Source organism: Musca vetustissima, unplaced genomic scaffold, assembly GCF_032173495.1.
Source record: "Musca vetustissima isolate MV318-11 ecotype Yass unplaced genomic scaffold, APGP_CSIRO_Mvet_v1 utg4718, whole genome shotgun sequence".
Classification (NCBI taxonomy): domain Eukaryota; kingdom Metazoa; phylum Arthropoda; class Insecta; order Diptera; family Muscidae; genus Musca; species Musca vetustissima.
This window is the reverse complement of record NW_026874342.1, coordinates 1,055-145,233: the sequence shown is the minus strand read 5'-3', so window position 1 is coordinate 145,233 and position 144,179 is coordinate 1,055. Positions and strand designations below refer to the sequence as shown.

Below are 144,179 nucleotides of genomic sequence, written 5' to 3'. Positions count from 1 at the left end.
ACACAACATTTGTTTCAGCCTATGTATAACTAAGCTTCAACACGTGTTTTCTTTGCATTGCCAAATTTTCTCTAAAGTAGCATTTGTCTCAATTAAGTGAATGAACAGTTGATTTATTTATTGTTAGAGGTATGTATTAACTAAAAAAAATTTTGTTTGTGACCTGTGCTTAAGTGTTGTAGAAAAAATGTAGTTCAAGTGTACTATACCACTCATCTGCTTGAAAAATATCCAAAGTAAGACTTCCGTAGACCGGAACTTCTGATATTCGTATGTATTCGCGCTAGATTGTGTTTTTTTAAATTACTATGTCATATTGTGATTGTAAAATGCCCAAATGATCTGCAGCCACCTGCAACTTTACATGATATTGCATTTTTTAGGAAAAATATCCATGCTCAGACGAGAAGTTTGTTTACTATGGCGCAACGAGCCTGTGCGTACTAAAACAATTTCTGTTATTGAAACTCATATATTTAATAATATTATTAATATCAACATGTGCGATGCTAATAAAGTTCTTCTAATAAATTAAAAAATAGAAAATTTGTAGCAAAATTGGCTGAGAAATGGAAATTCGAACATAGAATCCGCCACAAATTTGAAGAAAACAACAAGGAGTGGTTAGACGGATAACTTTTATTAGTTAATCCACTGACTAATCGTGGAACCGATAAGAAGTTTGACGTATGTTCCAAAATGAAACTAAAATATTATCCAAATGGAGTCCAATTTACGAACTATTCAGCTCAAGTGCCTTAACAAGATATGGTAGATCATATTGTTACGCGTTTCGAAGAAGATAATTTTTCTATCAGAATTTAACGTTGCTGAACGGAGTGTGCAGAATCTCATTTCTTGCGGGCTCAAAATCGATATTGAATCTTTTATGGAATATGCTTTACAGAATGCAGAACTTTTTATCATACTGTATCCTTGGTTTTATATACCGTGTTCCATACATAACATCATAATACATGGAGCCGATATAATTAAAGTATCACCACTTCAATTAGGAAAAATGTCGGAAATGGAAGCCCGGCGAGGATTACCGCAATTTCCGTGAGCACCATACGCGAAAGACATCCCGATTAAATACAATGAAAGACTTAATGCATGCGCTTTTGTGTTAATCGGATCCCTTGATTTCAAATTTAGGCAAACCACAAGGCAACCAAAAAAAAAAAAAAAAAAAGATGCCGATAATGATATTTTACAACTTTTGTCAGAACATTGTGTATCCAAATCGGAATATTTCTATTTGTATTTTTTCCTTTTTTATTTGTAATTAAATTTTTGTTATGAAAACAACTGAAATGTGTGTGGTCTTAATAAGATCAAATATTTAAAAAAAATAATAAATAAATGTCTAAAAAATGTTTTTATAATTAAAGTTTAATATTTTCTTGGCCCCAAAGAATGAGAAACATTAAATATACTAACCTTATCATGTTTTCCTGAATGAAATAAACAAAGTCTAAAAAATGAAAAAAATTTCAACTTTCAAAAAACAAAAAAAAATATATATATATATATCCATTAATTTTTTTTTTGTTTAACTCTGTAGTTAATCTATTTTCAACTAAAAAAAAAATATTACAAAAAATTAAAATACAAAATCTCTAAGCGCTATTAATTAAACGCCGCTAGATGAGCCTTTTCGCCCACTGTGGCACGGTTAAAATGTTTGGTTTGTTGCTGTATACTAGCAACACCAACAAAGACGTTGTGTGCATTTGTCGCGATGTGACAACATACAACAGTGGGAAAGGTGTGGTATTGTTTGTAAATGCCTTGTTAACCTCGAACTGAGGCTCCAGCGAAATTCTCATGCAGTTTATGTCGTTGGTCAGCTAAGTACTTCGCTTTGTTACAAGAGACATTTGGGTATGAAAGGTTTTTTTGTATAGAGAAAAAGTTCCTATAAGTGAAAAAATATTTGATGTTCGGATAATCAAAAATATTTTCAGTTAAGTTAGTTATTCAATTGAGTGCGCAAAATAATTGCAACAGATTTTTTACGTATAATGTTGATTCTCATAATCTAAAGATCTAATGTATTCGTGTTCCGATAGGGGGCCACTAAGATATGTAGTACTGTGACTGCGGTACCCTATGTTTTCCTTGCACCAAAATGTGGAACATTGCGAATATCGTTTGATGTACGTGTTCCAAAACTAACGTTAGTGTTTTTTTTTTTGGATTTGTGCATCTAATATGGTACATTCTATTATTGTGCCGTGTATTTTCCAACACTGCATACTTCAGAAATAAAACTTGTTAACAGAGCTCCGAAATGCTCGCTCGAATTCGAGTAAGGAGTGAAACTTGCTCGAATTCGAGCGGGAGTACTCCTGCGAGTAGAAAAAGTAAAACGAGTTTACTCTATTTTTCTCTTCCACTCAAATAAGAGCGCAAGTGCTTCGCTCGTATTCGAGTGGGAGTGAAATTCGCGCGAAATCGAGCAGATTCCACTCTTGTCGAGTACTCTTTTATTATTATTTTTTTGATAACGTTTCGAATTGAACGTCACATAAAAATATTTGATGGTTTTTACCCTTTGTCATTATCAGTATTTAAATAGAAATGCTATGAACTTGTCATGATACATGTATATTTTCTAATAACTGTTAAATGCTAAGCAATTAGACATTTTTCAGTTTGCTGGTGTAATAATATAAGGCTTGTCCTCTTACGTCACTCTTCCGATATATAATGAAATCGCGACAATTAAATTAGAAGACACAGCATAACTGGTAATTATGGGTTTAAACCATTTCGGATAAGACACTGTTTTCAGAACGGGTTGAGAACTGTAGACGACATTGTTTGGTTGAACAAATTCATTTGTTGGGGAAGCATGGTGAGCAACAACGCGCCAGTGTAATCAGAAACCGGCACAAAACATACACATTGTTAACTGAGAACCGAAAGATTGGAGCAAAACAAAAAAGAAAAAAAAATATTGTGATAAATCGAAACAAATAAAAATAGAAAATACTCGTACTAATATATAAACGAAAGAGAGAGAGTGACCACCAGTTTGAATGAGAGATAAGTGACAACGTTGTTTTCTTACATAAAAAAGCGCCACTACCGCTAGTCAGTTGTTATTAACACCCTCGACCGGAGCGGATGGTTTGTGACGTGAAGTGGATAAATGGCGGGCGCACCAGTAAGCAATGAAAATCATTCACATGAGACCGAACAGTTTGCGACACACGATGAAAGTGACGTCAATATTTTGGATGCGATTCTGGTGCGTATTGGAGAATTCGGACGCTATCAAATGTTTAACTACATTCTGCTCTGCATACCGATGATCTTCAATGCTTTCCAATCAATTTCGTATGTTTTCACTGCCAGTCCAGTAGTTTATCGGTGCGTAAATTTCATGTGTTAATAACAAATTATTTTGTCGAGATAATATTAATCTTTAAGCTAATTTATGATTTCGATTGTGTGAACGAGTAACGGACAGATTGCAGTGCAATCAAAATTCCATAGACAAAAAACGTTTAAACGAAGACACAAATGTATACACCGATGACCAGAATTGTAGCTCCATTGTTAAAAATTATAGTGGGAATAATATCATATAAATCAATGTGGTGCAGAAGTAAATTGATAGTGAGTGTGTGAGCGTTAAAACGGCCGATGATATGTTTTTTTTGAATATGTAATGTGCGTACAAAATGAATAAAATTTTCGTAGACGATCTGTATTATGTAGAAAAATATACACTGGTGACCAATTCTAAAGCAAAAATAAATAGGTTATTTATTCATAAAAAAATATATAAACCCAAAATTTATTTAAAGGGAACCCCCACCCCCCAATCTCAATTTTTTATTTTTAAGATTTTAAATGGGCTGGTAAATTAATAAAATCGCCTATTTTTGACCACAAACTAAGTTAAAAAAATAAGAAAGATCTTCAACGATTGGCTTTATCCTAGTTCATACGATAGATATACACTCACAGAGAAACGTCCCAAAATTTAAAATCGATTGGGTTATTAGATTTTGGGTTATCATGCCCGCCATTCGCAAAAACGCTGTTTGGAGAAAAACGGATTTAAAGTCTGAGAAGTCCTCTTGCTGTCACTTGATGCTAACACAATAAATCGGCTATATCTTCAAAAATTTTTTAGATTTTCACCTTAAAATTTATAGGGACATTCTTTAATTAGTGTAGGTTGGAATTAAATCAAAGTACAAATATATATTATTTGAAACCGATAATGGGGGTTCCCCTAAAATAAAAACTATTCTATGGAAAACAAAATTCACCCAATTTTAGCTTGGTCAAAACTAAAGCAACTTTTTGATTTTTTCTTATAAATAAGCAAATTTTGCTAGTAATCCACAACATAGCCATTATTTTTAATTACAGCAGCACACCTACGAGGCATTGAATCAATAAAATGCTCAATTTGACCATTGGGTATACTATTCTTTGCATCCTGTATCTTTGAGGAGAGGCTATGTCTATTTGTTTGTAAAATTCTTTTGATTTTGCTTTTTATGATACTCCAAAGATTTTCTATAGGGTAAATATCTGATGATTGTGATGGCCACTATAAAACATTGATTTTTGACTTTGTTTTGGTGTATGTTTGGAGGTTATTGTCGAGTTGAAACACCAAACAAGCGGTATATTTTCATCAGCGAAGTGAAACATTGCGTTTTCCATCATATATTTATAGACAATTCGATCCATTACTGTTGAATATTGTGATTGATTAGTTAATTGGCAACACATATATTTTATGTAATTACAGATCCCTACAATGCTAAGTTACAATAAGTATATATGATTATTTTAAATGATACGATAGTGGTGTAAGTAATTATTATGAATTATCTAGAATAAGAAAGATCTAGAGTTAGAAGGTTCTCGAATAAGATAAGAATGTATATAAGGAGTTGTAACCTAGATAGAGTTTGCCAGTCTATAAAGTAAGGTATACCAGTTTATAGTAAGTGACGTGCAGTTAATCAAGTATAATGCGTCAGTATGTAATAAGTAGTCAGCAAGTGTTGAAGTAAAGTCAGTCAGTTTGTAAAGTCCGCCTGATATAGAAGTATCGTCAAACGTGTATAAAGTGTTCGCCAGCATTGTTGCCAATTTAGCACTTTTAGTACTAGATTTAGCACTTTTGAATCTCGTTTAGCACCAAAAAAATTGATCTAGCACCTAGCACATTTTTTAGCATTTTTATTTATTCATTTTTTTTTTGGAATTAGTTAAAATTTTGGGTATTATTTCGATTTCACATTGACACATTAAAATGTCCCTATGTTTCACGCTATGATTTTAATGTTCAATGTAAAAAAAGTGCCAGTACATTTGTAAATATGTATTAAAGTTCGGACGGTCAGAACTGTTTGTACCCTGTACCATGTGCAGTGTATTAAAATTTTCTCAAAAAATGGTCGGGTACTTCATACGCTTACTATAGCATCGCCTGCTAGTAGGTTGTTTATTAGGTAAAATGAAAAACCAAATTAAGAGCGAAGTAAAATCCTGGACCTAAATCGGAAAGGAGAAATGAGTTCTTTATTCATCGGGAATCCCGAATACCAAATTGTAGCCATTTCAGAGTACCGAAAATGGGTCGCGTCCCACTTTATAATGGGGTTATGTTAAAAGATGGGCCTACACTTCGTCGGGAAAAGGTTCAAATCCTTAAAGAACGCAAATAGGATAGAATCTTCAAACGGGGGATATGTCCAAACACAGACCTATGTAGAAAATTGTCCGCATAAATATATCCTACCCTTCGAGAACACAGATAATGCGTCTAAAACCTTCCACATAAAGATGGTAGAGCAATACTTCAATATGAGTACATGTGCCTTGACAATTTCTGCATATATGTCATTCTCTGAAACTCCACAAAAAATTAAAAGTTTCAAATTATAGTCAATTTGATGAAAAACTTGTTCGACGACTCCAAAATGCCTTTCTCTAGGGACTACCTCGAAACATAGATCCACATTGATAATTTTTGGTATGGACATTTTTAAGAAAGCAACATATCATTAAGTGACGGCAAGAGCGCTTCTGAAACTTTAAACGCATTTTTCACCAAACAGTGTTTTTGCGAATGGCGGGTACGATAACTCAAAAACTAATAATTCGATCGATTACAAATTTTGGGACGTGTATAGCTATCGTATGAACTAGGATAAATCCAATCGGTCAAGATCTTCCTTAACGTGGTTTGTGGTAAAAAATAGGCGATTTTTCAAAAATATTTTTTTAGAGGTCCGTCAATTTGTTGATTTTTGAGCAAAGCCAATAATCCTAGTTCATGCGACAACAACATCAAAACAATAACAAAAAATTGTAAATCATTTTTCTTTTTCTTTAAATCTTCAAACATATATCCGGCCCATTGAAAACCTTGAAAATTTAAAATGGGGGTGGGGATGTTCCCTTAAAGTCAATTCTTCTAACTTCTCTTATACAATTTTTAGCACTTCTTAAAATTTTTTAGCACTTTCTAGCACTTTTTTAAACAGCATTTTTTATCAACAATGTTTTGGCAACACTGATCATATACGCAATGCAATATATTAAGTTAGGCGAAAAAAAACATAGCCTCCCCGGTGCACCATTTGCATTAAATCGGAAGAAAATATATATGGGAACTATATCTAAATTTGAACCGCTTTCTATAAATCTTATCACACGTCATTTTATACTCAATTCAACAAGGTAACCCAAAAATAGTGCAAATCGAACAGGATCTATGGTGCACTATTAAAATAAAATCGGACTAAAGTATATATGGGAGCTATATCTAAATCTAAACCGGATTCTACAAAGCCTAATAGTACGTTTACATTTAATCGGATTTCGTTTCAATTGTCAATTCTTTTGCATATATGTCAAATAAATCCTCATAAAGTAGGTTAATCCGGTAAAAAGTTCTAATGTATATGCCGTTTAAGACAAAACATTCTAGACAAAAATTATATAAAATTGGACGAAAGTATATATGCAAGCTATACCTAAATATTTACCGATTAAAAAAACTTCAAGTGCATCAACCTGCCCCCATTTCAAAATTCTGTGCAAAATTTTGTCTCGACAAAACCTTGGCAGTTTATGGGAGCTATATCGAAATCTGAACCGTTTTTCTCCAAATTCAATGGGGGTCGTCCTTAGGCCAAAAAATTGACATGTACCAAATTTCATCCAATGACGGACATGCATAAATAGACTCTTGAAGTGATTCTATGCATAATCGTAGTATGGAACGAAACTACAATTAGAATTATGAGCATCGAATGTTTCATTTGTCAGTGCAGTATATTTGAACGAAACCTTCAGTAAAGAGGTCACAAAAAACTTTACCTTTTTACTGAAAATTGTACATATTATATTTAAATTTTATATTTTTGCAATGAATATTTTTTTAATATAAACATAAAACTTTTGAATAAATAAATAAAAGTTAAACCAAATCAAAAACCACGATAATCTGCAAAATTTAATAATCCGCATTAGCGAGATTTTACGATAAACATGAAAGACAAACAACAATTTTTTGTCGTTTCCACTCTTTAGTGCTTTAGTAAGAAGAGGTTAACTCGGAAAAATATTCTAATGTATATGTCGTTTAAGAGAATACAAATAAATAACTCATTTGGTTTGACCAATTCTTGCTATATATAATAAATGTGTTGCAGCTAACAGCAATACTTTGTATTATTTTTTGTGTTATCAGTTTTACATCGCCTATCGTTTAAGTGTTCCACGCGTCACTTTAATAACATTTGAATAAGACACGTAGTTTATACTAACACGTCTTTTTACCCTGTCCCACAAAAAAATCTAAACTTTTTTTTTAATTTTGAACGTCACTATTTCTGACAGACCATTATAATATGGAAAGTACAGAATAGAATTCGACAATTGTCAAAGCTGTTCAGTTCAGCTTTAGATATATCTCCATACTCCTCCTATCGACAGGATATCTGACAGATGTAACTACTGTACGAAAAAAGTTCGTGTTGCCAATGACAAATTCGTCCGTGTAACGACAGTTTGGGATTGTTGTAGCGAACGAGGAAAAGAGTCAAGTTACTGGTAACCTAAATACATCATGTAAAAACACTATTTTATTTTTTGAGTTTTACGCAAATTTTGGGGTATTTTTCTCTTTCGTGTTTGATATTTTGTCACAAAAATTTATTTAAATTAAAATGGGATCTTTGCGCCGAATAATTGGGCATTGTATGCGACCGGTACTTAGTTTACTAAATTACCAGGGCATAAGAATGATTAAAGAATTTATTCTTATTATATTTTCCAAAGTAATAGATGGAAATCAAAAAATATCCTATAAAATTTTTTACCATTTTTGCTGAAAGTTCATTATCCCAAAATACCCAAACGCCTTTTCTCCACGAATATTAGCCATACACCCTTAACATATTTTGTAAGAAAAATCTGTACAAATGTTTGATTGATAGAACGATGTGATTGAAAATAAACCTCTACACATTTGCTATTATCGTTATTTTCAAGTTTTTGCTGATTTTCTTAGAGTTTTTTCATAGAAAAATAAACTTAGTTTATCGATAGTAGTTACCACTTCTAAAAATCTAGCTGCCAAATTGTTATTGCGCAGTGTGTAGAATTAGTTTATAGTGTGTAGAATTCGCTTATAGTACATTATACATACATATACATAGAAGCATTTCATATATAGCCCGCTTTTACTATGCCTAAAATATTCTTTTGGTAGTCCAAACAACAATGGACTTACATCTGTCAATGAATTATCGGGTATGTTAGGTGTTTTTTTTACACATTACACATACAATTCCCCTCAGAAGTTACCTCCTGTGTATCTATTTAAAATAAATTTTTAAATGAGTTTTACCTTTATTTGGTCAATTTAAACAAATTCTACGCAATAATAACATATTAATCCATCATCAGGTGCATTTTTATTACAAAAAATAATATAAATATAATATAGAAAACATGAATACATCCGATTCTCAATATCAAAATATATGTGAAAAGAATTCACTTCAAAAAGGTGTAAACAGTGTTACAGAAATGCTCGACGTGTGTTCGATAAACTTCTATCGATGAGGTGAATGCCAGAACATGCCCAAATATATACGGGATCTACAAATATATGCGGGATATTTGTATGACATCCATATTTTGTAAAAAACACGAAATATTGGCAACATGGGATATATTCTAATATATATTCGGAATCTGTATATTTTGTTTAGTCCATTATTACAATTGAGGGCGCAAAACTAGAGCAACTGTCATGAAATTTTGCTTAGGATTAGAAGTCGTGTAAGGTAGTACAGGGTCTGCGCGTTCGACTATATTTATACCCTTCACCACACTGTGTTAAATTGTAAACAAAGTACAGGTCGCATTTATGATCCGAATTCGATGAAATCTGGCACAGGTAATGTGTTTGACCCAAGAACGAACCCTATTGAAATTGGGAAAAATGGGCTCAGATTTAGATATAGCTCTCATATATATTTTCGTCCGATTTTTTGTAAATGGTGCACCAAAGTCCCTATATATCCTTCAATTTGCACGAAATTTGGCACAGCGTACTGAATGAAATCTAGAATGAGTGTGTAAAATTTCTTGAAAATCCGTTCAGATTTAGATATATCTCCCATATATAGTTTCGTCCGATTTTATATAAATGAAACACCAAAGTCCCTATATATCCTTCGATTTGTACGAAATTTGGCACAGCGTACTGAATGAAGTCTAGAATGATGTGTGTTAAGTTTCATGAAAATCGGTTCAGATTTAGATATAGCTCCCATATATATTTTCATCCGATTTTGGGCAAATGGAGCATCAAAGTCCTTATATATCCTTCGATTTGCACGAAATTTGGCATAGCGTACTGAATTGAGTATAGAATGATGTGTGTTAAATATCGTGAAAATCGGTTCAGATTTAGGTATAGCACCCATATATATTTTCGTCCGATTTTATCCTTCGATTTGCACGAAATTTGGCATAGCGTACTGAATTAAGTCTAGAAAGATTTGTGCTAAGTTTCGTTAAAATCGGTTCAGATTTTGATATAGCTCCCATATATATTTTCGTCCGATTTTATGTAAATAGTGCACCAAAAACCCTAATATTTCGATTTGCACGAAATTTGGATTTATAAGTAAATGAAGAACTCAAAATGTGGCCGAATGCACAAAACATACTGAAATAAGTGTAACCTAACATGTGACAAGTTTCGATGAAATCGGTTTAGATTTCGATATTTTGCTTTAAATTTATTTACATAATTTTGTCCCACTGTAAGAAGAAACTCTATATCTGACCAAAATTTGGTATAGGTTGCAGAATGACATGTTTAATATCATGTTAATGGTCCTTAAAAAATGCGACGTCTGTTAGGATTCATCTGTTGAAAGTACCTAAAGTGGTGAAGGGTATTATATAGTCGGCCCCGTCCGACTTTACTACTTTCCTTACTTGTTTTTAATTACAATAAACGATTATTGACGTACAAAATAATTAACTCTAATATCAGTTACATTATCAGTGTAATAAAAACTTGAAGTGCATCTTATATCAAACATTTGCAACAAAAGTATTAAAACAATGAGAATTTGTGCAGTTTTTGCTTTTGTATAAATATATCAGTATCAACGAAGGCATATAACTGGATAACACAATTGTGAGTATTGAACTGTGTAGTCGAATATAAGAAAACTGCAGACATATAACTTTAGTGTAAGTATTTAGTTTTCGAATATGTATTCAAGTGATATCTATAGACTATTTACACACATCTTCGTTGTGGCTTCATATCGAAAATACGACTCTTAAAATACAATGTCGAAAAATAACCGTTATTTATTCATCAATAAATATATTCTCCCTTCATAGTAATCCTCCTTAGATAAATTAAATTTTCTAATTAAATGACCTTTGCCAAATTTCATCCAATTCGGATCATAAATGCGACCTGCACTATGTTCTCAAAGAAACATAGACGGAAAGGCGGATATGCATAAATTGACTCAGAAAGTTATTCTATGCATATTCTCCAAAGGAATTATGGGTACGAGATAGACCTTTTCCCTGTTAAAACATATGCACAAAGTGGTTGGTGAATGGTATAAAATGTTATTATTTATTATTTTTCTATTCAATGAGAATCCAAAATATCAGATTTGAGTTATGTCGGTTGGAAAATGTTTAATTTGGGTGTGGTGGCTATACTAAAAATGTGGACCAATATTGATAATCTGCGATACCAAGATTTGCAATCCAATTTGAAATCCTCTAAATAACAGTATTTTTATCCCTTTTTAAACCCTTCACCGCATGTTTGTAACAGACAAAAGGAATCGAGATAGACCAATGGTTTCTTTTGAGAATATGCTTAAAATTACTTTCTGAGTCGATTTACGCATTTCCGTCTGTTCGTCCATGTATTTTTGTTAACAAAATACATTTCGATTTAGATAAAATTTCGCACAGTTCGGAGCACTAAAAATCGTAGTGTACCGCGGCCGGAACACTAAAAAATCGTAGTGTTCCACTGGCCGGAACACTAAAAATCGTAGTGTTCCATTTGGCGGAACACTAAATATCGTAGTGATCCACTTGGCGGAACACTTAAAATCGTAGTGTTCCATTTGTCGGAAAACAAAAAGGTGTATTTATCTTTTATTTTTTGTATGAATAAAGTTTATATTTTTATTGTTTTTCAATAGATTTAATAAATATAATAAATTTTTAAATTTGTATTTATTTATATTTATAAGTGAAAATTCCATTGGATTGCATTTTGGCTGCGAATATTCCAATAATGGATATATGAGGTTTTGTAATATTTATCCAAAATCATAAAACTACTTTTTTCATATACGCGTAATTTGTACACTTCTTTTCATGAATAAGCAGGTAATAATTATGTTGATTGTGTGACAATCACCACATTTTGAATATTTTTGCTAAAATTTCCTAAAAGTATGAATTATAGATGGATGCACGTATAATTTTTTTAAAGAAAAAAATTCATACTAACATTTTACAAGGAGATCTCCAAATATTATGGGAAAATCATATTCGTTGTGTAAATTAATTAAAATTTTATCACAAGCTGTATAATTTTGTCACAAAAACTGGCCAAAATACCTAACTTTTGTAATTACAAATAAAGTTATATTCATTTTTATTTTTTTTTTATACACTCCACCATAGTATGGAGGGTATATTAGTTTTGTTTTTCCGTTTGTAACGCATCGAAATAATCATTTCCGACCCTATAAAATATATATATATTCTTGATCAGCGTAAAATTCTATGACGATCTAAGCATGTCCGTCTGTCTGTTGTAATCACTCTAGCGTCTACACGAATTGAGATATAATGCCAAAATTTTGCATAGAGTCGTCTTTTGTCTGCAGGCAGGTCAAGTTCGATGATGGGCTATATCGGTCCACGTTTATAGCTCCCATATAAGGGTATTTCGGGGTTCTTGAGCGCGTTTTTCAACCGAATTCGCTGAAATTTGGTAAAATGGGTTCTTTTTGGATACCACATGTCTCCACTAAAAAATTATAAATATAGGTCCACTTTTTCTGGTAGCCCCCATAGGACGGTACCTCTCAATTTTAAGTTTTTGGGGGGTTTTGACCGGATTTTTTCACCGAATTGGCTGAAATTTAGTACTTTGAGTTCTTATTGGGTATCAAATCTCTCCACAAAAAATTATAAATATAGGTTCGGGTAGCCCTTATATAAGGGTACCCCCAATTTTCGGTATTTTGGGGTTCTTGAGCCAGTTTTTCAACCGAATTCGCTGAAATTTGGTACTTTGAGTTCTTATTGCGCAGCAAATCTCTCCACAAAAAATTATAAATATAGGTCCATTTATAAGGATACCCTCCAATTTTCGGTATTTTTGGGTTCTTGAGCACGGTTTTCAACCGAATTTTTGGTATTTTGTAGTCGTATATGGTAACAAATCTCCCTACCAAAAATTATTAATATTCCCCCCCCCCCCACCTTTTAGGGGTAGTCCCCATATAACCCCCTTTTTTATATAAAAATAGTTAGCTGATTTTTTTCCGTGTATTGGGGTTATCCCATATAGCTGTATTCCACCATAGTAGGGGGAATATTTGGTAGACGAAATTTTCAGTTCATACCCCACATAGTATGGAATTCTAAAACGATTTAGTCGATTTAGCCATATGTTGTAATAATTTTTCTCTCGGATGATATCGACATAAAAACTAAAACTTGAGGTTTGAGAATGAACTGTTCCAACCCGCATTTAGGACCAGGTTCTATATAAAACATCCTACGTATTTATTATTTAGCGTGATGGACGGTATTGGGATTCAAAAGTAAAATATTATCTTGGAACTTGAGCTACATCGGCCCTTAATTAGGCCTAACCGCTTATATAATAAAAACACCAAGTAGTTGCTAATTCCTACACAATGTTGTCAATATTGGTCCCGCTTTAGTATGCCTCATATATAATATTGCCCTCTAAATTGGAGTATTTTCAGGATTTATACACATGTTTCACCGTACCATGTGTTAATATATGTCAACATTTGATATGCTGAATTTTCTATTTGGTTTACAACAATCGATTGGAAGAATTGTCGTTATATGTATGTTCCCTACGTTTTCATTTCAAAAATTTGTCAGTATTTCTATGGTGTAGGGTATCCAAAGTTCGGCCCGGCCGAACTTAACGCTTTTTTACTTGTTATTATTTGATATCATTTTACCTCAAAAAAAAAAAAAAAAAAAAAAAACAGACGTGTATGGTACACTACCAGTACAGTCCAAGTAAGTGGAACGCTACGGTTTGTATTGTTCCGACCAGTGAAACACTACGTTTTTTAGTGTTCCGAACAGTGGAACTTTAAAATTTTTAGTGTTCCGACCAGTGAACACTAACATTTTTAGTGTTCCGAACAGTGGAACACAACGATTTGTTAGTGTACCGCTGTCGGTACACTACGATTTTTTAGTGTACCGCAGCTGGTACGCTAAGATTTTCGTTGTGCTCCGGAACAGTAACGCTAAAAATATTTTTAGTGTTTGTGTACCGGTACAGTACGTTATTTTAGTGTACCTATCCACCTTGGTACGGTACAGAACACTATGGAACGGTACCATAATAATGTTTATTTTCGAACGTTGCATATATAGTTTCGTCCGATTTTATGTAAATGATGCACCAAACTTCCAATATTTGTCCGATTGGGACAAAATTTTGCACAGAGTACTGAATTAGGTCCATACTGATGTATGCGAAGTTTTGTTAAAATCGATTCAGATTTAGATATAGCTCCCATATATAGGTCTGTCCGATTTTTTTGTGAATGATACACCAAGCTCCCAATATTTGTCCGACTGGGACCAAATTTTGCACAGAGTACTGAATTAGGTCCATACTGATGTATGCGAAGTTTTGTTAAAATCGTTTCAGATTTAGATATAGCTCCCATATATAGATTCGTTCGATTTTTGTGGGTGATACACCAAACTCCCAATATGTGTCCGATTGGGACAAAATTTTGCACAGCTCACTGAATTAGGTCCATACTTATGTATGCGAAGTTTTGTTGTAATCGGTTCAGATTTAGATATAGCTCCCATATATTGTTTTGTCCGATTTTATGGAAATGATGCACCAAACTCACAATATTTGTCCAATTGAGCAAAATTTTGTGCGAATGCAATTGAGAAAAAAATGATGTGTTATAAGGTTTGTTGAAATCGGTTTAGATTTTGATATACGTCTTATATATATGTAATGGTGCACCGAAGGGCAATGTTTGTTCGATTTACACGGAATTTGGCAGAGGGTATTAAATTGAATATAGAGTGATAATAAAAAACAAATGGTGTAAGCAACGGTTGCCCAATTAGGTCCATGTGTTTATATATAGCTCCCATACATAATTTTACTCGAATTCATACAAGTGGTACTCAGAATGGTATGTGTATGGGGGTTTTTCAATTGGTTCAAATATCTATATAGATAGCACATTTAATTTCGCCCGATTCCATCTCAATGGTCCTCCAAAGATTCTATGTATGTTCTATCTACAGGATATTGTAGATATTAACATCTCTTGTATGTACCCAAAGTGGTGAATGATACCCGTCAACACTTTAGGTACATAGTCGACTTTGGAACTTACGCTTTATCCACTAGTTTACTCTAATAATGTTGATATTTTTAATTTCTGTTTATATATCATAAAATAAAGCAATCCCCTATAGATTTGTTTTGAAATTGTATGTTTTTTCAGATGTAATATAACACAATGTGACAGTCCGAGTAGTCAGTATTGGGAACCATGGATTAACTTTACAATTCCATTCAAAGACATGTCCCCGGACCAATGTCACAGATATGTCTTCGAAAATCCCACTGGGATGTTGTCTTCTCTGCCATCTAGTCCATATTGCGCACCAGAAAATTTTGATTCTTCACGCCAAGAAAAATGCTCCAAAGATTTTAAGTTTCGTGATGCCGAATATACGATATCCAATGAGGTGAGTCCAACTTGCACTGATGATATGGATTAATGTTAAATACTATTTGCATACAGTTTGGATTTTTCTGTTCGGAAGAATGGAAATTGAATATGGTCGGTACCATTAATAATGTTGGACAATTTATAGGAATTCCGCTAGGTGGTCTACTGGCAGATAGGTATGCCTGTATAATAGAATATATGTTTATGAAAATTAAATATTATCATCTCTCTTCTAGATACGGTCGTCGCACAATGTTGGCCATCGCCGGATTCCTTAGTTCAATTATGGGTATAGTACGTTCGTTCTCACCAAATTACTACATGTTTTTGACATTTGAACTGCTGGATATGGTTGTCGGCAGTACTCTGTTTCCCACCTCATTCCTGTTGGCAATTGAATTAGTTGGACCAAAACGGCGAGTCGCTGCAGCTACAATCATAACAATTTTTTATTCTCTCGGTGAAGCACTACTTGGTGTTTTGGCAGAACAATTTCAAAATTGGAGAGTGTTACTAAGAGTTCTCTATATACCGGCAGCAGTACATATATTGTTCCTTATTCTTTTGCCGGAAAGTGTTCGGTGGTTACTAAGTCAACGTAAGGAAGAGCAAGCTGTTGCCATACTTCGCAGGGCAGCGCGTGTCAATGGGCGTACCATTTCGGATAGCAGCTTACAACAATTGGTACAGTCAAATAAAGAGAAGCTTGGAGAATGCAGTGAAACGACATATCCCATAAGGAAGGCATTTAAGCGATTTTCATGGAGAATAGCAAATTGTTCGTTATGTTGGTTCACACATACCCTAATTGCCTTAGGACTGAGTTTAAACTCCGTCAATCTAGGTGGAAACAAGTATAATAACTTTATGCTTAATGGATTAGTCCAGGTCCCAGGTCTTATTTTACCCCTCTTTATTATGAACTCATTGGGAAGACGTACTTCATTGTGCGGATCTATGTTGGTGTGTGCCATATGCATTGGAGCGTCTATTATTTTTGGAAAAAGTAATTTCAGCAGAAATTAATTGCTCCTGATAATAAATAACTACTCATTTCGTTTTCATTCATTTCAGATGGCCACGCAACCGAACTAACTTTGTTCTTAATAGGAAAATTTGCCATTACATGCAGTTTCCAGGTGTTGTACTTTTTCACATCCGAAATATTTCCGACAAATGTCCGCAACAGTCTGCTCTCGTTGTGCTCTATGATAGGTCGCATCGGCTCAATGATAGCACCACAAACTCCGTTACTGGTAAGTTTTTTGCTGTTGTTGTTATGAAAGCCTTTGAATTGATATCCTGTTTTCTTAACTTTCAGACAAATTACTATGAGTTTGCTCCTCAAATATTATTTGCAAGCTTTGGTCTAGTCAGCGGTTGCCTGACGCTCTTCTTTCCCGAAACAGCTAATAAATCTCTTCCAACGACGATGGATGAGGCTAGTAATTTAAATGGGAAATCAAGAGAAAAATATGATCGTGAAGAGGATCTTTAAATTAAAAATTATGTTACACTGATCACTATAACACCATATAATAGTACAGGGATTTTATTACATAGTATGTCTATGTATGTTTGTGTATATTTACAAGAAAATTTTCTTTTTTAACTATTGGGAAATTAATTTCACACAATTTCTAATTACGAATTTCGATTAATTTTTGGTCTGTTCCCGTACTGCCAAAATCTACTAGATTTTACTATTTTCTTCGATATCATAAAGACAAATTCATTATCGTAGTAAAAAGTAGTAGATTCTTACAGTACGGGATTGTGAAATAAATCAGTCAGCATTCCTCAATAGTAACCGAGTTGTATATATATATATATATATATATTCGTGCAAATTCAGCATTTACAAAAAAAAGAAGAAAATAAAAAAATTAGTACAATTAATAAATATTTTGCATATTTTTGTTTATTTTAATGATTTTGAAAGAATCAGTAGAATTTTTATGTGAATAATTTTTGTACATTTATTTTGCTATATATAACTATCAAACTGTCTTTGTATAGCTCTCATAATATATTTTCGTTCGTTTTGATATAAATGGTGCACAACAGAACTTATTTTATTCGATTTATCTGAAATTGAGCATTTCAATAACACCCAAATTCAATAACACGTTTGTTAAGTGTTATTGAAATCGGGTCAGATTTATATTTAGCTCCCATATATATTTTCGAACAACTTCATACCAACAAGGTTCTAAATTGACGTTTGTTATTTTTATGGAAATCGGTTCAGAATGTTATAAAGAACCCGTACAAGTTTTGATCCAAGTTTAGGTAGATGGTGCTCGAAACAACCAATGTTTGCATGTCGCGCAGAAGTCTAGAACAAAGTGTTCTAATTTTTGTTTGTCTACGAATTTCATTCAAACTAGCATTTTGTCCGTTATAAATATATTTTCGTCCGATTTGATATAAATGTTATACCAAAGACCTAAAATTTGTCCGATTGTCACAAAATTTTGCGCAGGGCCCGAAATGGGTCCTAAATAAAGTCTGGTATGTTGAATGGAAATCGGTTTGCACAATAGTGCAAATTGAACATCGAATAATGTGTTTTTATCAAATAAACTCAAATTTGAAAATTGCTCCCATATATAATTTCGACCGATTGATGTTTTTAAATCTGTTAACCTACAATTTTTTCGACATCATATTTTTCAAAAATTTATTTTTCTAGTCCTTACGGTTGTATGTCTTTGGGGAATAAACGAAAAAAAGTATTATATATTTTTTATTTTAATGGTTCAGTATTAGTATCTCTTTCCACAATGGAAAATGCATTATATTTTGTAAATATAATTTCTACGAATTTCATTCATTTAGAAAGATTTGGATGAGTATGGCAATGTTTTATAATTATCTGCATACGCCCGCTACTTTGTTAGCAGATGTGAGAATTATTTAATTAAATATTTTTTTTCAGAGTTCACTGCATACATAAGAAGAGATAATCACATATACACCAATGCTATAATTAAAATTTTAATACCATTTAGTTCCTAAATAATCTTATAACACATATTTTCGGAATTAACTCCATATCTTAACACTACACACCAATTCTCATCGCAACACAAATCTATGTCTATACTTATTTTTGTGTCATTTATTACCTTTCGTACTCTTGTAGTACTTATTTCCAAAACCAATAAAAAATTTCATAATTCGAGCTCTATAGGTTCACCCAAATCTTAAATTTACCAAATTTAGTACAATTTAGTACACATTAATATAACTCCAATAAAAATCATATTTCCCAATTTTCAGGATTCCAGCCCGATCGCTTCACCAAAATATAATTGTACCAAATTTATTACTATTTAAAACACAAAAGAAAGGCACAAAACCTCCTACATAGCCCAATAATATACCTAAAGGTTCGGAATTAAATATTTCTTTCCACAACGGAAAATGCATTATAACTTGTAAATATAATTTCTACGAATTCTTAGTACTGAACTATATTGTGTATAAAAAATGAAAACCCCTATCCAATTTTCGTTGTCTTATACCAGGTGTTTTTCATTATCCTTCCGCTCTGTAATAAAATACAAATTGTCATAATTGTTAGATGTACCCAGTGTTACTAAGTGAATATATCATATTATGTATTGCCAGGTCTTTTTGTTATTTATTGTCGATACAATGTATCCTGTGCATTCACTTAGTGCAGCATTAGGGTTAAAACTTTTTTACAACCTCATATACTTGCATCATGATATTTTAATAAGTTTTTACCTAATATTAGATATAATCTTAAATCATAAGGTGGTTCGGTAAAACCACAACTGCACCTATTATTTGAAAATTTTTATTTTTGATCCTTTTTGATTTTTTGAGGTCACTGTATGCAGATATATGGCTAAACACGTATTCAGGGCTGCCATATTTGCCGATTTATCGGCATTTTGACGATTTTTCACTCTAAAAATGGAAAATGCCGATTTTCCGATTTTTGCCTCAGAATTGCCGATATTTCAACAATCGACACAAATTGTCTAACTTTTTAATTTAATACGGCGTTACCATACAAACATATAAAATTGGCAGCTTTAAATCATTATAACTATCGGCGACTCGCCGCAGCCGTTTTCAATGGCTTAGATATCTTTTTTTGTCAGCATTGTACTCTGTCTAGTTTATATTTTACATCGAATAAGGCAAATCTTTAGACTCCGAGTTCTGAATTTTGAAGAAATTTTTGAAAATGCAGAATATAATTAAAAATGTTTTTGGAAAAAAATTTCCGAAATTAAATGTGGGGACTCCAAATTAGCTTTTCCAGTTTTGTCTAAATTTGTACAAAGAATTATGGTTCTTCCACACTGCACAGCAAATGAACGAATTTTTAGTCAGGTAAACCTTAACAAAACTACAATTAGAAGCTCACTTGAGAATGATTCATTCTAAATATTACCTCAAACTAAATAATTCATATTGTTTTAATTTCAAAATTGATAATGAATTACAAAAATTGTGCAATAAAAATATGTACTAGTTTGTAAGTTATTTTTATGATCTGAAAGATCTCACTAGTGTACAGAATAATTACTACATTTTAGAAAAATCTACATTTTTTGTAGAAAAATTAATCTTTTATGTTATTTTTTTATACAGAATTGAATTTGTTATCTTTTTTTTAATGTAATAAACAATATTGATTTGTTATAAACCAAAAAAATATGAATTTACTTATAAATTATATGCTTCCGATTTTTTGCCGATTTTTAAAAATACAAATGCCGATTATGCCGATTTTTTTCTGAAAAATTGACGATTTTTCATGAAATTTAACTGGCAGCACTGCACGTATTACCTTTTTTCTCTTTTCGCTCTCTTTTTACGCTCTCAAACACTTACACAAGGAAGATAAATATTCATTTTGTTCTTGAAGAGAATGAACCTCAGTAAGAGGATGACGTTGTTATGGAAAGAATTATATAATACTAGCTAAATAGGAAAACATTAGCAATATTATTAGGTATAATTTCATATAATATGTATATTAGGTATAATTTTAGGTATTTTAGATTATACATATTCCTGATCAGAATAAAATTTCGATATAGCTAGCAACAATTTAAATAGAGCTTTGAAATTGTAAATCTACATTACTACTACGCCTAAGAAGTTTGGCATTGAAAATGCTTCGATATAACGGTACCCCAAAATATTTGGAAGTTTGGGGATTTTCAACCGTAATTTGGAGTTATCATCAGGTAGAAAATCTTCGTACAGAAAATGTTCAATATTGGTCGACTTTTAGTACCCCTATGGGTTTCTAACCGAAGAAGTTCTAATTTGGTACGTTTAATGCACATTTGGTAGCAATTATTCCATCCATATTCACCATTTGGTATTTTGGCGAGTTTGGTCAGATATGTCCCCACAACAAAATATCGGTATTGGTCTACTTTTTAGTATAGCCACCATATAACGGCATCCCCATTATTGAGTATTTTGCACACGTTTTTTACCAAAACTGTATACAGTATGTACTGAGATAAAATGCATAATAAATAGCAATTTAACATTAATATTACTATTCAACACCTATTTTCATACGTTTAACATTTTTTGTGGGCGCTCTTGATATTTACTACATTTTTAGATGTTTTCTCATCGAGTGGGCCAATTTTACAAGTCATAGTTGTTCGGAATGTTGTGCCAATCAAATAATATTTCAATTCTTAATGCTTATATATTTTTTGGTTGCTTTTTAGCCAATTTTATTCAAATATACCCACACTTTTTCTACGAGGTTAAGGTCGGTTCTTTAGACTGGCGTATCCACAACTTTGTGACAGTTATAAAGAAGCAACATCTGTTTTTTTTGTTTAATTTCTAAATATTGTTGTGAGTCCATCATTGTTTCTATAAAATGAAAATTCAATAATGAGTAATGTCCTTCCACATTTAGTCATAGCCTCTACATAATGATACCTCCTGATTTTCGTTCCTAATATTTCTATCACAGGTAACACCCTACCAAGTGTAGCTGTGTTGGTCACGTTTTAGTTTATTGATATTTAAGGAATACTGTCAATTAAATGGTGCTCACATTTAGTACTGTGTGTTGTGGTTTTCTACATTTGCTTGGAAATAATGTATCTTTAGGTAATTTTTTAGTGTATATAATACATCGATAGAAAATTCGTTGAAATGCAAATACGCTTCATAACTGTTTTGTCATATGAGGTTTCTGCAAAAATTATTAATTCATTAATTTCTGATGTGGGAAATCATTTATGAGTATAAAAGTCAAAAAGTCATAACCCTTGTGTGCACACATCAATTTGCCTTTAGTGTGTTATTTTTCACTTAACGCAACCCGCACTTAACGCAACCCGCAACATTAGGGGAGAGCTTAATGTTTTGAGCTTCTTTTGTATGCATCGAATATATTAAAATATATTGTCTTGTGTTTATGCATTTATATTTTTGAATTTTTAAAGCCAGTCAATTCCGATTGGTAGCTACAATTTGTTTGCCTGAAGATTTCAGAGAGATTCGAATTTAATTCAAAATTAATTTGAAGAATTAATGAGTCTTCCGCCGTTCAGACCTGTCTTGCCAATGACATATCATAAACAAAGCGTGCTCGACTATTTTCATAAATGGAAGATTAGTTATGAAGATGAAAATTCACATTTTCATTCTGCTTTACTGAAAAGGAAAAAAATCTGGATGTTTGTTTGAGTTATCCGTTGTTTTCACTTAAGCGGAGTTCGGTTAACTGAAAATAATTTCTGTTATCCGAACTTCTCTTAAACGAACGATTTTTCAGTTTAATAATTCATATTTTATATCGAATACGTAGGTTTCGAATTTTATGAAAATAGAGGATAGAAATTGAAACTGGTTGAAATGTTCACAGCTAAAGGGATTTTTATTATGAACTGTCTATTTATGTGTGTTATTAAAATGCCCGGTTTGTAACGAATCTTACATATTATGTGGTCTATAATATAATGTTTATGATAGATTGATTGATTTTAAAAACGGAAAATATTTGTCCATGTCTTTGAAAAGGTTTCATACTAGCCGTTTACGTCTTTTTAATAGCTGACTTGCCTGTAATATGTAATACTTATATTTTTAGACTGTCCATATTCCAAATTAGGTTATCATCTTGAAGGTTTAAATAATAACTGAGAGTAGTTAAAATTGGACGACCTACTCAAAATTGTGTTAATTATATGGGACCTCGTTTAACATTTCCCCTGTGAATGGTACATTTTGCACCATTGGAATTTTTCGGAATTTTCTAAATGGGGTAAAACGCTCGAATTTAACGTTCTTCGACGTCAAACTTATATATAGCATTTCCAGATTAAATGAAACCTTTTACAAATTAAATGAAACCTTTTCCAAATTAAATGAAACCTTTTCCAATTGAAATGAAACCTTTTACAAATAGAATGAAACCTTTTCCAATTGAAATGAAACCTTTTACAAATAGAATGAAACTTTTTCCAAATTAAATGAAACCTTTATTCTTATCTAAGGAAATATAATATTTGCAGTAATTTTAAACCAATATTTGAAAATTAGATCAAAGAATATTATCAAATATAGTTGTATGGTTATGTAATTAACATAAATATTCTTTAATTCGGTGTGATTTCATTTAATATCATTACTACATAAAACTAAATAAATAGTAATACAAACTGGGGTATTTCTTGACATTTTAATAAATTAATATTTAAGAACAATAATTGAATACCCGGTCCTAAATGCGAAATACATATTTGACTTAATAAATTGTTGATGATAAGGTAACTGCTTATCTTAATGAAAGGGTTCCCGACTTGCAGTCTTGTGGGATTTTCAAAACCATGTCCATAACGTAGTTAGAACAATCTTGCCGAGTAAGCTTTTGAATACTTCGCTCGATTATTTTATGTCATGTCGCTTGTGTATTTGAGCGATATTTTTCAACTCTGGATTGATTTTCTCAAAAAAAAAAAAAAAAAAAAATTCTATAAATAATTTAAATCTGTCTGCATTGACACTGGAATTAGAAACGATTGTGTGATTTACAACTCCCGCTTTGTTTATTGCTGCAATTAGAGTGACATTACGAGAAAATCAATCCAGAGTTGGAAAATAACGCTCAAATACACAAGCGACATGACATAAAAAATTTGATCGAATCCAAAAGATGCAACCTTAAATTCTTACCGCTTTATTCTCCAATGCTAAACCCAATTGAAGATGCATTTTCAAAAATAAAATTATGTGCAAGAGCTGAGCTGTGTGACGTTTCAATGGAACATAACATTGTTGATGTAATCGAGCGAAGTATTCAAAAGCTTACTCGGCAAGATTGTTCTAACTACGTTATGGACATGGTTTTGAAAATCCCACAAGCTGCAAGTCGGGAACCCCTTCATTAAGATAAGCAGTTACCTTATCATCAACAATTTGTTAAGTCAAATATGTATTTCGCATTTAGGACCGGGTATTCAATTCTTGTTCTTAAATATTTATTTATTAAAATGTCAAGAAATACCCCATTTTGTATTACTATTTATTTAGTTTTATGTAGTAAAGATATTAAATGAAATCACACCGAATTAAAAAATATGTACACTGATAAAAAAAAATTTAGTATTCCGTACTTAAATGAAGCCGGAGCGGTGTCAAAAGTACGGTAAGTGCGGTTTTTCTTATACCAACATAAAAAAACTTGATTTAAGTACGGTTCTTTCTAGTGCGGATTTCTTAATTTTAGCACCATTTGTGCCGGATTGTGTTTGCTTTAAGCTCAGAAGAGTCTTGATTTAAGAAAACTGGAATTGATTTAAGTTAATTTTAGTTTCGATCTAAGTACGAAATATACTTGGTAAAAGATCGCTAGGATTGATTTAATGCTTAATAAAACTTGATTCAAGCGCAACGTGGCCTTGATTTGAGCATTCTATAAATCAGAATTATCTCACAATATTCTTGTTTCAAGAATTTTTTTCCTGATTAAAAGATTAAATTGAGAGTACCACAGATTGAAATGATAAAAAAATATTTTTCCAAACTTGATTTAAGCCAAACCCTCACTTGTTCTAATTCAAAAATAAAATTGATTTAAGAAATGCCAGTGATTGAAATGATCCCAAAGTCATTTAAATTGAGTTTTTCGAGCTGAATTTAAGCTATTTTCCGTGTTTGATATGAAATAAAACAATGGTTGATTTACGTAAAATATAGTTTATTTGATTTTTAAGAGAAATTATAAAGTAATACCAAAAATAAATGAAAAATCATTTTTAAATCTATATAATACAAAAAGCTCCTCATGTTTACCTAGTTGTTGTGTGTCCTTCACTTGGTGACGTTTCTTTCGTGATATGGCAGAATTTTTCCTTTGAAATTTTGCCACTTGGAAAACAACATATGACTCTTGTCTGGATACAAAAGTTCGAAATCAATTTGGATCTGAAAAGATAATACGAAATATAAAATCTATGGTGGTAAATTTATCAAATGAGACTGGAATGAAGACTATGTTAAATAATTGCTAATTTTTGGCAAATAATTATTTAAGTTAATGCTTACCAAATCAGCAGTTTCCCATGGAACTATTTTCCTGTCAACCAATTGTCGACTTTGAATTGCACAGAAATTGTTTCGTCATCGATACCAAACTATAAAATAATATTGAAAAATCAATTTAATTCGCCAAATCGTATATTCATTATTTTATTACCTGCTATTGAAAAGTTTTTCTCGAAATTCTATTCGAAGACCAAGAGGAGGTATTGCTTCTTTTATATCTTCTGTTTGCATGTATTGCAAACTTCTATACCGCACTTGAGCAGCTAAATAAATAAGGATATCAAGTTATTGTTAAACCATAAAGATAATATGGAAATATTGTAATTGAAGAATAATATAAAACACAACTAATGTAAAGCGCAACGACAAATAACGATATCAACAAAATTCTTTAGAACTATCAATGCATTTTGCTACATAACACAAAAATAATGAATACACAAAAAAACTCTACATGACTAACGGTATTTCACAACTCAAAACTGAAAAACATAGTAAGCGACGACCAGGAATACGAATAAATTCAATGAGAACGGAATAGAGCATAAAATTTGGATTTGTTTCAACACTCTCTCTCCTTCCAAAAAAATACACAATGCAACAGACAATTACAGAGACATTTTGGTTTGCTTTCAACTCGCTCTCTCTACTTAGATTATGTGTGTTGCACTTACGTTAAGAATTTGTAATACTTAAAATATATGCGCGTTAGAAATGCAAGAAGTATATTCTTGATCTAAGAAATTTTGCGCATATCTTATCGTTTTGAAGATCGCGCTTTTGTTGCATGGTAATATGTGTATACCAAGTAGGTGTTTGTGTTTATACACATATATATTTTATACAAACAGTTTGCGAAAGCAACCAGGCGTTGTTGAGCTTTATGTACATTTTCATAAGAATTTTTCGGAAATATACCGTTATTAAAATGTGTATGTAGAAATAGTCAATATATTTGGAGTAAAATATTACATATGTATAAAAAAACACACGCGCACACTTTTATAAACACTTCAAAATATTCGGAATATATATTTTACTTTTTTCGCCATCTTTGTTATACTCACCTTTCAAATAATCAAAGACTGATTCCAATTGAAACTCCTGGAGTAATTTGCGCAGACGGGAGTCGTCGTCCACAGGAGGCGTCTCTTTCACAGTTGATAAAACACTTTCACTCATTTTTTGGCACACAGAAAAACAATCAATTCTACCAACCGTCTACTGGCACGCGCAAATCGAACTAATACTGCTTTTCCACAATGTTCTCTATCAAAGCTAGAAATGAACAAACGCAACTAAGAAAAAAATGCAGCCGAGAGAGTTTTTGTATTCCATCATTTTCCTCTCTCAAGGCTTGTTATAGGAATGTTCTTCTTATTTCAAGTGATATTCCGCTTACTTTTCATTAGTATCTGAGAGAGTAAATTTGTTATGTGCTCATTGTTTTTCTCTCAAAGCTTGTTTTAAGAATTTCCTTTTTAATTCAAGTTATATATGACTTACTTTTCATTATTAGAAATTTTTTCTTGAATTAAATACAAATCTTAACATAATATGAGAATTTTTTACGTAAGTCAAGAAATTAGTACTTATTCCAATAATTTCCGTACTTGAATTTATAAAACTATCCAAATTTGTACTTATTTTAAGAATAACTAAGTACGATTTTTTCTTAATTTTTTAAGTACGATTTTAGTAAAAACTGAGTGTATTCGGCTTAAATTTGAAATGCCATTTTTCTATCAGTGTATGTTAATTACATAGCCATACAACTATATTTGTTAATATTCTTTGATTTAATTTTCAAATATTGGTTTAAAATTACTGCAATTATTATATTTCCTTAGATAAGAATAAAGGTTTCATTTAATTTGGAAAAAGTTTCATTCTATTTGTAAAAGGTTTCATTTCAATTGGAAAAGGTTTCATTCTATTTGTAAAAGGTTTCATTTCAATTGGAAAAGGTTTCATTAAATTTGGAAAAGGTTTCATTTAATTTGGAAAAGGTTTCATTTAATTTGGAAGAGGTTTCATTTAATTTGTAAAAGGTTTCATTTAATCTGGAAATGCTATATACTTGACACACACGTTCCATACGTCGGAAAAATAATTGATTGCAGAAAAATATCTGTTATGGTGGGCTTTGAAGATTCCTCAATGCAAAATACTCTTTCATTATCTTTTATTCTCATGATTTTCAGTAATGCGGAGTAAATTGAAAGAAAATTGCAATATTTGACTCCAAAAGCTATTTCAGTTATCCGACGTTTTCAGTTATGCGAAGTTTCACTTATGCGAAGTAAATTGTGGGAGAATTTCTTTGAATTTTAAAATATAAATTATATATTGCAATTGTCGCAGAATAACCACCCTATTGTTGCTGTTGCGCTGCAGCAGCAACCCCATTAGCTTCGTTCACGTTTTAATGTTACTCTAGGCGATGATGAAAATGGCGGTAGAATATAGAGTATAAAAAAGTCAATTCAATTTAAAATTTTTCCCAAATCTAGTTTACCTAACTAAATATGCATTACTTGGAAGGAAGTAACTTTAACGGCGGATATGACACAAGCTTTTGTTGGAAAGCCAAGCTGAATTCATATTTGCTAATGCGGAAAAATGCTCCCAAGTAGCTTATTCCGTTCCGTTCAATGGAATATTGTTTATGCACATCCACTTGCATATTTTATGCATAGAGTTGAGCAGTGCTCAATATTGCCAAGAAAGGATAATAAATATTTGGTGAAGAGTATGTTTTAATGATGCATGCCAATTATGGGTTGCACTGATTGAAAAAATACACAAATGTATTTATGTATTGTTTTTATGACTTGGAGTTGTATAATGCATCAGGTGTGTGACACTCCGTGAACATATCAATGATTGCTTTTTGGAATTGTGCACCATGAATATAAAATGATTCTCATGGTGTGTTCGTCATATGCAGTTATCCCCAATTTCTACATTTCAATATTATATTATTTTTTGCTGCTTATAAGAAAATACCATATCCAATAATAGTAAAACTAAACGAGCATGTAGTGTGTCCTTAACCAACCCAATTTATTTGTGTTTAACAAATGTTAAATATATACTAATAAAAGAGTAAAGTGATTGACTGAGTGACTGACTGATTTACGATTCATCAACGCCCAAACGAAATGGCTGAAGCTAGAATCTTGATATCTTGAATGAGGGTTACTCTTGGTCCAAATGTGACAGATAAGGCTGGGTTTTTGGAAATTCGTACTAGAACTGTACGAAAAGTACTAATCTATACTAATAAAAGAGTAACGATTACTGATTTAACGATTCATCAACTCCCAGACGAAACGGCTGAAGCTAGAATCTTGAAATTATGGGTGAGGGTCACTCTTGGTCCAAAGGTGACAGATAAGGCTGGGTTTTTAGAAATTCGTACTAGAACGGTACGAAAAGTACTAAAAAATACTAAATGTGATACCATTTGTATTTGACGAACCCGTGGAGCTAGAACTCTGAAAATTGGGTTGGTGGTCGTTGATTGAGTGTGGGATAGATGTACTAAATGTTTTTTGGAAATTCGGAAATGTACTAAATTTGGTACAATTTCGTAGCATGTGAATGGAGTGAGCTAAAAAATTGAAATTTGGAATGTAAATTAACGTTGAGAAGTAGGGTCGATATGAGGAGAGTTTGGAAAGCGTGTACTCATGTGTACGAAAAGTACTATATGGTACTATATTTGGTACAAATTTGATTTGGAGGTACAAATCGAGCTGGAATCCTGTAATTTAAAATTAAAATTACCGTCGGAGTGTAGGATTGGGATATGAACGTAGTTTTGGAAATTTGTTTCTTATGTGTACGAAAAGTACTAAATCGTACTATAATCGGTCCAGTTTGGATTTGGGTTATTCTATAGAGCAGTAACAATAAAATTTGGAGTCAGGGTCACTGTAGGGGTGTGGGATTGGGGTCAGAATTCAGTTTAAGAAAATAATACTTATGGGTACTAAATGGTACTAAATTTGGTACAATTTTAATTTTAGGTGAACTAATCATGAAATTTGGAGTCAGGATTACTGTTGAGGTGTAAGATTGAGATATGTAGGAAGTTTATGAAATTGGTACTAATGTGTACTAAATTTGGTACAATTTGAATTGTGAGAGATCCGATAGTGTTGGAATCCTGAAACTTGGATTTGGGATCACTGTGGGGGTTTAGGGTTGGGGTATTTAGAAGGTTTTAGAAATTTGTACTAAGTGTACTAAATTTGGTACAATTTAAATTGTGGGTCAAGCGATAGACTTGGAAACCTGAAATTTTGATTTAGGATCACTGTGGAGGTGTAGGATTGGGGTATGTAGGAGCGTATGGGAATTGGTACTACTACGTACTAAATTTAGTACGATTTGATTTTTGGATGAACACTGTGGAAGTGTAGGATTGAGGTGTGTAGGAAGTTTTGGAAATACGTACTACTGTGTACTAAATTTTGGTACAATTTGAATTGTGGGTGTACCGAAAAGTTTAAATCCTGAAACTTGGATTTACGGTCACTGAGAGGGTGTTGGTTTGGGTTAAGATGGAAGGTTTTGAAATACATACTGCTGTGTACTAAATTTGGTACAATTTGAATTGTGGGTGAACCGATAGAGTTTGAATCCTGAAACATGGATTTAGGATCACTGCGGGGGTGTAGGATTGGGGTATGTAGGAAGTTTTGGAAATTCGTATTACTGTGTACTTAATTTGGTACAATTTGAATTGTGGGTCAACCGATAAAGTTGGAATCCTGAAACTTGGATGTACAGAATTTAATACTATTTGGATTTGTTTGAACCGATACGTCTGGAATACTGAAATTGGGGAAATAAGCTTTTCATTGGATTATATGAAGTATATAGTAATGGAAAGCAATGGAAATTAAATCGGTTATAAGATTTCTGTTGGATGGTTGAGGTGGATACTTATGGACGTTTATATTAATGTGTCTTAAATGGAACTAAATTTGGTAAAATTCGGATTTAGGCGAACCTTTAGAGGTCGCATCATGAAATTTGGTACATAATGGTTTTTAATGGTACTACTAAATGTGATACAAATTGGATTTAGGTGAACCGATAAAATTCTGAAATTTGAAATTAAGATTGGGGTATGTGGGAATTCGTACTTATGATTTTTATATGTAGTAGGTAGTTATGTAAATTTTTATTATTGTGCACTAACTGATACTCAATTTAGATTTGGGTGAAGTTATATTTGATTATGTTATGTTATGAAGTTATATTTGATTATGTACAGAGGGTAAAAAATGACACCAAATGTAGTATATAGGTAGATTTCTGTTCCGGTCGGAATGGGTGTGTAGGGTTGAGATATAGAGGTAGATTTGAAAAACGTACTAAAGAGAAAATATGTACTAAATGGTTCTAAAATTTGAATAATGTTCGGTATAGGGTTTTAAATACATCCCACATTCGCTAACGGAGTAGCGGGTATATGCTAGTTTTAGTAAATATACGAATGATTTCATATTGCAATGATTTGAAGTATATGAATGACACAAAAATTCGATCAATGCTCGTTCTTATATACTGTTTTCACAAAAATTATCGTGTTTATACATTATGTTTGATAGGTAAAAGATTGGATTTTTTATATATTCAATGTGATTGACGCTGTAAGTAATTTTCTGCTTTATTGAATTTAGTTTAGCTTTGGTCACATGTTAAAACTAAAGAAAAAAAGACAAAAATCGGATGTGATCGTCTAATTAATAGCCTAATGCACCTTTGGTATGAGTCGTAAGGCGGATTACAGTTCCAATAAAGAGTGATACGTAGACCTCGGATTTTGCATATTTGCATATTTTTTAATAATGAAGATATCGAAATTCTGATTGGACACAAATTCGTTTCAAAGGATTTAGAATTATTTGAAGGGTTCATATTTTTTAATTTTTTGCATATTTTGCATATGCACGAGATATGCAAAAAATATGCAAAATATGCAAAAAATATGCAAAAAATATGCAAAATATGCTAGGTCGATATGCAATAAATATGCAAAATTTGCATATTTTGCAAATATTTTGCATATTTTTGTATATTTTGCATATTTTTGCATATGTTTGCATATTTTGCATATATTTTGCATATTTTTGCATATTCTGCATATATTTTGCATATATTTTGCATATTTTGCATATATTTTGCATATTTTGCATATTTTTGCATATTTTGCATATTTTTGCATATTTTGCATATGTTTGCATATTTTGCATATATTTTGCATATTTTTGCATATTCTGCATATATTTTGCATATTTTTGCATATTTTGCATATATTTTGCATATTTTGCATATATTTTGCATATTTTGCATATTTTTGCATATTTTGCATATATTTTGCATATCGACAATGCATATTTTGTATATTTTTTGCATATATTTATCGCATATCGACCTAGCATACCGTGCATATTTTTTGCATATTTTTGCATGTTTTGCATTTTTTGCATATTTTTGACATGACCCCAAATATCGATCAATTAAAACATGAAACGCCTAAATACAAAATTTGAGTCCACTCGGATAAAGCATAAAAAATATGCAAAAATCCAAGGTCTAGTGATACGTAACATAAGAGCTATATCTAAATCCGCTTAAAATCAAAAATATGGCGTTGAAATCAGCCAAGGCGGGCCTGACTATGTGCCACCCTTCTTATATACAATATCCTGCCACTAGCACAGACAAAACATTATTGGAGGACTATTGCCATGGAATCGGACGAAATTATCTTTATATAAATTGTTTTGAATTTGAAAAAAAAATTAGTTCCCGATTTCCCGGGAATGAAAAAAGTCTCGAATTCTCAAACCCTACAAATAACCCACCAGCGCTACTATTCACGTCCTATACTGACCTTACAATTTGTGTGTTCCAGAATTATAAACAAACGATTTTTTTATTTTTTTCACTTATAAAATATTGACGACGAACTTGAGATCCAAAAAGAATCATTTTGGTCTCGCCTGACCATAATATGTTTCACCACTTAAACAAAGGTCTATAACGGTGCTCTTTTGTAGATTTTAATTATTTTTTGACGGTATATATTTTTCAGTTGAGGTACTTTTCTGGGAGATATAGGGTACAAATTGTGATGCAGCATAAGTCTCCTGATTGTACATGGATAATTTTTCAAGGTAAATTTTTTGTTTTAATTCCGTAGCAGAGGTTTTAGGCTCATCTCTGACAGTTCTTAAGATTCTCTATTTATCAAATTGATAGATGCTTCTATTTCTTCGATGCGTTTCAGGTTTGGTAGACCATTTTGTGGGGTTAGAGATCATTTTCGCAGAACAGCCAACTACAACTTGTACAAATTTGTAAGTTTTTCCATCAGAAATCAACATTTTTTTGAGTTCTTTTTATTATTTGCACAAAGTCATAAAAAATTTACATACAATTAGCTCATTTTTTTATGACATTGTGAGGTTTAAACAAAAATCTTATTTAGTAATTCAAAACCCAGCTAGGGTTTTCTTCTACCACCATAGATATTCAGACTTTCGCGGTCGGGATTGGTTCACGATTTTCAGTTTAAAAAATGTGTGCTACTGTGTAATATACAAAAAATCATGAGATATTGTGAAGTCTACGGGAATTCTTTCAATTAATTTAATAAATTTATTCGACATGATCAAATAAAACCATTTTTTAACACAAAATTTCAACAATGAAAACCCGGGATAGTACCTTGTTAAATTTAGTTCACCGTATCCACGCACGATGGCAGTATCCTTTAATTATGCTTGGACATTCTAGCTTTCAATTAATTCAGTCAGAAATCAATTTGCAATAGTAAAATATACAAAGAGATTTATTAATGCACACAACTTGGTCTAGTAAACAGTTTATTGACTCATGGTCCTAGCAGAATAATTGAATGTACATGACATAGTTTTGACCGCACATTGCTTTCTATTCTGTAAATGGTGGTTGTGAGAATGTGTGGCATATAAAGGAATCATACGCAACGTCTATGACGTACATGTAAATCTGTAAATATGCTGTGTCATTGTTGAACATTGGTAAATTCTCGGATGTATATAACCAAAAATGCATATTAGATAGTGAACGGATATATGTGGCCTTCAAATCTAAAAGTAACAATAATGTCTGAGCTAAATGTCAAAGCTCTATCTATCTTCTTTATATATAAAACTAGCGGGCCCGGCAAACGTTGTCTTGCCATAGCAATATTGTTAATGAATAATTTTCGGTATTTTAGATTTGTTTTTCAATTTCTATTCATACTTGCATAAACAATTTTTTGGCTAAGAAATATGCATGAAAATTATTGGTGTAGATAAACTTTTTATACTTTCCCTATCGATACATCGGAAGTTATAGCACACATTTCAATATAAATCTCTGCAATACAAAATATAAAGTTTCAGAGTATCTACCATTTGGTGTTCATAACCGAGCCTTGATATTTTATTTTTGTTCTTGAGTTATAAGCGGTGTAATTGTCGAACCGACAAACGTTGTTTACCCTTCTAAAATGTCCATGGATATAATTTTTGTTTTTTTAATTATTGCATTCATGGTAGTTTAAATAACGTCATATAATTAAGACATCAAGAGCTGGAATTATCATTTAGGATTCGGATTTAATTAGATTCATTACCAATATGTTTATACGACTTCCACATAACAGTAGCCCAGTGATATGTAAGCTTTTTATACCTTTCGTCATAAGGTAAAGAGTATATTAAATTTGTCATTCCCTGTGCAACACCGGAGACCCCAAAAAGTATATGTATATATAATTGATCAAATTAAAAGTCTATGTCGAAATCACGATAGTGATCGTAATATTTAAGATAGAGATATGATTGGATGTTTGGCAATGAAAAAGAGATATATAGGGGGATGTTGGACACGGTTTTCAACCGAATTTTCTGTAATTTGGAATTTTGGGTTTTTTATTAATATTGACTCAAGTTTCGAGGTATTTTTGGCGATTACGGCCCACTTTTTATGATAGCTCCCATATAACGGTACTCCTCATTATTCCGTATTTTTGGGTGTTTGGCTTATTCGGTTATAATTTAGTATTTTGAATTTTCATATGGTAGCAAATCTTTCTACCAAAAACTATGAATATTGGTTAAATTTTTAAGATATCCCCCTATAACGGTACCACCATTAGTGTTTTGGTGTTTATGCACGTTTTTAACCAATTATCTGTAATATAATACATTGGGTAACAAATCTCCTTACCAAAAGTTATCGATATAGATCTACTTCTTTAGGATAGCCCGGTCGAACTTAACGACGTTTTTACTTGTTATTAGATTCAGAATGCCTTCTAATTTTCCATCCATGCATTTGTCCCAAAATGTACGTGCATTCTATGTGCATTCATACTTTTCAATTATATTTTTGTATCCAATCCAATTAAAAAATATAAAATATTTTGAAAATGTTCAATAATTGACAAATGAAGCCTCAAAGGAATGATACGCTGCACATTTTCGCCCAAAATATGTCCAAGAAGAATTACGAAGAGATGAAATCATAAAGGTTCGATATAAAATGTGTGGAAATGCTAATATCTTTCAAAATATACTTTGCAACATTTTCGCGGATTTTTCTCAAAATGTTCTTTCATTAAAACCTTTCCACTTCAATTACAGACTACTAACAGAAACTATAAGTCAAATCGGTCCAGCCGTTTCTTTAAAATAATTTTTGCAACATTATCGCGGATTTTTCTTGAAATGTTCTTTCATTAAAACATTTCCACTTCAATTGCAGACTACTAACAGAAACTTTAAATTAAATCGGCCCAGCCGTTTCTTTAAAATAATTTTTGCAAGATTTTCGCGGATTTTTGTAAAAATTTTCTTTCATAAAAACCTTCCCACTGTAATTACCGACATCTGAAAGAAACTTTGAGTCAAATCGACCCAGCCGTTCTCGATTGATGAGTTAGTATACATTTTTTTGGCTCCATTTTTATTATATATAATATAGATAGAAACAAATTTGTTTGTTTGTTTGTTTGTTACCGATGGACGCCAAAACCGCTGAACAGGTCTTAATGAGATTAACACTGTATGTCGGGGCAAGCCCTGAAAGTAACGTAGGCTATATAAACTTTTAAAATTCTTCGTGGATGCGGTGTTATAGCATCAATAGTAAACATACCTCAAATTTTCTGAACATGTAATATGCGTATATCGTAGGTGTGAATACGCATTATTCATAAAAATATGAGCGAGATAAGATCGGTGGAAATGCACTCTCCGTTACACTTAAATAATCTACATGTAGGAAATAAAAATGTTTTGTTTCTAGACTCAAAAACCGTTGAACAGATTTTACTGAGATTTTTACCGCACAACATGCCATCCGAGCGAAATAATATAGGCTATATAAACTTCCAAAAAAAATGTATCGCATCGAAAGTAATTATACATCTGAACTAATATTCATTTTCTAAGTTTATATCTTAAGAAGGGTTACAGATTCCCACTTCAAAATTTGTCTGAGTAACTGGTAGCAAATACGCATCATCCCTATAAAGATTGGCGTCGTACAATAGGGGAAAAAGTACTCCTCACTGCATTTAATTAATCTAAATGTAGAAAATGGAAATGGAAACAAATTTGTATGATACGCAGATAATTACATACTAATCTTAAGTGACTAGGAATTAACAAAATTTGTCCAAATCGATAATGTTCGACTCATCATTTTTGGTCCTTTTATGTTATTATCAGTAATGATAAAAACCACCAGTTCAGTCATTTCGCTAACGTCTGCTGTTTTCCATCTCTCCCAATTTGTGTAAAATGAAACATTTTTGACATTCTAATTTTTACATTTTGTCAATTTGCGAAAAAAATAAAATTATGGATTTTTTAATTTTAAAAATTTAACCACCATTGAAGAAAAAGACTATGAATTCAATATGGGAGATATCCAAAAGAGAAATGGTGATTGTGGAATAAAGTTTATAAAAGTCCGAAATCTGGTGGCTTCTCATTATATCTGATATATTTCGAGGACTCAAATGCAACAAATCCTATCTTCGGACTTGATCCTGGTTTCTTAAGAATACCAAACTATATTTAGGCTCGGTAAAAATATGATGATGTGATAATGTATTATTGAGAATTTTTGTTGGCAATGAAACAATTAAAACCAGTAAGGAAAGTACTAAAGTCGGACGGGGCCGACTATATGATACCCATCACCACTTTGGGAATATTCAACAGATGGTGTTAGGATTCCATCTGACGTCCCATTAACATAAAATTAAACATGTCATCCTGCAACCTATTAAATTTTGGTCAGATATAGACAGATAGATGAGAGAGATATTTCTTACAATGGGACAAAATTATGTAAATAAATTTAAAGTAAAATATCGAAATCTAAATCGATTTCATCGACACTTGTCACATGTAAGGTTACACTTATTTCAGTATGTTTTTTGCATTTGGTCAAAATATATATGGGAGCTATATCTAAATCTGAAATGATTTTCACGAAATTTAAAACACATCTTTCTAGACTTAATTTAGTTATCGTGCAAATCGAAGGATATATAGGGTCTCTGTTGCACCATTTACACAAAATCGGACGAAAATATATATGGGAGCCAGGGACGTACGCAGGGGGGCCCGGCCCCCCCGAAATGAATTTTTTTCACAGTAAATTTATGTTTGCAACAGCGAATTTTTTCATTTTGTACTACCGGCCCCCCGAAATGAAATCCTGTGTACGTTGATGATGGGAGCTATATCTAAATCTAAACCGATTTTCACGAAATTTAACACATATAGTTCTAGACTTAATTCAGTACACTATGCCACATTTCGTGGAAATCGAAGGATATATAGGGACTTTGGTGCACTATTTACCTAAAATCGGACGAAAATATATATGGGAGCTCTATCTAAATCTGAACCGATTTTCACGAAATTTAACAAACATCGTTTTAGGCTTAATTCAGAATGCTATGCCAAATTTCGTGCAAATCGAAGGATATATAGAGACTTTGGTGCACTATTTACCTAAAATCGGACGAACATATATATGGGAGCTCTATCTAAATCTGAACCGATTTTCACGAAATTTTACACATATCGTTCAAGACTTAATTCAGTACGCTATGCCAAATTTCGTGCAAATCGAAGGATGTATAGGGACTTTGGTGCACTATTTACCTAAAATCGGACGAAAATATATATGGGAGCTATATCTAAATCTGAACCGATTTTCACGACATTTAACACACATCGTTCTAGACTTAATTCAGTACGCTATGCCACATTTCGTGGAAATCGAAGGATATATAGGGACTTTGGTGCACTATTTACCTAAAATCGGACGAAAATATATATGGGAGCTCTATCTAAATCTGAACCGATTTTCACGAAATTTAACAAACATCGTTTTAGGCTTAATTCAGAATGCTATGCCAAATTTCGTGCAAATCGAAGGATATATGGGCAATATTGCCAATTTTTTAATATTCCATTTTCAAAAAATCAGCTTTTTTGTTTTTGTGGCACATCAATGATTTTTGGTACACATATAGAGAAAAATGTTCTGACTCCGAAACCGTTCGCGATCAAATTTTTGGTTGATGCGCGCAAAAGTTATCGACGTATTAATTTTGGGCATAAGAAAAAAATCTTAAAATTACGCCGTTTATTATATTGACCAAAAACGTTGATATATGTCTTCCTCCGTAAAATAAGAATATGAATATATTATAATAATCGCGAAAAAGTTGCACATCTTCGCGAAATATGAGAAAAATAATGAAAATATAGGAGATTACGTAAATATTTTCATTATATTAATGACATACACACACCTAAAAATTAATTTAAAAATATCTACATAATCTAAACACCATGGTGAATCAAATGATATCAAAATCACACAAGTCCGTGTAGCTGTTTGTAAATCACAGCGACAACAAAACAAGATATTGAGGAAAATTATTTGTTTTTGGTTCGAAAAAATAATGTCATCACATTTATTTTTTTAATTGTATACAAGAAATTTCAGAAAAAAATGTTGGGGTTATTCTGCTATTTTACCCGAATTTCGCTGAAAAATTGACATATATAATAATAATCACTTTTTGTGTATAAGTATACGCCTTGCGGATTATATCAAGACCCTTCCGATAAATCTTAGGGTTCTATAAATAGGAATAAATCTTAAAATAAACTAATATTATGAAATATACATTTTAAATTGCGTCTAAGTCGCGTAATTCTCAAAATCATTTGATGCGCATGCGGTTTCCAGGAAGTACTGAAGTTTATCTTCCAATCCATATATATTTTGCGAAATTTCATTTGACGGCTAAGATGTGCCGCACGTTACATTGAAGTACCCAAAAAACCGTAAAACGCGAATAATTTCCGAAAACTCAATATGTCATTAACGCGCATCCGATTTCAGTGTGCACCCAAAAAAAATACATCGATCTATACCGATTTCAATGTGGTCCATTAAGAACCATGGATGTGCCAGCTCACACTATTTTTGAGATAAATTGCGTCTACATCGCGTAATTCTCAAAATCATTTGATGCGCATGCGGTTTCCAGGAAGTACTGAAGTTTATCTTCCAATCCATATATATTTTGCGAAATTTCATTTGACGGCTAAGATGTGCCGCACGTTACATTGAAGTACCCAAAAAACCGTAAAACGCGAATAATTTCCGAAAACTCCATATGTCATTAACGCGCATCCGATTTCGGTGTGCACCCTATAAAAATACATCGATCTATACCGATTTCAATGTGGTCCATTAAGAACCATGGATGTGCCATCACAATCTATTTTTGAGATAAATTGCGTACATCTCTCTTTCGGCTGAAGTTTGTAAAGTTCTCTTTTCGAAAAAGATCAAAATCCGTATGAGGTCATTTATTGAAGCGGAAATGATCACCAGAAAACGCAAATAAATCCGCGATATTTTCAAAAACATTTTTTGCCAAATTTCGTGTTTTTGGAAGGCCAGTTCCCGCCGTTCTAGTAGATGGATTTTCACGAAGAAGATTTTATATCATCCGAAACGGAAAAAACCTTATTGATCGCGGGTACCCATATCATTCAGTTGACAGATCTAAAAATTTGGCCCGAAAAATAGGTTTTTTAGAAATTTGATCGCACAAAATTCGCACCTTCGGATGATTTTTACTCTGAAGCTGTGCATGCTACATACACAAAATACATATCAAATTACGCAGATTCGCGACTACAATAATCGTATAATCGATTTTTAGAAATTCCTGTTCGCGTATTAATGCTAGAACTAAAATTCAAAAAACACTCAAAATCGAGCTTCAAAATGTCAGCATCATTTAAAGGTAGATGCAGTTAAAATTTTGAAAAATGATACATAAGGGGCGTAGTCCCCATTTTGTTGGCTTCTAGTTTTATTTTGACACGAAGGCCGTACAATGAGTGGCTTAGTCACAAATCGATAGAGAACATAAAAAAACTGGTTCGCCTCAACCTGTTTTTACACATTTTTTTACATTAAAGTAGACACAGCTTCCACTAAAATAAAGTTTGGAGGTCAATATCATGAGCAGTTTGCAACGACAGATCAAGTAACCCAAAACTATTCACTTTTTTTCATATACTTAAGTAGTTCCCGAGTTATAAAGGTGTGAACCTCCGCTTCAGCTATGTTAAAAAATTGGCAATATTGCCCATATAGAGACTTTGGTGCACTATTTACCTAAAATCGGACGAACATATATATGGGAGCTCTATCTAAATCTGAACCGATTTTCACGAAATTTTACACATATCGTTCAAGACTTAATTCAGTACGCTATGCCAAATTTCGTGCAAATCGAAGGATGTATAGGGACTTTGGTGCACTATTTACCTAAAATCGGACGAAAATATATATGGGAGCTATATCTAAATCTGAACCGACTTTCACGAAATTTTACACACATCGTTCTAGACTTAATACAGTGCGCTATGAAAAATTTCGTGCAAATCGAAGGATATATAGGGACTTTGGTGCACCATTTACATAAAATCGGACGAAAATATATATGGGAGCTATATCTAAATCTGAACCGATTTTCACAAAATTTAGCACACATCGTTTTAGACTTAATTCATAACGCCTTGCCAAATTTCGTGCAAATCGAAGAATATATAGGGACTTTTGTGCATTATTTACATAAAATCGGACAAAACTATGTATGGGAGCTATATCTAAATCTGAACCGATTTTCTTGAATCTTTGCACACATCATTCTGGACCTAATCTAGTGCTATATGCCAAGTTTCGTGCAAATCGAATGATATATAGTGACTTTGGTGAACCATTTACCTTAAATCAGACAAACCTATATATGGGAGCTATATCTAAATCTGAACCGATTTTGTTAAAACTTGGCACACATCATTCTAGACCTAATTCAGTACTCTGTGCCAAGTTTCGTGCAAATCGAATGATATATAGGGGCTTTGGTGCACCATTTACCTTAAATCAGACGGAACTATATATGGGAGCTATATCTAAATCTGAACCGATTTTCTTGAAACTTGGCACACATCATTCTGGACCTAATTTTGTACGCTTTGCCAAATTTCGTGCAATTCGAATGATATATAGGGACTTTGGTACACCATTTACCTTAAATCGGACGAAACTATATATGGGAGCTATATCTAAATCAGAACCGATTTTCTCGAAACTTGGCACACATTATTCTGGTCCTAATTCAGTACTCTGTGCCAAATTTCGTGCTAATCGAAAGATATATAGGGTCTTTATTGTCCCATTTACCTTAAATCTGACGAAAATATATATGGGAGCTATATCTAAATCTGAACCGATTTTTTTTCAATTTCAATAGGGTTCGTCCTTGGGCCAAATAAGTGACTTGTGCCAAATTTCATCCAAATCGGATCATAAATGCGACCTGTACTTTGTTTATAATTTTACATCTACAGACGGACGGACATGCATAAATCGACTCAGAAAGTGATTCTATGCATATTCTCAAAAGGAACCATGGGTCTATCTCGATTATTTTTGCCTGTTACAAACATATGCACAAAGACATATTACCCTGTACCACAGTGTGGTGAAGGGTATAAAAATACACAACTCAAAGTTAACAAGGATCATACGTCAGGTATCTAAGCCAGGCATGCTCGGCCATACACGCTACCGTAACTGAGTGTCGATTGTTAAACACGTATTCTCTTTTTTCTCTTTACTTCAGTTGTTTTTAATGATGATTTCTCAGTTACGCTCACCCACACTTACGCTCAATTTTGTTATGCCCACCACTGATCTAAGCGATATTAATCGGAGTGAGAAAGGGATCCCAATCATATCATGGGTAATAGTTGAGAATACAGACATATAAAATTGCTGTAATGTAAATGAAGGATTGCAGTGGAAAGAATAATGAAAAACATGTAAATATTGGAGAAAATATATTTGTATATGGTACTATTACAACTGATTAGAAAAGTCAAGTTAAATTTGTTTTTAATATTACCACCGTTATTCAAAGATTATTTAAAAATGTATTTGTAATCTATTGAATAGAATCAAATATACTAATACAAATATAATAATACTAATCAAATATACTAATACATACAGGATACACTACGAAATACCTGCAAATAGTTTTCGACGTTAACTATCCAAAGTTAATAACTTTAGTAGGGGCAGCGAAGCGCCACGGGTTCAGCTAGTATTTAATATTTCTCGATAAATTTTGATATAATTTTGCGACGATCGCAAATATATGTACTTTAATGGATTCCCGACGCATAGTACGAGGATTTAGAAACATAATGACAAATTGGAAAATATTGTTATACCGTTTGCAGCACCTCGAAATATTCGTTTTCCTCGTTGTGGGAGATATAACCAATTCGACAGGATGTAAGTCAATCCCGTTTTTATACCCCCTATATAGGAGCCTGTATTAAATTTGTCATTCCGTTTGAAACACTTCAAAATACCGGAGATCACATAAAGTATATATTCTTGATCAGAATGAAATTCTATGTCGATTTACGCATGTCCGCCTGCCTGCCTGTTTACCCATCTGTTGAAATAAAGATATTTAAAATTGAGCTCTAAAATTTTGCACAAAAATTTCTAGTACTCCTAGGATGTTTGGTATTGCAAATCGGATATATCGGTCCTCGTTTTGGTGTAGCCCCAATAATATGGTACCCCCCAATATAGGGATTTTTTACACGTTATTTAATCAAATTAGCTGTAATTTGGTATTTGTGTTTTCTAACCGTACTACCACATCTTCGCACTAAAAATTATTAATATTGACCCATGTCGGTATTTTGAAAATTTTTGTGACTTTTTCAACCGAATTTGTATAATTTGGTATTTTGATTTTCATTGACTGTTAAATCTCACTACCAAAAATGTCAATATTGATCCCCGTTTTATTATAGCCCCACTATTAGATATTTTCAGAATTTCAATTATCTTCTTCTCACGTATGTTCAAGGTCCTATTATAACACGAGCTTTCTTCTCCCGTTTAATTTTAAATACTTCGATTGCCTCATTGTGGAGGATATAATAAATTCGTCCGGCCCGAACTTAACATCGTTTTTACTTGTTTTGTCCTCATTGTACAAAAAACATTTCATGTAGAGCAACATCCACGTCTGGTATTACTTGTAAGTATTAGTCGCATATTTATTATATGTATTTATGAACCCACTATTCACAGTACATGCTTTCTTAACCACTTGTAAAATTCTTGATATGAACAACTTTATAACACACAAGAGTCTATGTGTCTTCCAGAACATATTTTCATTCCATGTCGGAATGTTGACATGCCACAAATGTACATTCAAATGGTCTGTGTTTGGAGAAAATTTACTGCGTGTGCAACTACACAAGTGCTGTACGTTTTAATAATACCATAGTAGATCACACCACATATGGTAATTTTTTTCAAAGAATGAAGAATTGTTTCTTTAATTGTCTTTAGATTCGTGAAGTTACGGCAAAAAGTACAAAGGAAAACAAAATTTGTAATTTTTTCTACACAGTAAAAAGTTTTGGAATAATTTTTAAACTTAGCGGAGTTAAATTAAAACTTCTTTGGAATTAAGCTTCAAATTAATTCCAAAATAGTTTATATTTTAAAATCTAAATACTTCAGGGAATTGTTTTAACACCATGAGAATTTTGAGAGTTTTTTAATGCTTACTGGGTAAAAAAATAACACCATAATTTGATTTAACTAAATTTTATAAAAATGATGTTAGTTTACACCTGCCTATATTAAAAGCAACACTCTTTTAGCATACAAAATAACACCAATTCGAGAATATAAAACATTCCGAATAGTATTAATCAAATTCTTATTAAGAATAAAAATAACACTTAGTTCGGTGTATAACTTATTCCACAGGGCATTAAATTAATTCCTAGTTAGGTATTCAATATAAATATTTTGGTTTTATTTTAACACCAAAAAGGTTTAAGCAGTAATACATATTGGTGTTATTTTAATGCTCTAAAAAATAATAAACAACTCTCTCTCATTCTCTCTCTTACAATTTTCTTTAAACGTATTCCATAATGGAATAGATTTAATTCTATTTTTGGATTTGTTATATACACACACCGGCTGGGCATTAAAATTAAACTAAAAAGTTTCACCGTGTACTTGTTGGTACTTGGTTCTAATTTAATGTATTTATAGGCATTAACAACCAACAAGTACACGGTAAAAAATTTTGGTTTAGACACTGCAGCAATAAAAACGGCAAAATCAAACATTTCGCTTGGGTTACTCGTTTCATTCAATTTGGAAAAAAATTCGTTTAATTTGGAAAAGGCTTCATTTAATATGGAAATGCTACATATTGGTGACCGCTATTTTGTGGCTTTTACAAATATTAAAATATTACAAACAAGTATTAAGGGTCACTTGTAAAAAATGTAGTTAATTGTGTGGTGGTTTATTTAACACTTAAAGTTGCATTTTGCCTCCGAAAGTCACGTAAATGATCGCGGAAGTGCCCATATGCATGAACATATTTCCAGATACTTTAAATATGTGTTTAAGGTCAAATGAAATAGAGATATCAGCAAGTAGAAACGAGCTTTTTATACCCTTCATCAGGAGGATGACAATAAAAATATCTTAACTTATAGGGGCTCCTAGGAGAAAACTCGTATTATGATGGGACTTTGAACATACCGAAAAACACGTGAGTATAGTCCCACGTATAGTGGGACTATACTAAATCGGATATCAATATCGATATTTTAGGTAGTGAGATTTGACAGCCAATTAAAATACAAAATACCAAATTACAGACAATTCGGTTAAAAAACGTGTTCAAAATTGTCAAAATACCGACATAGGTCAATATTAATAAGTTTGAGTGCGAAGATGTGGTGATACCGTTATGAAATCACAATAGATCTCGAAATATTTGAGAAATATAAATTAAGTAATATTTTGACACTAGCCGAACCCGTGGCGCATCGCTGCCCCTACTAAAGTGATTGACATATTATTTAGTTTAAAAGCTACTATTTTGTGCTATTTGACTCTTCCGCCAAATTTACTGCAACATTGGGTTCAAAATGGCTAAATATGTATTGATAGAAAATATATAGGTATTATAGTAGCCCCAAATTCAAACATTACTGTTCGACTTTAGACATTTCTTAGTGTAATATCAGTAATAATATGGTAGCAGCAGGCTAATGTATTCGAATATTTGATTCGATTAAATAGATTAAAATATTGTATAATATTGAAAACAAATTTGGCTTGACGTGTCTTAATCAGTTGTAATAGTAGCACACACAAATATATTTTCAATATTCACATGTTGTTCATTAAACGTTCAAAAACTAATACAATCCTTCATTTCCACCAACCATTATATCTGTATTCTCATATGGTTGGTATGCATTTCTCTATCTGAATAATATAGCATGGATCCTTGATGTATAATCCTAGTTAAGTTTGGATTTTGTATCTTTAATTGTTTCATTGTCTAAAAAGGTTTTTAAAAGAATACATTACCGAACCTAAATGGATTATTGGTCTTAGCTGTATATATCTTAGTATTTTTAAGAAACCTAGATCAAATTAGTTAGTCGTTTCATCTATACAACCATATCCGTTTGGTCAACTGAACTTAATTTCTGGTAATGGACACATTTTGGTAACCCACCAAAGATTTCTGTTTTTTTTAAACTTTGAATCCGCATTTCGATTTTAGATTTATCTCATGTGTTGCTGATGCATACTTTTATTGAATTCATAGTCATTTTCTCCAATAATGGTAGAATTATTGAAATTCAAAAAAATTTCAAAATTGAAATGTTTTTTTACAAACTGACAAAATGTAAAGATTATAATGTCAATATTTTTTTCATTTTACACAATTTTTATTCCAATATGTGATGATAATGGAGAGATGATAAGCAGCAGACGTTAGTGTAATTACTGAATTGGTGGTTATTATCATTACTGATAATGTCATAATAGGACCAAAAATTATGAGTCGAAAGTTCTTGATTTGGACCAATTTGTAACCTTCCTGGTCGTTTAAGATTGTATCTGTAATTATCTGAGTACATGAGCCGATTTACTCAAGATATTCAGATAAATGCATAGAAAACCAATATTAGTTCAGAGTTATGGCAACTGTTGATGCTATCGACATCCCGGAATTTTTGAAGCATATCTTACTTCAATGCGATGACATGACTGACTGCGAAAGTTTATTCACCGATTTTTTTTTGTCTATTTCATATGTATAGATAGATTTAATGCAATGGGGAGTACATTACCGCCATTTTACCACGCCAATTTTTATAGGGATGATACGTATTTGTAAGGAAGATAGTCAGAGAAATTTTGAAGTGGAAATCTGTAACCCTTCTTAAGATATAATAATAGAATAGGTATATTATTTAATATGTGTGATTACTTTTGATGCTATAAGTCCGCATCCACGCTAAATTTTAGAATTTTATCTAGCCTATGTTACTTTTATCGGATAGCATGAGGTACTGTAAAAATCTCAGTAACATCTGTTTAGCGGATTTTGACTATTCAAACAAAACTTTTTTATTCTCTATGTGTAGATTATTTAAGTACAACGGGGAGTGCATTTAACTCGAATCGTACCGCGCTCATTTTTGAATGGATGATGTGTACATACGCCTACGTTATTCAGACAGATTTTGAGGAACGTATCTGTAACCGTACTTAAGATATATCCTTATTACATGTTCAGAAATTTTGAGGTATGTTCACTATTGATGATATAACTCTTCATCCACGCGGAATTTTTAAACTCTATCTAGCCTATGTTACTTTCAGGGCATGTCATGACATTCTGTGTAAATCTCATTATAAAGTTTATACAAGTGACATATGTGATCTTGCGTCTATATCTAGAAACTATTGACTTACTCCTGACCGTGTCCACATATGTGGCTCTGTGTCTATATCCACAAACTACTGACTTCCCTATAGGGAAATGAACCAATTTTAAACTAACTTTAAACTAATTTTAAAATAGTCACTACTAGTCCATTTATCGATTATTTTTCTTTGGACCAACTGACTATTTTTACATGGCGATGATCGCGGTAGTAGTCAGTAACTTTTCAACTGGTTACAAACTAGTTATTTTTGACCGATTAGACTAAAAAATGCAGATAGTCATCGGTCTAAAAGAGATTAATTTGTATGTAGAATTTTCGAAATGACTATTAGTTGGTTTATGTTAATATAACTATTAACTAACTTAACATGGCTAATTTATAATTATACCAATACTAGAATATTTGAATCTATGAAATAACGTTAGACAATATACAATTTCAGTTTAGAATTCAATATATTTTATTATAAATAGTTGGAAAATTATATACATAGGTGGAAATACATAAAATATGTCAAATAAATAATTCATCACAGAAAATTAATATAAATGACTGACTTATAGTTGTTTTTTTTGTATGCATATGTTGTGAAAGTGGCGTTTTTTAATAATATGCCATGCTTTTTGGAGCTCTTTCTCTAGATCCACTGGAAGTGATCGCAGGGCGTCCATAAGGCACTCGAAAACATTTTGGAAATCTTTTAGGTAGGCTGATGAACATCTGAAATATAGTGAAATTAAAGTTCGAATTAGAATAGTTGGTTTTAATTTATATAATAAATTACTTACTTAAATTAATGCTGAGGCGTTTCACTGATTCTGGCGGGGACTCCATGTTTTTATTGGATGACTTTGTTAGAAACTTTACAAATATTCTGTATATGCGCTACAAATTTAAAAAAGAAATGTATCTATATTTACAGATTCTTCTCTTTGCTTTTTACATAATTTTCTACGATATTGTTTTATATTATTAAAACACTTACCAATTCATTTTTAATTTCACACTTAAAGAGCACAAATACAATTAATTACGATTTACACGTCTTCACTCTCCGAACTTACAAACAGAATGATTTTTCTTCATCTTTGCATTCGGTGTTGTTGTGTGGAATGCAATTCTAACGGGTTCTTGTTTTGCGTGTGTTATGTTTTTGATGACATGAACATATTTTTGGTTTCAATGTGGTTGAGTCTTAGATGACTTTTTAGCTAATTTATAATCAGTTGAATAATAATTTCTTTATAACTAAACATTTTGTAAACTAGTTGATTAATGTCCTACAGGGTTACTACTGACCATGTCACTAGTTCATTCTCAATGACAAGCACATGTTAAATGCCAATAGTAAAATTCATTGTATCGGGTATAGTCGGTCAACAGTATTGGTGACAATGTCAATAGTAAGTCAGTAGCCAGTATTTTTTCTCTTTTTGGTTTATTCCGCCTCATCGGTATCACGCCGAAGTATATACGTACAGTCATAGGTATATTATTATTGTAGTTTATAAAATGGAGATAATATTATTTTTGTTACACTGTATAATTTTCCTTTTAAAGTGCAGCTTGGTCTGGCCAATTAAATGGTATCATAGCTTGAAGCAAACGCGACATGCATACACCTTTATTGATAACTACACCTTATAGTATTATGTTTGTTACACTGTGCAAGATATTTTTTTACTTTCCCTTTAAAATGATATAATTAAATACTGTTTTGTTTATGTCTTTTATTCTGCATTGTTTTAATTTCAGTTCGTTGTATCCTTCACATTGTTTGCCATTACTGATTCGAATTTTGGTCAGCCGTTGGACATGTTGATCTTCATGCCTGTAGATATCTGGACAATAGACATTAAGAACTTCATCATTGCAACCATACTTCCACGTCCAATTGTTGGATAAACAATAAGTCGTGTAATTTCGCAAGATTCCAAAATACACGTGGCTGCATCATGATCATTCGAGGACTCCTTACCGCCATTGTGTTTACATAAATGACGGACAATGGAATTAAACAAAAGTTATGTTAATTGCAAAATGAACGAATAACTGACCGACAATGGAACTAAAAAAACGAAGAAATATTTTGATTGCAAAATTAAATCAGTTTAATATTTTGATTGCAATCTTCTTTTTTAGGGATTTAAGATTTATATTATTAAAAATAATTATTATAAGATATAAGTGACATTTATATAAGCCTAAGCCTTATAGAGACTATAAATAAGTTGATACGACTAACAATTTTTATATTTATAATTTATGATTCGATTTTAAATGGAAGTTATTGCATTTATATTTTAAATAATTTAATTAGCAACTAATTTTTTTATTTTAATTGTATTGAATTTTAATTTTAATAATACAAATTAGATTTCATGAATTTGAATTACAAATGTAGTAGTTTGAATTTCGGAAATGATAATTTAAAATATGATAAATAAAATTACTTCTCTAACTAGTTGTATTGCAAATGGAATAATTTATTTACAAATTGAAAGCGTCCATAAATGTAAAATTAAAACCAGTGAGCGGAGCAATACGATAACATGCTTATTCTTTGGCCGATCCCCTTCACCATGTAAAATTTCGCGATGTTCGGGCCATAATTGCGGTCTCTGGAGTGACCAGAAAAACCGACAAAAATTAAGTATTTGGTCCATTTCATCCCCTAAATATTAAACGATCATTACCAAAAACAAAATTTCGTGAAGATTGGTCCATAAATGTGGCCTGTATCGTGTTTACAAATTATAATGGACAGACGGATGGACGTACACACATATCTAGATCGACTCAGCTAGTCGAGATATGACGATCGGTATACTTAAAGGTGGGTCTAGGACCAATAGCTTAGGACCGACGAAGCCTTATGTTGGGCTAAATTCTATGCACCTCATCAAAAGTAATTAAGAATATTATTTTCCGTTCTTTGTCTGCACACTGAACCATGTTGTGGTGGAAACATACCACTTAATGCTGCAGAACAATAGCTTTAAATTGTCATTTAAATATCATTGCATCATTGTGCATCCCACATTTCTCTTAATGTGCAGTTTGGAGGCCAATTAAATGGTAGCACTCTTTGCAGCATTACATGCATACAAATGAACTCACCTTAATTGATAACTACACTTCCTACCAATCGACAACACGTCTATTCACGGCAACATCTACATTGTTTTACCAGAAACCACAATACCAGTGACAAATGAAATGAACAGGTTCTCGGTGGGAAGGTTCCTGGCGTATTTCGTGCACAATTTTGCAAGAACCCCCAGAGTAGCCAAATCCGGAGGTGTTCTGCGACAGTTTTATTCATCAAATCAGTGAACCACCATCCTCTGTGGTGTCGCTCGACACAATTTTAAATGCCAAGCACAGTACAGTGGAATGTTGTTAAGGAATGAAACATCGTCGCATTCCCGCAACCCTGGTGACACATCCATTTCTGTAGTCCAACTCAGTGGTCTATGTATCCTATTGTATATGCAATTTGGTGAACATATAGTAGTAGTAGTGGTATCGTGTGGATGACAATATCAGCGAACAAGGTGTTGGGGAATGAACGCTTCATTGGACTGTTGACAGAATAATGAATGTCACATAACCAAGGTGCTCGTTTAATTAAAATAAATATTTGTATGTTGAGATGAATACTATTTTAAAGTAGCCATATTAATGTATGAATTTAGAAAAAAGGGTTTGAAGCCTGTTCTTAGTGTATACATTTATGTTTCATATTTTTATAATATGATTTTTTTCATAGCCCATTTCGATTCGAGAATTAATTTTTATTTTTTGTTTTTAAACTTTTTTAGGGTTGATGTCAAAAATGTATGGGAAGGGTCTTCAGTTTTATTGGGACAATATATAAAACTGGAGCGACATTGGTAAGGAGTATTTGATAAATTACAAATGTAACGACAAAATGAAAACCAGTAAGGAAAGTAGTAAAGTCGGACTGGGCCGACTATATGAAACCCTTCACCACTATGGGTATATTGTACATATGTATCCTAAAAGACGTCGTCTTTTCGAAGGAACATTGACATGAAATTGAACGAACTTAAATATGAGATCTTTATCGATATCTAAACCGACTAACATCAATCCCCACATATGTCATTCTGCAACCTATGCTAAATTTTGTAAATCGATTTAAAGGAAACTTGACTTTGGTATGCTGCACTGTTTAAAATTTAATCTCAATGGGTGTTTCATTGAAATTAAATTTTAAACAGTGTACAATAAACATGAATAAGTCGAAATTATATATGAAAGCTATGCTATATCTATATCTGAATCGATTTCAAGGAAACTTGCCAGGGATTAATTTATATTAACTTCAGTACGTTGTGTCAATCGGCCTAGCTATGGATCTTTACTGCACCATTTACTCAAAATCGGACGAAAAAATATAGATTTTCACGAAACTTTGCACACATCGTTCTAGACTTAATTTAGTACGTTATGCCAAAATTCGTGCAAATCAAAAGATTTGCAGGGACTTTGGTCCACCATTTACTTAAAATCGGACGAAACTATATATAGGAGCTATATCTAAATCTGAACCGATTTTCCCGAAATTTAGCACACATCATTCTCGACTTAATTCAGTACGCTATGACAAAATTCGTGCAAATCTTATGATATTCAGGGACTTTGATGCACCATTTACCTAAAATCGGACGAAAATATAAATCTGAACCGATTTTCTCCAATTTCAATAGGGTTCGTTATTGGGCCAAACAAATGGGCTGTACCAAATTTCATGCAATTCGGCGACCTGTACTTTGCTCACAAAAATACATGGACGGACGGACAGACGGACATGCATAAATCGACTCAGAATGTGATGCTATGCATATTCTCAAAAGGAATCATGGGTCTATCTCGATTTCTTTTGCCTGTTACAAACATATGCCCGAAGACATAATACCCTGTACCACAGTGTGGTGAAGGGTATAAAAATCAATTCCATGCAAGGCCAAATTTGTCTTACACAAGTCGAAGAAGAAAACGCCATTGTACTACGAGGGAGGTTCGGAAAGCAAATAAAAGGGCGGTATAAGCAGAAAAAAGTTAAATGTTTTGGAAACTTCCATCTCTTTTACGAACACATATAAAATTTTGTTTTGATCTGGCAACTCCTTCATATAGAAACATGTGGTCAAAATAGACGCATCCGCAATTTGTTTACAATGAAAGCACGCATTTCTAATTTTTCCATTGTAAAAATTGCGGATGCGTCTTTTTTGACCACCTCTTTCCATATGACCACCTGTTTCATGCATACACCTTATTAAATATACCTTTGTTGTAGCCATTGTTGTAGTATTGTAGTAACCCGTATTAAAGTGTCATCAATATATATCAAAATGTTATATTTTTCTATACATTTTTTTCATTAAAGTTGTCGACTTTGAAATAAATAATTTAAATTTTACTTTTCCCAAATTTCTTGCATTTTTGCAAGAATCCATGTCTGAGAATCTCTTTAACCATGAACGTATGTACACTATGTTCATTTTAGGCTTGGGCCCACATGTAATTTGTAAATCTGCAATCGATTTTCAGCCGGTATGTGCAATGAAGCAGAATTTCCCAAATGGATGCGGTAGAACGTGAGCCACCATGAATTGCATGATACAAAAAGTAAAAAATGTATAAATTTTATATTCATTTGTAACTGAGAAAGAACATTTCTTTGGGCACACACTTTTCATATTTATACCCTCAGCTTTATGGCTAATGAGGGTATATACACTTGGTGCGGCGTGTGTCTGGCTGGTGCGCACGATAACTCTCGAAGGCAGCAACCTATTTCATTCAAACTTTGCACATCTTAATATTTCTTCCAAACTTAGAAAAATATGTCATTTATTTTTGTTTTGAATCAAAAAATATTTGTTTACATAAACAAAGGTTTGGTCGTAAGAAGGGGCTGTTAAAGTTCGATCGGTCCACTTCTACTAGTACCTCACCCACAAAATGGTAAAAATTGTTTTAAAAATTCATTTTATAATAACATGCAAACGGATTATTCGATTTTAACGAAACATTATCTTTACGAAATCTAGACTAAGTCCGAAGATGGGACCCATTGGTAAAAGTGTAATTACGTCTGTTTGCATTTATGATGACGATATGTAAATATTTAAATTATTATTTATGAAAATAAAGTAGATAGAAAAACAGTTTTTGCTTTTCGTATTTGAATATTCTTTTAAATATAACTTAAATAAAAATTTTTTTTAATTTTTGCACAATTTCCATCCATCTACGAATCACGATGAAAGATAGAGATTCAAATAAACTATCGATTCGAAACTATATGTAGCAAAACAACTGTATAAAGGAACTAGTTTTATTTGTTTTTTTTTACAAGGAACGAGAAAGGTCATATTTCCTAACAGATCAGTATTTTCTAACAGAAGTAATCAACAATGTTCCCCCTTTAGATACAGCCCCTTAATTGCGGTATTTTGAGGATTTTAGACATATGCCCAACCAATCGTTATCAAATCGGTCCACGTTTTAAGGTTTTGAGATTAAAAGAGATATCCCCAATTAAAGTTGCTGATCGCTTTGAAAAATTATCGGTATAGTTCCACTATGAGGTATATCACACAATCGAAATCGCTTGTAACGACTACCAAGGTACTGACGATATGTTGTCATAAATGGTGTCGTTATTAACAGAAGTGTCAAAATTATAGTTCCACAAAGGTAACAGTGCCTAAGGTGGAGGGAGTGGAAAGTTTGGCCCGGTCGAACTTAACGTTTTTATACCCTTCACCACACTGTGGTACAGGGTATTATGTCTTTGTGTATATGTTTGTAACAGGCAAAAGGAAACGAGATGGTTCCTTTTGGGAATATGCATAGAATCACTTTTTAAGTCGATTTATGCATGTCCGTCTGTCCGTCCGTCCATGTATTTTTGTTAACAAAGTACAGGTCGCATTTATGATCTGATTTGGATGAAATTTGGCACAGTTCACTTACTTGGCCCAAGGACGAACCCTATTGAAATTGGGAAAAATCGGTTCAGATTTAGATATAGCTCCCATATATATTTTCGTCCAATTTTAGGTAAATGGTGCAGCAAAGACCCTATATATCCTTCGATAACTGAATTAAGTCTAGAAAGATGTATTTTAAATTTCGTGAAATTTAGATCTCATATCTCATAGTCGGTTTAGATTTCGATATTTTGCTTTAAATTTATTTACATAATTTTGTCCCATTGTAAGAAGCACCTATATATCTGACCAAAATTTGGTATAGGTTGCAGAATGACATGTTTAATTTCATGTTAATGGTCCTTCAAAAATGCGACGGCTGTTAGGATTCCATCTGTTGAATATTCCCAAAGTGGTGAAGGGTATCATATAGTCGGCCCCGTCCGATTTTACTACTTTCCTTACTGTTTTTTTACTTGTTCAATTTGTAATACCCTCAAATTCATATGAAGCAGTTCAAAAGAAATGTTATTTAGGCATTTGAAAACTCTATCTGTATTCGATATTATTAAGTCCAATGTACATATTAATTTTGAGCGAATCTTTAAATTTGATTTATTTTAACGACTTCCACACATGCAAACATCCCAGTCACCCACAAAAACTATCTATGTGTACTTGGGTGAAATTGTTATTCACATTTGTTTGTTCATTCAACGAATCTAAAAATATGGTTAAAAAGAATTCCTATCAAATATACACATTAGTGTTCTGACTTTTTTCTCAATAACTATTTAAAATAGTAGGAATGAATGAAGTGTTGCTTATTAATGACTGAAATAACATTTATTCCACTTAGTTATTTAAAAAGGTAACTAAAAGGTCCACTTTTAAATAATGTTTTTGTAAAAAATAATTTCTAATATTTTAATCATACATACTCAAAAGGGGAAATAGTAAAATTTTTATAACTTCCACGAAAATCCACATAACCTTTCAATAAAATGAAACAGGAGTTAAGAAAATCGATGAAAACTTGATGATTCATTTCAGTTTTGTGTGTTTATCCTATTTTGACTGCATTTATTTGTAGGGGACGCTGAAACCTTTTATGCTTTTCTCAATTAAACACATTTTTTGGGATACAAGCGGTTAGGTAATTTTGTGAGGCTCTAAAGCTCATAAATAAAAAATGTTCAAATGATTTTATCTAATATTTTAAAAATCACATAAAAATGTCATATTTGATACGAGGTTGCAAAAAAATCATATCCTTAATACACTTTTGTGTGTTCTAACCACGCACAGCAGAGCGTGTTTGCCGCGAAAAAAAAAAACTTTTTTGATATCCTTTGAAGATTCAATTGGTTACAGTTTACAATCAATTTTTTGTCATCCACATATGGCTTCTCTTTTACACAAATGACACGTGTGAAACTTTACCAAAATGTGTCAAAGAATACTTGAGTTCCAGACATAATACAAATACTTCACAGATGTGTAAATCGAAATTTAATTTCGCACGACAAAGAATATTCTGAACAAAACCACAAAAATACAATAGTACATTTTAGAATTCAGTGAAAGAATGTAGAAAGGTGTCATTTGTTAATTTCGATATCTGACTTTCTTCAACAGCAATCTTTGTAATATTGATCTTAGGTGCCACTGTAGTAGCAGCTTTTACTGCTGCGTTGTTTCTTAAAAAGCTTCTGTTTCTAACTTTGGTTTCAAAATTGGTGTGCGGTCTTTCTGTTTCGGTACAAGACATCAGCTAAGAGAAATTTGAACGTTGATCGGACTTTTAAGACATATATTGTGATTCTGAATATAACATGTTATTGAAATTGATTCGTCCCTTTTAGAGGTGTATTATTTCCAATTTTGTGAAACGACGATTTTATGAATAGTGCAGATAAAAATAATAGAAATAGTGCATGTAAAATGGTAGATTGAACTCAATTGTAGTTTTTATAATCATTTTAGTTTCCCTTCACCATAAGGTGAAATATTCATCGTAAAACCCACAAAGTATATACAGTCCTGATCACAATAAAACTCTATGTCGATTAATGCATGCCCGCCTGTCTGTTAAAATCGCACATTATAAAATAATGTCGTCTCCCACTAGATGGTTCCATTGAATTTGTGGTCTTCAGCTCCTGCGTGAACCTTCAGTTGGCTCGCCGAGAATAGATTGGACAGCTTATGGTTTATTCGACAGCGATATTCGTCGATGCAGATCGGCCCATAGATATTCCGAAGAATTTTTCTATCAAACACTCCTAGAGCTGCCTCATCTGCTAGCGCAAGTACCAATGCTTCAGTTCCATGCAACTGCACGGTAGAGCTGTCAAACTATCGATATTCGTCCCATTCAATAGTTTCGATAGTTTGTTGTAAAACTATCGATACTATCGATAGTATCGGATATGTAACCAGCGCAATTATGAATAAAAATTTCTCCCTTTAAAAAATCCTCAAGAACAATTCACCAATTCAATTTCCAATTTTCCAACTCAATTTTTCAAATAATTTTTTTCATTAGGAATTTTTATTCATAATTGGACTGAATATTGCATTTCTCGCCTGGTTAGTGCAGCATGACGAATTCGACTAGTATCTAAAGTCATATGGAGTTTTTCGAGCCCCGGAGCCTAATATTGGGAGGGACATTTTGTATAGAGGCGAGCCTAATATGGGGAGGGATATTTTGTTAGACATACAAGAAACAGATGGACAGATTCGAATTCGTAACATTCTTTCAGATGTTACAATCACCAATACTTAGTCATATAATGCAACGGTATAGGACCGGTTAAAGTTGGCCGGGAAGGCTATATGATTAAATCATGTTTACTTATTATCTACAAATCAGTATTATTTTTCCTGAAGAACAAATTACCAATATATTTTAAACAACAAAATAACATTTTTATTCAAGAATATAAAAAGGAAAAAACAAAAGCGCTAATAGCAATGACTTAGTAAATTCATGAGATCATTGAATGAACTATATATAGTGCTTTAAGGCGAATCCATAAAATTACATTTAAAATTAAAGTACGTTCTATTAAAAATAAATATTTTTAAATATTAATTTAAATTTTTTTAAGTTCCAATTAAAATAAAATTTTTTGAATTCATTATCGCTTTAATGAAACATTTTTTGGAACATAAAAACAAACTTTTGAACGACTATCTTATTTAAATAAAAATTTTGCAATCCAAAAAAGATACGTTGATTTTCAATTTCAATACAATTGAAAAAATTGTGTTCTTTAACACTAATATTGGTATCGAAGCATATACTATTTTCTATGTGAAAATTATTGGGTAATCCAGTCATTTTTGTTTAAAAAAAGAAGAATGTCTACATTTTTGGATTTTAGGCAAGTTCTTCTGTCTGAAATTATTAAGCCAGCTTTGCTGAACATCCTTTCCGATTCGGTTGAAGTGGCTGGAATACATAAATAACGTGTCGCACATATTTTAAGTGAAGACATGTCATTGGCATTATACTGTAAAAAAAATGTTACGTTAATATGTTATGTAGTTAAATCATCATTCTTACTCTCCAATATTCCAGTGGATCACTTTCTGTCGGAGCATTTTCATTTTCAAAATACTGTCGAGTATAGACTATTGCATCAACTCGGCTTGTTCTTACTTTGTTAGCTATTTTACTTTTCATAAAATTAAGGAGTGGCTGTTGTGGTTCATTGTTCATGCTTTGTGAAGTTGACGGTTCTACAGTTGAAGAATGTCCCTTACATATAGCAGCCATTTCATTTTCTAGGACTTTTGATGCTTGATCTGCATTAAACACAGATCGGAATCCTTCTTTTTTAAACCGTGGATCTAATAATGTGCCTAATCTTGTTGCCGTTCGGTCCTCATAAGGAAATAAACGCTTCTTTATCCGCTCGATTAAGAATAGGCACGCTTGGAGTCCTTCTGGTGTCTTCATTTTTCCTTTTAGCTCTTGAAGACTTTGGAAGAGGCCACATGTTAATGGTATTATTAAGGAAACTGATACAGATGAACTCAATGACGTCTGTACGGTGGCATTTTCAAAGGGCGATAGAATTTCTTTAAGATCCTTCAAGAAGTCAATTTCATCTGCAGTCAGAGGTGATGGAGCTTTTGATGTTGCTAATAGTACAGTTGAAATAAAGTCATTTGTAAGCAATATTCTCTCAATCATCCTGTATGCGCTATTCCAACGTGTGGGCACCTCCTGCAGCAGACTATACGGTTTAACTGTCGCTTGTATGTCCTTAAACTATTGATATGCGATTGTGCTGGACTTAAAAAATGTCACGATTCGTTTACACTTTGCTAAAACATTTTCTTTTATAAATGTTTGGTTTAAACAGTCTTGAACCAAAAGGTTTATTGTGTGCGCATAGCATGGAAGATGACGTTTCTGTAGCAGCTCACATGCTTTAATCATAGTGCTGTCATTATCTGTAACAACGCACACGACCTTCTCCATAATACCCCATTCGTTGAAAACAGCACGCAACGAAGATGCAATATTATCTGAACCGTGATTGGTGGCCACTAGAAGTTTTTTTGTTGATAAAACAGCTGAACGTAAGGTGAATTCATTCGTGATGAAGTGACACGTGACGGTTAAATAACCTTCATTTGCACGAGATGTCCAACAGTCCGTAGTAATTGAGCAGTAATCGACTTCATTAAGAATATCTTGCAATTTATCTTTTATTTTTTTGTGCAAATTTGCCATATGCACATTTTGTAAAGTATTACGAGATGGCAATTCGTAGCGAGGGTCTAAACATTTTATAAATTTCTGAAAACCCTTGTCATTGACAATGCTGAATGGCTGGACATCGGAAGCAATCATACCCATTAAGGCACTGTCAATTGCTTGTTTACGTTCCGAGGTATTTGCATACGTTTCAACGTTTTTAAGAAAGGGTTTGATAGTATTTGCTGGTTTTGGCAATTCTCGGAAAGTCGGGTGAGCTCGTTTGAGATGGTCGAAGAGGTTTGATGTGTTGCCGCTGGTTTTATATGTTTGGGAACATACACGACATTTAGCATGTTTTCCATCTTTCGTTTTTTCAAAAAAGGCCCATGCTTCTGATGACATCTTTCTTGTTCTTATTTTTTCAAATCCAATATCAGATTCACTACCACTGTTGATATTGCCAATATCAATTACATTTTCTTTGCTGGCTGAGTCTGCTATATACGTTGTTAATAAAATGTTAATACACACAAATAACGAACAGGTCATTAATTAAATCTTACTTTTTGATCTTTTCAGGAACTTCTCCATGATTTGTAGAACCGTCAACTTAAATATAATTTTTATTTCTCTTACCGAAAAAGTGGCAGTGTCACAACATACGCGTAAGTGATGACATTTTGCCGATACTATCGATAGTGATTAAAAACTATCGATATTCACTAAAAAAAATAAACTATCGATACTATCGATAGTACTTTCGATAGTTTGACAGCTCTACTGCACGGGTATTATTAGCGTCTTGTAGAGTGTACCAAATACGACTACAAAATACCTACCGGAAAAAGTAACCTATACCTATTGACACTTTGATTTAAGTTGTCTTTAATTCCGCTTAATCTGTACATCCTTCGGATTTTAGACTCGCCATAAGGTGGGGTAAGATACAGGGACACTTTTTGCTTTAAAGCCTCATAATTTTTTATACCCTCCACCATAGTATGGAGGGTATATTAATTTTTTTCCGTTTGAAAATAATCGAATTCGCTGAAATTTGGTACATTGGTTTGTTATTGAGTACCAATACCCCACTAAAAATATAAATATATAAATATAGATCCAAATTTTCTGGGAAATTTAACGGTACCCCAAATGTTCAGTATTTTGGGGTGTACTTTTTTTTGAGTGTATTTTTCGACTGGATTGGCTGTAATTAAGTATTTGGAGTTCTTATTGGGTATGTTCCCTATATTTTCATTTCAAATACCTATAAATATCCAAAGTTCGGCTCGGCCGAATTTAACGCTTTTTTCACTTGTTATTTTATAAACTTGCATATACCTATAACATACTTTAAATTCTATTTAAATATTTTATTACTGTTTTAATGGACGAATCCAAAAATTAACGAATCCGTTTTTACTCGAGTTTACTGGGCATGTATTTTACAGAAATTTCTAATATTTTTTTTGTACGTAATATATATACAACAAAAAAATTAAAAGTTTACAATGGCACATTTTATCGACAACTGAGAGAACAATATTTCCATTTACAAAAATTTGTTTCGAGTCGGAAAAATTTTAAACAGAGATTTTATAAGCGATGTTCAACGGTGCCCCTCTCCTTTATATATTATGTCAATTTACCCATTTTCGTCAGCCTTACTTTAAATCACGGTAGATATCCAAGTACTTATGATATAGCTCTGAAAATTGGCACATTGGAAATGGGATATATCATTATAACTAAATTGAATGAAACATTTATATTTTCTGCAAAGCTTTTAATTTCATCAATTTCAATTTGGTCTATTGCTGTTACTGACTGTTTCCTGCAAATCTAACAGATTTATTGTGTACGGATATAACTTGAAAGAATTAACTAGTCATCGTAGTTTATTTAAGATATAACACATAATGTACCTGGTACACGTAATCTTCTCATTCAAAGTCATTTTATTGGATATTAGGAATACGAAGTGAACTAAACTACTCAAAGCAATTCAACATTTAACATGCTATAATATTGAAGCATATTGTTCGAATAACAACTAACATACTACATACAAACACGTACACATATTCACACAATATGTTTTTGTACTAATTGAAATAAGTTTCCCAACTGCCTTATCTTTTTGAAGCCACTTCACGTTTTCCTCAGGATATATCATCATCATCATTCATATTCAATCAGAATAGATGAGTAATAGCGTGTACATGAATGGAATGGATATGTAATTTACTACACCGCAAACCGGTGTACTAGCTTCTTGCGGATGCATAATTCGTGAAAATGAACAAATTAAATATTGATTTTAGTTGATCTGCGTTGTGAGCGGATATGGGTCGGTGTGTAATGTACCTGAAAGCAATATTATATGGAAATATTATAGCGTACACACAACAATAAAAATAGATAAATATTCGTAATTGACTATTGCTATTTAGCCATAGTTATTTTAGCAGAGCGAAATGTAGAATTTGTATGATGCAAACACATAATTTACTGATAGCCGGATGATATATTTCGATGTGAGGGTAAAGTGAAATTGGTTTCGTGTCAATGCGACAAACATGAGGAGTTACTTAAAATCGGACGAAAATATATGAAAGCTGAACCGATTACAACAAAACTCGTTATACTAATTTCAGTAGGTTTTGTACCTATTTGGGTTCTTGGTGCATCATTTAGTTAGAATCGGACGAAAATATTTATGGGAGCTGTATCCAAATCTGAACCAATTTAATGAAACTTGCCACACATTAGGTTAAAATAACTCCAGTACGTTGCTCAAAATTTTATGCCAATCAGGCTTTCTTTGGGTCTTTGATGCACCATTTACATAAAATCGGAAACTATATATGGGAGCTATATCTAAATCTCAACCGATTTTTTACAATTTCAATAGGGTTCGTCCTTAGGTCAAATAAACGAGCTGGGCCAAATTTCATCCAATTTGGATCATAAATGCGACCTGTATTTTGTTTACAAATTCACATGGACAGACAGACGGACATGCATAAATCAACTAAGAAAGTGGTTCTATGCATATTCTCAAAAGGAATTCGTTTCCTTTTGCCTGTTACAAACATATAGACCACAATGTGGTGAACAGTATAAAAACATGCGTTTAGCCAATTCGAGAAAATCGCGAACTACAGCAAATATGAATTCATTTAACTATATAATTCGAATCTACACTGATTAAAGAATGTCTCTACAAAATTTAAATTGAAAATCTCAAGAACTGTTGAAGATATATCCGATTTAGTGTGTCAGCATCAAGTGACGGCTAAAGGGTTTATCAAACTTTAAACGCGTTTTTCTCTAAACATTTTTTTTGCGAATGGCGTGCACGATAACTCAAAAACTAATAATCCAATCGGTTCCAAATTTTGCATCGTTTCTCTGGGAATACAAATAAAGCCAATCGGTGATTTCCTTATTTTTAAATTTGGTTTTTGCTCACAAAAAATATTTTGTTAATTTTTTAATGGAATGTACTCTTTCTAACACCGTTGAAATTTTCGGATTCCGATTCCAGTGAGGAGTTATCATGCCCGCCACCAAAAATAAGGACTTTTCTTTAATTACAAAAAACAACAACAAAACAATAACAAAAATTTTTTGTAAATTATTTTTCAAATCTTCAATTATATATGTGCAAAGTTAATTATTGGTATTGATTTACAGCCCATTGAAAATCTTAAAAAATTCAAATCGAGAATGGGGGGGGGGGTTTCCCTTAAGTTATATTATGGCATACAAAATATAAAACCGCTGCGCGCAGCATTCGAATTTGTGAAACAAAAATCATTGATGTGCTCACAAAAAATATTTTTAATTTTTTAATGGAATTTTAAAAGAAAATTGAAAACTCACAATCTACAAATATTTTCACTTCAAACTAATATAGTACAGATTAAATATTAATTTTTTATTACCTTTAATATTCCAACATCTCATAGTTGTCATTTCTGAAACACTTAAAAAAATGTTCCCTCCCCACCCTCGCTTTGTAACAGGCAGTGTCACGATGGAAAAATGTTGTTGGTTTTAAGTTGTGTGGAAGCACCCAAAGGAATTCAAGTCCTGCCAAGAGAATGCGTGCGGTCATAAAACTTTTAAAAAATAATAAATGATAACTCCCCATTTTTCTTTATGGATGTATACATTAAATATTAATAGAACACAATGACACAGTCGTTGGTTTTGGTAAGAAACATTCGACCCCCTTGTCTATTCATGTATAGTCTTCATACGATATATCAGCAGTAGCACAGCCGTTGGTTGCAAAACAATGTCAATGTCAGAAGTTAGGGTGAACCCATTTCTACTATTATAGGTTTAACGCTTCGGCAACATATTTTCCAATACCAATAAACGAAACCTTAAAAGTATATGGGGAAAATTGGCATGTGACTATCGTTTAGGTGACGAATTACGTACTTGTTTTTTAGATTAGAAGATTATCAACAGGCAGTGTTCAAAATAAAAGAGCGTCATAAGATGTTTATTTATACGGGTGCACGATAGGTAATTTGACAGTTTTTTTTTTTTTTTTGGAAAAGTATTTTTTCTACATTTAAAAATACAATTTTTTGGGTGGGTCCCCTTAACAGTTTAATAACAGTTTGGATATAACCATTTCGATGGGAGCATTTAGAAGAAAGTTTGAAGTTTTGTGAATTTCGACATATATGCCATATAAAATATTTTAGTTTTGTTTAAATAGATAAAAAAATATGATAATATTTAATTTTCTATTAAAATGTTATTATTAATTTTGGCTCCTATATATAATAAAACGGTGATCAATATTGATATATTTTGGTAGTGAGATTTGACAGGCAATGAGAATACAAAATATCAAATTACCGCCAATTCTGATGAAAAACATATCCAAAATTCTTAAAATACAGACTTGGGTCAACATTATTCATTTTTACTGCGGAGATATGAGAGAACTTAAATACCAAATTAGAAGAACTTAAAATAACAAATTAGATCTAATTTGAATGAAAAACGTGTAAAAATCCCGATATTGGGTGGTATTATATTATGGGGGCTACCCTTAAACGTGGGTGAATAGTACGAGAATGTGGTATATAATGAGAACCCAAAATACAAAATTACAGCCTAGTGTGTTGGAAACCGTGTCCAAAATACCGAATACTTGAATTAATATTAATAATTTTTGGAATTCGAATTTGGTTCAAAAAACGCGTTGTAAGTTCCCAAAATATCGAATATTTGAGGGCACCATTATATGGGGGCTACACAATAATGGTGCCCTGTATATCCATTTGCAATACCAAACATCCTATCAAAGTCTGAGCAAAAGTTCAGAGCTCTATCTATATATCGTGATTTCAACAGACGGACATGCGTAAATCGACACAGGATGTAATTCTGATCAAGAATATATATATATATATATATATATAACAATCTTCTTAATAGTTTTATTTTTATTTTATGTTATCTCAAAAGTTTAGATTTTTAAGGTTTGATATTTTATATGCCTAAAAAATTTGAGTAAATTCAATAAAATATATTTTTTATTAAACCTCATGTTTTTTTTTTATGAACGAACGGATAGAAAAACTTAACCCAAAAAAGTCCATTATAAGCGTTCTTCACTGGATAATTTGTTATTCTATGTGAGGAATATAATCGAATTTTTTTTTTGTACAGGCTTGCGTATGAATGTTTCTATATCCATCATTCGCCAGAATGTACAGAATGCGTACATACAGGTCAAACCGAGCCATATTCGCCAAAAAAACTTAACCCTCAATTTGTTATTATTTTTAAATTTAGAATTATAGTTTAAAACAAAACTAGTTTGTAACAAAACTATAGATCTATATTTCAAAATAATAGCTTTATTAAATCTGAATTTATTAAAACAAAACCTTCTCCTGTAAAATTTCAAATTGAGGGTTACGTTGTTTTGGCGAATATGGCTCGAAACATTGGGAACATCTGAAAATCGACACATCTACTATATTTATGTTTCGAAATTTGATGTAATTTTCACATGCGTTAGCATTTTTGATTTAATAGTTTTTTTATACCCTCCACCATAGTATGGAGGGTATATTAATTTTGTCATTCCGTTTGTAACTCATCGAAATATTCATTTCCGACCCTAAAAAGTATATATATTTTGGATCAGCGTAAAATTCTAAGACGATCTAGCAATGTCCGTCCGTCTGTTGTAATCACGCTATCTTCTGAAGGTCAAGTTCGAAGATGGGATATATCGGTCCACGTTTTGGCATAGCTCCCATGTAACAATACCCCCCAATTTTCGGTATTTTGGGGTTCTTGAGCGCGTTTTTCAACCGAATTCGCTGAAATTTGGTACATTGGGTACTAAATGTCCCCACAAAAAATTATGTATAGCTCCACTTTTTCTGGTAGCCCCCATATAACGGTACCTCCTTATTTTCAGTATTTTGGAGCTTTTGATCGTATTTTTCCACCCAATTGGCTGTAATTTAGTATTTCGAGTTCTTAATAGGTACCAAATCTCTCCACAAAAAATTATGAATATAGGCCAATTTTTTCGGATATCCCCCATATAAGGGTACCCCCAATTTTCGGTATTTTGGGGTTCTTGAGCGCCTTTTTCAACCGTATATGCTGAAATTTAATACATTGGGTTCTTAACAGGTACCAAATCTCTCCACAAAAAATATAAATATAGGTAAATTTTTTCGGATAGCCCCCATATAAGAGTACCCCCAATTTTCGGTATTTTGGGGTTCTTGAGCGCGTTTTTTAACCGAGTTTGCTGCAATTTGGTATTTTGTAGTCGTATATGGTAACAAATCTAACTACCAACAATTATAATATAACCCCCTTTTTTTACCCTTCACCACACTGTGGTACAGGGTATTATGTCTTTGTGCATATGTTTGTAAAAGGCAAAGGGAAACGAGATAGACCCATGGTTCCTTTTGAGAATATGCATAGAATCACTTTTTTAGGCCGATTTATGCATGTCCGTCCGTCCGTCTGTCTGTCTGCCCATGTATTTTTGTGAGCAAAGTACAGGTCGCATTTTCGATCCGAATTGGATGAAATTTGGCACAGCTCATTTGTTTGGCCCAAGGACGAACCCTATTGAAATTGGGAAAAATGGGTTCAGATTTAGATATAGCTCCCATATATATTTTCGTCCGATTTAATGTAAATGGTGTACCAAAGTCCCTATATATCTTTCCATTTGCACGAAATTTGGTATAACGTACTGAATAGGGTCTAGAATGATGTGTGCCAAGTTTCGAGAAAATCGGTCCAGATTTAGATATAGGTCCCATATATAGTTTCGTCCGATTTCATGTAAATTGTGCCCCAAAGTCCCTATATATCTTTCGATTTGCACGAAATTTGGCATAACGTACTGAATTGAGCCTAGAGTGATGTCTGCCGATTTTCGTTAAAATCGGTCCAGATTAAGATATAGCTCCCATATATAGTTTCGTCCGATTTCATGTAAATGGTGCACCAAAGTCCCTATATATATTTCGATTTGCACGACATTTGACATAACGTACTGAATTGAGTCTAGAATGATGTCTGCCAAGTTTCGAGAAAATCGGTATAGATTTAGATATAGCTCCCATATATAGTTTCGTCCGATTTCATGTAAATGGTGCACCAAAGTCCCTATATATATTTCGATTTGCACGAAATTTGGCACAGCGTTCTGAATTGAGCCTAGAATGATGTGTGCCTAGTTTCGAGAAAATCGGTCCAGATTTAGATATAGCTCCTATATATAGTTTCGTACGATTTCATGTAAATTGTGCATCAATAGGGACTATCTTTCGATTTGCACGAAATTTGGCATATATATATATATGATGCTGAGTTTCGTGAAAATCGATTCATATATATATATATATATATATATATATTCGATTTAATCTAAATAATGTACCAAGTTCTTATGTTGCATAGCGTTTTGAATTTAATCCAGAATGGTGTGTGCCAAGTTTAGTGAAAATCGGTTGAGATTTAGATATAGCTCCCTTATATTATAGATTGATTTTGAGTAATTGACGCACCAAGGAACCAATATATGGCTGATAGGAACAAAACGTACTGAAATTAGTATAACCTAACCTGTGACAAGTTTCGTTGAAATCGGTTCATATTTGGATATAGCATCCATATATACGTAAATTGTGCATCAAACTCCTCATATTTGTTAGATTGACATCAAATTTTGCACAACGTACAAAATTGAGCATAGAATAACGTAGTTGGGTTTTATAGACCTAGCCCAACGGATGACCTATTTATATTTGTTTGAAGTCGATTTACATACTTTTGTTCCATTGTAACAAACGAATGACATGTTTGTGGATAGATCTAGGTCGTTTCACATTTAGATAAATATCACATATTTTATTTCATACAATTTCATGATAATAGTCCTGTTTAATATACCCATAGTGGTGAAGGGTATCATATAGTCGGCCCCGTCCGACTTTACTACTTTCCTTACTGGTTTATATTAAAATAGTTATCTGATTTGTTCCGCGTTTTGAGTTTGGTTCTAAGACTCTTTTGTAATCATTTCACCTGCGGATAAAAAATTAGAACGTAAGGTTCGATAATGAATTATAGCTGCATTTTGACCTAGCCCCTGATTGGAGGTTCCAGAAGAGTGAACCGATATTCCCCATCTTCGAATTTGAACTAACTTTGGAAGAAATAATAAGATGGACAAAGTTTGGATGAAGTCTAAATTTTCTGAAACGGATTTGGTCCAAAGAAACATGGGGTCTAAAACCAATATTTCGATGAGGCACATTTTCACCGTTTTAAAGTGTATACACCCTCATTAGCCATAAGGCTGAGGGTATAATTATCCTTTAAAAATTTCTAAAATTTTTATTATGGTTTACATAATCCGTTTTTAGAAATGTTGGTATAGGTCCACTTTTGGTATGTTCCCTATATTTTCATTTCTAGTACCTGTTAATATATCTATGGTGGAGGGTATCCAAAGTTCGGCCCGGCCGAATTTCCCCCTTTTTACTTGTTATTATTTATATCTATCTCCTTGTCAAGCTCAAATCGGTAATTAAATATCTTTAACTTTTTTATAAAAACAACAAACTGGGATTCAGCCTGACTATTTTGCAAAAACAAAATACAAATGGTATCCGAAATAAACCGCCAAAACTACTTAACTTGAAACTTTACACATCACTCATAGCTTACCTCATTTGGCGCCACCGCCGTTTTAAAACAATAACAAAAATGTCATCAACCCTTGTTTCGGTGAATTGTATTAAAATAGCTTTATTGTGTTATAATATTCTATACACTCGTAAATACATGGTAAAACATTGTATTATTCGCAAATTGTAAATTATCAGTTGGTTAATATTACAAAAAAGGAGTTATAACTCTGCCGTAGCATCTTTATTGCGGACGCATTTTTTGTTGTTTTATTCTTTAGTATACATTAGCGTGGCAGCATGCCGCTTTGAACATAATAGATGTAACCATTAAATTATTACAAATGAAAGAATAAATAAGAATATTTTCCGTATGTACGGAAACATTACAGATGAATGCGAATAACACTGTAATTCCCTTTTGCACATTCCATTAAATGGTTGCTATTGTGTATCATACGAAATGAATATGTATGTAATGTGTCTACATACATTTATCATACAGAAGTCACCTTGAAGCGAAACTGTTATACGACGTATATTGTTTACCAAACTCACATATCCTAAAATTATAAAATCATAAACCGTGTATAACTTTATTTTTTCATGGTCTTGAATCTCATGTATATATGGAAATCGTTAATAAAATATTTGAATCTTAGAATACGTTTATTTTTACACAAATGATCACGATTAATTGTGTTATGGAGATTAGTTGTATTGTAGAAAAATATATCTTTAATATCTCCTAAAGATGTAAATGCCTGGAAAATTGGCTATTTAGGAATGAATGAAAGTTCAGCAGCAGAAATACATGGCAATACGGTAATGGCAACAAGATGGATACAAAACACACAACATTAACGCTTCCGATGGTTTTAATATCTCGACGAATTCCATTGTAAAATATCTGCAGTAGTGTTGGCGGTTTATTTGGGATACCATTTGCATTTTGTTTTTGCAAAATAGTCAGGCTGAATCTCAGTTTGTTGTTTTTATAAAAAAACAACTATTTATTAGTGGGGAATGTATGGCATTGTTTGCCGAGGGGTATATCTGCAATAAGAGAGATAGAATCAGAATGAGATTGATGATGCAATAGTTGGAGACGTCACCAATATGTTTACAAAAACATCAGGACATAAACAATGGATGTGTATGATTCTTTATTGGTAGTATTTTTAATGTTTCTCGTAATGTTTTGCATAGAAGAAAGTCTCAAGCATTTTCATACCATGAAATCTGATTTTTCCTGTTATAGTTCACGAAATTATTGTCTGGAACTATTACTTGTCTGGAACTATTACTTGACAATAATAATTACTATTACTTGAAGAGTTTATTTTCAAAACACTAGAATAAAGAAATTAAAAGCCAGCAAGGAAAGTATTAAAGTCGGACGGACCGACTTTATGACATTCTTTACCACTTTGGGTATAATTTCATCTCAATCAATTATTTCTAATTTGCATGAAATCTCTAGATCATTAGATTCAATAATAATATATGGCACATATTTGCCCCATTACGAAAAAGTCGATTTTTTTACTACAAAGTACTTGAAATATGGAAGTTTTATATATATGTGAAACATATCTGTTGGAATCGTTTGCCTACTCTTATTTTATCCATACTCATACATTGTACTACAATGTTTCAGATAAAATCATTTAACATTTATTTAAAAGTGGGTGAAAATATATATGGGAGCTATATCTGAATCTGAACCGATTTCAATAAAACTTGGCACACGTTAGCTTTACATGTGCAAAATTTCGTGCCAATATTCCTAAATTTGACTCTTTGGTGCACCATTTGCTAACGATCGGACGAAAAAATATATATGGGAGCTATACCTAAATCTGAACCTATTTCAATACAACTTACACAAACTTCGGTACATTGTGCAAAATTTTGTGCCAATCGGTCTAAATTTGACTCTTTGCTGCACCATTTGCTAAAAATCGAACAAAATTATATATGGAAGATATATCTAAATCTGAACCGATTTTCACCAATTTCAATAGGGTTCATCCTTGGGGCAAATAAATGATCTGTGACAAATTTCATCTCATTCGGGTAATAAAAAAATTGACTCAGAAAGTGATTCTGAGAATACAAAATTTTGTGCCATTCGGCAAATAAAAAATGATCTTTCAATAGTGACAAAATTTCATCTCATTCGGGTAATAAAAAAATCGACTCAGAAAGTGATTCTGAGAATACAAAATACCAAATTACAGCCAATTTTATTGTTATAGGAGTACCATATTATGGGGGCTAACCTTAAACGTGAGCCAATATAAAAAATATAATACAATGAGAACCCAAAATTCAAAATCAGCTAATTCGGTTGGAAAATACCGAATATTTAGGGATGTAGTTATTATTTATGGATCAATATAAATAAATTCTGGTACGGAGATGTGCTATACAATGCGAACCCAAAATGCCAAAATGTATACAAAATCCCCAAGATACTGAATATTGGGGGTACCGTTATATGGGGCCTACACCAAAATGTGGACCGTTATATCCCATTTGTGCAAAATTTCACAGACTGACGGACATACTTAAATCGACATTGAAACGTATCATCTCTATTGTGAATTATTTTAATTTATTTTTATCTGAATTCCATTTATGTATTTTATTTTATATAGTGTATACACGTTTATTTATGATTTGCATATTAAAATGCAACTCTGTTATAAACATTTGATATTAATATTTTTTAAATAGTACCAAAACATACACCACTGATATTACTACACTCTTATACAACCAATACAATGTTAAAATCTCGCTTCTCAAATGTAGTACTTAACACTATGTTTTTTTAAATTTGGTGATTTTGTACCTCACAGAATTACATTTATTATAAAAAATTCACCAAATTTTAAAAAATAGTGTCATTAAATGCACAGTTGCTTTTGACTTGAAATTGGAAAGCGGTCAAAATGACCGCCTTCGGCGTTCTAGTGTTAAGTAAACCCAAATTTCAATAAAGTCGCTCTGATTCCTTTAGCGAACACTGAAGGCTAAATATCCAAGTTGATCAATGGATCATAAGCAAAAAATTCCAAATAAGGAAGGAGTAAAAAGTTAATCTTGTTGTTTCGGATAAAGCCATGTTAAAACATTTTTATTCATAAAATATATATACTTTGTGCTGATGGATGCTGTATAATAACGGTAAATTATAAATTGACTCTTTCTAAGTAACATAAACCAATATGAGTGGAAGTGTTCCAGTAGTCATTGGTTGCAATCGTTCACGATAACCAGAGTTGTAATTGTTATTTTTTATTATTTTTTGCAGCATGATATAATTCAACAAATACTGAATAAACCACTCTTCATTTAAATATTTTAACTAGAACAATTTTTATTGACCGAAATGTACCAACATGCATACAATTTTGCCCACCAATGTACGTTCGATATCATAGCCGTCCTTGCAATATTTCCGAATCAAATCGTTTAATGCATAAAACTTAAACGATAAATGCATAAAACTTAATTTTGCTGGACAGTACGTTGGAATTGCTATTCAATGTTATTACAATACATGCATCCCAAATCACTGGTAATGCGAATGTGGCCAATTAAAAGGTACCCCTTCGTACATCGAACATTGATTGCATACAAATGAACTTGTATTAATTGATAAGTACTCCTTTTTTCGTTGTTGCAATACATCTGTTCACGGAAATACATTGTTCTACTACAAAATCTACATTTGCATGGTCAAGTGAAGAGCTGGTCGATAAGAAGGGGTTCTTGGTTTTTCGAATGGCATACATGATTTGTTACCCATAATGGCGAAAGCAGCCGCAATAGCCAAATCTAAAGGTGTTTTACGACAATTTTATTCATCAAGTCAGCAAAACTGCGATAACCGTCATCCCACTTGCCACATTCCCACACAGCTTTCAATGCCAACTGCGATGCAAATATTTGCAAAATGAAAATGAAAGCTTTCATTCCTATAGCCATGTTAGTGCGATGATGTCGAACACAGTAATGGTGTAGTCGCTCTCAAGTATTGGGCGGACTGAATTATTGAACTTTTATTTTACATGCAAATTTGGCGAAAATGGTGCAGGTGAATGTGAATATATAATGTGTGAATATATAATGAACTGAATGTGAATATATAATGGCGAAGTTGTTGGTGACGATGAATTCGATATTGCATTTACAACCATTTCAAGGAATGGAAGAACTAAAAGGACGGGTTTAATTAATGTCTATGCTCTTTGATATTATCAGCGTCGTTTTCGCAAATAATACTACCAACTAATATTAAACTTTTAATGTTAATTGACATTTGAATTCACAAAATAATAAAAATATTCCAATAGTATATTAACTAAGACAAGTTGAAATGTTTAAATCGACAATTGCCGCATTTAAAACGTGTAGATAAAACATTTTCAATAAACATAAGTTTCATATACAGTGAGTGTAATAAGTATTTTGCCTCAATGCGAATTTGACAAAATTCCAATATATACGTCAAAAGCCAGCAAACTAAATGTTTGTGGACATGTTTAGATCTTTATTCTGCAAGAATCACTGCGAAAGACCTATGGGTCTCGAAGATATCGGCTAAAATCTATAACAACCCAAAAATGTTTATCACAAAAAAGTATTTAGCTTTTTATTAGTTTATTAGAAAAAATCATTACGCACGTTCGGTCTTTCTATAACTACCACTAAGGATAACCATATATTATAAGCGATTCGGTGACGATTCCAACAAACAGCGGAATTTTGTCGAGGGTATTTTCTTACATTTAACTTCAATACATTCTCCAGCCATATATTATGTCACATTTAGTCATTTATCGTCCTAATATGTAAACAAGAGTATAAAATATAGTCATGGCGGCTTGAAAACATCCCAAAAATGTTTAGAATAATAAAAAGAAGGTTTTGCAAAATATAACGCGAGAACAGGACGTTCTGAACTATTAAAGCCAAAACGAATTATTTAAAAAATATCGTGAAACACCATTTTTCTGACTGGCTTTCTAATAAAAATACCAATAAGGAGGTCAGATTCAATGATATGAATGGTTCTAAAATAATACAATCATTCATCGTCGAGTCCTATTGTCTTTGGAAAAACTGGGGTAGCTGATGGCGAATGCGCATTCAATATTTTGTCTCTGATTAACACCATCAGTTGCGAATAAAATGCAGCAGGAAATAAACTGGTTGATCTGTTTATTTTCGAAATAAGAAGTATTAATATTGCAACAGAACAGTTCATATATTTGAATCTGACCTCCTTATTGGCATTTTTATCACATATATTGGTTCCTAGATCAATATAAATGGACCATACCGATTTCGAATTCAGAAAAATGGGGTTTCGCGTTATATTTATACCCTCCAACATAGTATGGAGGGTATATCAGTTTCGTTTTTCCGTTTGTAACGCATCGAAATAATCATTCCCGACCTATAAAGTATATATATATTCTTGATCAGCGTAAAATGCTAAGACGATTTATGCATGTCCGTCTGTCAGTTGTAATCCTCTAGCGTCTAAACGAATTGAGATAGATCGCAAAAATTTTGCATAGAGTCGTCTTTTGTCTGCAGGCAGGTCAGATGGGTTATATCGGTCCACGTTTAGGCAGGTTCTTGAGCGCGTTTTTCAACCGAATTTGCTGCAATTTGGTATTTTGTAGTCGTATAGGGTAACAAATCTCCCTACCAAAAATTATTAATATTCGCCCCCATTTTTGGAGTAGTCCCCTTATAACCCCCTTTTTTATATTAAAATATTTATCTGATTTGTTCCGCGTTTTGAGTTTGTTTCTAAGACTCTGTTTTAATCATTTCACTTGTGGAGGATAGCGAGATAAAAAAATTAGAACGTAAGGTTCGATAATAAACTATAGCCGCATTTAGACCTAGCCCCTGTGTGGAGGTTCCAGAAGGAGTGGACCGATATTCCCCATTTTCGAATTTGAACTAAGTTTGGAAGAAATGATAAGATGGGCAAAGTTTGGATGAAATTTTAATTTTCTGAATCGGATTTGTTCCAAAGAAACATGGGGTCTAGAACCAATATTTCGATGACGCACATTTCCATCGTGTTAAAGTGTATACACACTCATTAGCCATAAGCCTGAGGGTATAATTATCCGTTTTTAGAAATGTCGGTATATGTCCAAGTTTTGGTATGTTCCCTACCGAATCGCTTATAATATATGGTTATCCTTAATGGTAGTTATAGAAAGACCGAACGTGCGAAGTGTAATGATTTTTTTAATAAAATAATAAAAAGGAAAATACTTTTTTGTGATAAACATTTTCGGGTTGTTATAGATTTTAGCCGACATCTTCGAGACCAATAGGTCTTTCGCAGTGATTCTTGCAGAAATAAGATCTAAACATGTCCACAAACATATTCCACCACACATAATTCAATTTACATCTTTAGTTTGCTGGCTTTCGACGTATATATTGGAATTTTGTTAAATTCGTATTGAGGCAAAATACTTATTACACTCACTGTATATATTATTTAAATACATATACCTATTTTTAAATTCTATATAACATATTTGTTTTAAACTATAAGCATAATATTGTAAGCATTATACCATCATTATTAGTAGGAATAAGAAATACTTCCACATCCATAAATTGTCCTGTTAAGCGTTTGTCACATTTTTGCTTTCCATTTTTGTTTGTTTTTGCTGACAAGATGTCATGGAACGTAATGAAAATAAAAAAACAAAAACAAAAACTCTGATATTCAAATTTAAATGCAATGTTTGTTATATAGCCCTTCTTGAAAGTTTGTGCGTAGCATTCCCAGGTTTTGTAACAAATGCGTACTTTCTTATATACATTAGGGTAGAACGTGTTTGGTAAAATAAAATAGTTTTTGATATCACGTTTGCAATTGAAAATATAACTTTGTATTTAATACGTTTTATGGATATACCAGCATGTTGTCTGCTACATAGTTAGCGGAAAGTGACAAATAAACCAAAAACTTATTTTAGTCAAATAACCACCCTTATTACGGTAGGCTTAGTCGTTGTACGGTAGCTCTCGTAGGTGTAGTCGAATGCGTTGTCGTAGTCGTTTTTGGTCGGTATTATGCAAAATTTACGACAACGCTAAATTTTCTAAAAGATTTTTCTTTTACTCTGTTACAAAACTAAAGCAAAAATTTTACATTTAGAAAGAACCCTTTAGAAAGAACCCTCATTTTGTTTGTTTTCTAAATAATTTTCTGGTAGGTGCAATTCTTATGAATATTGAGAAATGCAATAAAATATAGTTTTATGTAACTGTTAATCAGTATGTATTGTTAAAATGCAATTTTAACACATTTTTATAATTTTTTGTATGCTGTCGTCAAAAGAATCTTGAAAGACAAATTTGGCGTATTGTAACGCCTATCATAATACCGATTTGTCGTAAAAGTGCGACATGGCCCAATTATCGACAAGACAACGCCAACCGTAATAAGGATGAATATGATCTTAATTGTCACTGTGACACCTACTAATTGAATTGTAAGTGATATTATTTCTTTTGGGTTTCAGTGGAAATTTATAAACAATGCTAGCGACATTTCCGCGAGATCAACCACCCCTCTTGGATATACTATCAACTTCTCGGGTCTATCCCATTCGGGAGTTAATATAATAAAGTCTGGGTTCAGTTCATAATTGTGGCCTCTAGAACGATTAGAAAAACAGTCAAAATTAAAGTTTTGGTCAATTCCCATGAACCGATTAAACAATTGGGAGCTTCTTTGGCCAGAACCTGTTCTACATGCAAAATTTCGTGGCGATTGGTCGATAACTGTGGCCTGTATTGTGTTTACAAATTATAATGAAGAGACTCAGCTAATCGAGATATGACGATCGGTATAGAACCAATATTTCGCGGCGTTACAAACTCTTGGAGTCATACAAAGCTATAATACCCTTACAACATTGATGTGTAGGGTATAAAAAGACCCGTTAAAATTTTCCAACTAGAGTGTCAGTAATCTTGAAAACTTTTTATTCAGAGCATGGACAACCACCTACTATTACATAACACCATAACATAGTCCCCATATAAATAACCCGGTCGACTTAAGGAATTTTGAATCTCTCCACGTGGTGGATGGTATAAAAAGTTCGTCCCGGCCGAACTGTTCGTCACCATAAAGGCAACGTAACGTAAAGGCGGACGTAACTATAGAAAAATTCGAAATAATCTAATTACATGTTCACACAAAAATTTAGACATCTAACGTCAAAAACAGCGATCTAATAAAAGAAATTCAAACGGACGTAACTACAATAGTATGTTTTTATTAATGTAAACAAATGTAACTACGCTATTGTAGAAAACTAAGCAATATTGAGAATAGAAATTCTGAAAATATATTAATACAACTTCTCGGTTGTTTGATATTGAAAATGAGATATATCGGCAAATTTTTTACGGTAGCCCCCATATAGCGGTACCCCAAATTTAGGGCTTTTCTCGATTCTTTTTAACTAATCAGCTATAATTAGGTATTTTTGTTTCACAAAAGTACCTCGTACAAAGTTACATCGCTATCGGAGAAATATTTAATGTCTATAGTGCATCGGTCGAAACTGTATATGGGTCGAAACTGTATATTGGAGCTATATCCAAATCTAAACCGATTTTCACGAAACTTCACACACATCAATCTAGACTCAATTCAGTACGCTATGCAAAATTTCGTGCAAATCGAAAGAAATAAATTGGCTTTAATGCATCATTTACACAAAATCTGACGAAAATATGTTTGGGACCTATGTCTAAATCTGAACCGATTTTCACGAAACTGTACAAATTTTAGTCTTACGTCCTTTTGTTTCAGAAAATATCAAGTCAAAAGGACGTAACTGACATAAAAACTTTAAAAACCAAAAAAATTACATTTCTTTTCAAAAAATATATACGGCTCTATAGTGCGGTTAAATTTTGAAAAAATGTCCAGCCATGCTTCATTTTTATACATTTGCATTTTGCAAATGTAACGTTTGCATTTATGATGACGATGTTTGATTGAAATAACTTCTACAATTGTTTTAAATTTTCAGCAACATGTATCAATTGGTTTAAAAGTTATTAATTTAGTGACACTAAAGAAAAAGAAGAAAATTATAACATTTTCATTATAACACATCCTATAATACAGGTTCTAGAAAAGTTGTCAATATATGATAGAGATTGTTATGTGACCGTATGTATTAATATATATATATATATATATATATAATGTTAGTCCAGCAGCAATAATTTTGCTTGAATTCTGCTATTGCTGAAAATCCCTAATAAATATTCTTTTGTGCTGCCATTATCGACCCAAGTTAATGTTCAAATATTCGAAAACAATTCCTCTCAAAAATAATAGAACCTTCAGAGCACTTCAAAAGGAATGCAAGGGCTCTCGAGGAATTTGGAGAAACACTTTACTCGCGATATTATTCAACTATTGTTGCATTTACAGTTTTTGCTCATTTTACTTTTTGGTATAATACGCGAATTCTTTTTGAATCCTTGAATTTTTATGGGTGTATATAGAAATGTATGTGTTCGCATATATATATTTTTTTTAGTTGCATAAGAAGTTTCGACAACTCAGTTGAAATGCTTTGGATATACTCAATCTAAGTAAAGATTTTAATGTAAATTGAAAAATATTGAAAGTATTTGATAAATAAATCTAAGTATATAAACGTCGATAAGTTTGTTCGATATTGAACACATTTCTATGTCCGTCATTTCGTTCCCTTGCCTTAGTAGAATCCTTGCTTGATAACATATTAAGATCTCTTGCAGTAGAACCCTTTCGTATCCTTGTCTGAGTAGAATCTTCCCGTATTCTTATTAAGGTATCTTGCAATAGAGTCCTTTGGTATAAATGTCTCTTGCAGTAAAATCAACTTGCTTCAGCTCTTACTAAGGTCTCTTACCGTAGTATCCTTCCGTACACTTATTGGAGTACTAACTAAGGTCTCTTGCAGTAGAATACTTTCGTATCCTTTCTTGAGTACTTACTAAGATCTCTTGCTATAGAATCAATTCAAATCCTTGCTTGAGTACTTACTTACGTTTCTTGCTGTTGTATTCTGTAGTACATTTCACCCTCTTTTAGAATATCCCCACTTATTTTAAACAGTCAAATTGAGAGTACTTACCCAGGTCTCTGAATCCTAGTATCCCATTACATTACGCGGAACCAATTTATAATTCTAGGCTATAACCAGTGTCCTTTATGATACATATACCCCATTTTTGGACTGGATTTATTTTTCCATATTTCAAGTTTTAAACACTTTGGTAGAAGGAGTGGACCGATAGGTTGCATATTCGGATATGACCTGAATTTAGTAAAAAATTACTTTGTACGATGTTGTTGTCAAATCGGATACTCAGTAAGCTTCGTATTATATTAACACAATTTTGACCCTTTATGAAAGAGGCACTACAGGGAGTGGGCCTATAGATCGCGAGAATGATATGACCAATTCCCACCTTCGAACACGATATAGTTCTAAATTTAAGTTTATATTTATATCGTATATTCAGGATAGTTTATTTTTTTACTTTGCTTTGAAAACTGTGACGGTTACATCCATCTGTAATTCTTACAGTATATATTATTACGTACATAACTACATATTTCCTTTTACATTTTTATGTGTTCGACGTTTCAAAGGCATCATTATCAAATCCTTGCAGGGGATTCCTATTCAAAACAGTGTTGCGATGTGTTTGCTGAGTAAGACGTCGCTTGGCTACGAAACGTGTCTCATTAAGGAGCATCAAGGATTTGCGACTCATGGATATGTGCTTGACACTGATATCATCTGAAAATATGAAATAAGTGAACATATGCAGCTGTAGTTGTAAGTAAATGGTAACAAAACACGCAATTGTGATTGGCATGTACATGTTGGAAGCATTCCTTATCAAAGCACTTACCATCTCCCAAAAATCGACGCTCGAAATTTCGTGGCAAATCACTGTAATCATACTGGTTCTTATTACGATTTTCATGCAACTTGAATACTGTTGAACGCCGCGTCATGTGATTCTCCGATCCCTCGTCCCAGTTGTTACATTTACTGCCACTGCCGTTCTCGTCTTCATCATCATCGTCAAGACGTTTCGGTCGTTGCAGTTGACGTGCAATATGAACAGCATTCCCTCGAATTTCCTGTGCCGCATCTTCGTCCGTTATCTGGGAACAAAAATAGACTAGGTGAGCTGAGCAATTCTATTATTAAGTTGATTTTTGAGTTTATTTTTCACTTAAGGCCGAATGGGGGACATTGGGGTTGCTAAAAATATGATTTACGAACTGCGAGATACAATGTTACCAAAATAATTATTTATGCACATCGACCTAGGTATGTCAGACAATTACTAGATTTACTACTTCATACAAATCCAATTTTTTTGTAACAACTTAGAGAAGAAAGAATTATTTTGGTCTTCACTCTCCTAAATTTGGCTACATCTTTCACTAGTTTTTGAAGCAGGCGAACCCTAATGTTTATATAATACGTAAAAAATAAGTAATTCAATTGAATTGAATATTAAATTGTTGAGAAAACTTTTCACTTAGCGGAAGGAAATAACTTTAAAGTCGGATACCATAAAACGTCGGTTGAGAGGCATGCTAAATGTATATTCACTAATGCGGAAGAGTATTTCCAGTTGCTTAATCCTTTAAATGTCATATTTGAATTAAAATCTAATGAAATTAATTATATAACGGGTTTGGTAGAATAGTAACAAAGTTAGAACATCAATATTTGGTGAATATAATTTTCATTTACAAATTTGAATAATTTGGAGAAATGAGGGGTATATTATTTTGTCATTGCGTTTATGACCGAGCCTGTAAAGAATACATATTCTTGATCAGGGCAAAATTCTAAGAAGATCTAGCCCTGTGATCCTAATTGTTATAATCAGGATATCTTCCAAAATAATTGAAATCGGGTTCTCAAATACAGTTATATTTTCCCAGTGGTCAGATCAAGGTTGAAGATATTTCGATCTACGTTTATGTTATGCGTTATTTTTAAGATTTTGAACAGGCCCTTCAGGCGAATAGGATCTTATTTAGTATGTTGGCTTCTCATTGGTTGTCAAATCTACCAGACAAAAAATATCAATAGTCATCCATAGGTTTTGGTATAGTTAATCGTAGTTTTCGGTAATTTAAAAGGGAATTGGTAATTTGGTTTCTCATACAGAAAAACATTTTTAACACACATTGAAAAATGTTATCAATACAGCTATAAATATTTCTTTTGCATTCTATAAATTTTCTTACCGAACTCGATGCTCTCAGCCAATCTAATTTGGTTGTGGCTAATAGTTGTGAAATTGTAGCAAACCGATGAAAGAACATTGCGATAAATTGTATAATAAGAATGATGCCAAAGAAAATAACAAAACAGAAACCAATTGGATCCAGATGTTTGTATTGTCGATATATAAATATTTGTGAATTATCTGCATCATATGTTATAAAATCCTCGGGGTCAATAGGCCATTCCAAATGCAAATAATCCTTTTTCAGTTGTAGCAAGAATACGATTAAAACAAAAATTGCATTAATCATAACGAAAGCAAATGCAAACATATTTCGCAGTTCGCGTAGACTGTCCGCAATCTCTGCCTTTTTCTCTTTTGTGTGAAACATGGGTTTCAAATATAATTTAATTAAGTCCTTCCAGAAACGTTTCTCACGCAATGATATTTCACCCAGTTGAGAGTCAACAAGTAAGGGGTCATTTATCCATCCTGGTAAATATTCTTTGCCTGTGTTTTCCTCGTCTTGCTGCGTTGTCTCATCGTCCTGAAAATGAAAGCTTGTTATTAGAATTAATGCCGCTTATTTTATTTTAGGATATTTATTTAATTTGCATTATTGATTATTTTTATTATTTGTAAAAAATCGACAAGCAAGGATATAAGTCGTCCGGTGCAATGTGGTACCTTATACACCTAACAGGAGTACTTCTTTACTTCTTTCGCGTTCGTCATGAAATTTGGCCCAACTGATTTTTAATACCCTCCACCATAGTATGGAGGGTATATTAATTTTGTTTTTCCGTTTGTAACTCATCGAAATAATCATTTCCGACCCTATAAAGTATATATATTCTTGATCAGCGTAAAATTCTATGACGATATAGCCACGTCCGTTTGTCCGTCTGTCGGTTGTAATCACTCTAGCGTCTAAACGAATTGAGATAGATCGCCAAAATTTTGCATAGAGTCGTCTTTTGCCTGCAGGTTCAAGTTCGGTATTTTCGGTATTTTGAGGTTCTTGAACGCGTTTTTCAACTGAATTCGCTGAAAATTGGTGCATTGAGTTCTTATTGGGTTGCAAATCTCTCCACTAAAAATTATAAATATAGTTCCAAGGGTACCTCCCAATTTCCAGTTTTTGGGGGGTTTTGACCGGACTTTTTCACCGAATTGGCTGTAATTTAGCAATTTGAGTTCTTATTGGGTAACGAAACTCTCCACAAAAAATTATAAATATAGGTCAATTTTTTCGGGTAGACCCCATTTTGAAATGTTTAGGTTCTTGAGCGCGTTTTTCAACCGAATTCGCTGAAATTTGGTATTTTGTAGTCGTATATGGTAACAAATCCCCCAACCAAAAATTATTAATATTCACGACTTTTTAGGGGTAGTCCCCATATAACCCCCTCTTTATATTAAAATAGTTATCTGATTTGTTCCAATCCCAACGATTGTGTAGTCGTTACGTGGAATAGTCAATTTTTACCCTACAAAGACGTTTTAGCCATCTGTTGTAAGCATTCCGCGTTCTAAAGATATTGTGATAAAAAAACTCAAACATGACAATAATGAAATGTATCGGCAGACATTTAGGCATCTCTCCAATATATAGATACCTCCTGAAGGAAAGAATTGAGATAAACAATTAAAATATTGGGTTCATATACCGGTCATTAATTAGGCATAGCCCTCATATAAAGATATCCCCAAATATTCACTATTTCCTACACTATGTAATCAATATTGGTCCCCCTATAGGCATACCCTCATATAACTTTGTAATCTAAATTACAGTAGTTTGAAGATGTTATACTCTACCATGCGTTATCAGTATCAGTCAACTTTTTGGATCTTACAGATTTTAGGAAAAATCCCCAATAATTAATTGCTGAAGTTTGTATTTGGTGTACGTAATGGTTTATGCCCACTTGTTGGTATATTCCCTATATTTTCATTGCATGTATCTGTCAGTATAACTATGGCGGAGGGTACCCAAAGTACGGCCCGGCCGAACTTAACGCTTTTTCACTTGTTTCTTTTTGTTACCTTCTTACTTGTATCTATATTTTTTATTTTACACTAATTATTTATTGTAAACACAATCGAATTAACCCTTTCAGTGTTTTTGTCGAATATATTCGACATTTAAAATTATTATCTTCCTTTGCAATTTTTCGGTTATCCTATGTACCGTTACAATTGATGTCTTTGTTTTTGCTGAAAGACAGACAAAACTGTCCGAGGTTTAAAATAAGAATTGATTTTTTTTCTAAACTCTGTGCCATCATATGATTTTAAGTAAAAATTTTAGATTTTTATTTCGGCAAAAATTTTATTTGCACTGAAAGGGTTAATACGAACTCAAAGTTGACTAACATATTTATAGAATAAATTGTATTGAGCGACTTGCACGGCCAGATGTGTAACGGTACTTTATATTTAGCGCTAATAAATATCACGTATCCTTATTTTGGAGTGTTCTAAATACAAAAACAACAACAACTCGTGAAGAACGACACTTTGATTTTTTTCAATGTTGCACAGAAAAAACGGTCATTTGACCTATAGTGCAATGGTCGGATTTCTCCATTTTATGAATGCAATTCATATAAATACTCGTTTATTGGAAAAAATAGAGCAAAGAAACTACTTTGGGATTGTGTTTAGTGGTGGTGGATTTTCTACAGAATTGTCATTTTGATTTTTATACGCTTCACCACTCTGTGATACAGGGTATTATGTCTTTGTACATATGTGCGTAAAAGCCAACAAGAATCGAGTTAGACCCATAGTTCCTTTTGAGAATATGCATAGAATCACTTTCTCAGTCGATTTATGCATGTCCGTCCGTCAAAGTATTTTTGTGAGCAAAACTTAGGATCCGATTTGGATGAAATTTATCAAAGGTAACTTATTTGGCCCCACAGTGTACTGAATTAGGTCCAGACTGTTGTATCGAAGTTTTTTTTTAATCGGTTCAGATTTAGATATAGCTCCATATACAGTTTCGCCAGATTTTGTGTAAATGGAGCATCATACTGCCAATGTTTGTCCGATTAAGAAACAAATTTGCAAGGAGTACTGAAATAGTTTTGTTGAAATCAGTTCAGTATAGAATGACTTCTGTTAAGTTTTGGTGAAGTCGGATGTAGATATAGCTCCCACATATATTTTTTCGGATGTCATCTAAATGGTGTATCAAATAACTAAGGTTTGCTCGATTAGGACAAATCAGTGCACAACCTAGAATAGCGTATATTGGATTTTGTATAGTACATTCACATGTATATATGGGAAATTACAAAAATCCTTTAAATTCCTTGAAAGTGAGGTTCGCAAGCTTATAACTCGTGAAATATTAACATATTGCATATAATTTAAATTCATTTCTATAAAATGAAGTATTCTCGTCAAAATCTCAAAATATTGGTAATTAATAATAAGTTTGGTGGAAGCTGTGATGGTGTAAATGTAAACAAGTGAAAAAGCGTTAAGTTCGGCCGGGCCGAAGTTTGGATCCCTCCACCATAGTTATACTGACAGATACATGCAATGAAAACATAGGGAACATACCAAAAAGTGGGCATATACCGATAATTCTACAAACCGCTTTATGTAAACCATTATGTACACCAAATACAAACTTCAGCAATTTTTAATGGGGATTTTTCCTAAAATCTGTAAGATCCAAATAGTGGACTGATACTGATAACGCATGGTAGAGTATAAAATCCTCAAACTACTGTAATTTAGATTACAAAGTTATATGAGGATATGCCTAAAGGGGGACCAATATTGATAACATAGTGTAGGAAATAGTTAATATTTGGGGATATCATTATATGAGGGCTATGCCTAATTAATGGCCGGTATATGCCAATTTTGAACCCAACATTTTAATTGTTTATCTCAATTATTTCCTTCAGGAGGTATCAGTATATTGAGGAGATGAGTTTTTTATCACAATATCTTTAGAAGGCGGAATGCTTACAACAGATGGCTAAAACGTCCTTGTAGGGTAAAAATGGACTATTCCCCGTAACGGCTACCCAACCCCAACACACGAAAAAAATCAGATTACTATTTTAATAATATGGGTGAATATTAATAATTTTTGGTGGGGAGATTTGTTACCATATACGACTACATAATAACAAATTTCAGCGAATTCGGTTAAAACCGCGCTCAAGAACCCTAAAATACCGAAAATTGGGGGGTACCCTTATATGGGGGCCACCCGAAAAAATTTACCTATAGTTATAAATTTTTGTGGAGAGATTTGCTACCGAATAAGAACTCAAATTACTAAATTACAGCCAAATCGGTGAAAAAATCCGGTCAAAACCCCCCAAAAACTGAAAAATGGGAGGTACCCTTATATGGGGGCTACCAGAAAAAGTGGACCTATGTTTATAATTTTTAGTGGGGATATTTGGTATCCAATAAGAACCCAATGTACCAAATTTCAACGAATTCGGTTGAAAACCGCTCTCAAGAACCCTAAAATACCGAAAATTTGGGGAAACCTTATATGGGGGCTACCCGAAAAAAATTGACCTATATTTATATATTTTTGTGGAGAGATTTGCTACCGAATAATAACTCAAATTACTAAATTACAGCCAAATCGGTGAAAAAATCCGGTCAAAACCCCCCAAAAACTGAAAAATGGGAGGTACCCTTATATGAGGGGTACCAGAAAAAGTGGACCTATATTTATAATTTTAAGTGGGGATATTTGGTATCCAATAAGAACCCAATGTACCAAATTTCAGCGAATTCGGTTGAAAACCGCGCACAAGAACCCTAAAATACCGAAAATCGAGGGCTACCCTTATATGGGAGCTATGCCTAAACGTGGACCGATATAGCCCATCTTCGAACTTGACCTGCCTGCAGACAAAAGACGACTCTATGCAAAATTTTAGCGTTCTATCTCGATTCGTTTAGACGCTAGAGTGATTACAACAGACAGACAGGCAGGCAGACGGACATGCTTAGATCGTCATAGAATTTTATGCTGATCAAGAATATATATACTTTATAGGGTCGGAAATGATTATTTCGATGCGTTACAAACGGAAAAACAAACCTAATATACCCTCCATACTATGGTGGAGGGTATAAAAAATGGGTGAAAATGTGTTGAAGCCAACGAGATTTTTTGTGTTCATTCATGATTTGTGGCTATACAACGCACGCACTTGTGATCAGTGACTAAGTTGCAGAATACCCCATGGACAATATGATTCGAATGTATTATTTTTCGATATAATCACAAAAGGATGCTGACATTTTGAAGCCGGATTTTCGGTGTTTTTATTATAGGATTGTAGAACTCGTGATTTTGCTTCGTTTAGTGTATATCTCATGAATGTGCTCACCGTAGCTTCTGTGCTATAAATTTTTATAAAAAACTTATTTTTTGAGTCTAAAATTAAGAAAGTCCATTCAAATTCCGTGGAACCCCGCGTGATTTTAGTTTTTCTACGTGGCGGATCTAATGAGCCCATCCATGTTAAATTTTGCCCAATAAAACGCATATAGGTACCTTGAATGTGGGGAAAACTGCAAAAACTTATTTTGACAAATTCGCGTATATAATCGCGTTTTTCTTCGAATTGATTTCACATACATTCATTCTTCTGTCATCATATTCGCGAATCTGTGTGAAAGTAGGTCAAAAATACATCGATACGCGAATAATATGCGTATTTTATCCAAAATCGATTGTGGAGGAACATCCGCGGTTCTTAACCGATCCTTTTAACATAGGTGTCCTTTTGGCTAAAAAACTCGTTGCGTGTTTTTTAGCTATTTTTAGGGTTCTTGCATAGTAAAGTGCATCGAGCGGCACACTTTGACCGCTAAATTAAACATCGAAAAATTCATAATAATTGAAAGACATTGATTCGGTTTATACGAAAAGCGCATGCGCATCAACTGATTTCAACTAATACGCGAATTGCATACTTTTAAATATTGATAATTTTTATGTATATATTTAGTCAGTTTTACAGTCCGAACTGTTATCAGATGAGTATACCGATATTTAACAATCATCTAAAAGAATTTGAAAAAAAGTGTCGCATATTTTAGAAGATTAAGGCAAAACCGTATTACCTTAACCATACTAAAAAAATCGAAAATTCAAAAAACATTTCGATTTAATTAAAAAATTAATTTATTTTATTTCGAGATATCTTTATACTTCTTCTTAACTGTATTTCAATGTGATTTGACAAGTATGCAAAAGAAAACAAATGTGTTTAACCATTTGTGAAGAAATTCACGAATTACAACAAATAGGAATTCATTTAATTTATATTTTAAATACAAGATTTAAAATCGCACTTTTGTGCGCAGCATCGGAATTTGTGAACGCGAACATATTTCGAATCATCATATTTTTCTTAACCTATGTACCAAACATCATGAATGTGCTAGCAAAAAGTTTTTTCAAATTTTTTTTATGGAATTTTAAAAGAATTTTGTAATTTCCCATATAACCGTTTTATATTTTCAACTGGATTATATAAATTGAGATCCAATTAATAAACGTTTCTCAATCAAGATACATTTTGGACAGCGGACTGTGATGCAGCATATGTATGGGAGCTATATGTATGCTGCATCACACCATAAATAATTTTGCTCGATCTCATACAATTGGTACACCAAAGAACCCAAGTTTGCCCGATTGATTTGCAATTTTTCATATTTGTATTTAGGATTTATGTCGAAATAATTAGGAAAATACATATGCGAATTTTGTAAACACAATGCAGAGGTCGTTAAGGGTGTCTGAAATAAAGAAACATTGTAATGCAAAACCAGTCGCAATCATGAAATTGGAAATTCGGAGGTTGTTAGCAACAGAAACAGAGAACGATACCAAAACAAAACACATTCGAACAATGAATGGTGGTGGTTTTTTTGTAGTAAAATGCATTTTTTTGTCAAAAGAGAGTAAGGCTGACCTCAGAGCGCGCGAGACGCTGTCAGAGTGGATGCTACGCTACAAGCGAGACAAAGCGAGTGCAAGCGATAAAGCGTGTTGTGCAATGGTTTATAGCAAGAGCTCGCTTTGGCTCTGTTTGAGTTTCTTTGTTTATTTTTATTTACCGTTATTGATCGGTTTTTGGTATCGTTCTTTTGCATCTTATCGAAATTTAATGGCATGGATCAATTTTTTTTTTTGGATTTTCATGTATTTTTGTGGACTCGTGAGAACAACAGAAATAGGCGATGTACTATGAGTTCATATAAACAGCGGCCAAAAATAGAAGGAGTTATCGTAAGTTAATGAAATTTGGTACATGTTATTGGCCTAAAGAGCAACTGACAAAAAATTGGATAGGCCGGACCAAGATTTGGTATACCTCCCGTATAATGGGTCTTGAGAAAGTCAAACTTTTTGGCCTATAAAATCTTTAATATTCAAACAAATTCAATGAAAATTTGCAATTTACATTTAATTAGGCCTATAAAGCAACTGACCAAAAGATCGGACCAAGATTTGATATACCTCCCATACAAAGGGTCTTGAAAATTTTACTACTTTGGGCTATAAAATCTTTAATATGCAACCAAATTCAATGAAAATTGACAATTTACATTTACTTATGCCTATAAAGCAACGGACCAAAAACTGGGTAGACCGGACCAAGATTTGATATACCTCCCAAACAAAGGGTCTTGAAAAATCCGATTTTTGGACCTATAAATTGTTTATATTCATCCAAATTCCACGGAAATTTGCATGTCTTCGTCCCAATTACATCAAATTTGGGCGAAGACAGTAATACGTGTTGTAATTTAGTTGTTGGCCCATATTTCAGGTACCTACTATACCAAAAGTCCCTACAAATTTAACTTTCTGTACTATAAAATTAAGTATAGTAGTTTTATTTTTGTTATTTTTATTATAATATAAAAAATAAACTAAAATAAACTAATAAATTATTTTTTTATCATTCGCAACATTTTCAAAACATATATATATATATATATATTTATATATATATATATATAACAATGTCTTCCCAAATGTACGATTTAGTATCATCCACATTATAATCTCGGGCCTTTACTTTATCGCTGTTTAAGGATATTACAAGGTCGGATTGTAATATAAAATACTAAATAAAATCCTTAATTAACTCGGCTTTAACAAAAGTTCGGGCTGCTACTAATTATTTGTTGGCATGACTTGTTAGAATCTTGTGAAAGTCGCTCAAAAGGTATTGTACTGCACTTTGCGTATTAATATTATGTCTCAAATGATCTGATAAATAAGTATAATCTTCAAACTGACTGAAAATTTATTTAAAAGCTATATTTTAAAACCAATTCTCCCATATCTCCGCTTCGAATAACGATTTCACCAATTAATTTTTTTTATGTAAAATATTGTATTATTACTATGTTCTGAATCCATCTTATCCTTCCTATTTGGCCTTCAAAAACTTATTTAATTGTATACATAACATATTTGACCATTCGCTTCTAACCATTTCGTGAATATGCCATATTTTTTCATAAGGTGGTCACCAAAAGAATTAAATAACTCTTAGGACCGCAGGACTCCGCCGCGATTTTTTTATTCCTTAAATAACACACTTTTCACCATTCAAATAAAAAAATTAGAGCTAACCTTTTTTAAACTTTTTTTCTGCTCCACTAATTTCAAAATTTGTTTTACAAATTTGATGAACTAAGTACTACAAGTGTGGACGACTGTATACACCGTATACAAACTAAAGCGAATCCTAGTTTTTACATCCACAGCAGCCAAAATAAACACTTTTATAATAACCGTTAATTTGAATATTCAAATATTTGAGCATCTGAAAAACACACCCATTTTTCGAAAATATGGTAAAAAATCAGTTTATAAATAACTAGCATAGGCCCGATACGTTGTTAGCGAATCTTTTTATAGTAAAAAAATAAACATTAATTTAGCTACACAATATACTTTTGGATTAAGTATAAATTTTTGATTAGGTATATAATTATAGGTTTTATATTTTACATTTAAAAATCTCAGATTTTACTCCGCATTTCTTTCGAACAGAAACGTTGATGCTTCTATCCTACTAAATCGATTACAACTTACTTATTTTTATATTTTCTAAAAGTGTACTATTTATTTTCTCGATCCTCCCGATGAAACTATGAAAACAGTAATCTGATACTAATGGTACTAATGAGAAGATTTCCATTAAAATTGCACAAATTTAGTATTTCTGGTACGTTACGTGTTACAAAATCCTAAATTGAAAAAAATTGTCTATATTTTTTTAGTACATTCTCGACATAAAGATCTAGCCCATTATTCATTACAAGGGAAGTCGCTGCAGTATACTATATTTCCAGTATGGTTGGAAACATCATTGGAAATATATATCAGTCCTATTATTTTAGAAATGTTTGAAACATTTGGTTTAAAAGTGGCAACACTTTAGTACTTGTTGTGTTCAGTGGCTTGTTTGCATAGTTTCACCTATTTGTATATGAAACATATATACATATATGCATACCATTAAAGAAAAATATTGTAGTCTGTATGGAAAAAAAGTCCGTCACTACATGAAAAATCTGCTCTGAAAAGGAATGTTCTGGTGTGATGCCAAATGTTCGAACCTTGACACGGTTGAATTTAATTCGTAGATGCAATTTCGCAACAATAGTAGACATAAATACAACTTATCTATTAAAGACATTTGTAAGCCACATTGCCCAATATGCCTGATGAGCCGCTTAACCAACGGCGAAACGCGTCGCATAGTGGTGGGAATGTAGTATTTCTCTGGCTTTCCTTTTCAGTGCAACTCCGATCATGTAGCTCATCTCGAAAAAGAAATTAATAAAAAATAAATACTAAAATTCAGATATTTGTCTCTAACCTTTCCTATTTAGAACTTTTTACTACAATTAAAAAACAACCTTTTTTACTTTGTTTTAAACACACAAAACTTCAGGACTCCATCTCTACTCGATCTGTCGTATACAATTTTTAATACATTAAGTACAAATGTCATACAAAATTGCGAAGAGCACCGTTTTTCATAGAAAAAGCCTTTAACATTTTGTACAATTTTATTACTAATTTCAAAATTATATTACTGTATATCATAGTATTTGTATAGTTAAATCTATGTACCGCGTTTCAGAATTCTATTTCTTCAGGTTCCATTATACTAAAGTATTTATTACCAATAGCAATAAAGTACCAAATGTCATATCAAATTTCAGATATCCATGGCATTGTATTATTATTTCTTTTTATTACCATTTTAGTACCAATTTCCAAAAAAAAAAAAAAAACAAAAACAAAAAAATATGAATAGTATTCTATTTGTAATAGTTAAAGCTATATGCAAATTTTCACATTTAGATAATATATAACTTTGTAATTTTAAAATTTCCAAAAATGGGTTTGCCCCTCATTCTATTTAATAGTTTATATATATATATATATTTTTTTTTGCACATCATTCTATTTGTAATAGCTTAAGCTATATACCAAATTTAAGAAGTCTATACAGGTAGGTTCCATCGTAGTATAACATTCACTTCCAAAATTTGTTCAAACATTCTGATTTGCTTATCATTGACAAGGCTGCATACCAAATTTCAGACTTCTACTTCCAACCGTCCCGGAGTAATACAGTTTTAGTACCGTTTAGTACTAATTTCCAAAAAATATTTTTCCACGTCATTCTATTTGTAATAGCTCAAGCTACATACCATGTTTCAAATATCTATCTCCACCGGTTCCATTGAAAAATAATATTTAGTACTTTTTAGTACCTCTTAGTACTAAATTCCAAAATTTTTTCACACATTCCACTTCGCTCGTCCTAGACAAAGCTACGTACCAAATTTCAGATTTCTACATCTAACCGTTCCCCCGTAATACGGTTTTAGTACTTTTTAGTACCTTTTAGTACGAATTTCCAAAAACACCGTCTTATCACACGCCTACGCACTAAACCCCACCTCTTTTATATATATAGATGATCAGATTTGAACCTTTGTAGAGACAAAACTACTCGACATATCGATGTACAATTTCATATTTATTCTAATTGGAGTATTTTCTATCAATCCTCATCAAAAAATTTGTCCTCCGTGGTACTTGGTTTTGACCATTTTTGGCCGCGGTCGTGACACTGTGCGATGTAAACCAACAACACGCTTTGCTCTCTATAGCACTCACTCTAACATACTATAGCATTGAAGTAGCATGAACTATTATAGCATGTAGTATCGCATCGCTTCTCGCTTGCACTCAGACGTCAGACTAAGAGGGAGGAAAAAAATGAGCGCAAATAGTAGTAAAGCAAAGCGAAGTATGAAAATAAGTTTGATATTATTGAAATGTTTATATTTTTTAGGAAAAATAGTGGCTTTCATACTATTATAAGAATTTTTACTTGTATTCTAGTGAGGTACATGTACAATATGGGAAAATAAACAATGAAAATATTCATTAAATTTTATTTTTTGTGTATGAGCAGCAGTCTAATTATGTTAATTTGGCCATTTTAATATGCGTAAGGGAATACCATTTTCTAGACCGTGAATACATATCTCAAATAACACCGGTTTGGTGTATAAAAAAATATGTGTAAAATGTTCACTTAACAAAAGCAATTAGTTCTATTTTTATCACTTATAGTATACAAATATCCAATACAATTTCTGTTTTCGTACTTTGTTACATCTCAAATTAGTTCTATGTAGTTATACCCTACGCAACTGTGTGGTACGTTTAATAAATGCTTGTGCCTTCCTTTGTGTTTGTAGCATCGCAAAATATGTGTCCAGCATCAAACAATGCGGAATAATTATGTATATTTTAATGGTGATCGACATACTTGTAAATGTTCAAAAATATGTTTACTTTTAAATGGCATCTGATATGCGAAAGTTGGGAATAAGTACATACCCTAATCATTTTCTGAATGCAAAAGGTATTATATGAATTTCTGGTGCATTTTCATAACACAAAACATGAAACAACGATCTTCCTATGGTACCATCAACACATCCCGATATTTCATTGACACTCAGTTTTTGTGACAATGTTGCATTTCTCTTAAAAGCTTTAGTACAAGGGTGTTTGCGTAGTGTATAACATGATCGTTGCATACCGAGTTCTCTATTTGTTTTTATTCAGCATTCATTCATGCTTACCTTTTTGGGAGCTACCTCACGTGTTCCCCAGGATACATCATTCATATTGAATACGGAATAGATGAGTAGTAACATGTACATGGATGGTATGGTTATGTAGTAAATTAAACCGCAAACAAGGGCACCGGCTTCTTGTGGGTGCATAATTCCTGAAAATGAACAAATTAATTATTGATTTCATTTGGTCTGCGTTGCGAATCCATGTTGCAATGTTGTCGGGTAAAAACCATTTGATGTAACCGCCAATACACAACAATACACATCGGAACGATTTCCAATTAACTTTTGCTATTTAAATTGTATGGCTAATTGAAAATGTTGTATGTTTATATATGTGAAATCTAGTACATTTAAAATGATCTCATAATGCTACTGTAATTACAAAGTACCAAATCACTTTGATGGAAATTAAATCCAAAGCAACTATTTGAAATTCTCTGCTATTTGTAATTTCGACATATAAAATTAAATTAATTGACTTTAATATGTTTCTATATAAAAATGAAGGATATGATGGCTTATGTTATTTGTTAGGAATATTTCTATTTCCACTTACCTGCAATAAATATTTGTAAAAATACCAAAATGAAAAACAAGGAAGCTGGAGCCAATGGACCATCATCTATCATTTGTATTATAATTCCGATAAGTACAGCCATCATTACTAGGCAATATACTGCACTAATGACAAATGCCAACAGTAGCTAAAGAACACACAATAATTAATTAGGCACACACCAATGTTTAATAACCAAAGACAATACCTGATATTTTTGCTTCAAATAAATACACGAGAGAATAAATGCCAACAATGGAATGAAATTCCACAGAAATGATGTCCAAATGCCCGTACTAAATACCGTGACAAATGAACCGATCATCATTAGAAAAATTGTACCGGGACCGAGTATGGTACCGACCATTAACATGGCCTGATAGAATATATATGGTCGAGATATGGAACTGTTGTTCTTCACCACCATTTCGGCATCCGAAAGTAAATCAAAAATATTTGCTATTGTGGATGGTACCCAGCGACGACGTTGATTATAGAATTCGTTAAAAATTTCAGGTGAATGAGTGTAAGCATCGGAAGCTGCAGAGTATTCAACACGTAAGCCTTGTTTAAGAATTAGTGTACAGAGCCAACGATCCTCCCCTTGATCGTATTGGACATAATGCATAGGTTCCTGAGATACCGTGGTATATTTTTTCATCACACTATTTTCCATCAAGGCGCTGCCACGGAATAGACTAAAACAACCGGGACTGCAAAGAACGCAGCCAATGACGTGCTCTGTAGCTTTTTGCAGCCAATGACCTAGAAAACAAATGATGATTTATAAACAATATTACATATTTGGGTATTTTTTAGTATAAACACTTTAATAAATATTTAAAGGGAAAAAATTAAAAAAATAAAACATGAAAACCTCCAAATATTCATATTCCACATGCAAAGTGCGATTCAATGGCAAAAATTTGAAACCACACTTTTTTCTCTATAAATAAAATATTAATGCCTACCAATGGCATACTCGAAGATTTGATACCAAACCATAGGTCCCCGGCCAACTGGATGAATGCGACCGCAGGCAGCACCCAGTTCATCGATAGCCTTCATACGGTCTATCAGCAGCTGTACAGCCTGTGGCTGAAAATCAATGTCACCATCGAGTGCCAGCAAAAAAGTGTTTTCTGCTATTACGGCTTTACGCTTCGCCGACACATTTTCCAATTCCATTATACGAAAACCCAACAAATAGTACATATACATGACTTGTGACCAGCGTTTTTTGTGACGTATCTTGTCCTTGTTTTTCAGATGAGCAATGAGTTTGCTGCGCCCGGGCAGAGTCCATACTAACCGACCGCCGTAAGGTGTTTCAATTTTTACGGGTGGCTTGATCTTAATGTTAACGCCATACACTTCGAACGCAGCCTTGTCGATGCTGGTAATCAGTAGCTTCACATATTCATTGAGGGGAGGATTTTTGGGATTTTCCACATATTTGTCATCCAATATGAAAGCATCGTCAAAAAATATATTAGCTATGTACACGGGGAGATAAAGATGGAAAAAAATTAAATATTAATACGTATTTCATTCAATAAAAAATTGGTGGTGAAAGTATTTCACAGAAAATTGTATTTTATGTTTATCCGTTCGATACCCAAGCATGATAGAAATGTCTTTGTCTATATGTTTGTAACATGCAAAAAGTAACGAGAATCTCTCGCTCGATTTATGCATGTGCGCCATGCATTTTTGTAATCAAAGTAAAGGCGGTGGAAATCGGTTCAGATTTTTTAGCTACCATATATTTTCATCCGATTTCACGACGTCTCACCAACGACCAGTTTACTGAATTGCGAACATAAAACCAAAATCATTTGAGCAGAAAATGTTTTAACCTTTTGAACACCTCTTATATGTACCAAAAAGTTATTATATAATATTCTGTGATTTCTTTCATCATATTAATATCAATTTTCTTGATTTCAATTACAAACCTAGTTCGATCACAAACGTAAAACCTAAGTAGTTATCTCAACTAATTATACTATTTCAATAGTTTAAATCAATTACCATGTTCGTCTTGCAAATATTGTTAATGAGTAAATCTTCTTATTAGGATTTTTCAAACTGTTGACTTTGTACGATGCGTTCTGCCCGCAAAGTTACAAACAGCATATTAGAATACGTATCTCATGTTGATTAATGTATCTCATGCCAGGTTTGAGGTCTAGGCTTGTCTCCCATTTTACAAATTGCAATCAAATGTGCTCAAATATAATTGATCTGTAGAGGTTTTAAACATACAGCGAATCATTTATGTATGTTACAAACTGTCTACAATTAAAATTATTTGAAACATAGGCGTTATCTTACCTCGTAAAACAAATAAACCGATTTTATCGATCTCGTTTTTTTATCAGTATCTGACATTTGCAATGGCGTATATGCTAAACATAAAACAAATCACCGAGAATAATCGTAAAGATATTTTTCAATATGAGAAAACCCGGTTTTAATACACACAAAATCTTTAAGTAATTTTAACTTGAAATATTTAATTTTACTCATATGGAGAATTTTTTATGGTAATCGACCTAATGTACATATTTTGGTTAACTGGAAATATCTTTGCTGTGTGCGCTTCTGGGGTAATAATAAAATGTACAACACTTAAGTAGTTGTACACACAACAAATGTCAGTTCTTTTATAGGATAAATGCATTCAACTTAGCATCTGGTACACACAACCACACCGACGCATGATTCAGTAGACCTGTAGATATATTTGCGGAATATCTGTACTGCGACATGCTTAGTATGTTTCGGAAAGGAAATATGCAATGAATAACAAGTAGAGTTGAGTGTATATTATTGAATTATGCACTCGAAGAATTTTAATAGTGGATATGAAACATATATTTGACGAATTTAATGTTTTATTAACAATACCAAAAAATTAATCATTATAATATTGCATCTTAACGCACTGGTTTTTTTAACTTCTGACGAGCTCCACCTAAAGATGTTTGTCATTCACAATATAATCTAAAGGTTTTAATAAATAACTATTAAATTAATGATCAGGATTAAGAATGCAAGGAAATGATCAACGTCGGACGGGAGGGCTATATTATATACTACGCTACTTTGGTTTTTATTTTATTTTAATGCATAAAAAATTACAAACGGGGGATATAATAAAACTTGGCACACTTAATTGGAAACTATTGTCATTAGGAAACACAAATTGTATTTGGTATGCCAATTGCATGAAACCGGACCTAATTATACATATGTATGTATGTGGAACAAAATTTAAATTTAAACCTTCTACGGCTGAGGTATACTCACGTAGTCAGGGCTCGTCACTGAATATGATATTTGCTGCATGATCGAGAGATAAATGCTTAAGATGTGTTTTCACAAAATTCAAGAATTCTTTTTTGTTAATATATGATTTTATTCACTTCCAAGCACGACTTCGGTTAATGCTTCACTTTAAAACAATGCCAAAGTTCTGAGTTCTGTTCCTGTCAAATTGCCTTAAGGATCTTGGTTAGATTTCATTCTTTAGAGTAGAGACCTAACGGCTCTCAGTAACTCTATATCAAATCACTCGTGACAACTAACCCTAAATCAGGACTAACGACACTCTTGACGACTAAACCTAATTAGAAAACGAACGGCCCTCTGTGACGTTAAATGCAATTCGATACCAGCGAACCTCTGTAACGTCATAAAAATTCAATGCCAAAGACCTGTCGGCAGTCTTGACGGCTATTTCTACATCGAGAAATAATGGCTTTCTGTAACATTATATAAAAAAATCATTGACTGAGACTTGTCGAAATTCGTGACGACCATCCCGATATCGAATCGGATCCATGAGACATGCCGGCCGTCTTGACGACTGACACTCACAAAACAACCTAAATCCAGACACCTGTCTGAAATCTTTGCGATTAACATTATATGTATATTAAACGGCATCCCTTCGTTACGTTAAACAAAATATCCAGTACCAGAGGCCGTCACTCTTGGTGATTACCACTAACGGACTCCTGTAACTATTGATAAAACTTAATACAAGATACCTGTCGGCACTCTTGAAGAAATAATAAATGCTATCTGAAATTTATTTACAAAAATTAATGGAACGCAAACGAATAGAAATACTTCAATCGAATCAGATAGTATATCCTCAAAAATAGCTATGTACAAAGACATACCACAGTGTGGTGTGGTCATTAAATCAGTATTTATGCAAAGAACAACTAGAAAAAAATTACAAATGTTGTGTTTATTTGTACTCTTCGTGGCAATTTCCCAACTTTGGTTTACTTTTTCCCGGAAATGCCCATATGATTTTCAAACATAACAAATTTCCAAAATAAACAAATTTCCTTTGTAACCATATATTTTTCACAGTGTATCACTAGTATAAACTTGAATCGATACCACATCGTCCACAAAAACTGTATTCATTTTCTATCCACATCACAGATGATGATGATGCATTTAGTTGCCACATTTTCCGATAATCACCTTTAATAGAATAGAAAATATTTTGTGGCCAAAACATATTTACATACTTTCATGCAAATTCAATCATCCTGTGTTGACGAAGACCACAGGCATACCGAAATGAAATTGCATGACCAGGAAGGCAACATTTATGGAATTTACCATTGAAAATTATTAATTCCTGAGTAAATGTGTTTAAGGACAACACGTGTAAGTAAAGTACCATGATTTTGAAGCATAAATATGGTTTGAACAAATTTCACTTATTATCTTTCATTTAATGTAGATAAAATTCATAGTTTTAGTTTACTTATATAATATTAATTCATTCAGAATCTATAATAACCTCCTATTCTCTTCATACAGTCTGTTGTAAATATAAGAAGAAATGGCTATCAAAACACTCACTGATGTGAGAAGTAAAAAATATTATATTCAATTATTTGAAAATTGGGAGAAAATGGACCTCAATTGTCCAACTCCAAAAATTGGTTCTTTTATAGTACATTCAGTCAAATTCGCTTGATTGCGCACTGGTTAATTGGCAAAAAATGTTCGAACGTAATAATTCTTTAAATCTTTCGCAAGTTTACACCGTTTAACTGAAGCTCGGCTTAAATGACAAATCTGTTCATTGAAAAGGAAATTACTTCCAAAAATTCATATTTCCTTGAATTTAACTCCGCTTGATTGAAAAATTTGCGTTTTCGCAATGCTCGTCTTCAATTTACCTTACTTAAAAAAAGAATATTTTTGTATTTGGAAATTGATATTATATATCTAAACTAGCAGACCTGGCATAGTCTGATTTTAGGTACTTTGAAAGTAGTAACAATTACCCTATAAATTGCTCTTAATACGGTATTTCATGTAGGGTAAGAAACTCCTCTGTAAATTGTGTTTTCAAGATTTTTGCGTATTCTTCTCAAAATTTTCTTTCATAAAAACCTTCCCACTTCAATTACAGATAACTGAAAGAAAATTTTAGTCAAATCGGTCCCGCCGTTCTCAAATTGATGAGCCACAATACGTTTCTTACATAATTTTTATAAGTAGATTTAAATTAATTTTGCTTCAATTTGATAAGTTATTATTTTTTTCGTTTCACTCCCACGCTCTGTTCACGAAAACAGGTTATGTATGAATTGGTGTCGGAATACTTAACGTCAATAAGCACACAATCGGGCAAAATGCAACGAAAATATATAGCGCGCCATCTGTCGGACGATCTTAAAATTAAACAGAAACACTCCTCACGCCCCACAGAGCATATACATAAAGTTTGATCAAAATAGGTGCAGTAGTTCTTGAGTTACCGCGCAAAAACACAAAAAATTAAATATTGCGCCATCTGTCAGATGAACTTCAAACTACACAGAAACACTCCTCATGTCCCATAGAGGCTGTATACACAATTTGGTAAAAATCGGTGCAGCAGTTTTTGAGTTTAGCGATCACGAACATACACGCAATTTATATATATATAGAGATACCCTTTTTGAAATGAATTTAATATTTTTTTGCGTTTAATAATAATGCTCAAAATACTTTAATTTAAAGTTATATGAGGCTATAACTAACCAACATTGATTACCTCTGGTAGGAAATGCCGAAAATCTGAAAGTGACCGATATAGCTCATTATCGAACTTTACCTTTTAGTTTTACAGTGCAGAAAAAGATCAACGTTTTTAGTGCACCAAAAAATCAAAGTTATGCCGATTGGCACGAAATTTTGCACAACGTACTGAAGTGTATACAGTCTGTGTCTAATGTGTGTCAAGTTTTGATGAAATCAGTTCAGATTTAGATATAAATATTAGGTCAATCGAAAAAACATGAAGAGTTTGGTGCATCATTCATCTAAAATCGGACGAAAATACATATTGTAGACCCATTTTGCTAGTACGTAGTGCAAATTGGCTTTAATTTGATTCTCTGGTGCTCAATTTCTAAAAATATATATGGGAGCTATATCTAAATCTGAACCGGTTTCAAATAAAGCTTGGCACACGTAAACCTATACTATCTTCAGTACGTTATGCAAAATATTGTGCCAAATTTCACTCATTGGTGCACCATTTGCTAAAAATTGAACGAAAGTATGCAACGGATGGACGGACATGCATTATCGGAAATTGACTCAGAAAGTGATTCATTGCATATTCTCAAAATTATCGAGATAGACCGATTTCTCTTGCCATTATTTATTCCCTGTATCACAGTGTAATGTAGGGTATACTAATTTCAAATGTTTGCGTTAACAACAAATTCTTTTTTTTAGCAAATAAATAATAACGAAACAATTTAATGAAAACAAACATTAATTTATTGGCCTGTAGTCCACTACCTGTTAAAATCTTAAAATCATTTTTGTTCCACATGGTGCAGTCAGCGAATTTCAAGCTTTAAAAAATGATTTCTCTTAATCTTAAAGAAAAGAAAAACCCTCACAAACATTACCATTCTCAAAATAAAATATATTTTAACGATTTCTTTTATTTCTTTATGGGAATTTCATACTCCCCGTATTTGGTGTTCTACCCAAAATATTTTTCCATGATGGCTTAAACTTAAAGATATTTTTTTTTGTTTGGCATGCATCCGAGTCACCTTGTTTTTCTCTCCTACTTCATAGGGGTCTATGTTTACAAAGGTCATTTATATGAAATATGTACATCCATATATGGAATAAAAACGGCGATTCTATTACAATAGGATTTTTCTTGTTGAAATTTATTGCGAAAAGAGACAAAAAAAAAAGATATCGTATATGCGTAATATCACCTGCGTGTTTTATGTCAACATGTGTATGTATGTATGTACATTCCAAACCATACCGAAGGACGACAATAAGCGAAATAAAATATGTATGTGTGAGTGGAATTTCAATATGAAAAACGGACCAAACACAAAGAATAAAACTATGACTTGTAAGAAATGATATTCAGTTCCATGATATTCAGTTCCATGAAAGTAGAGTTGATGAATTTTTAAATTTCGTAGGATTCTGTTGGAAGTGGATCTTACCCGATTGGGATAACCTGCAACTTAAAATACTCAACAAAAATATAAATGCAAAATTGCGCCATGATAGATTGCTTTGTTTAACGAAAAAGCTTTAAAATTGTAATATTTCAATTCTTAATTAAAATAATTCTTAATATTAAAGTTTAAAAATATAAATGATACAAATATTGCTGACATGTTACATATTTCGTATCTGTCTTTGGGAACGCACACATATGCTGCGGGAATGAATTCTCAAAAATCTGAAAATGTACTGTACTGGAACACATGGATTATTCCATGGTCATGGGCATCTGTACTGATACACAGTGACTCTCTCAAGTTATTCCTTTTACTTGAACACAGGCATGTGCATATGCTCAAGTGGCATCGTGCCGACAGGCTGTCCTTCTGTGGAAATAAATGTTGTGGCCATTAAATGATTACAAATGAAATCGTAAGGTCTCTGTGATATTATTTTAATCACTGAAGATGTAACAAGGAGATGTGAAAAACACTTTAATTTCCTCTTTGCACATTCCATTAACTATGGTAGCATTGCGATTTCAGCCACGGCGTACAGCTGTTCATGAGGCGTTACGTGCCTACACACATACGAATATAATACAGAACGGTGTGTATAAAGTGCACAGTATCTTGCGTGTGTTTAAAAATTCGAAACTTTACAAACCAAGGGAAAATTGAGCATAATTATACTTTTCTCAATATTTCCGCCTGCAATACTTTTAAAAATTTGCAAAACCACACTCCTTTTAAATATAAGAAGTGTGGTTTTGCAAAATATGAATTGTGGAGGAAAACATTTTTTAAGGAAATGACGGACGTATGTATATATTTCAGAGCAGAGTACACACTATAGGTAAGGAATCCATTTTTGGCAAAAATACCATTTTAGGTTGAGAGAAAAAAACTTCATATATTTCAAATCTGGGTATTTTGGACTTTACACCAGTAACTTTTTATATCATTGAGTCAAGATTTTATATTTCTGTGAATATAATTTATATTTGAAAACATTTATAAACATTGACATATGTCAAAATATTAACATGAAATGACGGTCAATTAAACAGATGGAATTGGTGATTAAAATGAAAGTGGACAGTATTAGTAATTTTGAAATAATCTTCCAAAATTTCATATATAAAACCCGTAAATGTGATTTAAACCAGTAAGAAAAGTAATAAAGTCGGCAGGGCCGACTATATGATACCCTTCACCACTTTGGGTATATTCAACAGCTGCATTCTAACAGACGTCGCATTTTCGAAAGACCATTGACACGAAATGGGATGAACTAAAATATGTGATCTATATTTAGATGTGAATCGACTTAGATAAATTCATAAACATGTCATTCTGTAACCTATACTAAACTCTTCATTTGGATAGATAGAGAATGAGACAAACTTATGTAAATCAATTTAAAGAAAATCACAATCGGACACTCTTTGATTATTTGAAACCCAATAAACATGAAGCCGATCGAAAATATATATGGGCTATGTCTGCATTTCTACAAAAAGCAATTACGTCATTCTTTACTCAATTTTGTACGTTGGGCAAAATTTCGCGTCAAGATATATATAGCTTTCATATTTTGGGTCCTTGGTCCATTATTAACTTCAAATCGGAGGAAAATATATATAGGAACTATATCCAAATCTGAACCGATTTGAACGTAGTTGTTGCTTTTGCCGGCAACTCATAATCCAAAAGCTTTAAATTCGTCTGAATTTAGACTTTACAACAGATCCTTCGTCCTTGTGGGAATCTGTACAATAGAGTCTTTGGTGAACCATTTACTTAAAATCTGACAAAACTATATATGGGAGCTATATCCACATCTGAACCGATAGCAACGAAACTTGTCCCATGTTAGGTTATACTAATTTCAATATGTTTTGTGGCTATCGGCCATATTTTGGGTCCATGGTGCATCAGTTATTTAAAATCGGAGGAAATATATATAGGAGCTATATCGAAATCGAAACCGATTTTCACAAAACTTAGACTTAATTGATACGCTATGCCAAATTTCGTGCAATCTGAAAGATATATAGAGACTTTGGTACACCATTTACATTAAATCGGACGAATATATATGGGAGCTATATCTAATTCTGGACCGATTTTTCCCAATTTCAATAGAGTTCGTCCTTGGGCCAAATAAATTTAATTCGGATCATAAATGGGACCGGTACTTGGTTTACAATTTAACATGGACATACAGACGGTCGGTCAGACATGCATAAATCAACTTAGAAATTGATTCTATGCATATTCTCAAAAGGAACCATGTGTCTATCTCGTTTCCATTTGCCTGTTACAAACATGTGCAAAAAGACATAATACCTTGTACCATAGTGTGGTGAAGGGTATGAAAAGCGTTAAGGTCGACCCTGCTGAACTTTGGATACCCCCCATCATAGGTTACTGCTAGTTACTTAAAATTAAAGTTCCAACCTCACGTGGAACTATACTATAGCCAATGACCTTGGGAAGTGTGGTTAAAACTTCTGATGTAATGAAAAATTGATGGGATTTTATATAGGACATATAACTAAATCTGAATCTGCGCAAACAATGTCATTCAAAATTATATTGTAAACTACTGACGACCAGAAATAATAAATTTCTGTCAAAAATATTAATATTAAATTCCTAAAATTGTATAATATTGTTGTGACTTATGATGTAAGGAATAATGGGGGGACATATGGAACATAGCAAAAAGTGGACAATATTGATGCATCGTGTAGGAATTACCATACATTTGTAGTTATCATTATACGAGGGGCTATGCCTAATTAAGCTCAATTTCTTTCACGCTAAAGATTGAAAATACCGACCGTAGTCCTTTCTAGTTTTTTATCTCTATATCTTCCGAATATGGCTAAATCGTAGGGTAAAAACTGACAATTTCGAGTACAGGCTACCCTCCTACTATAATGGAATATGACTATATCAAAACGACTTACCAAATATGACTAGAAAATACCAAATTAAAAAACCTTCAAAACACCGGAAATTTTGGGCTACCGTTACAAGGGGGATACCGGAGTTATATTTATAATTTTAAGTGGAGAGATTTTGTACACAATAAGAACCGCAAATTCGAAATTACAGGGAATTCTGTTGAAAACCTCGCCCAAACCTCGCAAAATACCGAGTTATGCAGTTATATGGGCGCTACCCGGAAAAAGTGGACCTATATTAATACTTTTTAGTAGAGAGATTTGATACGCAATAAGAACGCAAAGTACCAAATTACAGTTAATTCGGTTGAAAACGCGCTCAAAACTCCCAATGTACTGAAAATTTGTGATTACCGTTATATGAGTGCTACCAGAAAAAGTGGACCCATATTTAGTGGAAAAATTGTTATCCAATAAGATCCCAATGTACCAAATTTCAGCGAATTCGGTTGAATATCGCTCTCAAGAATCCCAAAATACCGAAAATTGGGGGTATTGTATGGGTGCTATGCTTATCTTCGAACTTCACCTGCAGGCAAAATACAATTCTGTGCAAAGTTTTGGCAATTTATCTCAATTCGTGAGTGGAGTGATTAAAACAGACGGACATGTTTAAATCGTCAAACAATTTTACCATGATCAAGAATATATATAAATATATATATTTATATATATATATATATATATACGTGAGTGAAATCGGTCCATTCTTTTTTTACCGACAATTTGAAGTTTGGATGTTGACCTATGTAACCTTAAACAACAAGTTATTTAAATTTTAAATTGAAATCAAGTTGTTAAAAAAATGTGAGGATATAGCAAATCCGATTACAACATTTCACGATTTAGATGTAAGATATAAGATATATAACTGTCAAAAACTATGTATGGAATATATAGCAAACATATACAAATCTATAACGGCAATGTGAAAACTAATTAACAGTTTGTTTAAAAATGAAATATGTCTATTACTAAGGCAAAACAACGTTTGCCGGGTCAGCTAGTATATATATACTTTATAGGGTCGAAAATTATTATTTCGATGAGTTAAAATGGAAAACAAACTTAATATACCCAGAGTAGTAAAGTCGGACGGACCGAACATATGATACCCTACACAACTACTACAGAACTCTAACTTTCTGTGGATCTATATTCCGAATTTGATCAATATTTCGTGATATTTGCACCCTCTTGCCCGACTAGAGGTCATCATCTTCTCTTTCTTACCCTGGCATATTTTCTGAATCTTTTTCCGGGTTCAATATATACGCCGTAAGATGACAATTTTTTTCACTTTCTACAGAAAAATCGATTCGCTGAATAGTGAACGATCACTATGAAAACAACACCTGTAATTAGTTTCCCCTTCTCTTCCCCTTGTGCTGATGTGATGTTCGGATTATAAATGCGGCCTATAGAGCGACTTGAAAAAACACACATAAATAATTTTTTCTATCCATTTTGTGACGACTGGTCCATAAATGTAGGCTACACAAATTATAATGGACTGACAGACGGACAGACACAGATGTCTAGATCGACTCAGATAGTCAAGGTATGATGGTCGATATACTAAATGGTGGGTCTAGGACCAATGTTTTACGACGTAATAAACTCTTGGGGCCTCAAAAATAATATTTTGAGTTATTATTGGGTAGGAAATCTTACCAAAAATAATAAATTTTGGCCCACATTTTATTATAGCCTTCAAATTTCGACAATTTCTGAATTGTGCACACGTTTTAAACCAAATTGACTATAAGTTAATATTCATCTTTCGATCTTCATATCTGGATTAGCTAAAGCAATCCATTATTTCTTCCGTTATAAAAAGCAGAAGTACAAGAAGCAGTGATAGCCTTATTTTCAGGAAATTGTTAATGAAGTTCCGGATTTGACCAAAGACGACACGTCTGATAATAATGGGTTTTACCAACTTAATTAAATGACCCAAAAATGTAACGGTACTCCGCTATTTTTATCACGTAAAAAAGGTTAGGTGACCATCATTGTTTTGTGCTTTTTGTCCATGTCTTGAATAAAACATATTCCAATAAACATATTCCAATAAACATATTCCAATAAACATATTCCAATAAACATATTCCATCATAGACAATCAAAAGTTGCTGATAGATAGTAAATATAATGAGTAATTAAAGTTATTTTCCTGTTTCACTACACTATGTAAACATGTGCATGTCCTCTGTAAAATGATATCATTTCGTGTTATTTATACTGGGAGGCATTTTGCATTGTTCGTTTAATGCTTTACTTACTTTCCAATTCGTAATATCCTTCATCCGGCTTGCCATTGTTGATATGAATTTTGGCCATACGTCTGGCACATTGATCTTCATCTAGACGGACAATGGACTTTAAAAACTCCATCATTTCATCCATGGTTTCATGCCACATTGTTGCACAAACAATAAGTTGTGCAATTTTATCCGATTCCAAAATATCCGTCGCCTCATTTCCATTGTAGGATTTTTTACTGCCCGCCTGAATGACAGACATGAGGGAATTAAGACATTTTGTGTCAAAGGAATAAATTAAAGAACAGAATTATTAAAAGAAAGTGAAAATTTCAGAAATAAAACTATTTTTAAAATTTAATAATGAGTAAAATGTAAATGTCATTTGTAAAATGGGTTTACATTTTAAATATTTGATAGAAATTAAAGAATAAAATATTACAAATACAATACAATATTAGTCCTGATTTAGATTAGGCGAGTTTACTTGCGGCATTCTTATCGTTCTCTTTTCTATTTGTTTCAATTAGTTTTTTCACATTTAAATAAATATAAAATGTCAACAAAAACGAAATACACAAAACGAATTGCCAAAAAATTGCCGGTACGAGCAATTTTTTTTTCATTTGTATTCCCCTTGCCCCTCTCCCCTACAAACAAAGGCTTGCCGCAAGTAAACTGGTCTATCTAAATTGGGACTTATATGTTTAAATTAAATTTTTTGAATGCCAATTTTTGTCAGTTTTTTTTTCTTTCAAATAACACATAAAGACCAGTTGGTTGGCCAATCAAAAGATACAACTCTTTACATCGAACACGTTCTGCATACAAATAGACTTACCTTAATTGATAAGTACTCTTCGTTCCAATCCACAATACGTCTATTCATTGTTATACATTGTTCTACCAAAAAGCCACAATACCACGGACAAATGAACAGCTTCTCGGTAGGAAGGTTTTTGTCGTTTTTCGGACGCCAAACATGATGTGTTACCCAGAGCTGTGAGAGCCACCACAGTAGCCAAATCCAAAGGTGTTCTACAACAATTTTATTCATGATGTCCGAAATGTTGCCATAACCGCCATCCCCTGTTGACCCATCCGAAACAGCTTTTAATGCCAAGTACGATGGCAAGTAGCCGGTAAGGGAACAAACATTTGACTCCCGCAGCCATGTTAGTGAGGCAGTGGCAAACACAGCCAATGGTGTAGCTAAACTTAGGGGCAGAGCGAAACTGAATTCTTGGATTTTTATTTTACATGCAAATTTGGCAAATATATAACACAAGTACGATGACAGCACCTGTGCGAGTACCATCAAGATGGGGACATTCGTATCTGATTTGATGGTGAACGATTCACTAGCTTTTGATAAAATAACCGATGAATTCGTTAATAAATGTGTAGCATCCACATCGACCTGTAGATGAAATAAATGGAATCGTTTTGTTAAAATATTATATTTGTCAAATTTGCAGTTATTTGCTAGGTGCTACTCTTACTAATAGTAAGGAAATCAAAGATTAGGTTCGAAAATGAGGTATATAGGGTCTCATTTAGGCATCGTTCTATATAATGATACCTCCCGATTTTGGTATATATTACCAGAGGAAATCAATATTTGTCACACTTTAGGTATATCCTCATATAACTTCGTCCACCAAATGTCAATGCTTTGAGGATTTTAGACACATGTTCCATCCTACCATGCGTAATCAACATCGGTCCACGTTTTAGGATAAGTCCGCATTAAATATGTTTGTATTTCTTGTGCGTTAAGGTTTACAACACTTGTGTGGAAAACTTTTTGTATAGGTCCACTGTTGGTAGATTTCGTATATACCGCTCATTATTCGCTACAGTATAAGTCGTGACAGTATAATATAGTACCTGGTGGGTTGGGAAATTCATTGCAAAAAAATGTCAATACCCAATGGATGAATTTTTAGCAAATGTTGCCATCAGAAGTGACTGCAATTTGTTTTTTCTAGTCTTCAGTAGTTTCCAAGATATCATTGGTGTGTGTTTGCATAGGTTAATTTATAATACCTAGCACATATCGAAGGTTTTAGCTACACTTCCCAACTTCGTTAGCTTTAGTTTAGTTCTACGTGGTGTTGGAACCTTCATTACACGTGACTGTCAGTATACCTATTGTATAGTGTATCAAAAGTTCGGCCCTGCCGAACTAACAGGTTTTTTACATGTTCGTTTATGAAATTAACCCAACCCACTTTTAGCTGAAATTCGGTTGTAACATTACAAATACAACAATTTAATTAAACATTTCGACACATTTACCGCAATAACCCTTGTTCAACGGACTCAGCGTGTTTTATTTAATAAAATATTCTGGAGGCAAATGCAAGTGGCATGCCACCCACTGGCGTGTGCGGTTTTTAGTACGAGCTAAAAAGAACAGCAACACTTTGTATGTATGTATATATTCACAAAATTGAGTATTCAAAGAAATCAATTTTCATACATTTTCGCTTTACAGCATTAAATAAATACTTTACCCTTTTCACTGGTATATCGTGCGGATTCCACGCTTGGGTAAACATTGAAAAATATTGAGAGATTGGCAGGTCATGGACACTAAACGCAATTGCAGCGAATAGAATAATTTTCAGCGGTGACAAATACAAATACGTGTGATAGCGTGATTTGGTACGACGAACCATTTTAATCAAGTTGGCTGAAAGGAGTCGTAAAAAATAAAAATCGAATGAAAAATAAACAAAAATTTCGACAAATAGAAAGATTGATCTGACATGACTGTAGATTGAATGAAATGAGAAGAAAGTGGAATTAATTTGCAGACTGAAGTTTGGTTAGGCAAATGATGGGTCACCATACGTACCAATGCTAGAATAGGAATTGATGTAATTTTCCCACCAACGCATTGAAATCAGTATCAAGGGTATAGCTAATATTTGTACATGCATCGAATTGACGAGGGATGGCCAAACCACAAATGCCGTTGCCTGTGATATTACGGCTAAAATACTAATCGTGTAGATAACGATAGATTTCCAGTGTTTTCGGGTGCCAACCAGAATGTCTGAAAAAAGGTTTATTTTTATAAATTTTATTATCGTTATGTATTATTTTGAAACTAAGTCTCAATATTTATATTGGTAATTCAATATTATAACCGTATTTAATCGTAGAAAAAATTTTAAAAATGTACATTTTATTGAAACAAGTAAAAATTGTTTAAGAAGGTCGGGAAATGCAGTGGTTTCAATGCCATTGTAAATAATCTGCTAGTGAGTTGTTTATGTGGGAATATGATAAACCAAATTACACTATAATTGGAAAACTGGGAAGTTTTTTTATTTAACAGAAATCAGGAAAAAAGAAAATTACATGTATTTAAAATATTTTTCAATTATTTCAGTGGGAAAATTATTATAAGAACTGAAAATAACGCAAACCAAAATTGATATTTTTGCATACATGTATTTATGTCTGCCACCAAAACCCCGTCATGCGAAATTTCAGTTTCTTTGGTGGGAAAAGTAGTTTACAACGTGTAAATACCGAAAGTTGGGTGGTACCGTTATATGGAGCTATATCACAAGGTGGACCGGTATCAGAGGAAGATGTGAAACCCTCATTAAATTTTGCTTAACAAAATGCATCCAATATACTAGTGTTCTGCACTGTAGTTCACTAAGCGGATCGAACTTTATCGTTTCTTTTTTAAAAAGGAATTAGTTCCTTAATATAGTTCCTTTACATTTCATTTGCTCCAAATAGTTCCTTTACTCCATATAGTTCCGACTCTTACATAGTTCCTTTGAATCTCTCTCTCTCTCTCTCTCTTTCATCGTTCTTTTTGTTTATTTTCGCTCACATAGTTCCGTGTTGATTTGTTAACAAATGTAAAAATTTACATATCCATGTTTAGCATTTATTAACAAATCAACACGGAACTATGTGAGCGAAAAAAAAAACAAAAAGAACGATGAAAGAGAGGGGGAGAGATTCATGTTTTTACATATCTCCCATATAACGGCCCGACCTCATTATACCCCTCACCATAATGTGGAGTATGTACTACATTTGTCCGTTTGCAACACCTCGAAATATTCTCCGCGGCACCAAAACAATTATGTATACGTATATGTGTCTCCGGTAAATATCAGAATAAAATTCTATGTCGATCTACGCATGTCTGTCTGTCCGCCTGTTGAAATCCCGTTATGGGATTACATAGTATATCTTCATACCAAAAATTATTAATATTGATCCAAGTTTCAGGGTATCTCCCATATAATGGTACTCCCCAATATTCGGTATTTTGGGGATTTGGAATACGGTTTCCAACTGAATTGGCTGTAATTTGGTATTTTGAGTTATCATTGAATAACACATATCCATAAAAAAAAATTATCCAAGGTTCAGGGTAGCCCTCATATAACAATACTTCCCTAATATTCGGTATTCTGGTAATTTTTGACACGTTTTTCCATCGATTTGGCTGTAATTTAGTATTTTGGGTTCTCTTTGTATAGCACATCTTCGGACCTCATATAACGACACTCTCCAATATTCGGTTTTTGGGTACGTTTTTCCACCGAATTAGCTATTATTTGGCATTTTGGGTTCTATTGAATAACACATATCCGTACCAAAAATTATTAATATTGATCAAAGTTTCAGGGTATTCTGGCGATTTTGGACACGATTTTCCATCGAATTGGCTGTAATTTGGTATTTTGGGTTCTCTCTGTATAGCACATCTTCGGACCTCACATAACGGTACTCCCCAATACTCGGTATTTTGGGGATTTTGGACACGTTTTTCCACCGTATTGACTGTGATTTTGTATTTTTTATTCTCATTGGCTGTCAAATCTCACTACCAAAAAATGTCAATATTGATCCCCATTTTATTATAACCCGATATAAAGGTAATCCCATATTTAAATATTTTGAGAATTTCAATCATCTTTTCTCACTTATATTAAAGGTCCTATCATGACATGAGTTTTCTCCTAGGAGCCCCATTAATTTTAGAAATTTTTATTGTCATCCTCATGATGGAGGGTATAAAAAATTCGGCCGGGCAGAACTTAACATTGTTTTCACTTGTTATCTTTATTATGGGGCTGTTATGCACATTTTCTCACCAAAGTGCCTGTAGTTTTGGTATTTAGGGAATATCATTTTCGATATTTTAAAAATGTTAACCACATTTTCAACCGAATAAGCTGTAGTTTGGCATACAGGAATCCTGAAGTGAGAAAAATATCTTTGCAGAATATGTTCATATAGGCAGATGTTTAACGTAACCCCATATAAAGATCACGTCTCATTTCGGGAATTTTTAATGTTTTTGCCGTTTCATACATAGCACATATACAAAGGATCGCATACATTTCGGAATGATTCAGTTCCTATACCTATTTATAATGAAATGAATGTAAACCACATGGTTGAGGAAATAAAACGTTTGAAAACGTTTTTCTATGTACGTTTTTCTGTGTCGTTTCTTGCAACCATAGACATCAAAATCGTATATAAAATATTGGTGATATGATACATATAGCCTACAATGTTATTGAAAAAATTTAACTTACAATACCAAGAGTCTAATATTTTACCAAAAGTGTGCTTAATATTTTTTAATTTTATTCTGTTGTTGTAGAATTTTCAAATAATATTGCAAATAGCCTGTGTTTGAGGGGGCAGTTTGTATTAGAATATATATTCTTACATACATATTTTTAGTTTCGATACACAACTATTTTACATTTTAGCTACACTTATTGTTCCTTTAGAAAGATATTGCAGTAAATATTTACAATATTTTTAGTTACCGGAAATCATAACATTTGCAAATTTGTAAACTATTTTTTATTTGCATTGACAAAGTGTATTGGAAATGCTTACCATATGCATTGCATTTCCTGACAAATACATTTGTAATATTGTACAAAAAAAAATAAAAAAAGAAAACTTTTGATAACGAAAACTACCAATAGCATTATTTGGAATGAAAACAAAATATAATAAATCAGACCATATATTAGATAAATCAAATATATGATTCTCTTTGGGTATAGTTAAAAGTTTGATACGAAATCCACTTTGGATTTATTATTACCCCCTGTTTGAATGCACGTCCTCATGGTTTAATTCAATTTCTTTTCGTGACCACTCAAATCATTGTATACTCACTTAAAATGGCCGGCGTAAAACAAACACTGCTGCATAACATCAACGCTTTTACCGAATCCATATATGCCAAAACGTAAAATGTCAATATGGCCAATCCGATTACATGAAGTAATTCAAAGGAAACCACCTGCATGTTGGAGGAAAAGTGGATTAGTAATTAGAAGCATTCAAATGACGCGTTAATAAAACGGGAAACAATGAAAAATCTATGATTCTTAACGTAAACAGCATTGAGTGCATTGGAAATTGATGATTAGGAAAATAATTGAAATTACCAATCGACTACTTACTAGTAAGACTTCTGGCCACGTCGATGATTTGACATCCTTAAATATACAAATGCGCAGGGAACGAAAAAATGTGAACATTTCGGGAGCGGCGAAAGAAAATACCAAACCCCATATCCACACAATGTGTTCTGCGTTGGGTAATCTGACAATATAATTATCATTTCGAGCTGCAAGTGTAAGATTATAAGTTAGTTTTACCAGAATCAAATCGTTTCATATTAAAATTACAAGTTTTTAAAATGTTGACTCTTTGTGAAGATGGTAAAAAAGTATCAGGTTCAAAATCTGAACCGATTTTAACAAAACCTCATAAATATCAATCAGGACCTTCAGTAGGCTGTGCAAAACTTTGCCCCAATCGGAAAAATATTGTGAGTTTGGTGTACAACTTACATAAAATCGGATAAACTATATATGGAAGAAAAATATCTAAAACTGAACAGAACCGAACCAAAACTCAAAGTGGACCTAATTTAGTACACTGTGCAAAATTTTGTCTCAATCAGACAAAAATTACGAGTTTGGTGCACAATTTACCTAATGTAGGACAAAACTATATAGGGGAGCTACATCTAAATCTGAACCGATTTCCACAAAACTTCCCATACATCAATCACGACCTAATTCAGTACACTTTGCAAAATTTTGTTTCAATCGGACAAAAATTAAGAGTTTGGTGCACAATTTACCTAAAATCGGACGAAACTATATATGGGAGCTATATCTAAATCTGAACCGATTTTCACAAAACTTCGCACAAATCAATGGACCTGTGCAAAATTTTGTTTCAATCGGACAAATTTTGCGAGTTTGGTGCACAATTTACCTAAAATCGGGCAAAACTATGTATGGGAGTTATATTTAAAGCTGAACCGATTTCCACAAAACTTCGCATACATCAATCAGGACCTACTTCAGTACGCTGGGCAAATTTTTTTTAATCGGAAAAATATTGAAAGTTTGGTGCACCATTTACCTAGAATCGGACGAAACTTTTTGTGGGAGCTATATCTAAATCTGAACTGATTTTCTTCAATTTCAATAGGGTCGTCCTTGGGCCAATTAAGTGACCTGTGCCAAATTTCATCCAAATCGGATAATAAATACGACCTGTACTTGGTAACAAAAATACATGGACGGACAGACGAAAATTCATAAATCGACTCAGAAAGTGATTCTATGCATATTCTCAAAAGGAACCATCGGTCTATCTCGATTATTTTTGCCTGCTACAAACATATGCACAAAGACATAATACCCTGTACCACAGTGTGGTGAATGGTATAAAAACAATTAATATTGAAAAGTAAGTAATTCGCGTATTCGTTGAAATCAGTTGTTGCGCATGCGGTTTTCGTATAAAGCGAATTAACCTCTTCCAATAATTATGCATTTTCGATGTTTCATTTAGCGGCCAAAGGGTGCCGCTTGATGCACTTTACTATGCAAAAAACCGTAATTTAAAGATTTTTATGCGCATCAGATTTCAGTAATCCCCAATGAAAATACACAAAAGTACATCTATTTTAAAAGAATTGGTTAAGAACCGCGGATGTGCCACCACAATCAATTTTGTACAAACTAGGCATATTATTCGCGTATCGATGTATTTTTAAAACAGATTCGCGAATATGATAATACAAGCAGGAATGTAGGTAAAATCAATTCGAAGAAAAACGCGATTATATACGCGAATTAGTCAAAATAAGTTTTTGCAGTTTTTCCTACATTCAAGGTACCTATATCCGCCGTTTTATTGGGCGGAATTGAACATGTCTGGGCTCATTAGATTCGGCACGTAAAAAAACTAAATTCCCGCGGGGTTCAACGGCATACGCACCAAATTTTCGTCTTTGGAACCCAATAGCACAGAAGCTACGGTGACCACATTCATAAGATATGCACTAAACGAAACAAAAATCACGTGTTCTACAATCCTATAATCAGTTTAGCTCATTATCTGATTACGCGTCCTTATTATAAGAAAAATTCAAAAAACACCAAAAATCCGGCTTCAAAATGACAGCATCACTTTTGGATGGATGCAGTGATTATATCGAAAAATCATACATTAGAACCATATTGTGCATCTGCAACTTAGTCACTGATCACATGTGCGTGCGTTGTGTAGTTTAGCCACAAATCAGGAAGGAACACAAAAAACAAATTCGTTGGCTTCAACATATTTTCACCCATTTTTATTTTATATATGGAGGGTATATTAATTATGTCATTCCGTTTGTAACTCATCGAAATATTAATTTCCGACCCTATAAAGGAATTGAGAAAGGGTGCTGAAATTTTACATAGGGTTGTCTTCTTTCTGCAGGCAGGTCCAGTTCGAAAATGGGATATATCGGTTCACGATTAGGTATAGCTCCCATATAATGGTACCCGCAAAATTTCGGTATTTTGGGGTTCTTGAACGCGTTTTTCAACCGAATTCGCTGAAATTTGGTACATTGGGTTCTTATTGGGTAATAAATGTCTCCACATAAAATTATAAGTATAGGTCCACTTCTTCTGGTAGCCCCCATATAACAATACCTCCTAATTTTCAGTATTCTGGGGGGTTTGGTCGTATTTTTTCACCGAATCGGCTGTAATTTAGTACTTTGAGTTCCTAATAGGTACCAAAACTCTCCACAAAAAATTATGAATATAGGTCCATTTTTTCGGGTCCCAATGTTCGGTATTTTGGGGTCCTTGAGCGCGTTTTTCAACCGAATTCGCAGCAATTTGGTATTTTGTAGTCGTATATGGTAACAAATCTCACTAACAAAAAATTTTAATGTTTGCCCCCTTTTTGGGGTCGTTCTCATATAACCCCCTTTTTATACCCTTCACCACACTGTGGTACAGGGTATTATGTCTTTGTGCATATGTTTGTAACAGCAAAAGGAATCGAGATAGACACATGGTTTCTTTTGAGAATATGCATAGAATCACTTTCTAAGTCGATTTACGCATGTCCGTCTGTCCGTCCGTCCGTCTTTCCATATTATATTGTAAACAAAGTACAGGTCGCATTTATTATTCGAATTGGATGAAATTGGCACAGCTCATTCATGTGGCCCAAAGAACCCTATTGAAATTGGGAAAAATCGGTTCAGATTTAGATATAGCTCCCATATATATTTTCGTCCGATTTAAGGTAATTGGTGCACCAAACTTCTTAAATATCGTTTGATTTGCACGAAATTTGGCATAACGTACTGAATTGATCCTAGAGTGATGTCTGCCAAGTTTCGGGAAAATCGGTCCTGATTTAAATATCGCTCCTATATATAGTTTCGTCTCATTTTAGGTAAATAGTGCACTAAAGACCCTATATATTTGTCGATTTGCACGAAATATGGTACAACGTACTGACTTGTGCCTAGAATGATGTCTGCCAAGTTTCGTGAAAATCGGTCCAGATTTAGATATAGCTCCCATATATAGTTTCGTCCGATTTAAGGTAAATGGTGCACCAAAGTCCCTATATATCTTTCAATTTGCAGGAAATTTGACATGACGTACTGAATTGAGCCTAGAGTGATGTTTGCCAAGTTTAGAGAAAATCGGTCCAGATTTAGATGTAGCTCCAATATAGAGTTTCATCCGATTTCATGTAAATGGTGCACCAAAGTCCCTATATCCTTCGATTTGCACGAAATTTGGCATAACGTACTGAATTGAGCTTAGAGTGATGTCTGTCAAGTTTCGAGAAAATCGGTCCAGATTTAGATATAGCTCCCTTATATTATAGATTGACTTTAAATAATTGACGCACCAAGGCTGATAGGAACAAAACGTACTGAAATTAGTATAACCTAACCTGTGAGAAGTTTCGTTGAAATCGGTTAATATTTGGATATAACTTCCATATATATTTTCGCCCGATTTTAAGTAAATTGGACGTCAAACTCTTCATGTTAGTCAGATTGACATCAAATTTTGCACATCGTATAAAATTGAGCATAGAATTACATAGTTGCGTTTTCTAGAAGTACAGGCATAGCCCAACGGATGACCTATTGATATTTGTTTGAAGTCGATTGATCTAAGTCGATTCACATTTAGATAAATATCACATATTTTATTTCATTCATTTTCATGTTAATAGTCCTGTGAAGGGTATCATATAGTCGGCCTCGTTCGGCTTTACTACTTTCCTTACTTGTTTATATTAAAATATTTATGATTTTTTCCGTGTTTGGGTTTGGTGCTAAGGCTCTGTTGTAATCATTTCATCTTCGGAAGATACGAAAAAAATAGAACATAACGTTCTATAATTTACCTAAATTAATTCATATATATGAACTGTAACCCGCCATTAGGCCTAGCCCCTGTGTGGGAGGTACCAGAAGGAGTGGACCGATATTCCCCATGTTCGAACTTGAACTAATTTTGTAAGAAATAATAAGATGGGAAAAGTTTGGATGAAATCAAAATTTTTTGGAACAAATTTGATCCAAAGAAATATGGGGTCTAGGACCAATATTTAGAACCATAATCGGTTTGTAGAAATGTCGGTATAGGTACACTTTTTGGTATGTTCCCTATATTTTTATTTCAAGTACCTGTCAATAGATCTATGGTGGAGGGTATCAAAAGTTCGGCCCGGCCCAACTTAACGCTTATTCACTTGTTTACATTACCACCATCACAGCTTCCACCCAATTTATTATCTCGCTGGCTTAACTTGTATAGGCGGCAAGTCCATATTTCACAATTTTTCAGGAGAAACAAAAAACAATCAAACTTTCTTTTGAATAAAGATTTTTTATATCTGTAAATGCAATTTGTTTTTGTATTGTATGTGTAATTTAATTGCGTAAAGCAAAATGAAAAAATAAGTATTTGCGGAGATACACGCCTTTTTTGGGACTTAGAGATTTTTCTGTCGCTAAGTTTGCATGTTTTAATGGACTTAGGTCTTTTTCTTACAACTTATCTATCATTATATTTTCTAATTACTGCAATAATTTTGATTTTTTACACGTTAATATTATCTAAAAGAGTAAGGATTGTTTTGAAATAATAAGTCATTCAAAAATGTGAAAAAAAAACAAGAAAAAACGTCGCTATTTAGGCAGGTCGAATATTGAGGATAACGTTATATGGGCGGTACCCTAAAAAGTGGACCAATATTGATAAGTTTTTGGTGGAAGGTGAGCTACCCCATAAGTACCTAAAATACGGAATTACAATCAATTCGGCTGAAAATCATGTCCAAAATCTTCAAAATAAAAAGGCTGTAAGTCCACAGCCTTTACATGATGTTAAGCCAGCGACAACAATAACAAATAACATAACTTTATTTTTTTAGATCGAAGTATTTTGCCTCTTTATACATTACTGTATCAAAATCTCAATTTCTCAAAAATAGGACTTGTTGCCTTTACAAGTTAAGCCAGCGATTTATTACCAATATTTTGAGATTTTGACAAGAACACTTCATTTTATAGAAAATAATTTAAATTATATGCAATATGTTCATATTATAATTGTGGAGACATTTAATACCCAATAAGAACCCAATGTACCAAATTTCAGCGAATTCGGCTGAATAAGGCGCTCAAGAACTCCAAAATACCGAGTATTGGGGGGGCACACTTATATGGGTGCTACCCGAAAAAATAGTCCTATATTCATAATTTTTTTTGAGAGATTCGGTACCGATTAAGAACTCAAAATGCTAAATAACAGCCAATTCGGTGAAAAAAATTCGTGCAAATCGAAAGATATATAGGGACTTTGGTGCACCAGTTACATTAAATCGGACGAAAATATATATTGGAGCTATATCTAAATCTGAACCGATTTCCAGGAAACTTAACACACATCATTCTATACCTAGTTCATTACACTGTGCCAAATTTCGTGCAAAGCAAAAGATTTGCAGAGACTTTAGTGGACTATTTACCTAAAATCAGGCGAAGCTATATATAGGACCTATATCTAAATCTGAACCGATTTTATCGAAACTTGGCAGACATAACTCTAGACCTTACTCATTACGCTGTGCCAAATTTCGTGCAAATCAAAAGATTTCCAGGGACTTTAGAGGACTATTTACCTAAAATCTGGCGAAACTATATATGGGAGCTATATATATAAATCTGAACCGATTTTCACGAAATTTTGCATACATCATTCTAGACCTTATTCATTACGCTGTGCAAAATTTCGCAAATCGAAAGATATATAGGGACTTTGGTTCGCCATTTTCCTTAAATTGGACGAAAATATATATGGGAGCTATATCTAAATTTGAACCGATTTCGTCCTTGGGCCAAACAAATGTGCTGTGCAAATTTCATCCAAATCGGATTATAAATGCGACCTGTAGTTTGTTTACAATTTTACATGGACAGACGGACGGACATGCATAAATCGACTCAGAATGTGATTCTATGCATATTCTCAAAAAGAACCATGGGTCTATCTCGATTATTTTTGCCTGTTACAAACATATGCAGGGTATAATGAATGTGGTGAAGGGTATAATGAGATAACTATATTTATACCCTTCACCACACTGCGGTACAGGGTATTATGTCTTTGTGCATATGTTTGTAACAGGCAAAAGGAAACGAGATAGACACAGGTCCATATTAAATTGTAAACAAAGTACAGGTCACATTTATTATTCGAATTGGATAAAATTTGGCACAGCTCATTCATTTGGCCCAAGGACGAACCCTATTGAAATTGGAAAAAATCGGTTCAAATTTAGATATAGCTCCCATATATATGGGAGCTATATCTATATCGTTCCTTCGAGGGAGCATTGACATGCAATTGTAAGGGTGCATATGTACAATATACCGAAAGTGGTAAAGGGTATCATATAGTCGGCCCAGTCCGACTTTACTACTTTCCTTACTGGTTTTATTTTGTAAATCGATGAATGTTGCCCTATATCTGTATCAAAATTATATATCTTATTATATATTATATATCTTATATCTGTATATAACTGTATCAAAATCTCAATTTTTAGAAAAATGGCCTTGTTGCCTTTACAAAATTAAGCCAGCGATATATTTTCATTAACCATACGGCTGAGTGTATAGAAAATTGAGAGGCGTATTCCCAGTTATTTTATTATTATTATCAAATTGTGAAGGAATTTTGCAGGGCCCAAAGTCGAACCCATTTAAAGCCAAACGCCATAATTATACCCTACACAACTATGTTGTCAGGGTATTATGGTTTTGTGCAGCCCCAAATGTTTGTAACGCCGCGAAATATTGCTCCTAGGCCCACCTTTAAGTATACCAATCGTCATATCTCGTTGAGTCGATCTAGACATGTGTGTCCGTCCGTCCGTCCGTCCGTCCATTATAATTTGTAAACACGATACAGGCCACAGTTATGGACCAATCTTCACGAAATTTTGCATGTAGGATGGGTTCTGGTCAATGAAGATCCCTATATCGGTTAATATTTAGGGGATAAAATGGACCAAATACTAAATTTTTGTCCGTTTTTCTGGTCGCTCCAGAGGCCGCAACACCTCGAATTTTTGCGTGGAGAAAGGGATCGGGCCAAAGAATAAACATGCCTGTTTTGATAAAGATCGGTCAATATTTAAATGGTCCCTGACTTTTGTGTAAAAAATGACAAAATTTGTATCCTATAGCGTATAGATTTAACCCCGAAGGACATAGACCCAAGAAGTTGATAGTATACCCAAGAGGAGTGCTTGACCTTCAAATTGATACCAATATTATTGTCGTATGTACTCGGATGTGGGAGTTACACTTAAATGTTTACAGGTGCTCACGTACTCATATATTATTTAGTAACCCATTACCACACCAGAGGGTGGAATTATAGCGCTCATCGCTTTAAAATTTTTCACTAGTCAAGGTGATGATCAGATAATAATATTGGGATGAAGTGGACCGAAAACGTATTTTTTTATCATTTTCGAGTCGATCAAATGAAAGCCGAACATCACAAACAACCCACGTTGAAGGGAATCTGGACAAGTAATTAGAATGACTCTACTGAATATTAGTAATATTTGTTGACCTCTAGTGGGTCAAGAGGGTGCAAACATCGCGAAATATTGTCCAAGCTCAGAATGTGGTACCACAGAAAGTTAGATGTTCATGGAAATTGTGTAGGGTATCATATGGTCGGCCCCGTGCGACTATGTTGCTTCGCTTACTGGTTTTTACATTATTTTTAAATTTTATTGATGGAAAGCAAAAAATGTCGGAAATAGCATCAAATTGTAGAATATTTTTAGATTGTTCGAATTGGTCACTTTTGGCACGAATTATGACCTTCAAACGGCCAAAGAAACCGTCAAACGAATGTTGCTCTGCGGTATTTTTGCCCATTCCAGGCGAAGCGCTTGCTTGAAGTGATCCACACTTTAGTATATTTAGTGCCAACCTTGCTTTTTAAAATACTCCATACACAATAGTCCAAATGATTGATATCCGGAGATTTTGGTGACCATTGTGCGCTGGAAATGAAGCGAGGAACCTCATTTTGTAACCATTCTTGGGTGGGGCGTGCTAAGTGCGATGGTGCTGAGTCCTGTTGGAATGCTCAAGATCTGCGCCTAAAATGTTTGCGTGTCCATGGCTTTAATACACCCTCCAGAATATTTTCGCTATTTTCTGATGCCACGGTCAATTAATACGAGCGGAGAGCTACCATCGGCTGTTATGGCGGCACACATCGGCCGTCAACCGATGGTGCACATTTTCAGCTGACCTCTTTGGCAAGTAAACACGATCATTTTGTTTGTTTACAAACTGCCGATTGATACAAAATTTTGCACAACGAATTAGATTGTATACGACGTTTTGTGAAAATCGGTTCAGATTTAGATAGGGCTCCCATATATAGTTTCTTCCGATTTTTGGTAAATGGTGCACCGAGGAACCTACGTCTGTTCCATATACACGAGATAAAATTGTGAACAACTCTGTGCTCCAGTATACCAATTTTTCATAGATTTCAAAATGGTATGTGCATTGAGTTTTTTACTTGGTTCAAATATCTATGTAGATCACACATTTAGTTTCGCCCCATCCATTTCAATGGTCCTCTGAAAATTATATGTCTGTTCTATCTACAGGATATTGTATATATTAGCATCTCTTGTATGTATCCAAAGTGGTGAAGGGTATTATATAGTCGGCCCCGTCCGACTTCTGAACATTCCTTACTGGTTTTTCTTTATGTTGTGGTGTAAGTTCTTGCACTTTTTGAAATTTCAATCGCTTTACCCCGAGCTCATTTTTCAATATTTGCAGAGTGGAATATTACGACATGTTCAGCTCACGAGCCATTTTTTGGCTCTGCGAAGTGGGTTTCGTTCAAGTCGCTTCTTTAATTTTCGAACCATTCCTCCTGATGTTGCTGTTTACTTCCGTCCACGTCCTTGACGTCGGGCTACTCTACCTGTATCACAGTAACAAGAGATGGTGCGAGACACAAAAGATTTATTCACATTTAAATGCTGGAGTGCTCTGACGATGGCCTATTGTGGTTTCCCAGCCAAATATAAAGAAATCACACTATCACGCTTTAATTCCATCACGAAGAACTTTTTTCTGGAATATTTTCACCAAAATTCGTCGAGTGGCTTAAAAATGACTGCATTTTCTTGCAGTTTTTTCATCGCACCTTGTTTGTTTTCCTTTTACACGAATTCATATAAGTTTACTTTAAAATCGAATAAGGTTTAGATGTAGCACCATAAATAATTTCGTCCGAGTTCTTGTAAATACTCTCCGTCTTTGCAAATGACATAATAGGTTTGTCTGATAACCTACTCAGCAAAAATTACTCCGTAATTTATGTTCAGAGAGAGTTTTTATTGAAAAAGTTATCGAAAAACATCCAGTAAACTCCAGTAAGAAATCAAATGAATGTGTCACAATTTGAAGTTGTTAAGAAAATGGATACAGAAAACAATTTTGTAATAAATGAGTTTTATATATTTCATGCTATTATACATAGCATATTGCTACATATAGCCAAAAAATTAAATATTCAGATTATTGCATTGATTGGACAAATAAAATATATTTTACAAAAAACCGTAAACATGAAAATTTTTACTGAGATCAGCAGAGTATATTTTACCAGTAAGAATTTTTCAATACTCAGTACACAACTACCAACATTTCTCTCTCAACTTACTCGCATTTATTGAAGGCTTACGTTATCAAACAACATTAAGTAACCATTTGTACAAATTGTTACAAATTATTGGGTTATCAAACAAACCTAATGTATGTAAACACATTGCAAATGTAGAAATATTTAAATAGGTCACAATTTTTCAACCGGCATTGAAATTGAATACACAATATATTTTCTTTTGTTATTGGCCTCTCACGCCATTCGTGAATATTCCACCGACTTTTCATCCAATTTAAAGGTGTGGATGACACAACTGTACATACCTACAATGTTGCAATATTTAACACTTCGATGCGGTTGAACTTGAGCCACCATAAAAATGAATGCGATTTTCGAAACAACAGCCGTGGCCAGGATGAGGGCAAATACAAAAATGTACGTAAAAAGTTTGAAGAGCTTTAAAATAAATCCCAGTTTGTTCCAACTTGCCGCAGAGCCAGTAGCCTTCTTTGATGGTGGATCTTGAAACGAATCCCATAAAGGGGGCTTTTCTTTGTTTTTGCTAAAATATTGCAAGAGATTATGTCACTTTTGTGCTGTGCTAATGGTCACAGACATTTTACCGATTCCTGGCAAAGTTGTCTTCGATGATATCATCTTCTGTATCCATTTTATACTTCTTTATTGAATTCGGTTCACTTATGGTCAGATTGAGTTTTCACATTGACAGATAAATGCGTACTAAACAGATCGAAGTGTTTCTTTGCCACACCGGTAAATGTTGAATTGATACGAGAAGTTGATTTTATGATAAGAGTTGTGTGTGGTGATTTGTATCAGTCAGTGTCAGCGTCAATTGTCTTTCTGATATCTTCTCAGATACGCAGTGAGTCATATAAGAACCAGAATGTTACATGGTAAAGTTGTGTTAAGGTCGACATACTTAAAGTACTCAATATTGTGTGGATCTCATTTATTTACGAATTTAAAACATGTTGATATTCAATTGTTTTCTTAATAAGTGTATAACATTGTCAAATAAAAATTCCCTAGAAATATAAAATTCATCAAAAAAAAAGGACATATGTATGTATATGTTTGTCATATTAAAATATATTGGAGGGAATTATTTGTATTTTCAATTCTACGAGATTTTTTGCTATGATTTGGCGTGTGTCATGGCATTGTATTTCAAATTCTTTCTATGAAGAGATGTCAAAGTTAAATAAAATTAAAAAAAAAAAAACAATGATGTAGACTTTATGGTGCGAAGCTATTGTGAGATGTACAGTTATGGTTAAAACATTTACCACCGATGATGCATTTGTTTCAGTAGGCGCGAATGTTGTACTAAAGCAGATAAATTATGAATTTAAGGGAACCCCCCATTCTCGATTTTATTTTTTCAAGATTTTCAATGGGCTGGTAAATCAATACCAATGCTTGTTGAGGTTTGTAACTTTGCACATATATATTTGAAGATTTAAAAGAGAAGAAAAATAATTTACCAAACATTTTTTTTACTGTTTTGTTGTTGTTTTTTGTAATTAAAGAAAAGTCCTTATTTTTGATGGCGGGCATGATAAGTCCTAACTGGAACATCGGAATCCGAAAATTCCAACGGTGTTAGAAAGAGTACATGTCTGTCTCTCGTATGAACTAGGATTATTGGCTTCGCTCTAAAATTAATAAAATGGTGGACCTTTGAAAAAATATTTTTGGAAAATCGCCGATTTTTTTACCAAAAACCAAGTTAAAAAATAAGGAAGATCTTCACCGATTGGCTTTATCCTAGTTCATACGAGAGCTATACATTCCCACTCGTGCCCGCCATTCGCAAACAAATTTTTAGAGAAAAACGCGTTTAAAGTTTGAGTAGCCCTTCAGCCGTCACTTGATGCTGACACAATAAATCGGATATATCTTCAAGAGTTCTTGAGATTTTCACTTGAAATTTTGTAGGGACATTCTTTAATCAGTGTAGGTTCGAATTATATCAACAAAAATGTTGACCCCTAGAATGGGGGGGTCCCCTTAAATCAGAACATTTCATTTCAATCGGGCAGATTTAGAGTCGTTACAATGGGACACATTTATGTGAATCATATAGCACAGTTGATACACACTATTCGGTATGCCCCTCTGTTCCAAATTTAATCTCAACCAGTCACCCGTTCGAAATGTATATGAAAGCTAAGTGTGCATCTCCCTCAATTTCACCAAAAAATACAATAACGTCATTTTAGTCTCAATTTGATACGTTGTGCAAAATTTCGTGTCAATCTGACAAATATGTGGTGTTTGGTGCACCATTTACCTAAAATCGGACGAAAATATATATAGAAGCAATATCTAAATCTGAACCTATTTTAACGAAACTTCACACACTATAGCATATACTAACACGTTATTTCCCCAATTGAGGAAAAGATAATAAATGAGAGTACTTTTTTATTCATTTGCGCTAACGTATGATTTTTGGAAGTTTTGGGCATCAATGGTCTAGGACCAGTATTTCGTGGAGTTTCAAACTCTTGGGTCACACAAACTTATAATATCCTCTCAATAATACACTCATAAAAATAATTGTTTAGGTACTTTTTTCTGGCACTTTCTAAATTTTTTAGCACTTTTTGGCATTTCTTGAAACAAAATTTATCATTTTTGTTCAATAAAGTTTTGGCAACACTGCTTAGGACTGAATTTATAAGAAATCAATTGAGAATTTTATGCCAGTATGGACATACGAACATTGACATATCACTCGTTTTAAAATGATATGCAGTTGTTTATGTGAGTATTTTCCATTTACCTAAAATCGGACGAAAATATATATAGAAGCTATATCTAAATCTGAACCTATTTTAACGAAACTTCACACACTATAGCATATACTAACACGTTATTTAACCAAATTGGCTATAATTTGGTTGTCATTGGATTCAAACTTTTCCTTCCAAAAATTTAGCATATCATAGCCAAGTCACTGATTGGTGTCTGAAGGTGTGGACGTATGATAAACTTCTTTTTTGCCTGCAATTGAAGAATACGACTTGTAGATTATGTGGTTTAACAAGAAGGTACCAGTTGCCACACAATTTGAACAAATATGCCTTTATTGCAAAAGACATTTACTGACAGCGATTTATCGTCGTGGCGACACACAGTGTTACTACGGCGCGCAAAAATGGTCAAAACCAAGTACCTCAGAGGACACATTTTTTGATGAGAATTGATAAAAAAAACACTGCAATTAGAATAAATATAAAATTTGATATTGATACATGAAGTAGTTTTGTGTTTACAAAGCAACAAATATAATTATTGTTTGCCAATTGATTTTTTCACCATATTTTCGAAAAATTTGTATATTTTTCTGATGCTCTACTATTTGAATATTAAAATTAACGTCTATTATAAAAGTGTTTATTTTGGTTGCTGAGGATGTTAAAAACTAGGATTTGCTGTTTTGTCCACACCTGTAGTACTTAGTTCATCTAATTTGTAAAACAATGTGCCCGATGCACCTTCGGCATCGGGGCACATTCGGCAATCGCGATTTCGAGATGAAGATCCTACCGTAGATAACGAGCTTCGATACATAGGTATCGTATATCAAAAAAATAACTGTCGCAAAGTTTGAAATCTCTCCGAATGTGCCCCATCAAATGCCGAAACACCGGTTGGTAGGTTTTTGGTACTAGTTTTTATAATAAGGTATCAGCGGACAATAATCGTGTTTATATATTTTGAATATTTACTGAGATATAGAGGTCTAAACAAAAAGTGCCGAATGTGCCCTTAGTAAGTTTTCCAATACTTTTGTAATAGTTCCAAATGATTTGATTGACACAGTATTTATAATAACATTCTTATACTGTAATAGTACTCTTAGGACTAGTGTTGCCAATTTAGCACTTTTAGTGCTAGATTTAGCACTTTTCGAACTCATTTAGCACCAAAAAAGTCGTCTAGCATCTAGTACTTTTTTAGCGTTTTTATTTTTTGCTGGCATTTTTTACAATTATCGATATTACACCAACAAAAATCTCGTTTTTCGATTTTACATTGAAATTTTTCTATTTTCACACGGATCGTATACTTAGACGGTGTCAACCATCATACTCTACACAAACAACCACCGGACTTAAATTTTCTGCTAAACTAGTCTACTCGATGAAAAAGTCAGACTAAGTCTTAGTTCATTTGACCCCCTTAACAATCTTCTTCGTTGACCAGATTTCCTTCCCTGTATAATAGTTATTGGTTTTCGGGTGATAAATGTGGCCTCTGGGGAGACTAAAAACACTTTTTTTGTTGATTAATTTCATTCCCTTAATATCAAAGCTCCGGTTGCTCCATAATTTATAATTTATTGCAAGTCTAAATAGTACGACTAGTACAATAAATGGTGGGTCTAGGACAGTGGTGGGCATTACTAAATTGAGAGTAGATATAGGTGAGCGTAACTAAGAATTCATACCCAAAAATGAAGAATTCATCCCCAATTGAGGAAAAGATAATAAATGAGAGTACTTTTTTATTCATTTGCGCTAACGTATGATTTTTGGAAGTCTTGGGCATCAATGGTCTAGGACCAGTATTTCGTGGAGTTTCAAACTCTTGGGCCACACACACTTATAATATCCTCTCAATAATACACTCATAAAAATAATTGTTTAGGTACTTTTTTCTGGCACTTTCTAAATTTTTAGCACTTTTTGGCATTTCTTGAAACAAAATTTATCATTTTTGTTCAATCAAGTTTTGGCAACACTGCTTAGGACTGAATTTATAAGAAATCAATTGAGAATTTTATGCCAGTATGGACATACGAACATTGACATATCACTCGTTTTAAAATGATATGCAGTTGTTTATGTGAGTATTTTCATAACAAAACAATCAAATTCGCATATAATGATGTAAAAGCAGCTCTGTGTATGTTTATTAAAATGAGAAATTTTGTCATGGCTGTAATTAATTGTCGTATAAATTTAAAATGAAATATCGTAGCAATGCTTAAATATACAGTCTGTTCAGTTGGCATACATTAAAACCCGTCAATAACGCAATATTCTCCCTTCGAAATAAATACACCATAAAGAAAATTTTGCCTCGTAATTATTGTGTCTTGTCTACAAAGTTGCTAAAGATTTGTGCTGTTATACCCTTTGCCACGCTGTAGTACAGGATATCATGTCTTAGTGCATATTTTTGTAACTTGCAAAAGGAAATAAGACAAATTCATGGTTCCTTTTGAGAATATACATAGAATCACTTTCTAAGTCGACTTATGAATGTCCGTCTGTCTGCCCATGTTAAACAAAGTGAACGTCACATTTTGTCCGAATGAGATTGAATTTGACACAGATAATAATTATATATTTTCGTCCGATTTTTAGTAAATGGGCCACCAAAGCGTAAAATTTTGGACGATTGGCACGAAATTTTGCACAACATAATGAGGTCAGGATAGCATAATGTGATTTATTGATCAATTGAAAGCGGCACAAAGTGCGCCAAACGGGTTCAAGTTAGGCCGATTGACACAACATTTTGCACAACTTACAGAAGTTAGTATAGTCTAACGTTTATTAAATTTTGGTAAAATCGGTTCCGATTTAAATATAGTTTCAATATAAATTTTCGTCCGATGGTGCACCAAAGTCGCTTTGTTCATCGCACGGAAGTTTTTGTATGGCCCAACGTGTGTTAGGTTTTGGTGAAAATGGTTCAGATCTAGATATAGTTCCCATATATTATTTTTTTTTTTTGCGATTTTAGGTGAATGGCGCACCAAAGAGTCAAAGTTTGTCCGATTGGCACAACATTTTGCACAACGTATATAAATGGGTCCATAAAATGTGTCTGATAAGTTTGGATGAAATCAGTGATGAATTAGCTACCATATATATTTTCATCCGATTTTATCTAAGTTTGTTTAATTGACACAACATTTTGCACACGTATCGAAATAGGACAAAAATAACTGCTGGTAAGTTTGGATGAAATCGGTCCAAATTTAGATATAGCTCGCATATATAACTTCGTCCGAATTTATGTAATTGGTGCATCAAGTAGCCAATGTTTTTCCGATTGCGACGAAAGTTTGCACAAATTATTAAATTGAGCCTAGAATATTGCGTTTTCAAAAATTGGTGCAGATGCAAATATAGCTCCCATATATATATTCGAAATTGATTTATATAGTTTTGTCCCATTGTACAAAATAAAAATAATAAATCTGCACTAATGAAATGGAATTTTGCATAGGTTGCCGAAGACATGTGTATGGATCGATTTATGTTTATAGATACAGATCTCTCATTTAATTTAGTCCAATTTCATGTCAAAAGCCCTTCAAAAATGCAACGTCTGTTAGGAGGTATCTTCCAAATATACCTAATGTGGTAAAGGGTAGCATATAGTCGGCCCGTCCGACTTTACTATTTTCAGTACTGGTTTAAGGTTTAATTGTTTTCTATGCTGGGACATTTATAGATCAACATCTATGTTCTATTTATGCGACTTTGATCTGTTTGAACTGGTTATTAATTTTGTAAATCACCAATGCGTTTATTTTATAATTCATTGTCATCTTTGAGTTTAATACACAAAAAAAAACCTCCTGAACAAGTTTTCTTACAATAATAAAACTTTCACAACAATTCAAAAATGATGCATTTCGAGTGTTTTGCTCACGATATACTTTCAATTCTTTTTATATTCCCATTTTTCCGCAATCTCAGAACAAATTCCTGTTCACAGATTTAATGCAAATGCCCTAAGGATATGTACAAAATTTGACATCGCAGCATCCATGCATTCGGGAGATACAGTACATTCTTTCGGAAAAATTAAAGTTCAATGTCAAGAACACCAAATGCAAAATCAACAGAAAAATAATTTTAAATTATTTTCTTTATATTAATTTTTACAAGAATCAAAAATAATTCTGATGGCAGAACTCGTACAATTTGAATACGAAGCGATTTAAATAATGTGGACTGTATTCAGAATCCAAATAATATATATTTACTAGCTGCACAAAGGGTTAATAATGGTAGTTGCCAAAACTCGCGAATTATTCTGAATTTATAGATCTTTTAGTTCAACACGCACACAGATAAACTTTAGTAGTTACACAACCTATCGATGCCTTTTGTAAAATTGTCGCTCATATTTTTGTTATATTCAATTCATGCTGCATGAATCGGGGGAAAAAAACAATTTTATTTTATAACATTACCTTCGAATGTAGACAGCTGTGAGTATATTATAAGGAATGAAAACCTTTTTGAAATCTATTGAATGTTCAATTGGAAAATGTGCACTCTCACTTTTATTTACGTACATACATCCACATGTGTTACCTATTTCATATAGTTCATGTGTACGAAACTTTGCCAAATGTAACAAATAATACTTAGACGCCAAAGGTAATACAAATACTTAAGAAAGAAATACCGAAATACGGATTCTGCAGGGCAAATAACTTTTTTCGATAAGGTAGAGGACAAACGAAAAAACATTTTGTGCATTAGCATCAATAACACTGTGCAACAACATTTTATAATGTTCTACGTTTTCATTACTAAAGAGGAATGTCTTCATGATTTGTTTTTATTATTTGAAACACTATAATATGAAATAGTATAATTTTTATTATTTTTGAAGATAGAAATAAAACAATAAACTGCAATCAAAAATTTTAATTCTATACGGATATAAACGCTTTAAGGTCGGAGGCAAATGCAGCCAAGAGAAACCCTTTCGGATTCCAGGCCGACCGATAGTCTTGTCTTAAGACTTTTAAGAGAGGAAACTCCCTGTAGTTCAGATATTATTGCTTCACTATTTGATATAAAACTGTCGAACAGTGTAATGTATTAAACTTCAATTATCTCAAGAATGGAAGGATAAATTGTTAAAATCGACAAATTCACATGGACCACTTGAAAAAAGCTTTTATGAAAACCAAAATAATGTTTGTCAAGGATGACAATCACACAATCAATCTGAATGAAAATTCACATACGTTTATACCGTCCACCATAAGGGGAAGTGTAGAATAAATTTGTTATTCTGTTAGCATTTCATTGATGAAGGTTTGGGTCACGTTTCCCATGAAATCCCATTGGGTAGCAAATTTTCTTACCAGAATCTCCATATCGATATCGGCCCACTTTTTAAGATAGCGTCTACGTTTTCTAAACATATTGGTTTTAATGTGGAAATTTGAATTTCCATAGGGTATCAAATCTCCCTACCAAAAATGATTATTATTCGCCCACTTTCGGGGTACGACTGTCTGTCCGTTGAAACCACGATAGAGATCGGAGTATTTAAGATAAAGCACTGACATTGCTAGTGCTTCTACGAGTTTTTTTGACACGTTTTCAAGCGAATTTGCATAACATGAGTTTTCTTCGAGGAGTCCCTCCCATTAATTTTAGATATTTTGAATGTCATCCTCATTGAGGAGGGCAGGGATGGTCCGTGTGACGAATTTTTAGGTTTTCGACTGTCAAAAAGGTGTAAACGTCATATACCTGTATAAAATGTAATAAACAACATTTATTTGAATATTATTACCATATACAGTTATTTTCAAGAATATATATATATATATTATTTTTATATATATTTAACTATTCCGTAATATAACTGATGGAAAGTTCTAAACTTTTTCGAGGAGAAACATTTAAAATTTGATATGGATTTGAGTAAAGCATACGTAATTTCCAAATTGATTAATGGAAATAGTTCTTTTGTCAAAAACCTAAAAGTTTGGTGGCTTTCCGACGTTTCTGACGTATGTATTACACGCCGAAATGTATGTCATTTATGTCACTGTTTCTGATGGACCCTTTCTGGTGGAGTGTATAAAATTAAGGGTATTTCATAAGATTAGTACATTCTACTTTGCAATTTGAACCACATTCAACATTTTTCTATAACTATCAGCGTCGTTCACTGAAACTCTGACTTTGACCAACTGAACTGAACGGCGTCAAACTCGTTCATTTCTCACAATTTCAGTTAGTCTTTTAAATTGAAAAGTGGTCATAAACTTATAAAGAATGAGCAACCGAAAAAACAAGTCCATTGTGGTCCCATTTCCTAGAATGTGGGAATCAAAAGGCCAAATGCAAGTACTGTAGTAGTTTATTAAGTATATCTGGAGGGTCAGTAAATAATGTGAAGCGACATTTGAAATCTAAACACCCATTTGCTCAACTTGACCCGCAAAGACAACCGACTGAAACTGTGGAGCTGGAAGATACGGAAGGATTGGCGCAGGTGTCCGGTGCAACGACTGCGGTTCCAACTAGTGTACAGCCGAATATAACTGATTTTTGTCATCGACCACCACCAATTAAAAAAGTGGAGAAAATAGATAAGCAGGTTCTTCGAATGATTGTGAAGGGTCATCATTCTCTACGATTGGTGGAAGAACCTGACTTCAAAAAAGTTTTGGAAATGGTTTCTCATTGTCCGGGGTACAAACTACCGTCTAGGAAAACCATTTCTAATAATCTGTTAAATGAAGCTTACACAGATGTACTGGGTGAAATAAAAAGCAAGCTATTGAATGCTGCAGGTGTTTGCCTAACGACAGATGGATGGCAATCGCGTACAACTACAAGTTTTATGGCCGTTACAGCACATTTCATTAATCATAATTGCGAACTAGAAAGCTATTTGCTTGGATGCAATGAATTTGAAGAGAGTCACACTACAGAAAATCTTTCCAAATTCATTAAAAGCACCTCTGAATCTTATGATATTAGCAATATGATAACGGCTGTTGTGAGTGATAATGCAGCAAACATTAAAGCAGCTATTCGCCAAGGAGGATGGAGGGAGGTTTCTTGTTTTGCGCATTCACTAAATCTAATCGTGATGGACAGCATAAAGGTGATTGAAGGCACTCTTATAAAAGTAAAGAAAATTGTGGAGCACTTTCGACGAAGTCCAGTTGCTGCAAACAAGCTTGCTAGTATGCAGAAGCAAATGGGTTTCCCAGAAGTTAAACTTAAGCAAGAAGTTGCAACGAGGTGGAACTATACATACATTATGCTTGAAAGGTTTGTATTAATAAAAAAATCTCATTGAAATTTGCTTACATACTTATTTATTTATGCTTGAAAGGTTTTTAAAACTGAAGGAACCCATAACAGCAACATACTCTCTTCTTCACCTTAGTATGGACATTACCTTATGGGAAATAATTGAAGAAGCCATGTCGTGCCTTCTCCCATTTTTTGAAATAACCCAAGAAATTTGTGGAGAAAAAAATGTGACCCTTTCAAAAGTATTGTTTTTGACGTCGGCAATACACAATTTTTTGGATGGTAAAACGTCCAAAAATGATATTATCTATCAGATGATAAATTCGTTAAAAAATGAGTGCAATAAGCGGTTCAGGGAAATGGAAACGAACCCGCTTTATACAGATTGCGCAATTCTTGATCCCCGATTCAAAAGGAAGTCCTTTAAAAGCGAGTACTTATATCAGAAGGCATTATCCAGCTTGAGGTCAAGAGTAGCATCCATTGCATTACCAGCTGTTACAGAAGAGGTTGTTCAAATTCAAAGTGTAAGAAGCGAGCACACCGAAACGGACATTTTCAATTTGGAATCAATTTGATGAAGAATTCTCAAAAACTACAGAACCGGAAAATAATACTGCCGCCGCGATTCGAGAGTTGGATAAGTACATAAAAGAAGAATATGTAAATAGAAAGTGTGATCCTCTAGAGTGGTGGCGAGAAAGGAAATGTTTGTATCCTCGAGTTTTCCAGTATGTTCTCAAAAGACTCTGCATTCCAGCGACTTCTGTGCCTTGTGAAAGAATAGTAAAGGAGTTCAATACAGAAACAAAATGTAAGCTTAAATAATAAATAAAAGGAATAAAATTTTTATATTATAATATAGAAAATTTTAATATTATAATGTAGAAAATTTTAATATTATAATATATAAACAAAAAGAAAGAAAATCAATCAATGAATGAATTAAAACATTTTTATGAAATACTATTTTCTTTTTTAATTTAAAAAAAATATGTATAGCAAATGTTTGCATACATTTCACTTTTTTGTATGTACCTAAACTTAATTGCAATGCGCTGCCATACATATGCATACGGTGATAAATTGAACTATGTGGACATTTGAACGATATAAGCTCACTGAACGAGGTGAACGACCTAGTTCATCTTTAAAAAATAACCTAGTTCGTTCGATCTCTGAAATGAACGAGAATGCCCAAGACTACTTCTAGATAAAATCAAGTTCCAAGACAAAAAATGTCAGACCATTCCTTGTAGTACATCATCCACAGATGTTCAAATTTGGCTTAAAATGAATTTATAATATCTTGTGAATGGATACCTCCTCCACAAAGGTTCATGATTTGTAAATTAATATAAGGCAAAGGCGATTTGTATTTGTAAGGCGATTTGTATCAAACTCTGAACATCGTAATACCTTTGTCAAACCTTCTTTGAATCCGAAAATAGGAGTTATCGGTTTTATAATGCTCTACATTTTTGAAGAATTGTAAGTCTCATGCAAAGCTAATTGAGTATCCTGTTTGGCCCAAACTTCAAACAAATTAGTATTTATAACAAATATATAGATCATATCCGAAGATGCAGCCGGTTGGTAGTTTGGTAGATCGATTTCGAAAATGGGTCCTATGGTCCCACCTCTACAAATTGTAAACTTCTCGCATTTTTCTCTATGTTTACTTTTTAGTATCATAGCCTATGTGCTACTTGAATCGTAGAACCACCAGCTACGTCTGATAGAACCAATAAATTGTATATTATGCGATTAACTTTTATCTCACTATATAAGAGTCACATTAATACCAATACCACTTACGGTTTAGTTTGAAGAAAGTGTCAAAATACTGAAATGGGTGAGGTTTATTTTTACCGTACACCGATTAGCCTTGTATAATAAACATAAATGCAAACTGATTCATTCAATGTAACTATTTATATAGTATGGTGTATAAAACTACCTATTTTACAAACATTTAGTTGATGAACTGTATTTATCATATTTATTGGAAACAAATGCAATATTTTGTTGTTATTTCATGTTCCAACGATTGATTAATATCAAACCTTTTCCATAAACTCAACTTTATTCTTCGGTTGTTTGGCTCAACTTCTTGTGTCCTCAATGATAAGAGGCCATCAATGAGTGTAGTCGGATTTTGTATTGTGTTTATATTTGATTGTATGTATATATGTATGCACAATGAGGCTTGTTCTTATAAAACGATTTGTTGAATATTTGTAAATGATAACGAGCTGTCTAATTCAATGAACAGCAATCCGGACGGGCAAAGTGAAACAGTGAAATTATCACTTGCACTTCACATGTTCTCTGATTTGTTTTTATTTTGTTTGTTATTATTATTTTTTGATCGCTTTTGTCCGCTTTTTTTCAGTTGTGTAGTCTAAAAGTACAAACGACCAAGCGATCTACGTAATGTAGAGCTGTCTATTATCAGTAAAATTGTTGACAGTCGTTTGTTTTACAGAAATATAATCGGCTGGACTTTAGTTTAAAACGTCTTGTTAAAGCGTACGGTTCCATTTTCGAACGGTTGAATTCGGTACAAAACATAGCATCGGGATAAAAGGACAAATACAGTCTTTCCGAATACATGTTAAACATTTCATGCCACAGTCAATTCTTGTTAAATTCCTTCAAGTTAAACTTTAGTGCACAAAACCCACAACGGCAAAATGAATGTTCTGCTTAGAAAGAGTTCGCAAATGTTGAACGCGATTAAGCCATCATATTCTACAAATATTTGGAGAGCTGCCAGCATTCAACCGCCACGACAACCCGTAAGAGCTAAAATGAAAAAAAAACCAATAGCATTTAGAATCGATTCGTTATTTTGCGAATGTATTTATGTATGTCTCTGTGGTCCCTTCCGCAATAGCTGCCCTTTGTCTAGTTCTTTTTGTATTTAGAGTTATTTCCAATTCGAAGAATCTATTCAGACAAACAAATGGTGTTTTTGTAAGAGATTTGTATAAAATCTTCGAATTGTTGTTTGTTATATGGTTAAAAAAAACCATGGGATTAAAAACTATGGTGTGGCCACTTCCAAGCATGTTCGTATTGAATACTCGCAGTGCAATGAATATAAATAGCCAATGTAAAACCAATATAAATATGTGATTGCTTCGGAATATGGAATATGTGGGTCAGCAATGTGAAATAACCAAAATCAACCATTACAAAAAAAAAAAAAAAAAAAAACAACAAAATTGGTTGGGCGTGGAAATATTTTTGAGTGGTGAGAACTACCGATGTGAATAACAGAATGTAGAATGTTCAACATAAGGTGTACTGCATATTAAATTTGTCCTTCCGTACTATGAAACAGAAACATGATTAGAGCAGTGGGTTTATAAAATTAATAAATATGAGTTCTCAAGGACGCTACTTACGATTCTGCAAGAAAAAATAAAAATTCAATAGGGTGGATGGCGGTCATATATATATTTTTTAATTGAATTAATCGAATTATTTTTGAACACGTTTTGTAGAGCTATGGCCACTTATTACAAATGTGAAATCAGATTGTGAATATCAAATAAAATAAATCCAAAATGGCGGATGAAACTTGAGAAAATTTTAAATGTCGGCAGTATTTAACACCAGAATATCATGAAAACATATTTTTATGTATTATGGTCTTAAAATTATAACATATCTTAAATAAATTTGAATTTTAGCCAACTTAGTACAAAAACGTGCTGAAAATCTCTCAACTACCAAATAATGGGGTGGTTTGTTTATGTGGGACCTACATCGAAAGTTAAGTCAATATTCGTAGTTTTTTGGTACGAATATTCTATACCCAATAAAAATTCATTGTCATAAATCGGTCGAAAATATATAAGTAAAAAAATCTCTCGACTAAGGGCTAGATTTGTATGAATCTAATAATTCCACAAAAATCGTATCTACCCATATACAAAAAACTGGGTCTTATTTTGGACACATATATCTCAGGTAATTTTTGCCTATCGACTCCAATTTTTGCAACATATTCTATCTGTAAATTAAATTTGAATTACAACCACACTCCCCTAAAATCAATCAACTACAATAATGAGTGTTAGACTACAATAAAGAGTGTTGAGTTTGCACTTATGTACATTCCTTATTGGTTATTGGCGAATTTCAACAATCACAAATAATTCAGTTCTTCACAAACACGTATGCATTGATTAATTAATTCAAATAGTTACTGATATATATTTGATATGAAAAATTATACATGATTATTTTCGATTTGACTCCATTTTGATAGCTATAGAGAACATTCGCTAAACAATTTAGGGTGGTGTCTGCTTTTTTTTTTTGTAGTACTCATTATGAAAAAAATTGTCAACTATTTGCATTTAATGTATGTATAAATCCATAAAAATTATTAAATGTTTAAACTATATCATTTAAACTACTGAATTTATATACCACAGTAAACAAACATACATACATATGCATGTATACATACATTCATTTTTCCTTTTTCGAAACAGAAAATGTTAGCCTCAAGTCCATGTACAAATGTTTTTTTTCGGTTTTATTCATAAATCATACAAAACCGGAACCTTAATGGAATGCTTATTGAAATTCTTGCCAAAGAAATATTTCCAATGGATTTTCTTGTAAAATGCAAATGTGTGGAAAATCTACACACAAAAAACCCAAACATTTTTATGGAATGCTTCGTGCAAGAGTTTAGAAAAAATACAAACGGAATTAAGTCCATTACTATTTTGTGAATTATGAGATGAATGAAAATGTGAATTAGGTCATTTTGGTAACTATGAAGGAAATTGAAAGTTTTTGTGTAAGAAGATTCGAGTGCACATTTTATGGAAACTAACCATTCGATAGCTGAAGGCTACAAATATTGGCAAAGGATTTCCTCCAACAATCTTAGGAATTTATATACTAACACAAACATGGATAAAACTTTTATTTTATTTTTTTATTTCCTTTATAAAGTATTGGTTATATATGGAATTGTTTGTATATAGAACTATGTTTATATTGTTAACCGATTCTATAACTTTCTTCATTATGCTCAGAAATTAAGGATTAGAACAAAACAAATCAAATGCTTTAACCCTTTCAGTGTTTTTGTCGAATATATTCGACATTTAAAATTACTCTCTTCCTTTGCAATTTTTCGGTTATACTATGTACCGTTACAATTGATGTCTTTGTTTTTGCTGAAAGAGAGAAAAAACTGTCCGAGGGTTAATATAAGAATTGATTTTTTTTTCTAAACTCTGGGCCTTCATATGATTTTAAGTACAAAATTTTAGATTTTTAGTCCGACCAAATTTTTTTTTGACACTGAAAGGGTTAATATCATATTTGATGGCATTCCTTACTTTTTATACCATACACCTTGAAATATTCACCAGATGCATTATCCTCCATATAACGCTACGTCCAAAATGTCGGTATTTTGTGAAGTGTAGGCACGAGTTTCAAGTTAATTGATTGTAATTTTATTTTTCGGATTCTCAACCCCTATATAAACCGAACGAAAATATATATGGGAGCTATATGTAAAACTACTGAATTTTTACAAAACTTAGCACACATCATTCTCGAAAGACCAAAGTCCATATAACTTTGGTGGCCCATTTACCTTAAATCGGACGTTATATCTAAATCTGACCAGATTTTCACGAAACTTACCACACATCATTTTGAACCTAATTCAGTACATTATTTAAATTTTCGAGTAAATCGAAAGATATATAGGGACTTTGGTCTTTCGAGAATGATGTGTGCTAAGTTTTGTAAAAATTCAGTAGTTTTACATATAGCTCCCATATATATTTTCGTATATATGGGAGCTATATCTTAATCTGAACCGATTTTCACGAAACTTAGCACGCACCATTCTAAACTTAATTTGGCACGCTATGTCAAATTTCGTGGAAATCGAAAGATATATAGTGACTTTGGTGCATCATTTACATAAAATCGGACGAAACAATATATGGGAGCTATATCTATCTCGTTTCCTTTTGCCTGTTACAATCATATGCACAAAGACATAATGCCCTGTACCACAGTGTGGTGAAGGGTATAATATCACTAACGGTCCACTTTTTTGGGTTGCTCCCATAAAAAGGTACTCCCAATATATGCGGAGTAGAATTTTCGACCAGTTTTCAATCGAATTGGCTGTAATTTGATATGTTGGGTTCTAATTGGATTTGAAATCTTCTCTCCAAAAATTGTAAATGTTTTTGGGTAGCTCCATATAAAGAAGTTTTGAGCGTATTTTCTGTCGAATTCGTTATTTTGTATTCGTATTAGGTAACAAATATCCAAAAATTGTTTATATTAGTCGCCTTTTGGTAGAGTTCCCATATAACCCCCCTTTTTGCACCAAAATGACATGAGGCCAAAGTCAAAATTTCATATTTTTGTGAATATAATTTAGGTTTGAAAAATATTATATAACATTGACATGCGTCAAATATTAACATGAAATGACGGCCAATTAAACAGTTGGGACTGGTGATTGTAATGGAAATGAAAATTGTCAGTAATTTAAAGATAATAATAAAAAAATTTGGCATCATTTTGGCAATTCATAAATGTCCTTGAGTTTCAGAACCTAGTGTCAAGCAGTGCAAAAGGATATTTTATAATTATAGCACCAATCGAACAATATTAAGAGTTATTGTCGATAATATAAAACCAGTGAGCGGAGCAGTATAGTCGAAGGGGGCCGACCATACGATACCCTACACAACTTTCACGGAACTCTAACATTCTACGGATGTTTATTTTGAGCCTGGGCAATATTTCGTAACTGGGGGAAACGATGCTATTCTTATTTTAAATACTGCCAAGAAATTAAATGTTTGCGTTATTTCTTATATTTGATCCGCCGTTTTTGATTCATTTTATTTGATTTTCAAAATTTAATTTCACATTGGTAATTAGTGGCCATAGCTCTCCAAAATGTGTTCAAAATTAATTTGAATAATACAACGTTTAAAAAAGTTGACCGCGTAATATTGGTTAATCGAAATTGTCAGTTTATGCTCTACAAAGTAGGGAATTCAAAGACGATTTAGCCGTCTGTGGTAATCATTCTACCTTCTGAGGATATCGATATAAAAAACTCAAAGAATAAAAAAAATCGGCCCGAATTTAGGTTTATAATATTTAGCAATAAGTAAGGTGTTTAAATACAAAACTAAAGGTTCGAAATTGAACCATATCGGTCCTTAATTAGGCTATGCCCCCAAATATTCGCTAATTCCTACACGAGTTAATCAATAGTGGTCCCGCTTTAGGTATAACCTTATATAACTTTACCCTCGGTAAGTTAGGTGAGGATTTTATACACATGTTCTACCCTACCACACGTTATCAATATCGGTCCACGTTTCTGAGTTTTGAGATTTTAGGAAAAATCTCCATTAAAAATTGCTGAAATTTGTATTTTGTGTTTAATATGGTTTACATCAATCGATTTGTAGAATTGTTCGACCCGGTAAAAATTAACGTTTTTTTCACTTGTTTACTTCTTGGAACTTGTATATGTATTCAAGATATGTTTGAATTTTATCCTCGAACGTAAAATGGGGATTATTCTAGTGAATGCGGCATTCTCGAGAATATACTTAGAAGCACTTTTTGAAATGATCTATCTCATATCCACGTATTTTTGTAAACAATAGGTCGCAATTATTATGCAATTGTGATGAACTTTGCCCCATTGTGAAAATGCTTTCAGATTTGGTCAATTGTGGCTTATTTGATCTTTCTAATTTCGTTCGAATATTAAAAAATATATTTCTATAAGGAACGAGTGCTATTACATTATACGGCTAAGAAGATTTGGTTTTTGTATACGACAAAACAGTCGTATGTATACGACTAAACCGTGTTGATACTTCAATTTGAGTTAAGGGAACCCCACCCATTCTCGATTTTAATTTTTCAAGATTTTCAATGGGCTGGTAAATCAATACAAATGCTTGTTAAGGTTTGTAACTTTGCACATATATATTTGAAGATTTAAAAGAGAAGAAAAATAATTACAAAAAATTTTTGTTATTGTTTTGTTGTTGTTTTTTGTAATTAAAGAAAAGTCCTTATTTTTGATGGCGGGCATGATAACTCCTCACTGGAACATCGGAATCCGAAAATTCCAACGGTGTTAGAAAGAGTACATGTCTGGCTCTCGTATGAACTAGGATTATTGACTTCGCTCTAAAATTAACAAAATGGTGGACCTTTGAAAAAATATTTTTGGAAAATCGCCGATTTTTTACCAAAAACCAAGGTAAAAATAAGGAAGATATTCACCGATTGGCTTTATCCTAGCTCATACGAGAGCTATACACTCCCAGAGAAACGTTGCAAAATTTGGAACCGATTGGATTATTAGTTTTTGAGTTATCGTGCCCGCCATTCGCAAAAAAATGTTTAGAGAAAAACGCGTTTAAAGTTTGAGAAGCCCTTCAGCCGTCACTTGATGCTGACACAATAAATCGGATATATCTTCAACAGTTCTTGAGATTTTCAATTGAAATTTTGTAGAGACATTCTTTAATCAGTGTAGATTCGAATTATATCAACAAAAATTTTGACCCCGGGAATGGGGGGGGTCCCCTTAAATGCAAGTATGGTATGATGTTGCCATTATTTAACTCCATATATGCCATTGTATCATATCGAATATTGTGTTGTAATCAATATCATGTTGTTATTTATAAACAGGAATACAGATTTGAAATCCATTTTTTTGTTTTGCAAAATTCTATTCATTGTTTATTTTCTACATGTTTTCGTACATAGTACGAGTTATTACAAAGCGCCTGAACTAATGTATTTGTACATTTGTTTGTAGTTGCAAACTTGATTTTCATAGAAAATTGCCACAATTTAAAATAAAACGAGTAACAACTATTGACAACAAGTTTTATTATCGAACTCTTTCTGTGGCATGGATTCCATTTCACAAAAATGAGCATTTCTGCAAATAAATCAACAAAACAACAACAAAAAATCGATCGAATAAATTAAAAATTGTCTCAAAATCTCATCACTGTATGTAGATAGTTAATGGTTTTGTTACTTTTTTCTGTTTGTTAGCAGTAACATGATGCGCCTGTACATTTCTGTAATTGCTTTCGTTTTAGTTTCCTTTTATCCCTTAATGGATTGAAGCACATGAAAGTGTATTTGTTCAGGCTAGGTAGGATCTTGTGTTTTGTGTAGACTTTTTGTGGCTATTGCAAATATCATTGTACTGAAGGTAAAATAAGCTGTTGAAGATGTTGGATATCAAATGAACTTCTTCATCGGATGTTTTCGTATGCAAATTGGAATTGTTTTTTAACCACAATTGGCATATATAATGGGAATTTTTCTTTAAGAATACATTGACATTCTTCGAGCCGTTTTGCTTATAAAAATAGACAGTACTCATAGTGCATTTGGTATTGATAAAGTGATGTATATTTGGATGTTGACCCATTATAATGCTACGCCTCAATTTTCAGTATGTTGGGGATTTCCGACATGTTTTTAACCACATTGACTCAATTTCGATATATGTAGTTTCCATTGATTGTAAAATTCTATATTGATTGAAATTTATGTACGGCTCCCATATATAATGGTACCTCAAAATTGTCACTACTTTGAAATTTAAAATTTTGGTTCTCATTGGATCGTAAATCTAACAAATATTTAAACATCGGCCCGTCTCTGGCCCAATAGTACCTAAGCATATTTTTCTGCCGAAGTGGCTATATTTTGGTTAGAAAACAAATAAAAATATAGTTACTCCCTACACAATTTCTTAAATGGGGAGGGGCCCTTACATAGAGGTTCACACAACTTTAACATATCGAGCAACTTTAGCATATCGAAAAATAAACGGTTTGCGGAATATGTTAAAAAATAGCCTATATTGAATAATTTCTGGAAACAAAAGGGCAACCCTTATATGGGGGCTATGCCCAAAAATTTACCTACATTTATTATTTTCTACATATATGTATGCCAGTCTTCAAGAACTCTTTACAGCCACATTGGTGGATAAAGCTTCAAAAACCCAAAAATGGATCGGTAACTTTATATGACAATCTACTAAATCAAGTTAGAATCAATTCTACTGAAAAACGTGTCCATTAGCATCAAGATCCCGAACATTGTGGGTATATGGGGGCTTCCCTTAAAAGTGGACCAATATATTTCATTTCCTATACTAAAGAAAACAAAATTGCTGAGGTCTATATTATGTATTGCGAGCTCTAGTCCAACTAAAATGATTGTAATTTAGTATTCCGGAATAATCACAGAACTTTTTTATATCCTCCACCATATTATGGAGGGTATATTAAGTTTATTTTTCCGTTTGTAACACCTCAAATAATCATTACCGACACTATATCGGTTCACTTTTTCTGGTAGCCCCCATGTATCGGTACCCCACTATTTTCAGTATTTTGGGGACTTTGAGCGTATTTTTCGACCGAATTCGCTACAATTTAGTATATTGAGACCTTATCCTTATTGGGTAGCAAATCTGTCCACTTAAAATTATAAATATTGGGCTATTTTTTCATGTAGCCCCCATAAAAGCTTACCCCAAATTTTCGGAATCTTGGAGTTCTTGAACGCGTTTTTCAACCGAATTAGCTGTAATCTGGTACATTGTAGTCGTATATGGTAACAAATGCCCCTATATAGCCCCCTTTTATACCCTTCGCCCCACTGTGGTACAGGGTATTATGTCTTAGTGCACATGTTGGTACCAGACAAAAGGAAGCAAGATTGACACACGGTTTCTTTTGAGAATATCCACAGAATCACTAGAGATGGGCAGTGGGTAAATACCCAAAGGGTAAATACCCGGTAAATTGGGTAAATACCCGGTAAATTGGGTAAATACCCATTTGTGGGTATTTATTTGGGTATTTACTATATTGAATCGGTAATACAACATCTTGCACCCTATTTCCGGGTTTCTGTTATCAAATCGATTTAGAATGGATAGTTTTACGATACTTTAAAGACGTGGGTAAATACTTGGGTAAATACCCGAGTTTTTACCCAAAAATTGGGTATAAACTCATTAACTGCCGAACCACTTGACGTAGGCGGCCAAAATTTTGCACACATGTTTCTAATGACAAAGCAAATATAGAAATCCAACATGGGGACCCTGGGTCCAAGTTTTGATATAGCCCCCATATAACCGTATCTCCCGATTTAAGGTATTTTTTGCCTATTAGACACATTTTAAGGCCAAATTGGCTGTAATTTGGCACAGAGTGTTCTTTTTGGGTACCAAATGTCCATGCAAAATTTTATGTATGTAGGTCCACGTTTACTGGTAGCCCCCATACAAAGGTACCCCTATTTTGAGTATTTACCCAAAAATTGGGTATAAACTCATTAACTGCCGAACCACTTGACATAGGCGGCCAAAACTTTGCACACATGTTTCTAATGTCAAAGCAAATATAGAAATCCAACATGGGGACCCTGGGTCCAAGTTTTGATATAGCCCCCATATAACCGTATCTCCCGATTTAAGGTATTTTTTGCCTATTAGACACATTTTAAGGCCAAATTGGCTGTAATTTGGCACAGAGTGTTCTTTTTGGGTACCCAATGTCCATGCAACATTTTATGTATGTAGGTCCACGTTTACTGGTAGCCCCCATACAAAGGTACCCCTATTTTGAGTATTTACCCAAAAATTGGGTATAAACTCATTAACTGCCGAACCACTTGACATAGGCGGCCAAAACTTTGCACACATGTTTCTAATGTCAAAGCAAATATAGAAATCCAACATGGGGACCCTGGGTCCAAGTTTTGATATAGCCCCCATATAACCGTATCTCCCGATTTAAGGACATTTTTATCTATTAGCCAATTTGATTAGCTGGAATTTGGCTTAGAGAGTTCTCTATGAGTACCAATTGTTTGCTCTGGTCAACTTTTTCTGTCCTATATAGCGGTCCTGATTTTGGGTATTTATATATATTTATAAACTCTTTTACAGCCGAACTATTTGACGTGTGTTTTGAAGACCCCTTTTCCCATACAGGAAATAATATT

At 32.9% G+C, this 144,179-nt stretch overlaps 2 protein-coding genes and 1 pseudogene across 3 annotated transcripts; 1 reads left to right on the top strand and 2 right to left on the bottom strand.

Moving 5' to 3' along the window:
- The first annotated feature begins 3,153 nt into the window (after nucleotides 1–3,153).
- On the top strand, nucleotides 3,154–16,379 carry LOC133332847 (solute carrier family 22 member 3-like; annotated as a pseudogene).
- Nucleotides 16,380–56,747: 40,368 nt separating this feature from the next.
- On the bottom strand, nucleotides 56,748–58,961 carry LOC133332795 (E3 SUMO-protein ligase ZBED1-like). Of its 2 annotated transcripts, none has more exons than XM_061541179.1 (3): nucleotides 58,897–58,956; nucleotides 57,188–58,827; nucleotides 56,748–57,134 (listed from the first exon to the last, which is right to left on the bottom strand). In XM_061541179.1, exons 1-2 carry the CDS (start codon nucleotides 58,922–58,924, stop codon nucleotides 57,899–57,901), a joined length of 957 nt encoding a protein of 318 aa, XP_061397163.1. In that variant the 5' UTR covers nucleotides 58,925–58,956; the 3' UTR covers nucleotides 56,748–57,134; nucleotides 57,188–57,898. The 2 variants fall into 2 exon arrangements, with proteins under 2 accessions (XP_061397163.1, XP_061397156.1); XM_061541172.1 differs by having other exon boundaries at nucleotides 56,749–57,134; nucleotides 57,188–58,830; nucleotides 58,897–58,961.
- A 19,294-nt stretch (nucleotides 58,962–78,255) lies between these two features.
- Nucleotides 78,256–122,668, bottom strand: LOC133332814 (chitin synthase chs-2). Its single transcript, XM_061541188.1, has 15 exons — nucleotides 122,622–122,668; nucleotides 122,322–122,560; nucleotides 111,895–112,061; nucleotides 111,605–111,731; nucleotides 108,276–108,476; nucleotides 107,932–108,110; nucleotides 106,254–106,832; nucleotides 105,434–105,659; nucleotides 93,625–94,149; nucleotides 92,862–93,418; nucleotides 92,654–92,801; nucleotides 92,098–92,246; nucleotides 79,907–80,434; nucleotides 78,544–78,802; nucleotides 78,256–78,428 (listed from the first exon to the last, which is right to left on the bottom strand). Exons 1-15 carry the CDS (start codon nucleotides 122,666–122,668, stop codon nucleotides 78,256–78,258), a joined length of 4,104 nt encoding a protein of 1,367 aa, XP_061397172.1.
- Nucleotides 122,669–144,179: the final 21,511 nt, after the last annotated feature.

Excerpts from the sequence above, each read along its gene's own strand:
- LOC133332795 (XM_061541172.1), bottom strand. The coding sequence starts at position 58,924 with ATGGAGAAGTTCCTGAAAAGATCAAAAA. Across the intron at positions 58,831-58,896 it reads GTTCCTGAAAAGATCAAAAA|CAGACTCAGCCAGCAAAGAA; the intron begins GTAAGATTTAAT and ends CAACGTATATAG.
- LOC133332814 (XM_061541188.1), bottom strand. The coding sequence starts at position 122,668 with ATGGATACAGAAGATGATATCATCGAAGACAACTTTGCCAGGAATCG. Across the intron at positions 122,561-122,621 it reads GACAACTTTGCCAGGAATCG|CAAAAACAAAGAAAAGCCCC; the intron begins GTAAAATGTCTG and ends GCAATATTTTAG. Across the intron at positions 111,732-111,894 it reads CGTGGCCAGAAGTCTTACTA|GTGGTTTCCTTTGAATTACT; the intron begins GTAAGTAGTCGA and ends TCCAACATGCAG.